A 144,179-nucleotide genomic window follows, 5' to 3' on the forward strand; every position below is an offset into this window, starting at 1 on the left:
ATCCTAAAATGGAAGAAGTGGTAAGGAATGAAATATTAAAGCTTCTAGAAGCAGGTATAATCTATCCTATTGCTGATACTAGATGGGTAAGTCATGTTCATTGTGTCCCTAAGAAGGGAGGTATTACTGTTGTTCCTAATGATAAAAATGAACTGATTCTGCAAAGAATTGTTACACATTATAGAATGGTAATTGATTTAAAATACTAACAAAGCTACTAGGAAAGACCATTATCCTCTACATTTTATTGATCAAATGCTAGAAAGACTATCCAAACATACACATTTTTGCTTTCTAGATGGTTACTCTGGTTTTCCCAAATACCTGTGTCACAAGAGGATCAAGAAAAAACTACTTTTACATGCCCTTTTGGTACCTTTGCTTATATGCGTATGCCTTTTGGTTTATGCAATGCACCTACGCGCTACTTTTCAAAGATGTATGACTGCTATATTCTCTGACTTTTGTGAAAAGATTTTTGAGGTTTTCATGGATGATTTCTCCGTATATGGAACTTATTTTGTTGATTTCTTAAGCCACCTTGATCCAGTTTTGCAGAGATGTGAAGAAACTATTCTTGTCTTGAATTGGGAGAAGTGCCAGTTTATGGTTAATGAAGGTATTGTCTTGGGGCATAAAATCTCCAAAAGAGGTATTGAAGTTGATAAAGCTAAACTTGATGCTATTGAAAAAATGTCGTGCCCTAAAGATATCGAATGTATACAAAATTTCCTTGGTCATGCCGGTTTCTATAGGAGATTTATTAAAGAGTTCTCTAAAACTCTGGGCCTCTTATTAATCTTTTGCAAAAAGATGTCCCATTTGTTTTTGATGATGATTGTGTAGAAGCATTTGGCATACTTAATAAAGCCTTAATTTCTACACCTATTGTTCAACCACCTAATTTCAAATTATGTGTGATGCTAGTGATTATGTTGTTGCTGCTATTCTAGGAGAAAGAGTTGATAAGAAATTAAATGTTATCCATTATGCTAGTAAAACTCTAGACAGTGCTCAAAGGATTTATGCTACCACTGAAAAACAATTTCTAGGAGTAGTATTTGCTTGTGACTAGTTCAAATCTTATATTGTTGATTCTAACGTAACTGTTCACACTAATCATGTTGCTATTAAATATCTTATGGACAAGAAAGATGCTAAACCTAGACTCATTAGGTGGGTTCTCTTGCTACAAGAATTTTATCTACATATTATTGATAGGAAGGGAGCTGAGAACCCCATAGTAGACAACTTGTCTAGGTTACAAAATATTCTAGACGACCCACTACCTATTGATGAACAGTTAGCTGCTATAAATGCGTCTCATAGTACTCCTTGGTATGCAGACTATGATAATTATATTGTTGCTAAATTTATACCACCTAGTTTCACATACAAACGAAATAAAAAGTTTTTCTATGATTTAAGACATTATTTTTGGGATGACCCACACCTTTGCAAAGAAGGAGTAGATGGTGTTATTAGATGTCGTGTACCTAAGCATGAACAGGAACAGATCCTACGCAAGTGTCACTCTGAGGCCTACGGAGGACACCATGCTGGAGATAGAACTGCACACAAGGTATTACAATCTGGTTTTTATTGGCCTACTCTTTTCTAAGATGCTCATAAGTTTTTCTTATCTTGTGATGAATGTCAAAGAATTGGTAATATTAGTAGATGACAGGAAATGCCTATGAATTATTCACTTGTTAATGAACCATTTGATGTTTAGGGATTTGAGTATATGGAACGTTTCCCATCCTCTAATGGGTATACACATATTTTACTTGATGTTGATTACGTTACTAAGTGGGTATAAGCTTTTCCAACTAGTAGTGTTGATCACAACACTTCTATTAAAATTCTTAAAGAAGTTATTTTTCCAAGGTTTAGACTCCCTAGATATTTAATGATTGATGGTGGTTCACACTATATTCATGGTTCTTTCTGTTAATTGCTAGGTAAGTATGATGTTAACCATATAATTGCATCTCCTTATCATCCTCAGTCTAGTGGTCAAGTAGAATTAAGTAATAGAAAAATAAAATTGGTCTTGAAAAAGACTGTTAATAGATCTAGGAAGAATTTGTCTAAGAAACTTCATGATGCATTATGGGCTTATAGAACTGCTTATAAACATATGGGTATGTCTCCCTATAAAATGGTTTATGGAAAAGCATGTCACTTACCTCTCGAACTTGAACATAAGGCTTATTGGGAAATTAAAGAGATCAATCATGATTTGAAACTTGCCAATGAGAAGAGGTTATTTGGCATTAGTTCACTTGATGAATGGAGAACCCATGCCTATGAGAATGCCAAATTTTTAAAAGAAAAAGATAAAATATGGCATGACAAAGGGATACAAAAGCGTGAATCTAACGTAGGTGACCGTGTCTTTCTATACAATTCTCGTTTAAGATTTTTTACAGGAAAACTTCTCTCTAAATGGGAAAGGCCTTACATTATCGAGGAAGTTTATCGTTCTGGTCCCATCAAGATCAACAATGCCGAGTGCAATAACCTGAAGGTGGTGAACGGGCAAAGAATCAAACATTATATCTCAGGTACTCCCATAAATGTTGAAACTAATATTATTAATACCGTAACACCGGAGGTGTACATAAGGGAGACCTACCAGAACGTTCCAGACCCCCGAAAAGGAATAGGTATGTGATACAGTATGTAAACCGACTCCAAAAGTTTCCCAATGGCAATTTTATTCTGTTTTGGAATATTTTAAAATTTAGGAAAAAAAGGTAGTCTGAAAAGTGCACGAGGAGGGGACAAGTTGTGGGGCGCGCCTCCCTGGCTTGTGGCCGCCTCGTGTGCCCTCCGGACTCCGATTTCTTGCAGTATACTTCTTTTGGTCAATAAAAATTCATTATACAATCTCTTGAAGGTTTTGACCACCGTACCATGGCAATATCCCCTCTTCTTGTTTCGAGCTGTTTTTCCTGACAGATCTAGATCGTCATGGCGTATCCAAGCGCCCCCAACGACAAGTTCTTCTAGAAGGTCATCAACTGTACCTTGCGGAGGTGCTGCGGCACCCTAAAACCATGGTGTTTAAGGGCCAAGGAGGACTCTAGGCTCGAAGTGGTGGACCAAGAGGTGTTCAAGTGCAAAGGGATGGTGGAGCGCAGACTTAACGCCAATCATTGCATGTTCATGGAATTTTTCGGTGACCACAAGCTGGATGCTAGTGAGATTGGGAAGGCCATCTTCAAGCTTCATGAGAAAATCGAGCATCTCCGAGACCAGATCTATGACCTGCAGAAACACAACTGTGAGTATGAATATAGATTTAATAGGATGAGTTTGGCTGTAGATTTGAGGATTCCGAAGACGTTCATCTTTCTATGATGGTGAACCTATGCCCTAGAAGATGGAGGGCAAGCCCACAACATCATCAACTCCATCACCATGACCTCCGAAGTAGGAAAATTGAGTACATGGGTATGGGCATTCCCCTTGTCTTGTGGGGGAGGTGCCCATGTATCGTATCACCATCACATATTTACCTTTATCGTTTTTCTTAGTTCGGTCCTTTTGGTTATATCTTGGTTTAGTAGAATAAAGTTTTTAGTATGATCTACCTTTGAGTTTTGCTTTGTGTTCCCTCTATGTAATCGAGTCCGAGAGTTATATAATAAAGATTAGTTTTGAGTTGAGGGCTTTGCTTTCTTGCTATGATCTCGAGAAAAAAATATAGAGATAAAAGAAATAAAATGATTGTATAACAATCTTATGGGAAGTGATGACTTCACATATAAGAAGTATGTCGCATAAAATTCGTTGAGAATTAACCAACATATTTTTGGTCATTATTGTAATTAATAGGAAGCAATAAAGAAAGAGAGGTTGTGAGCACTCATTAAAATAGTGAGCACTCATTAAACGAGTATATGCTAATAAGTTGATATTGGACAAGGAAGACAACTAATGGGTTATGCTTTCTTATATCTGAAAAGAAGTTATATTGTCATGGATCCTCCAACATGTTGAGTGATATGTCTCCAACGTATATATAATTTTTGATTGTTCCATGTATTATATTATCTGTTTTTTATGTTTAATGGGCTTATTTATACACTTTTGTATTATTTTTGGGACTACCCTACTAACCCAAGGACCAGTGGAAATTGTTGTTTTTTTTGCCTATTTCAGTGTTTCGCAAAAAAGGAATATCAAACGGAATCCAAACGTAATGAAACCTTCGGAAGAGTTATTTTTGCAACAACCGTGATCAAGGGGACTTGGAGTAGACGTTGTCGGTGTCAAAACCGGCGGATCTCGGGTAGGTGGTCCCGAACTGTGCGTCTAGGCTGGATGGTAACAGGAGGCAGGGAACACGACGTTTTACCCAGGTTCGGGCCATCTTGATGGAGGTAAAACCCTACGTCCTGCTTGATTAATATTGATGATATGGGTAGTACAAGAGTAGATCTACCACGAGATCAAGGAGGCTAAACCCTAGAAGCTAGCCTATGGTATGATTGCCTACGGACTACAACCCTCCGGTTTATATAGACACCGGATAGGGTTAGGGTTACATAAAGTCGGTTACAATGGTCAGAGATCTTGAATATCTGCATCGCCAAGCTTGCCTTCCACGCCAAGGAAAGTCCCATCCGGACACGGGACGAAGTCTTCAATCTTGTATCTTCATAGTCCAGGAGTCCGGCTGAAGGTATAGTCCGGCTACTCTTGTAGGAGATCTTGAATATCCGCATCGCCAAGCTTGCCTTCCACACCAAGGAAAGTCCCATCCGGACACGGGACGAAGTCTTCAATCTTGTATCTTCATAGTCCAGGAGTCCGGCTGAAGGTATAGTCCGGCTACTCTTGTAGGAGATCTTGAATATCCGCATCGCCAAGCTTGCCTTCCACGCCAAGGAAAGTCCCATCCAGACACGGGACGAAGTCTTCAATCTTGTATCTTCATAGTCCAGGAGTCTGGCTGAAGGTATAGTCCAGCTACCCGAACACCCCCTAATCCAAGACTCCCTCAGTAGCCCCTGAACCAGGCTTCAATGACGACGAGTCCGGGGCGCAAATTGTCTTCGGCATTGCAAGGCGGGTTCCTCCTCCAAGTCCTTCATAGAAGATTGCAAACACCAAGAGTAGTGTCCACATATTGCCATAGAGAGAATAATATTAACACAAATCAAATCTACTGACGTATTCCGCAGTGCATCATCACACTACAGCCAAGTCCTTCACTCGAATCGTTTTCACTTTTCCACCTCAACGTGTTTCGCGAGGCGGTTTCCTTGGTACGTCTTGTCAAAGCAGAGATCGTGTACCCCCTTTACGAGATTCTCATCAATACGGACGTGGGTAACCCAACCGTGCCATTTATCACGGCGCTTGGGAGGCAAGCGAGTTTTACTAGGCTGGTGGGGACGCACAACCGCATCCGCCCATATAAGGGGATAAGGATCCACCTTTTTACCTACGCCTTCTTCCTCCTTTGCCTACCCATCTCCTGCGCACTCGAGCTCCAGCGCCCAAGCCCGCACTTCCCACCTCAACCTTCTCCAGCAATGTCCGGAGCGGGAGGCAAGTGGATGGTCTCCTCCGTCACGGAGGGCCATGTCAAAAAGCTAAGGAAGGCCGGATACTTGTCCAAAGACATTGCGCACCAGCTTCCCGAGGAGGGGCAGCTTCTCCCCACCCCAAGGCCCCATGAGAGGGTAGTATTCCTTCCCCACTTCCTCCGCGGACTGGGTTTTCCACTCCACCCATTTGTCCGGGGGCTCATGTTTTACTACGGCCTGGATTTCCACGATCTGGCCCCGAACTTCGTCCTCAACATCTCGGCGTTTATCGTCGTGTGCGAGGATTTCCTCCGCACCCGCCCCCATTTCGGTCTCTGGCTCAAGACCTTCAACGTCAAGCGCAAGGTGGTGCGCGGCAGCCAGGCGGAGTGCGGAGGCGCCATGGCGGGCAAGATGGCCAACGTCCTATGGCTCGAGGGCTCCTTCGTGGAGACCCTGAAGGGGTGGCAATCGTGGTGGTTTTACATCACCGAGCCGCGCGATCCGAAATGGATCGCAGCCCCCGAGTTCCGATCCGGACCCCCCATGTGACTTATGTCCTGGAAAGAGACGGGCCTGTCATGGGGCGACAAAAAAGAGGTGACCGGACTGCAGACATGCATCCAGTCCCTGGTGAGCAAGCCGATCAAGCTCGTCAATGTAGTCCAGGTTATGCTCGTCCTCCGGATCCTCCCGTGTCAACAATGGGACTTTAATTTGTGGGAGTTCGACCCGGCGCAGCACCAAACCCTTAACAGGCTCTTCGACACAACGTATGAAGACGTCTGGAAGGTGCTAACCAAAGGCGCCGAGGCTCCCACATCCGCTTCCGAGGACCGCGGATACAGCTCGCGGCGTCACGCTAGCGAGGTAAGCTATTTTCACCTTTTAGAGGATGTTAAGCTTTTTTCATAGTTTGACTCTATGTGGGATCTAAACTCCCTCACCTTTGACAGGCTTGGCAGGCGCAGTCCGGATCGATTAACTGTCCGGCTCCCTTGCCCGAAGACCCAGCCCCTGCTCTCCTAGTGAAGCTGCTGGTTCCGGTGCCTTATGTGGTGCCGGAGAAGAAGGCCAAGAAGAAAAAGGCCACGGGGACTCGAAAGAGTACGCGTAATGTGGCGGTGTCGGACTCGGATGAGTCCGAGACGCTCTCCTCCCGCGAGAACGAGGAGGAGGAAGAAGAACACTCTCCCCCTCCAGCGGGGGGAGGAAAGAAAAGGAAGGCCGCCCCAACGGGGGAGGCCGAAGGTTCCAGGAAGAGGAAGACCCCTCCGCCGAACTACTCCCCCGACGCCGAAGAGGATGGAGAGGTGTGGCCAGATAGGGCCAAGCGTCCGGCGAAATCGTAAGTATTCGGATATTAGAGTAACTCATGACGTTGCTTTGTTGCACAGCCTTCCCTAATGTCGAACATAATTATGCAGCCCGCCCCGGGCCGAACTCAACGAGTCGTCGAGCGGCTCCCTGGATTCATCGGACGTGAACTCAGTTCTGCCCGCTGTCTCCCCCCGCACTGCGGATGACGCCGAAGTGGCGTCGCAACAAGCTTTGGGGCAGGAGGAGGTGGTCCTAGAGGAGCCGCAAGGCGACCTCCCGGACTCCAGGAGTAAAGGGGACAAGACCCCCTAGGGCTCCAAGTCCGGCTTTGTGCCGGACACCGCGCCGGAATCTTCAACAGTTTCGGACCGCGGTAGGCGAACTCCTTCCAAGAGGAGCAAGCCTTCTGAGCCGGCGGCCTCCGTCCAACCGGAGGTGCCGGACAATCTGCTTGAGGTGCTTGACGGCGCCTCCATCGACGAGGTGCACTGTACTATTATGAGTACGGTGATCCAGAAGGTTCAGTCCGCCAAGAGCGGACTGACTGAAGCTTGCGCTAGCCTTCTAACAGGCTTCGAGGTAAGTAAAAAAATATATAAAAATAGTACCGCATAGACAGTAGCCCCTCATGCTCTGTTTGGCGTTCGCAAAGAAAAGCCGAATAGAGGATCTAGTAAATTTCGCAGGAGTCTAACAATAAAGAGTCAATATGCGTGTGCAGGCTTCGCTGCTATCCACCGCCGCACTGACTGCGGAGGTGGGTGTCCTGAAACAGGACCTCAAGCGGACCGAGAAAGAGCTCGGCCATGCCAAGCGGCAGCTCGAGGAAAAAGAAGGTAGGAAATACCTTACAGAAAAAGTGCCTATAGAGAGGCGTGATTGCAAAAAAATAACAGAATTGCACTGCTTATTATAGGGGCCACGACTAAGGTGGCGACCCTCAAGCAGGCGCTGTCCGGGGCCGAAAAGAAAACGGCCGTGGAGTGCACCGAGCGAGAGAAACTTGGGGCTCAGGTCGGCGAGGTGCAGCAAGAGTGTAGGATCTAGAAGTAGATGTGTCTAAAGGGGGGGATTAGACACTTCGTGCTAAAGTTGCATTTTTTTAATCTTTTTCGGTTCAAGTGGAGTTTAGGCACAATTTCAATACACACAATACATATCAAGCAAGCATGCAAAGAGTATATGAGCAGCGGAATGTAAAGCATGCAACTTGCAAGAATGTAAAGGGAAGGATTTGGAGAGATCAAACGCAATTGGAGACATGGATGTTTTTCCCGTGGTTCGGATAGGTGGTGCTATCCTACATCCACATTGATGGAGACTTCAACCCACGAAGGGTAACGGTTGCGCGAGTCCACACAGGGCTCCACCCAAGGGCAACGGTTGCGTGAGTCCACGAAGGGCTCCACCCACGAAGGGTCCACGAAGAAGCAACCACCCACAAAGGGTCCACGAAGAAGCAACCTTGTCTATCCCACCATGGCCATCGCCCACGAAGGACTTGCCTCACTAGCGGTAGATCTTCACAAAGTAGGTGATCTCCTTGCCCTTACAAACTCCTTGGTTCAACTCCACAATCTTGTCGGAGGCTCCCAAGTGACACCTAGCCAATCTAGGAGACACCACTCTCCAAGAAGTAACAAATGGTGTGTAGGTAATGAACTCCTTGCTCTTGTGCTTCAAATGATAGTCTCCCCAACACTCAACTCTCTCTCATAGGATTTGGATTTGGTGGAAAGAAGATTTGAGTGGAAAGCAACTTGGGAAGGCTAGAGATCAAGATTCATATGGTAGGAATGGAATGTCTTGGTCTCAACACATGAGTATGTGGTTCTCTCTCAGAACAAATTAGTTGGAATGATGTGTGTGTTCTGATGGCTCTCTCTTCGAATGAGAAGGAGGTGGAGGGGTATATATAGCCTCCACACAAAATCCAACCGTTACACAGTTTTCCAATCTCGGTGGGACCGAATCAATAAACTCGGTCGGACCGAAAATGTAAACCTAGTGACCGTTAGTGATTTCGGTGGGACCGACTGGATCAACTCGGTGGGACCGATGTGCTAGGGTTAGGGTAAATCCAAAACTCGGTTTGACCGATTACTCAAACTCGGTGGGACCGATTTGGGTAATAGGTGAAACTGAGATTTGGTCAAGCAAACTCGGTGGGACCGATTGCATATCTCGATGGGACCGAGAATATTGCAATGGGTAACAGAGAGTTTGCAAGCCCATCTCGGTGAGACCGAGCTGATTAGGGTTTGGCAGTGGCTTATGACAAGTGAAACCCGGTGGCGCCGGATAGGAAAAATCGGTAGGACCGAGTTTGGCTTAGGGTTTAGGTCATATGTGGATATGGGAAAGTAGTTGAGGATTTTGGAGCATATCATTAAGCACATGAAGCAAGAGGCTCATTAAGCAACACCTCATCCCTCCTTGATAGTATTGGCTTTTCCTATGGACTCAATGTGATCTTGGATCACTAAAATGTAAAAGTGAAGAGTCTTGAGCTTCAAGCTTTAGCTAATCCCTTGTCCTTAGCATCTTGAAGGAGTTCCCACAACCTTTAGTCCATGCCACTTCATTGTTGAACTTATCTGAAACATGCTAGATAGAAGTGTTAGTCCAACAAGAGATATGTTGTCATCAATTATCAAAACCACCTAGGGAGCACTTGTGCTTTCAATCTCCCCCTTTTTGGTAATTGATGGCAACATACATCAAAGCTTTAGATAAAGATATACAGAATAGCAAGTAAAGCTTTGGAAGAACATGTAGCAAGCATAGGCTCCCCCTACATGTATGCACTCATGTAAATATGAAATATAGAGGCATGTGAGAGCATAATCATGACAGAGTAGGCAATGTGTTACATGTATCTTGGCCATATGCATCAGAGCAAAAGATTATTAAGGAAATACCTTCATGCTCATGAGTCCTTCTTGCAAACAGTATGTACATAAGCAAGAACTCCTCATACTCATGATTTTGACGCATATACTTACCTTGTGGTCTCGAGTTGGCTTAGGATGGAATGAACCTGCAAACAAGGTTAGCTAACACAGGTACGTCCACTAGCCAGAGCAAACAAAAGAAACCACAAGAATGCCAAGACTGGGATGACATGTAGAGAGTGATAACATTGGATTCAACATGTCCCCAAGAATAAAGATATGCAATGAATTTGGCTGATTTCTTTTCCCTTAGGTGTCTTGCCCCCCCTGAATCTTACATGGGATATTGGGAGAAGATAGGAAAAAGAAAATCAGAGCTGAATAGAACTTAATTCAAATGAGTTCATATGAACATGTCCCCAAAAAGACATGTGGCATCTCTCCTCTTGAACATCAAGCATCTGGGATCCTTGAGACTTTCTCTCCCCCTTAATACTTTTTCTCTCCCTTGGTGTGATCTCTCTTTCCTACAAGTTTTGATGTGATCTCTCTCTCCCCCTTTGACATCAATTTCCAAGAAGGTTTTTCCTGGAATCCGTCGAATAGGTTTGGTCCTTGAGATTCAGCATAAAGCAGAGGATAAAATTGTGATGCTTGTGGAGGACAAGATTCATTGAGTGGAGCTGGATCAGGAGAAGGGTAGAACAAGTGGCAAACTGTTTTTCTGATTGCAAAGTCGGTGGCACCGAGTGGCACATTTCGGTGGTACCGAAAAAATTCGGTTGGACCGAAATTTGCAAGTCGGTGAAACCGAGTTTACATAGAGAAAAACACTTGTCATCTCAGCTAACTAGTCAAGAAGATCTCACAAAGATTTGCAATGAATTAGCTGAAGGATTTGCAAGAAATTTGATGCAAAAATATGCAGAACAAAAACAAACAGGAAAAGAGTGAAAGTTTCTAGATGAAGTTTTTTTTTGTTTTGTTTTGTGTGAGAGAGAAGGAAACAAATATGCAAGGAACAAATGCAATAACTCAGAAAAGGACACAAGAGAACTTCATCTAGAATTGGGCGGTGACATAGTCACCTATGTTAGAGTATATTGACTTGTCAAGTGAGGACACTTGATCATAGGTCATACTCATCGTTTAAGCTCAAAATGGGGTTACCATTTTTCGTTTAAGCATCTTGATATATTCACATCTTGTTTGAGTTGCTTTGACTCATGTCTTGGAGTAAAGCTTCTCTAAGATGGAATGACATACCTTGGGTGGTGATGTGGTTCTTGCTCATGTAGTTGAACTTGTGTGGGTGCTCAGGGTTGATGTAGTTCATCAAGAGTTGGGAGCACCACTTGGAGTTTGAGTTCATCTACCTACATGGGTTAGTTCTTGCAAGGAAGAGCACTTGTGTATCCAAAAATGACAATCATGAAGCTTAACATAGAATTTGTCAAAGGATATGTTTGAATGGTTTTGTGCTTCCTCGTCTTCAACCACTATTGTGTAGAGTCTTGGTCTTGTAGAGATTGCTCAAGATGTGAGTGAGTCGCAATCTCATGGAATTAAATTCAACCAAGCACCTACATGGGTTAGACAACATGCAAGGTGCAAATATATCCAAGACATAAGATAGTTATCATAAGAGATACATCATGGATTAGTTATAAGCTCATGTCTTGCATGTAGCCAATGGAGTTTCTACTCCAAGTTCGAAGCATCAATGATGTTCAATTCTCCTCTCAACCTGCAAAACACTTTCTCATCAAGCGGTTTAGTGAATATATCCGCTAATTGCTTATCGGTGCGAACATGCTTAAGATTGATGTCACCCTTAGCAACATGATCTCGAATGAAATGATGACAAACTTCAATATGCTTAGTTCGAGAATGTTGTACAGGATTATGACCAATTTTGATAGCACTTTCATTGTCACAAATCAGTGGAGCATGTTTCACATAAATCCCATAATCTTTAAGAGTTTGGGTCATCCAAAGTAATTGAGCACAACATGAACCAGCGGCAATGTATTCCGCTTCGGCGGTGGATAAGGATACCGAGTTTTGTTTCTTGGAAGACCAAGACACAAGAGATCTACCAAGAAATTGACAAGTACCCGAAGTGGACTTTCTATCAACCTTGTCTCCGGCATAATCTGAGTCGGAATAGCCAACAAGATCAAAAGAAGACCTCTTAGGATACCAAATGCCAAAATTTGGTGTATGGATTAAATATCTCACTATCCTTTTCACAGCCTTAAGATGACAATCTTTAGGAGCAGCTTTATATCGTGCACACATGCACACACTTAGCATAATATTGGGACGTGAAGCACATAGGTATAACAATGAACCAATCATAGAGCGATAAACCTTTTGATCAACAGGTTCACCATCTTTGGTCAAATCATTATGTCCACTAGTAGGCATGGGTGTAGACATACCTTTGCATTCTTGCATATTGAACTTCTTGAATAAGTCCTTGGTTTACTTTGTTTGAGAGACAAATGTACCTTCCTTAGTTTGCTTGAGTTGCAACCCGAGAAAGAATTTGAGTTAACTCATCATAGACATCTCAAACTTCTCTGACATTAGCTTTCCAAACTTTTCACTAAAGAGAGGGTTAGTTGAACCAAATATGATGTCATCAACATAAATTTGGCATACAAATAGTTCTCCATTAACCCTTTTAGTAAAAAGAGTAGAATCAATTTTACCAATTTCAAAACCACTTGTAGTAAGGAACTTGGTCAAGCATTTATACCATGCTCTAGGAGCTTGTTTAAGACCATAAAGAGCTTTGTGAAGTTTGTAAACATGATTTGGTTTCTTAGGATTGACAAAGCCGGGAGGTTGTTTGACATAAACTTGCTCCTCTATTTCTCCATTTAGAAAAGCACTTTTAATGTCCATTTGGTACAAGGTGATATTATGGTGATTAGCATAGGTAAGTAAGATGCGAATGGACTCAAGTCTAGCAACGGGAGCATACATCTCACCATAGTCCATACCTTCGACTTGTGTGTATCCTTGGGCGACGAGACGTGCTTTGTTGCGAACCACTTGTCCATCTTCATCTTGCTTATTGCGAGACACCCATTTGGTACCAATGATGTTGTGGTTGTTGTCGGGCTTCTCAACCAATGTCCAAACTTGGTTTCTCTCAAAATTATGTAGCTCTTCATGCATAGCGTTTATCCAATCCGGATCTTCCAGAGCTTCTTCAAACTTCATTGGTTCAATGCTCGAGATGAATGAATAGTTTTCACAAAAGTTAGCTAAACGAGTCTCTGAGCGAGTGATTCTCCCGGTTTGTATATCATTGAGGATTTGCTCGACGGGATGATCTTTGGCAATTCTTTCTCGAACTCATGAGAGCTTTTGCTTGGGTCTTTGTTGAGCATCTTCTTCATCTTGTTCTTCTTCTTGGCCTTCTTCATTGTTGACGTCGTCGTTCTCTTGTCGTGATGGAGAAGGAGGTTGTTGATGTTCATCTTGACGTACTTCCTCGTTTTCTTCATCTTGGTGTGGCCCACTTGTGGATGCTTCCGTGTCGATTCTTGGTTCACCTTGTCGTGAAGTAGAAGCTTCCACTTGGGCGGACGAAGTACTCTCCTTCACCTCTGTTGGACGAATTTTGCCAATAGACAAGTCTTGAATTGCTTCTGAGGGGTCTTTGTCTCCTACATCAATTGGAAATTGCTCTACTTGCGAGCCATTAGATTCATCAAACTTCACATCTACCGTCTCTTCAACCTTTCGGGTGAAATTGTTGTAGACACGGTAAGTGTGAGAGTTTGATCCATAACCAAGTAGAAAACCTTCATGAGATTTAGGAGCAAACTTTGAACGACAATGCTTATCAAGAATGTAGCACTTTGAGCCGAATACTCGAAAGTATCCAACTTGAGGCTTGTTACCGGTGAGGAGCTCGTATGCCTTCTTGCCGAGTAGCTTGTGAAGATATAAGCGATTTGTTGCGTGACAAGCTATCTCAACCACTTCTGCCCAAAAGTGCTTTGGCGTCTTGTATTCATCAAGCATTGTTCTTGCCATTTCGATGAGCGTCCGGTTCTTCCTCTCAACAACTCCATTTTGTTGAGGTGTGTATGTAGCCGAGAACTCGTGTGAAATCCCTTCTTCATCAAGAAAGGTGTCCACATTTACGTTCTTGAACTCCGTTCCGTTGTCACTCCGAACCTTCTTGATCTTCACATCAAACTGATTTTGGGCTTTCCTAGCGAAGTTTCTGAAGATCTTCTGGACCTGCGACTTGTCATTAAGAAAGAACACCCACGTAAATCTTGAAAAATCATCAACTATAACTAGACCAAAAGAATTTCCACCGAGACTCTTGTAGGCATTGGGACCAAAAAGATCCATGTGAAGCAGCTCGAGTGGCCTCCTTGTGGTCATGATGTTCTTCACGGGATGTCTTCCTCCAACCTGTTTACCTGCTTGACAAGCACTGCAAAGTCTATCCTTATCAAATATGACATCGTTAACTCCAAGGATATGATTTCCTTTAATAAGCTTGTCAAGGTTTCTCATGCCAACGTGACCTAGTCATCTATGCCACAACCAGCCTTTTGAGGATTTAGCAACAAAGCAAGTTTTAGGTTGTGCCTTTTTAGAGAAATCGACAATGTAAAGATCACCTCTACGCATACCCGTAAAGACCATTTTATGATTGTCTCGACGAAATACTTGGCAATCTACTTCAGTAAATAGGACGTTCAAACCGAAATCAGCAAGTCTAGATACTGAAAGTAAGTTATAGCCAAGAGATTCAACGAGCATGACATTTTGAATGGAACTATCATGTGAGATGGCCACCTTACCAAGGCCAACCACTTTACCCTTTGAATTATCACCAAAGGTGACATATTTTCCAGGGCCGTTGTTTTCAGCAAGTTCACGGAACATCTCTTCATCTCTGGTCATATGATCAGTGCATCCACTATCAAGAACCCATTCCTTTCCTCCTGATTCATATCCCCGAAGATTTGCCATAAGACCAAAATGTCTCATTGCATTATCAACATCGGAGTCACTATCATCATCATCATCATCATAATATTCATGTTCATCATGATCTTGTGACTCATCATTTCCTAGAGAGGGTAATTCATTAGATAAATGATCAAAGTGGTTACTTTTATGAATTCTTATAGCTTTGAGTATGATATCATTAATGATTCCAACATCTCCTTTAGCATGCTTAAGATTGGCAAGTTCAAGAAGACATTTACCAAAACTAGGATCACTAGAGTTCATCTTACTCAAGGCAATAGATTTATGGAGAATTTCATCCAAAGTTTTCAAGGAGTGATTGGGAAACCGTTCCTCAAGAAATTTCCATATAGTATAGGCGCAATTTTGAGTAGGCAAACTAGCAATCAAATCTTTGGGCAATCCTCTAATGATGACCTCAATAGTTCTAAGATTGCGAATCATGTTAATATCTTCATCTAGGGTAGGATGCAAGGAATCAATATGGGGTGCACAAGGACTAGCAATATACTTGTTCAAATGATATTGATTGAAGATTACAAGCATCTCATTTTTCCACTCATGAAAATACTTTCCATCAAGAATAGGCACTCTATGTCTAAGACTCCCTAGAGTAGACACATCCATCTTCCTCCAATGGTGATTAAACCAAGGCAATGGAGACCAATGCTCTCATACCACTTGTAGGATCTAGAAGTAGATGTGTCTAAAGGGGGGGATTAGACACTTCGTGCTAAAGTTGCAATTTTTTTAATCTTTTTCAGTTCAAGTGGAGTTTAGGCACAATTTCAATACACACAATACATATCAAGCAAGCATGCAAAGAGTATATGAGCAGCGGAATGTAAAGCATGCAACCTGCAAGAATGTAAAGGGAAGGATTTGGAGAGATCAAACGCAATTGGAGACATGGATGTTTTTCCCGTGGTTCGGATAGGTGGTGCTATCCTACATCCACGTTGATGGAGACTTCAACCCACGAAGGGTAACGGTTGCGTGAGTCCACACAGGGCTCCACCCAAGGGCAACGGTTGCGCGAGTCCATGAAGGGCTCCACCCACGAAGGGTCCACGAAGAAGCAACCACCCACAAAGGGTCCACGAAGAAGCAACCTTCTCTATCCCACCATGGCCATCGCCCACGAAGGACTTGCCTCACTAGCGGTAGATCTTCACGAAGTAGGCGATCTCCTTGCCCTTACAAACTCCTTGGTTCAACTCCACAATCTTGTCGGAGGCTCCCAAGTGACACCTAGCCAATCTAGGAGACACCACTCTCCAAGAAGTAACAAATGGTGTGTAGGTAATGAACTCCTTGCTCTTGTGCTTCAAATGATAGTCTCCCCAACACTCAACTCTCTCTCATAGGATTTGGATTTGGTGGAAAGAAGATTTGAGTGGAAAGCAACTTGGGAAGGCTAGAGATCAAGATTCATATGGTAGTAATGGAATGTCTTGGTCTCAACACATGAGTAGGTGGTTCTCTCTCAGAACAAATGAGTTGGAATGATGTGTGTGTTCTGATGGCTCTCTCTTCGAATGAGAAGGAGGTGGAGGGGTATATATAGCCTCCACACAAAATCCAACCGTTACACAGTTTTCCAATCTCGGTGGGACCGAATCAATAAACTCGGTCGGACCGAAAATGTAAACCTAGTGACCGTTAGTGATTTTGGTGGGACCGACTGGATCAACTCGGTGGGACCGATGTGCTAGGGTTAGGGTAAATCCAAAACTCGGTTTGACCTATTACTCAAACTCGGTTGGACCGATTTGGGTAATAGGTGAAACTGAGATTTGGTCAAGCAAACTCGGTGGGACCGATTGCATATCTCGGTGGGACCGAGAATATTGCAATGGGTAATAGAGAGTTTGCAAGCCCATCTCGGTGAGACCGAGATCCCATCGGTGAGACCGAGCTGATTAGGGTTTGGCAGTGGCTTATGACAAGTGAAACTCGGTGGCACCGGATAGGAAAAATCGGTAGGACCGAGTTTGGCTTAGGGTTTAGGTCATATGTGGATATGGGAAAGTAGTTGAGGATTTTGGAGCATATCATTAAGCACATGAAGCAAGAGGCTCATTAAGCAACACCTCATCCCTCCTTGATAGTATTGGCTTTTCCTATGGACTCAATGTGATCTTGGATCACTAAAATGTAAAAGTGAAGAGTCTTGAGCTTGAAGCTTTAGCCAATCCCTTGTCCTTAGCATCTTGAAGGAGTTCCCACAACCTTTAGTCCATCCCACTTCATTGTTGAACTTATCTGAAACATGCTAGATAGAAGTGTTAGTCCAACAAGAGATATGTTGTCATCAATTATCAAAACCACCTAGGGAGCACTTGTGCTTTCAAAGAGCTTCAGGCTCTCATGAAAAAACATGAGAGTTTGGAGCTTGAGTCAAAGACCCAAGCGTCCGAGCTCGCGACGGCCCTTGAGACTGCCAAGTCTGCCAAGGCCGAAGCCCAAAAGGCCCTCAAAGAGTTGGAGGAGATTAAGAAGATAGCAGCGGGTAAGGTATTCTTTATGCAAAGCAGAAATATAAAAGTAAACTACTTGTTACTTACCCGAATCCGGAGTTCTCCAGGGGCATTCGCAGATCTTCCCCGCAGCGTATCCGACGCCGCTGCATTCTACCGAGCTGAAGAGGGCAGCTCGACGGAGAAGGTGTTCTGGTCTCAGTATGCTGAGGCCGGACACCCTGTGCCCTTGAGCGACCAGCTGAAACAGCTGGTCGAGCTCCACAAGGCGGCCGAACAGGCCATGAAGGGCTTCATAGTTCGGCTGTGGCCCGGAGAGGCCCTGCCTGGGAGCTACTTCGGGCTTGTGCGGCGGCTGGTGGAGGCCTATCCAAGGCTCGAGGTCATCAAGCGCTCCGTCTGCATCGAAGGTGCTCGTCGGGCCCTTGCCCGTGCAAAGGTGCACTAGGGTAAGCTGGACGGTGAGAAGCTTGTGAAGGACGGGCCGCCACCGGGGAAGGAGCATCGCAAGCCCGAGAACTATTACAAGGATGTTCTTGCGGGTGCCCGCCTTGTGGCGGATGAATGTACCAAGGATGTAATTTTTGAATAAACTCGCTCGTTTTTATCCTGTGCGCTGAAAACTTGTTCATAGGCGCTTAAGCAATGCTTGTTGAATTTAAAATATTATTTTCTGTGTGGCCGTTTATCAAAAAATTGAGAGATGGCCAGTCGTCGGCTTCTGCCCCCATGCCACTAGTGCTGGGGTGTTCGGGATAAACCTGAGCGCTCTTTTTCCCATAGTTGGGTCCTTCGAGGGAGGCGCTCAGCACAACGAACCAGGCAATCGGACTATAATGCTTGAACACTCTCACTTAGCCATAGAACTTTATAATTTTAAATTTCGGCGAAGCCCCTAGTTCGGAAGACCGAGTTCGGGGTGCTATCCACGCCTTGGCCGGACAAATCCTGCTCCTCGCTCAAAGCGGCATAAGTCTTTAGGGACTCGAAAAAACCTCTCGAACAGCGACCGGTCTCTCGCCTCATCATGACAGTCAATTTTAGCTTTCTCCACTGAGGTGCTTAACCCAGCTCAACCGGGGCACAATCGCAGTGGTTCTCCTAGTGCTACCTTAGCCGATATAGCGGAACGTAAGGCACCAACTATTGACCCAAATCATGATTCGGAGCCGATGCATATAGTGCTATAAGTTCGGGGTGCCGCACTTGTGAAAGTGTACGGACTTCTCACATCATATTAAAGGGTACTGAAGCCCCTGGCGTACTTGCCGTACCACAGTGTACGGGGGCAACATGTCATTATGAACATATATAAAAGAGAGTAATGCAGAAAATAGACAAAAGCTATGCATTGTTTATAGAGAGGCTATTTATCAAAGCCGAACGATACAAATAGTGCGGTAAGCAAAAGATATTGGACTATTTAGTATGTCCTGACCAGGGGCAGGCCGCGGAGTTGTATTTAAAACAGGTATACCGCTCGTAACAGAGACCACCTGGGAGTTCCATAATGCGGCATGGCTTGTCTGCCTCCTTGGATCTTGCATCGTTTGTGCGGCAGTCGAATTGCCGAACAGGTCATCCGAAGTATGGAGTCCTGAAAGTAAGTAAAAATAAAAAAAAAGAATCCCGCAGCCCCTAGTACGTTTTAAGCCGTATTCTCGGCGTGCCGTTATTGTGCCCCTTCCCCTGTGCCCATGGTATTTCAAAGGCGTAGTTATGTACGCGAGGTACTGGTTTCACTATGCCGCGAAAGCTGGGGTTGGGGCCGCATTGCTACGCTTGCTCAGAGTGTGCCAGGCGGTCCTGCTGTGGGTCACTCCGGGCGCGCTTGGCAGTGTCTGGCTTTTTAATGGCCGGACTGGAGAATTGCGTAATAAGGCAACTTTGTACCTCCGCTGCGAGAGCCGCCGTATGCTCCTCCGTACGGAGGGAGCATTCGGCGTTTCCGTTGACCGTAATTACTCCTCGAGGGCCTGGCATGTTGAGCTTGAGATATGCATAGTGCGGCACCGCATTGAACTTTGCGAATGCGGTTCGTCTAAGCAGGGCGTGATAGCCACTGCGAAATGGGACTATATCGAAGATTAACTCTTCGCTTCGGAAATTTTCCGGGGATCCGAAGACCACATCAAGTGTTACTGAGCCAGTACAGTTGGTTTCTACTCCTGGTATAACGCCTTTAAAGGTCGTTCTTGTGGGCTTAATCCTTGAGGGATCTATGCCCATTTTCTGCACTGTATCCTGATAAAGCAGGTTCAGGCTACTGCCGCCATCCATGAGGACTCTTGTGAGATGAAATCCATCGATGATTGGGTCAAGAACCAATGCGGCGAAGCCGCCATGACGGATGCTAGTGGGATGGTCCCTTCGATCAAAAGTGATCGGGCAGGAGGACCATGGGTTGAACTTTGGGGCGACTGGCTCTATCGCGTATACGTCCCGTAGCGCACGCTTCCGCTCCCGCTTGGGAATGTGGGTTGCGTATATCATGTTCACCATCCGCACTTGTGGGGGAAAGCCCTTCTGTCCATTGTTGTTCGGCGGCTTGGGCTCCTCGTCGTCGCTGTGCAGCCCCTTGTCTCTGTTTTTGGCCCTTAACTTGCCTGCCTGCTTGAACACCCAACAATCCCTGTTAGTGTGATTGGCTGGCCTTTCGGGGGTGCCATGTATCTAGCACAAGCGATCGAGTATTCGGTCCAAACTGGACGGGCCCTGAATATTCTTTTTGAATGGCTTTTTCTGCTGACCGGATTTATAGCCTTTGAATCCGGCATTGACTGCCGTGTCTTCATTGCTGTCGCTGTTAATGCGGCGTTTTTGCTTATTCCGACGTGTCCTGCCACTTTTGTCCTTGGTATCCGAATTACCAGGGTTCTTTGACAAGTTGTTACTGCGAGCTAGCCAGCTGTCTTCTCCCGCGCAAAAGCGGGTCATGAGTGTCGTGAGGGCTGCCATGGATTTCGGCTTTTCCTGTCCCAGGTGCTGGGCAAGCCACTCATCGCGGATGTTATGCTTGAAGGCTGCTATGGCCTCTGCGTCCGGACAGTCGACTATCTGGTTTTTCTTTGTTAAGAACCGTGTCCAGAATTGTCTGGCCGATTCTTCTGGCTGCTGAATTATGTGGCTTAAGTCGTCGGCATCCGGCGGTCGCACGTAAGTGCCCTGGAAGTTGTCGAGGAATGCGGCTTCCAGGTCCTCCCAAGAACCGATTGAGTCTGCTGGCAAGCTGTTAAGCCAATGCCGGGCCGGTCCGTTAAGTTTGAGCGGGAGGTATTTGATGGCATGTAGATCATCGCCGCGTGCCATGTGGATGTGAAGGAGATAATCCTCGATCCATACCGCCGGGTCTGATGTGCCATCGTATGATTCGATGTTTACGGGTTTGAAACCCTCTAGGATTTTATGATCCATTACTTCATTCGTGAAGCATAGCGGGTGTGTGGCGCCTCTGTGCTGGGCTATATTACGACGCAGCTCGGAAGAGCTATGTCTGTTGTGTTCGGCCCGGCCGGATTTGTTGTATCCGGAGTGAAAATCATTGTCACATGCCGTAGGGCGCCTGCGCGATCCGTAGATTGATCTTGTTTGTCTTGCCTTATCCTCCAGTATATCTCGCAGGTCGGGCGCATTTTCCCGTGCCTTAGTTGAGCGGCGTCGGGGCATGGCTTGGGTGGAGGGCCGAGAGGCCTCTTTGTGGCGGCCGCGAGGTGGCCGGTGTGCCATGTCATGCGCTGGTGATGTAGGTGCTTCCTCCTCTGATCGGGGTAGCGGCCTGCGCTTCGGGTAACTCTTGGAGGGGCGTTCGAGTTCATACTCTTCGGCCGCAAGGACTTCAGTCCATCTGTCAGCTAGAAAATCCTGGGTAGCTCTACGCTCTTGCTGCTTTTTATTGAGGCTTCTTGCCGTGGCTAAAAGCCTGCGTTTAAAACGCTCTTGTTTGGCAGGGTCTGATGGTATGACAAATTCATCGTCATCGAGGCTTGCCTCATCTTCGGAGGGAGGCATATAGTTATCATCCTCGACCTCTCCGTTTGCCGCTCTCTCATGAGGGCTGGCTTCTCCATCTTCCTGTGCCGAATCTTACTGAGGTGGGTGTTCTTCGGTGCTATCCGAGGTAGTATTATCTCCCGTGCCGGAATCACCGTTTTTGCTTTGGCGGGATTTAGAGCGGCGCCGCTGATGCCGGCGCTTTGGCTGTTTCTTGGGGGCGTCATCCCCCACTGTTCCATCGCCATCTCCATCTTTTGGAGTATCCACCATATATATGTCATATGACGAGGTGGCCTTCCAGCGCCCTACATGTGCTAGTTCCTGTTCGTCTCCTACATCGTCGTCCATGCCGTCGATGTCTTCGGAGCTGAAGTCAAGCATGTCGGTTAGATCGTTGACAGTGGCTACAAAGTGGGTGGTGGGTGGGCTTTGAATTTACTCATCGTCCGTATCCCACCCTCGCTGACCGTAGTCCGGCCAGGGCTCTCCTGATAAAGAGAGAGACTTAAGAGAATTCAGGATGTCGCCAAAAGGCGAATGTTGAAAGATGTCCGCGGCGGTGAACTCCATTATCGGCGCCCAATCGGATTCGATCGGCAGTGTCACGGGGGGCTCGGAGTTCGGAGAGGAATCCGATTTCTTGGAGTCACGGGCCATGCGGAGTGCGGGGCTGGAGTTCAGCTCGATCGCCTCTGAGATCACAGCCCCTGAGGCAGTGTCCAACCGCTGATCCTCGATCGGCGCAGTAGGCTCCGAATCATTGGTCGAAACCGATGCGTGTGCGGCCTCCAAGGCGCTGTTCGGCGGCAGGGCTACATCATGCCCATCGAGACAGTGCGGCGCGCTTGGCTGTGGCTCGAATCCGTCGAAGATCAAGTCCCCGTGGATGTCAGCCGTGTAGTTTAGGCTTCCAAACCTGACCTGATGGCTAGGGGCGTAGCTTTCGATCTGCTCAAGGTGGCCGAGCGAATTGGCCCGGAGAGCGAAGCCGCCGAAGACGAAGATCTGTCCGGGGAGAAAAGTCTCACCTTGGACTGTATCATTGTTGATGATCAAAGGAGCCATCGGGCCTAAAGGCGACGACACAGAGGAACTCTCAATGAAAGCACCAATGTCGGTGTCAAAACCGCCGGATCTCGGGTAGGGGGTCCCGAACTGTGCGTCTAGGCCGGATGGTAACAGGAGGCAGGGAACACGACGTTTTACCCAGGTTCGGGCCCTCTTGATGGAGGTAAAACCCTACGTCCTGCTTGATTAATATTGATGATATGGGTAGTACAAGAGTAGATCTACCACGAGATCAAGGAGGCTAAACCCTAGAAGCTAGCCTATGGTATGATTGTTGTGTATGGAGTTGATTGCCTACGGACTACAACCCTCCGGTTTATATAGACACCAGATAGGGTTAGGGTTACATAAAGTCGGTTACAATGGTAGGAGATCTTGAATATCCGCATTGCCAAGCTTGCCTTCCACGCCAAGGAAAGTCCCATCCAGACACGGGACGAAGTCTTCAATCTTGTATCTTCATAGTCCAGGAGTCCGGCTGAAGGTATAGTCCGGCTACCCGAACACCCCCTAATCCAGGACTCCCTCAGACATCAAGAAAGAAACCAGGCGGCCACAAGGCAGGGAGGTGCGCCTCCCCCCACCCTCATGGGCTCCTACAGCTCCACTGACCTACTTCATCCTCCTATATATATTCATATACCCCGAAAACATTCAGGAGCACCACGAAACCCTATCCCCACCATCGCAACCTTCTGTACCCTAGAGATCCCATCTTGGGGCCTTTTCCGGAGCTCCGCCGGAGGGGCAATCGATCATGGAGGGCTTCTACATCAACACCATAGCCTCTCCAATGATGTGTGAGTAGTTTACCACAGACCTTTGGGGTCCATACTTATTAGCTAGATGCCTTCTTCTCTCTCTTTGGATCTCAATACAAAGATCTCCTCGATCTTATTGGATATCTATTTGGTGTAACTCTTTTTGTGGTGTGTTTGTCGAGATCCGATGAATTGTGGGTTTATGATCAAGTTTATCTATGAACAATATTTGATTCTTCTCTGATATATTTTATGTATGATTGGTTATCTTTGCAAGTCTCTTCGACTTATCAGTTTGGTTTGGCCTACTAGATTGATCTTTCTTGCAATGGGAGAAGTGCTTAGCTTTGGGTTCAATCTTGTGGTGTCCCTTCCCAGTGACAGCAGGGGCAGCAAGGCACGTATTGTATTGTTGCCATCGAGGATAAAAAGATGGGGTTTATATCATATTGCTTGAGTTTATCCAACTACATCATGTCATCTTGCCTAATGCGTTACTCTGTTCTTATGAACGTAATACTCTAGATGCATGCTGGATAGCGGCCGATGTGTGGTGTAATAGTAGTAGATGCAGAATCGTTTCGGTCTACTTGTCGCGGAGGTGATGCCTATATACATGATCATGCCTAGATATTCTCATAAATATGCACTTTTCTATCAATTGCTCGACAGTAATTTATTCACCCACCGTAATACTTATGCTATCTTGAGAGAAGCCACTACTGAAACCTATGGCCCCCACGTCTATATTTTTCATATAAGTTTCCAATCTATTTTACTTTGCAATCTTTATTTTCCTATCTAAATCATAAAAATACCAAAAATATTTATCTTATTATCTCTATCAGATCTCACTCTTGTAAGTGACCGGGAAGGGATTGGCAACCCCTTTATCGCGTGGTTGCGAGGTTCTTATTTGTTTGTATAGGTACGAGGGACTTGCGTGTAGCTACTGGATTGATACATTGGTTCTCAAAAACTAAGGGAAATACTTACGCTACTTTGCTGCATCACCCTTTCCTCTTCAAGGGAAAACCAACGTAGTGCTCAAGAGGTAGCAAGAAGGATTTCTGGCACCGTTGCCGGGGAGATTTGCACCAAGTCGAGTCAAGATTTGATCTCCCGTCAACTAGCCAATTTCTGGCGCTGTTGCTGGGGAGATCTATGCACAAGTCAAGACATACCAAGTACCCATCACAAACTCTGGTCCCTCATATTACATTATTTTCCATTTGCCTCCCGTTTTCCTCTCCCCCACTTCACTGTTGCCGTTTTATTCGCCCCTTTTTCCATTTGCCTTCTTCCCGTATGTATCTTTATTTGTGTATCAGTGTGCCTTCTATTTGCTTGCTAAAAATCTATTGATATGGATCCACTTAAAGTACTCTACTTGGATCATCTTCGATCCTTATGCACTCGTGCTGAAGCCCCAACTAGCCTAGTTGATGGGAAATCTTTAGATGAGCATGCTCATTTTGTGCGACAATGTTTGTCTGAAAATGGGAGACTCTTATGGGATCAAATAAACATATTGCTATGTTATGCTTGGAATCTTTGTGAAATTTGTGATCTTACTTGTTGCTCTAAGAACACTAAAAAACACCTCCCCTACCTATGTGAGTTTGATGATAATGAATTCTTATCTTCTTATGCAAAGGGTGTTTATAGTTACTATGATACCGAACAAATTGAAGAATTTCTTTCTTTTAAGGGTGCTTATGAAGTTGCTTCTTTGATTGAAAAGTATGATATTACTCTCTACGAATTTGAAAAAATTAACATACTTAAATATTGTTTTGAAAACTATGCTCATAACGTCTATGTCAAAGAATTTATTGAAAGAATGATATGCATGAATTTATAGATAATTATGATTCCGATGATTTGATTGAAATATCCCTTGATGAACATGATGCTTTCTATTCTTGTGGCCATGATGCCAATATTTATGAAGATGAATTTGCTATAGTTCCTTATGTTAAACATGAGATCGTTTCTAGTGCATCCATACTTGATAGTTCCTTTGATGAAAAGCATGATTGCAATGATGTTATTATAAATTCTCTTAATGTCAATTGTGTTAATGATATGCAAAACCTCAAGCTTGGGGATGCTAGTTTTGCTATGACTACTATTTGTTGCAATGATCATGATTGGGGTGATTCTTCTTATGGTCTTGAAAATTTATTTAAGCCCCATGATGAATATGAGATTGATAATAATGTTTTCAATAATATTGAAAGTGGGTTTGGAAGAGTGTCAACTTTAGATCCCAGATATTTGGAGAATGTTCAATCTTATGAAGTTTTTGATAAAAGTGGGTTTGGAGAGGTCATGACTTTAGTTAATGTTAATCCCACTATTTTGGAAGAGTGTCAACTTCGCATGCGTGTGGATCATGTTGAGAATATGTTATGTGATAGCTATTTTATTGAATTTGCTTATCATCCTACATGTAATTATTATGATAGAGGAAAATATGTTTGTAGAAATTTTCATGTTACTAAATTACCTCTCGTCATGTTGAGATTGCTATTGTTTCTTTCTTCTTCCATGCATATACAAGTTTTTACTTGCCTTGATAATGTAACACCCCGGATGTAACTTACCCAATATGTACTCCAACTCTTGCCGTTTCTGGCGTTAAGTTATTTTATTTTCTCGGGTTCGGGTTTTTGTCTCCATGTGTTGTTATCGTTGTCATGCATCTCATATCATGTCATCATGTGCATTGCATTGGCATACGTGTTCATCTCATGCATTCGAGCATTTTCCCCGTTGTCCGTTTTGCATTCCGACGCTTCGTTCTCCTCCGGTGGTCATTTCTACCTTTCTTTCGTATGTGCGGATTAAACATTTCCGGATTGGACCGAGACTTGCCAAGCGGCCTTGGTTTACTACCGGTAGACCGCCTGTCAAGTTTCGTACCATTTGGACTTCGTTTGATGCTCCAACGGTTAACCGAGGGACTGAAAAGGCCTCGTGTGTGTTCCAGTCCAACACCCCTTCGATTTGGCCCAAAACCCACCAAAACCTTCTCCATCGTCTAGAGCGTTCGATCACGATCGTGTGGCCGAAAACCGCACCTCATTTGGACTCTCCTAGCTCCCTCTATGCCTATTTAAAGACACCCCCTCCTAAATTCTCCTTCTCCTTCCCCCGAAACCCTAAAAATTGCCTCGCGCCGCGCCGGACATGTCCGTATCCGGCCGGACACTTCGCGCCGCCGCCCTGGTCCACTAGCTGTGCGCCACGTGTCGCCTCGTCCCCGCCGCTGCTGCTCCGGCCCGGGAGGCCCGTGGCCGGCCCCCGCGAGCCCGCGCTTGCCGCCGCCCTCCTACCTCGTCGCGCCGCCCGGGGCTTCTTCTCCCCGCGCTCCGGCGACCGAGCCCCTCGCCGCCCTCCGACGCCGGCCACCGTGGTCGCCATCGCCGACGACCGCCCAGCGCGCCGGAGCCCGCCGCCGCTCCGCCTCGTCGCCGCCCCTCGCCGGCCCGCTCCTCCTCCGGCCCCGCCGCGCCCGGATCCGGCGGGATCTGGTCGGATCCGACCTCTCCGGCCGCCCCTGCGCCAAGTCCGGTGACCTCGCCTCCATTTCCGGCGACCTCGAGCCCATCTGCTACAGTACCGCTACAGTACCCGCTACAGTGCCAGATCTGAGATCTAAATTTCGAGGGTTGACTTTCTCCCGAAACCCTAATTCATATTGCCATGTTCATCGCATCGTAACTTTGCATCCGTAGTTCCTCTTTGGGCATATAGCATATCAAATTGTTCGTCTCAGAGAGCACAACATTTCATTCCATTGCATCATTTTCATTTGAGTTCATATTGATGCCCGAAATGTTGTTAGAAGAGGGCTACTTGAGATAATTGTCAGATCTGCTGCTCCATTTAGATATTTGCCATTTTTGCCATGATTATTGTGTGCATGATATGCCCATGAGCTCTACATGTGTTTTGTTAAGGGTTTTGCCATCTTTCCAGAGGTGCAACCCATGTATTTTTGTGATGTGTGTGGTGACTAGCACAAGCTTGCAAAGTGAGGCACTTGGTAATGCTGATTTCAGGGACTTAGCAATTCCACTAAGTCCTTGATCTGTTTTTCTCATGATGCCATATGTTCATGTTGTTTCCTAGTGATCCGTGCCCCTTTTGGGGATGATCAGTAAGGATGTTTTGTTAATATTGTAGTGCTATATCCATCCATGTCTTTGTTTGCAATTATGGAGCACCCTAGCTTGAGTCAATCGAGCTCTACTTTTGCTACTTCGTGAATCTGGGCAGATTGTCTACTTGTTAGCGATTTTGCCGAGGATATTGTAGTTGATCCATGCATGCTATGCTATTGTTCTTTCCATGTCTAGCTTGAATTTTGTGTATTCTTGGTGGATGTATGCTTACTTTGTCATGACTTGCTCTGTAGTGAGTGCATCGAGCTCGTAAACATGCCTACTTGATATCTGTTTCAGCATGCTCCAGTTTTCACCAAGTCTGAGAACTGATTAAGTTTTTGCCATGTTCACATGCTTGCAATTGTATTTTCTTATCCATTTTGGCTCAATGTCACTAAGGGACTTTTGTTAAGATCTTTGAGTAGCTCCATGCCATGCTTTGCTTTGCCATGTTCAGGTCTTGAGCATATAGTTTTGTTGCTCCGAAGAGTGTTATCTGATCTGAAATTTCAGACAAGTGTTAATTTCACTAAGTCTGAAATATGTTTACCATATGCATTTTTGCCATGCTTGTTTGAACTTGTTAACAGATGAATTGGCCGTAGCTCAGTGCTAGATTTTTGTTAAGCATCATGAATGCATCCCTGCCATGTATTTTCATGCCATGTTTGGGTGCTGTAGCATGTTCATCTCGTTGCATTTAGACGGCTACTTGCTGTAAATCGCAGAACGTGGCGATATTTGAATTGCTTGCCATTTCCAAACCGTAGCTCCGATTCCGGCGTTCTTTATATCATTTTCAAGCGATTTCATCTCATCTTTTCAGTGGCACACTTGTATTTCCAAGTTGAGGCCAGGTTCATGCATCCCTTGTCAAATCTTGCATATGCATCCCGCATCGCATCCCGCATAGCATACCATCCTTGCATCATATTGTTTGATCCTTGCACGTGGTTGATTGTGTCCTTGTTGCTTGTTTGTCTTGTTTGGGTAGAGCTGGGAGACGAGTTCGCTAAGGGGGAGCCCGTTGAGTTTGCTTTCAAGGATCCAATCAACTCTGACAACTTTGCAGGCAAGATGATCATACCCTCGAAATCACTACTATCTTTGCTATGCTAGATTGCTCGCTCTTTTGCTATGCCAATGCTACGATGCCTACCACTTGCTTTCAAGCCTCCCAAATTTCCATGTCAAACCTCTAACCCACCATGTCCTAGCAAACCGTTGATTGGCTATGTTACCGCTTTGCTCTGCCCCTCTTATAGCGTTGCTAGTTGCAGGTGAAGATTGGAGGCCGTTCCTGGTTGGAACATTTATTTACTTGCTGGGATATCATTATTTTATCTTGTTATCTTAATGCATCTATATACTTGGTAAAGGGTGGAAGGCTCGGCCCCTCGCCTAGTGTTTTGTTCCAGTCTTGCTGCCCTAGTTTCCGTCATATCGGTGTTATGTTCCCGGATTTTGTGTTCCTTACGCGGTTGGGTTATAATGGGAACCCCTTGATAGTTCGCCTTGATTAAAGCTTTTCCAGCAATGCCCAACCTTGGTTTTATCTTTTTCCACCTAGCCTCTTTTCCCTTGGGTTTCTGGAGCCAGAGGGTCATCTTATTTTAGCCCCCCCCCCCCGAGCCAGTGCTCCTCTGAGTGTTGGTACAACCGAGCGATGTCCGGGGCTACCAGGGGCAACTCTGGGATGGCCTACCCGATGTCTTGCTCGTCCGGTGCGCCCTGAGAACGAGATATGTGCAGCTCCTATTGGGATTTGTCGGCACATCTGGGTGGTGTTGCTGGTCTTGTTTTAACCTGTCGAAGTGTCTTGAAGAACCGAGGTACCGAGTCTGATCGGAATGTCTCGGGAGGAGGTCTATTCCTTCGTTGACCGTGAGAGCTTGTCATTGGCTAAGTTGGGACTCCCCTGCAGGGATTTGAACTTTCGAAAGCCGTGCTCGCGGTTGTGGGCAGATGGGAATTTGTTAATGTCCGGTTGTAGATAACTTGAACCTTAACTTAATTAAAATGAATCAACTGAGTCTGTTACCGTGATGGCCTCTTCTCGGCGGAGTCCGGGAAGTGGACACGGTGTTGGAGTAATGCTTGCACAGGTTGTTCTCTAGTTTCTCGCTCGCGCTTTGCCTCCTCTTCTCGCTCTCTTTTGCGAAAAGGTTAGCCACCATATATGCTAGTCGCTTGCTGCAGCTCCACATATATACCTTGCCTTTCCTATAAGCTTAAATAGTCTTGATCGCGAGGGTGCGAGATTGCTGAGTCCCTGTGGCTCACAGTTTACTATTAAACCAGATGCAGGGCCTGATGATTCCGCTCCAGGTGACGCGCTTGAGCTCAAGTGGGAGTTCGACGAGGACTCTCAACGATACTATGTTTCCTTTCCTGATGATCAGTAGTGGTGCCCAGTTGAGGGTGATCGGGACCGTGTCGCATGTTGGGTTATCTTTTATTTTGGCGCCGTAGTCGGGCCGTGAGTGTTTGGATGATGTAATGTTATTTATGTACTTGATGTACGTGGCGAGTGTAAGCCAACTATGTTATCTCCCCTCCTATTATATATATATATTACATGGGATGTTGTGAAGATTGCCTAACTTGCGACATATGCCTTCAATGCGATTGTGCCTCTAAGTCGTGCCTCGACACGTGGGAGATATAGTCGCATCGAGGGTGTTATAAGTTGGTAATCAGAGCCTTCCCCAACCTTAGGAGCCCCATTGCTTGATCATTTTTAGTAGCTGAGTTGTGTCTAGAAAAATGTTTTGAGTCATTTAGGAATTATATATCGGAGAGTTTAGGAATTCTTTTTACTTCCCAGTCTCCTCATCGCTCTGGTAAGGCATCCTGACGTAGAGTTTTGACTCTTCTCTTCTCAAATTTCACTAAAAAAAAATTTAGGATCACGCGGGTATCTTGGAATCGTTCCGATGGTTTTATGACGAGAACATTGTCTTGGTGCCTCCTGTCAGGGGTTTTGTGGAAGTGTCCCGGGGAGTTGAGCTGTGAGGTGTTGTTGTCATAATTTTATCGTTGCAGTTCTGGAATACCTGAGTTTAGTACGCCGACATCGAAAATCTCTTTTATGCAGTTTGTTGGTGAGATAACCTCGACGCCACCCAGTACTGGGGCGGGAGTTCGGGTGTATCGCCATAACTTGTATAACGGATGCTTTTCGAAGGTTGAGGTAGATGGTTTCCGAAGTTTTTCTCGGTTATGTGTTGAAGGATGGATACAGCTGGATGTAGGATTTGCTAGATTTGGGTGAGATATTATGCTTCCCCTGTATCCCCAACACCTGATTGCATAACCGGAAAGGTTCGGGAGTTTCATAGGTGGGAATTCTTGTAGCTCTAGTTTCTTCTTCCACGGATATTTGGTTTGAGATTGGGATTTCTTACCGAGTATTCGTTCTTGATCCGTACCTTGTTGATTTATTTCTCTACCTAAATTCTACGTGGCTTCTCAATTTATGGATATGTGACCATTTCAAGAGGAATGCATTCGTTCATTTTGTTCGGATGTGAAGACTATATGTTGCAATTTTCATTCTGTTGGATTCAGCTTCATTTTATCTGTCTATGTGCTAACGGTGGTCAACCACTTCAGGATGGCTCCCGCTAAGATCACCAATCAGAACCAGAATCAGGATCCGCCACCACCTCCACCTCCTCCGGAGGCATGGCAAGCTGTGATGGCCGCAACCAATGCAAACACACAGTTGATCATGCAAATTCTTCAAGAGCGCAATCAAGGCAACCAAGGGAACCAAGGCAACAATCAGAATCACTCTGCTACACTCAACCAGTTCCTTGCTAACGGGCCAAAGACTTTCAGCAATTGTGTTGAGGCAACCGATGCTGACGATTGGCTTGTGGATCTGTGCAAGCATTTCAAGTGCAGTAACATCAGGCCTGAGGACTTCGTCAAGTTCGCTTCCTTCCAACTCAAAGATCAAGCTGCAGAATGGTTCCAGCAGTACAAGGATTCCAAAGGTGGACGTGTGATCACTTGGGATGAATTCCGTCAAGATTTCAGAGCTCACCATATCCCTCAGAGCGTGGTTGAAAGCAAGCGTGAGGAATTCCGCAACCTGAAGCAAGGCTCTTTGTCTGTCTATGACTACAAAAAGTTGTTTCAGAAGCTCGCCCGCTTTGCCAAGCAGGACGTTCCTGATGAGAAGATCTTGATATACCAGTTCAGGGGTGGTCTCAGAGAAGAAATTCAGCTAGCTCTTGTTCTCTTTGAGCCCTTGAGGTATGATGAGTTGTACAACATGGCATTGAAGCAAGAGGCCGCTCAACTGAGGTGTGATGCTTCCAAGAAGCGAGTTAGAGATGCTACTCCTTCTTCCTCTACTCAAGTGGCCAAGCAGCAGAAGTATTGGCTTCCTCCTCCTCCGTTCTGTCAGTCGTATCAGCTGAAGAGCAAACGTGGCAGTGGATCTTCCCACCAACCCAACCCTGGCTTTCAGAACAAGACTTCGTCTCAAGCTCCAAGATCGAGTGCTCCGTATCACCGTCCGCTTTCAGAGGTCACATGCAACAAGGGCCAACAGAAGGGTCACTATGCCAACAAGTGTCTCAATCAGAGGCGTCTCCCTCCTCCTCCTCCTGTCAGATCGGCAAGTACAGCTATGGTCAAGCATAACACCAAGTCCGCCAAGGTCAACTTGCTGAATGCAGCTCAGGCAGAGGACTCACCAGATGTGATCATGGGTAACCTTCCTGTTAATGACATTCCCACAAGAGTTCTTTTTGACACTCGTGCATCTTTATCATTTTTATCAAAGCCTTTTGCATCCCTGCATGATGTGCATACTATTGATTTGCTTAAGCCGATAGCGACTTCTTCTCCGGGTTTGTTCATGAACACTAAAATGATGGCTCTGGACGTTACTATCACCTTGGGTGACTACAAGTTCCTTTCTTCTCCTATGGTTCTTGGCAACTCGGATATTGTTCTTATTCTCGGGATGGATTGGCTTTCTAAGCACAAGGCACATCTTGACTCTGCAGCCAGGCAGATTCAATTGACTCATTTGTCTGAGGATGTAATTGTCTTTGCCGCTCGTGATGATACTATCCGTCTGTTTCTCTCAATGAGAAGGGTGAACTCGATGCTATCTCGCAAATTCCAGTCGTTTGCGAATATCAAGACGTCTTTCCAGAAGAGCTTCCAGGAATGCCTCCGCACCGGCCAGTTGAATTCGTCATCGATCTTGAGCCTGGCACAGAACCTGTGTGCAAGCGTCCTTACAAGCTCGGACCTGAAGAGTTGAAGGAGCTGAAGAAGCAACTCGATATTCAAGAAAGAATGGGTCTCATCCGGCCTAGTTCTTCTCCGTGGGTTGTGGTGTTCTTTTTGTGAAGAAGAAGGATGGAATGGACCGACTTTGTGTTGATTACCGTCCATTGAACAAGAAGACCATCAAGAACAAATACCCACTTCCCAACATCAATGAGCTGTTCGAACAACTCAAAGGTGCCCAAGTATTCTCCAAGCTTGATCTCCGTATGGGTTATCATCAGATTCGAATCCGTGAGCAAGATATTCCCAAGACGGCTTTCAGGACAAGCTATGGTTCATATGAATACACTGTCATGTATTTTGGCCTCGTCAACGCTCCTCCGACTTTCTCTCGCATGATGAACTTCATCTTCAACGCCTACACCAATGACTTCGTTTTGGTCTATCTCGACGACATTCTGGTGTTCTCGAAGAACAAGGAAGATCATGCCAAGCACTTGCACTTGTTAGTCGACAAGCTGAGGGAACACAAGTTCTATGCCAAGTTCTCCAAGTGCGAATTTTGGCTCGATGAGGTTCTTTATCTTGGTCATATCATCTCTGCCAAGGGCATTGCCGTGAATCCTGAGAAGGTGTCTGCAATTGCGAATTGGGAACCTCCTCAGAACGTGAAGCAACTCCGTAGCTTCCTCGGTCTCGCAAGTTATTGCCGAAGATTCGTTGAAAACTTTTCCAAGATCACGAAGCCTCTCTCAAATCTTCTCCAGAACCACGTCAAGTACGTTTGGTCTCCGGAGTGTGACATTGCTTTCAACACTTTGAAAGAGAAATTGATCACTGCTCCAGTTCTCACTCCGCCTGATGAATCCAAGCCGTACGAGGTCTTTTGTGATGCCTCTCTCCAAGGTCTTGGCGCAGTGTTGATGCAAGAGAAAAAAGTTGTTGCTTATACCTCTCGCCAATTGAAGCCCAATGAGAAGAACTACCCCACTCATGATCTCGAGTTGGCGGCAGTTGTGCATGCTCTTTTGACTTGGAGACATCTCTTATTGGGAAGAAAAGTGGACATTTTCATTGACCACAAGAGTCTCAAGTACATCTTCACTCATCCTAATCTCAACCTCAGGAAAACTCGATGGGTCGAAATGATTCAAGAGTCTAATCCGAGTATCGAGTATACTCCAGGCAAGGCCAATGTGATTGCTGACACATTGAGTAGGAAAGCTTATTGCAACAGCCTGATTCTTAAGCCTTACCAACCCGAGCTTTGTGAAACTTTCTGCAAACATAATCTGCAAGTTGTTCCTCAAGGTTTCCTCGCCAACCTTCAAGTCTCTCCTACCTTGGAAGACCAGATTCGCCAAGCCCAGCTTCTTGATGCTATGGTGAAAAAGGTGAAGATTGGGATTGCCAAGAGTCAACCCAAGTACAAGTGCTACCGCCTTGATGACAAGGATACTCTCTTCTTCGAGGACTGTATTGTTGTACCCAAAGGTGAACTCCATAAAGTGATCATGAACGAGGCTCACAATTCTCTCCTCTCCATCCACCCTGGGAGCACGAAGATGTATCAGGACCTCAAGCAGACTTATTGCTGGACTTGAATGAAGCGCGAGATTGCTCAATTCGTGAATGAATGTGATGTCTGCAGAAGAGTGAAGGCAGAACACCAAAGACCAGCTGGTCTCCTCCAACCTCTTGCCATTCCAGAATGGAAGTTTGACCACATCGAAATGGACTTCGTGACTGGGTTTCCAAAGTCCAGGCGTGTCAATGATGCTATATTCGTTGTCATCGACAAACTCACCAAAGTGGCTCACTTTCTGCCTATCAAAGAGTCAATCACTGCAGCTCAATTGGCGGAACTCTATACCTCTTGAATTGTCTCTCTGCACGGTATTCCACAAGTGATCTCTTCAGACCGTGGCAGCATCTTTACCTCCAAGTTTTGGGATTCTTTTCAGAAGGCCATGGCACCAACATCCGCTTCAGCACAACTTTCCATCCTCAAACTAGCGGTCAAGTCGAGCGTGTCAACCAGATTCTTGAAGATATGCTCAGGGCTTGTGTGATCTCCTTCAGCATGAAGTGGGAGGATTGTCTTCCTTATGCTGAATTCTCCTACAACAACAGTTTTCAAGCAAGTTCCGGCAAGGCCCCATTTGAAATTCGGTATGGCAGGAAGTGCCGTACCCCTCTCAACTGGTCTAGAACCGGTGAACGTCAGCTGCTGGGTAATGACTTAATCATAGAGGCAGAGGAAATGTGCAAAGTCATTCGAGATAACCTCAAAGCAGCCCAATCCTGCCAGAAGAGCTACTATGACAGTAAGCACCGTGATTTGGCTTTCGAGATCGGAGATCATGTTTACCTCCGCGTCTCTCCTATGAAAGGTACTCGTCGCTTCGGTATCAAAGGGAAGCTTGCCCCCAGATACGTGGGACCTTTCAAGATTGTCAGCAAGAGAGGCGATCTCGCCTATCGACTCGAGCTTCCTTCAAACTTTGCAAATGTTCATGATGTGTTCCATGTCTCTCAGCTCCGAAAGTGCTTCAAGACTCCTGACCGCACCATCAACTTCGAGAACATTGAGCTCTAGGAAGATCTCTCCTATCGTGAGCACCCAGTTGCTATTCTTGAAGAGACTGAATGCAAGACTCGCAACAAGTCAATCAAATTCCTCAAAGTCAAGTGGTCACACCATTCCGATCATGAAGCTACCTGGGAACGAGAGGATCACCTCCGTTCTGAGTACCCGGCGTTCTTTCAGTCCTAGATCTCGGGACGAGATCCTTTCGTAGTGGTGGAGTGTTGTAACACCCTAGATGTAACTTAACCAATATGTACTCCAACTCTTGTCGTTTCCGACGTTAAGTTATTTTATTTTCTCGGGTTCACGTTTTTGTCTCCGTGTGTTGTTATCGTTGTCATGTATCTCATATCATGTCATCATGTGCATTGCATTGGCATACGTGTTCATCTCATGCATTCGAGCATTTTCCCGTTGTCCGTTTTGCATTTCGGCGCTTCGTTCTCCTCCGGTGGTCATTTCTACCTTTCTTTCGTGTGTGGCTATTAAACATTTCCGGATTGGACCAAGACTTGCCAAGCGGCCTTGGTTTACTACTGGTAGACCGCCTGTCATGTTTCGTACCACTTGGACTTCATTTGATGCTCCAACGGTTAACCGAGGGACCGAAAAGGCCTCGTGTGTGTTGCAGCCCAACACCCCTTCAATTTGGCCCAAAACCCACCAAAACCTTCTCCATCATCTAGAGCGTTCGATCACGATCGCGTGGCCGAAAACCGCACCTCATTTGGACTCTCCTAGCTCCCTCTATGCCTATTTAAAGACACCCCCTCCTAAATTCTCCTTCTCCTTCCCCCGAAACCCTAAAAATTGTCTCGCGCCGCGCCGGACATGTCCGTATCCGGCCGGACACTTCGCGCCGCCGCCCTGGTCCACTAGCTGCGCACCACGTGTCGCCTCGTCCCCGCCGCCGCCGCTCCGGCCCGGGAGGCCTGTGGTCGGCCCCCGCGAGCCCGCGCCTCCGCCGCCCTCCTACCTCGTCGCGCCGCCCGGGGCTTCTTCTCCCCGCGCTCCGGCGGCCGAGCCCCTCGCCGGCCTCCGACACCGGCCGCCGTGGTCACCATCGCCGACGGCCGCCCAGCGCGCCGGAGCCCGCCGCCGCTCCGCCTCGTCGCCGCCCCTCGCCGGCCCGCTGCTCCTCCGGCCCCGCCGCGCCCGGATCCGGCAGGATCCGGTCGGATCTGACCTCTCTGGCCGCCCCCGCGCCATGTCCGGCGATCTCGCCTCCATTTCCGGCGACCTCGAGCCCGTCTTCTACAGTACCGCTACAGTACCCGCTACAGTGCCAGATCTGAGATCTAAATCTCGAGGGTCGACTTTGTCCCGAATCCCTAGTTCATATTGCCATGTTCATCGCATCGTAACTTTGCATTCGTAGCTCCGTTTTGGGCATATAGCATATCAAATTGGTCGCCTCAGAGAGCACATCATTTTATTCCATTGCATCATTTTCATTTGAGTTCATCTTGATGCCTGAAATGCTGTTAGAAGAGGGCTACTTGAGATAATTGTCAGATCTGCTGCTCCATTTAGATATTTGTCATTTTTGCCATGATTATTGTGTGCATGATATGCCCATGAGCTCTACATGTGTTTTTTAAGGGTTTTGCCATCTTTCCAGAGGTGCAACCCATGTATTTTTGTGATGTGTGTGGTGACTAGCACAAGCTTGCAAAGTGAGGCACTTGATCTGTTTTTCTCATGATGCCATATGTTCATGCTGTTTTCTAGTGATCCGTGCCCCTTTTGGGGATGATCAGTAAGGATGTTTTGTTAATATTGTAGTGCTCTATCCATCCATGTCTTTGTTTTCAATTATGGAGCACCCTAGCTTGAGTCAATCGAGCTCTACTTTTGCTATTTCGTGAATCTAGGCAGATTGTCTAATTGTTAGTGATTTTGCCGAGGATGTTGTAGTTGATCCGTGCATGCTATGCTATTGTTCTTACCATGTCTAGCTTGAATTTTGTGTATTCTTGGTGGATGTATGCTTAGTTTGTCATGACTTGCTCTGTAGTGAGTGCATCGAGCTTGTAAACATGCCTACTTGATATCTGTTTCAGCATGCTCCAGTTTTCACTAAGTCTGAGAACTAATTATGTTTTTGCCATGTTCACATGCTTGCAATTGTATTTTATTATCCCTTTTGGCTCAAGGTCACTAAGGGACTTTTGTTAAGCTCTTTGAGTAGCTCCATGCCATGCTTTTCTTTTCCATGTTCAGGTCATTAGCATATAGTTTTGTTGCTCCGAAGAGTGCTATCTGATCTGAAATTCCAGACAAGTGTTAATTTCACTAAGTCTGAAATCTGTTTACCATATGCATTTTTGCCATGCTTGTTTGAACCTGTTAATGGATGAATTGTCCGTAGCTCAGTGCTAGATTTTTGTTAAGCATCATGAATGCATCCCTTCCATGTATTTTCATGCCATGTTTGGGTGCTGTAGCATGTTCATCTCGTTGCATTTAGACGGCTACTTGCTGTAAATCGCAGAACGTGGCCATATTTGAATTGCTTGCCATTTCCAAACCATAGCTCCGATTCCGGCGTTCTTTATATCGGTTTCAAGCGATTTCATATCATATTTCCAGTGGCACACTTGGATTTCCATGTTGAGACCAGGTTCATGCATCCCTTGTCAAATCTTGCATATGCATCCTGCATCGCATCCCGCATAGCATACCATCCTTGCATCATATTGTTTGATCCTTGCACTTGGTTGATTGTGTCCTAGTTGCTTGTTTGTCTTGTTTGGGTAGAGCCGGGAGACGAGTTCACTAACGAGGAGCCCGTTGAGTTTGCTTTCGAGGATCCAGTCAACTCTGACAACTTTGCAGGCAAGATGATCGTACCCTCGAAATCACTACTATCTTTGCTATGCTAGATTGCTCGCTCTTTTGCTATGCCAATGCTACGATGCCTACCACTTGCTTTCAAGCCTCCCAAATTGCCATGTCAAACCTCTAACCCACCATGTCCTAGCAAACCGTTGATTGGCTATGTTACCGCTTTGCTCAGCCCCTCTTATAGCGTTGCTAGTTGCAGGTGAAGATTGGAGGCCGTTCCTTGTTGGAACATTTATTTACTTGTTGGGATATCATTATTTTATCTTGTTATCTTAATACATCTACATACTTGGTAAAGGGTGGAAGGCTCGGCCCCTCACCTAGTGTTTTGTTCCACTCTTGTCACCCTAGTTTCCGTCATATCGGTGTTATGTTCTCGGATTTTGCGTTCCTTACGCGGTTGGGTTATAATGGGAACCCCTTGATAGTTCGCCTTGATTAAAGCTTTTCCAGCAATGCCCAACCTTGGTTTTATCTTTTTCCACCTAGCCTCTTTTCCCTTGGGTTTCCGGAGCCCGAGGGTCATCTTATTTTACCCCCCCCCCCCGGGCCAGTGCTCCTCTGAGTGTTGGTCCAACCGAGCGATGTCCGGGGCTACTTGGCCTACCCGACGTTTTGCTCATCCGGTGTGCCCTGAGAACGAGATATGTGCAGCTCCTATCGGGATTTGTCGGCACATCTAGGTGGTGTTGCCAGTCTTGTTTTAACCTGTCGAAGTGTCTTGAAGAACCGAGGTACCGAGTCTGATCGAAACGTCTCGGGAGGAGGTCTATTCCTTCGTTGACCGTGAGAGCTTGTCATGGGCTAAGTTGGGACTCCACTGCAGGGATTTGAACTTTCGAAAGCCGTGCCCGCGGTTGTGGGCAGATGGGAATTTGTTAATGTCCGGTTGTAGATAACTTGAACCTTAACTTAATTAAAATGAATCAACTGAGTGTGTTACCGTGATGGCCTCTTCTCGGCGGAGTCCGGGAAGTGGACACGGTGTTGGAGTAATGCTTGCACAGGTTGTTCTCTAGTTTCTCGCTCGCGCTTTGCCTCCTCTTCTCGCTCTCTTTTGCGAACAGGTTAGCCATCATATATGCTAGTCGCTTGCTGCAGCTCCACATATATACCTTGCCTTTCCTATAAGCTTAAATAGTCTTGATCGCGAGGGTGCGAGATTGCTGAGTCCCTGTGGCTCACAGTTTACTATTAAACCAGATGCAGGGCCTGATGATTCCGCTCCAGGTGACGCGCTTGAGCTCAAGTGGGAGTTCGACGAGGACTCTCAACGATACTATGTTTCCTTTCCTGATGATCAGTAGTGGTGCCTAGTTGAGGGTGATCAGGACCGTGTTGCATGTTGGGTTATGTTTTATTTTGGCGCCGTAGTCGGGCCGTGAGTGTTTGGATGATGTAATGTTATTTATGTACTTGATGTACGTGGCGAGTGTAAGCCACCTATGTTATCTCCCCTTTTATTATATATATATTACATGGGATGTTGTGAAGATTGCCTAACTTGCGACATATGCCTTCAATGCGATTATGCCTCTAAGTCGTGCCTCGACACGTGGGAGATATAGTCGCATCGAGGGTGTTATAGATAATTTGTTTGTTTATAAAACGCCTATGCATAGGAAGTATGTTATACTTAGATGCGTTTGTCACGTGTTTCATGATGCTCTCTTTGTAATTCAATACTTGTCTTTCATGTGAGCATCATTGAAATTATCAATGCCTAGCTAGGGGCGTTAAACGATAGCGCTTGTTGGGAGGCAACCTAATTTTATTTTTTCTTTCTTGCTTTTTTGTTCTGTTTAGTAATAAATAATTCATCTAGCCTCTTTTTAGATGTGGTTTTATGCTTTTAATTAGTGTTTGTGCCAAGTAGAACCTCTGGGAAGACTTGGGGGAAGTTTTAGCAATCTTGCTGTAAAAAACAGAAAATTTAGCGCTCATGAGATTTTCTGCCATTTTTTTACTTGAGAGTGCGATTAGGTTGATTCTTTTTGCAGATAATTAAAATAAAAATTTCTCACGCCCAAAATTTATTTCAGAATTTTTGGGGTTACAGAAGTATTCGAAACCTACAAATTACTACAGACTGTTTTGTTTTTGACATAATTTGTTTTTCGTTTGTTGTTTGCTTATTTTGATGCATCTATGGCTAGTATCAGAGGGTATGAACCATAGAGAAGTTGGAATATAGTAGGTTTAACACCAATACAAGTAAATAATGAGTTTATTACAGTACCTTAAGTGGTGGTTTGTTTTCTTAAACTAACGGAGCTCATGAGATTTTCTTTTCAGTTTTGTGTTGTGAAGTTTTCAAGTTTTTGTTAAAGATTTGATGGATTTTGGAATAAGGACTGGTAAGAGCCTAGCTTGGGGATTCCCAAGGCACCCCAAGGTAAAATTCAAGGAGAACCAAAAGCCTAAGCTTTGGGATGCCCCGGAAGGCATCCCCTCTTTCGTCTTCTTCCATCGGTAACTTCACTTGAGGCTATATTTTTAGTCACCACATGATATGTGTTTTGCTTGGAGCATCTTGTATGATTTGAGTCTTTGCTTTTTAGTTTACCACAATAATCCTTGCTGCACACACCTTTTGGTAGAGACACACATGAATTGGAATTTATTAGAATACTCTATGTGCTTCACTTATATCTTTTTGAGCTAGATAATTTTGCTCTAGTGCTTCACTTATATCTTTTAGAGCACGGTGGTGGTTTTACTTTATAGAAATTATTGATCTCTAATGCTTCACTTATATTATTTTGAGAGTCCTTTAGAACAGCATGGTAATTTTCTTTGGTTATGAAATTAGTCCTAATATGATAGGCATCCAAGATGGGTATAATAAAAACTATCATAAAAAGTGCATTGAATACTATGAGAAGTTGGATACTTGACAATTGTTTTGAGATATAAAGATGGTGATATTAGAGTGTGCTAGTTGGGTAGTTGTGAATTTGAGAAATACTTGTGTTGAAGATTGCAAGTCCCGTAGCATGCATGTATGGTAACCGTTGTGTAACAAATTTGAAACATGGGGTGTTCTTTGATTGTCTTCCTTATGAGTGGTGGTCGGGGACGAGCGATGGTCTTTTCCTACCAATATATGCCCCCTAGGAGCATGCGCGTAATGCTAGGTTTTTGATGACTTGTAGATTTTTGCAATAAGTATGTGAGTTCTTTATGACTAATGTTGAGTCCATGGATTATACGCACTCTCACCTTTCCATCATTGCTAGCCTCTTCGGTACCGTGCATTGCCCTTTCTCACCTTGAGAGTTGGTGCAAACTTCGCCGGTGCATCCAAACCCCGTGATATGATACACTCTATCACACATAGACCTCCTTATATCTTCCTCAAAGAAGCCACCATGCCTACCTATTATGGCATTTCCATAGCCATTCCGAGATATATTGCCATGCAACTTTCCACCGTTTCATTTATGACATGCTTCATCATTTTCATATTGCCTTGCGTCATCATGTAGTTGACATCGTATTTGTGGCAAAGCCACCATGCATAATTTATCATACATGTCACTCTTGATTCATTACCCTTCCCGGTACACCGCCAGAGGCATTCATATAGAGTCATATTTTATTCTAGTATCGAGTTGTAATCATTGAGTTGTAAATAAATAGAAGTGTGATGATCATCATTAATAGAGCATTGTCCCAAATAAAAAAGAGAGAGAAAGGCCAAAAAAAGAAAGTCCCAAAAAAAGAAAAGAAATAAAAAGGGGGAATGCTACTATCCTTTTTTTTCCACACTTGTGCTTCAAAGTAGCACCATGATCTTTATGATAGAGAGTCTCTTGTTTGTCACTTTCATATACTAGTGAGAATTTTTCATTATAGAAATTGGCTTGTATATTTGAACAATGGACTTCCTCAAATGCCTAGGTCTTCGTGAGCAAGCAAGTTGGATGCACACCCACTTAGTTTCTTTTGTTGAGTTTTCATACATTTATAGCTCTAGTGCATCCGTTGCATGGCAATCCCTACTCATTGGATTGACATCAATTGATGGGCAACTCCCTAGCCCGTTGATTAGCCGCGTCAATGTGAGACTTTCTCCCTTTTGTCTTCTCCACCTAATCGCCATCATTATATTCTATTCCACCCATAGTGCTATATCCATGGTCACGCTCATGTGTTGTGTAAAAGTTGAAAAAAGTTTGAGATTACTAAAGTATGAAACAATTGCTTGGCTTTTCATCGGGGTTGTGCATGATGAGAGCATTCTTATGCGATGAAAATGGAGCATGACCAAACTATATGATTTTGTAGGGATGAACTTTCTTTTGCCATGTTATTTTGAGAAGACATGATTGCTTAGTTAGTATGCTTGAAGTATTATTATTTTTATGTCAATATTAAACTTTTGTCTTGAATCTTTCGGATCTGAACATTTGTGCCACAATAAAGAAAATTACATTGAGAATTATGCTAGGTAGCATTCCAAATCAAAAATTCTGTTTTTTCATTTACCTACTCGAGGACGAGCAGGAATTAAGCTTGGGGATGCTTGATACGTCTCAAACGTATCTATAATTTTTGATTGTTCCATGCTATTATATTATCTGTTTTGGATGTTTAATGGGCTTATTTATACACTTTTATATTATTTTTGGGACTAACCTACTAACCCAAGGCCCATTGCAAATTGCAGTTTTTTGGCCTATTTCAGTGTTTCGCACAAAAGGAATATCAAACGGAATCAAACCCTCGGGAGAGTTATTTTTGGAACAAACGTGATCCAGGGGACTTGGAGTAGACGTCAAGAAATAAACGAGGTGGCCACGAGGCAGGGAGGCGCGCCTGCCCCCTGGGCGCGCCCCCACCCTCATGGGCCCCTAGCAGCTCCACCGACCTATTTCTTCCTCCTATATATATTCATATACGCCGAAAACATCCAGGAGCACCACGAAACGCTATTTCCACCGCCACAACCTTCTGTACCCAAGAGATCCCATCTTGGGGCCTTTTCTGGAGCTCCGCCGGAGGGGGAACATAGGGCTTCTACATCAACACCATAGCCTCTCTGATGATGTGTGAGTAGTTTACCATAGACCTTTGGGTCCATAGTTATTCGCTAGATAGCTTCTTCTCTCTCTTTGGATCTCAATACAAAGTTCTCCTCGATCTTCTTGAAGATCTATTTGCTGTAACTCTTTTTGCGGTGTGTTCGTCGAGATCTGATGAATTGTGGGTTTATGATCAAGTTTATCTGTGAACAATATTTGATTCTTCTTTGAAATCTTTTATGTATGATTGGTTATCTTTGCAAGTCTCTTCGAATTATCAGTTTGGTTTGGCCTACTAGATTGATCTTTCTTGCAATGGGAGAAGTGCTTAGATTTGGGTTCAATCTTGTTGTGTCCTTTCCCAGTGACAGCAGATGTATGATTGGTTATCTTTGCAAGTCTCTTCGAATTATCAGTTTGGTTTGGCCTACTAGATTGATCTTTCTTGCAATGGGAGAAGTGCTTAGATTTGGGTTCAATCTGTGAACAATATTTGATTCTTCTTTGAAATCTTTTATGTATGATTGGTTATCTTTGCAAGTCTCTTCGAATTATCAGTTTGGTTTGGCCTACTAGATTGATCTTTCTTGCAATTGGAGAAGTGCTTAGATTTGGGTTCAATCTTGTTGTGTCCTTTCCCAGTGACAGCAGGGGTAGCAAGGCACATATTGTATTGTTGCCATCGAGGATAAAAAGATGGGGTTTATATCATATTGCTTGAGTTTATCCATCTACATGTTGCGGACGTGATGCCTATATACATGATCATGCCTAGATATTCTCATAATTATGCACTTTTCTATCAGTTGCTTGACAGTAATTTTTTCACCCACCGTAATAATTATGCTATCTTGAGAGAAGCCACTAGTGAAACCCATGGCCCCCGGGTCTATCTTTTATCATATAAGTTTCCAATCTATTTTACTTTGCAATCTTTATTTTCCTATCTAAATCATAAAAATACCAAAAATATTTATCTTATTATCTCTATCAGATCTCACTCTCGTAAGTGACCGTGAAGGGATTGACAACCCCTTTATCGCATTGGTTGCGAGGTTCTTATTTGTTTGTGCAGGTATGAGGGACTTGCGTGTAGTCTCCTAATGGATTGATACCTTGGTTCTCAAAAACTGAGGGAAATACTTACGCTACTTTGCTGCATCACCCTTTCCTCTTCAAGGGAAAACCAACAGAGTGCTCAAGAGGTAGCATTGAGCTTGCTTCCCATCCTATGCTAAGCAAATCTTCTGCACTAAGTAGAGATACTACTTGTGCATCCAAAATCCCTTAACCCAGTTTTGCCATGAGAGTCCACTGTACCTACCTATGGATTGAGTAAGATCCTTCAAGTAAGTTGTCATCTGTGCAAGCAATACAAATTGCTCTCTAAATATGTATGATCTTTTAGTGTGAGGAAAATAAGCTTTATATGAACTTGTGATGTGGAAGAAATAAAAGCGATGGACTACATAATAAAGTTCTTTATCACAAGCGACAATATAAAGTGACATTCTTTTGCATGAAGATTTTTAGCATCCAACCATAAAAGTGCATGACAACCTCTGCTTCCCTCTGCGAAGGGCATATCTTTTACTTTTACCTTCTACCTTCATATAAGAGTCATGGTGATCTTCACCTTTCCTTTTTACACCTTTTCTTTTTGGCAAGCACTATGTGTTGGGGAAAGATCCAGATATATATATATATCCACTTGGATGTAGGTTATCATAAAGTATTATTGTTGACATTACCCTTGATGTAAAAGGTTGGGAGGCAAAACTATAAGCCCCTATCTTTCTCTATGTACGAATGAGACTTTGATTTCATAAGTACCGCGTGAGTGTTAGCAATTATGAAAGACTAAAATATGGTTGAGTATGTAGGCTTGCTATAAAAAACTCTTACATTGGATCTTTCCGATGTTATGATAAATTACAATTGTGCCAATGACCAATATCATAGTTTGTTGGTTTTCAATGAAGTTTTTGACTCATAATTTACCTTGTCAATGAATTGTTAGTTTAGTATAAGAAGTTATATGACAATATATGTTGCTGTTCTAAAGATGATCATGATGCCCTCATGTCCGTATTTTATTTTATCGACACCTCTATCTCTAAACATGTGGTCATGATTATCAATTTCGACGTTTGCTTGAGGACAAGCGAGCTCTAAGCTTGGGGGAGTTGATACGTCCATTTTGCGTCATGCTTTTATGTTGATATTTATTGCAGTATGGGTTGTTATTATACATTACGGTACAATACTTAGGCCTTTTCGCTCTTATTTTACAAGATTTACATGAAGAGGGCGAATTCCGACAACTGGAATCCTGGAACGAAAAGGAGCAAATCTCAGAGACCTATTCTGTACAACTCCAAAAGTCCTAAAAAATTATGGAGAATTATTTTGGAATATATAAGAATTATTGGGCGAAGAAACTACCAGAGGGGACCCACCAGGTGGCGACACTACAAAAAAATACACTTCCGTGATGATACGTGTTTGTCACAGTAGGTAACGTTTTCTATCATGCATGTACATCCATGACAATTTTATGACAGAATCAAGATAGTCATACCTGTGCTGTCATAGAAGTATTCCATGACAATATGAATATTATCATCACGGAAGTGTCCTTTTCCATGACGATAAATGCCGTTTCATGGAAGTGCTTTCGTCAAGGGTAATCGACACGTGGCATCCACTGTAACAGGTTGCTGTTAAGCTATCGGGTCCGGTTTTGGATATGATAACCTGCTAACAGCCACGACCAATGGCGATTTTTCACGTGTAAAATTCTAATTGGCCGACAGTACCACGTGTCAGCTCCGCTATGACATAGATGTCACTCATAAAATGGGCGAGATGCGCCTATGATATATTGACACGTGGAATGACCCAAAAGTGGCACATAAAGATTAAATGGGCTGGCCCAGCTAAAGGCCCATAAGATTTTGCAGACCATAATGGGCTGGCCTAGCTAAAGGCCCACAAGATTTTGCAAACAATAATGGGTCGGCCCTGCTAAAGGCACACAAGATTTTGAAGACACTGGTGGGCTAGTCCGTTAACAGGCTAACTTGTTTTGGGCCAAATGCCAACCCATATTTGATCCGGGCCATTAACAGCCTGCCACATTCTGGGCCTAATAAGGGCCCATATGAGATCTGGCCTGTTAATAGCGTACCATGTTTTGGGTCATATTACGACCCATATCAGATCCATCCCTTTAAGAGCCTTTCATTCTTTGGGCTAAACTATGGCCCATATCAGATTCGGCCCATCAACTAGACGGTGTTCTTTTGGGCCCACTTGAGGCCCAGTTAGGATTTCTTTTTGCTAAAGGCCAATTTAGTAGTATGGCCTGATATTAGTTTCGGCTTGTTAAAGGCCCGTTTAACATTTTGGCCCTATATTTATTTCGGCCTGTTAAAAGCCCATCATGTGGTTGGGCCTAATTATGGCCCGCTTTGCAACCGGCCTACTCACAGCCGATAATATGATTGGGCCAAACAAGGACCGAGAAAATTTTGGCATGTTAACGGCCCATGATGTGATTGGCACAATCATGGGCCGGGGTCTATTTCGGCCAGCTGTCGGCCCGTGAGTTGTTCTACACGTTTCAGGCCCAACCTACTTTTTAGCCTACTAAAAGCCCATTGAATTTTCTTGACAAAATAGGGCCGGCGGTTTACTCGGCCTATTAAAAGCTCAAAACTACTAGTGGGTCAGTTAACATTTAGGCCAGTTAACAAACCAAGATGACTGGGCCCATGATGGGGCCCATATATAGTTATTTGCATGCCGACCCGATTATGTACTGCAATTTTACGGTTTGGCTCGTTTACTTTTCATGGAGCTGAGACAGGATATATATATATATATATAGTAAAATAACTGCAGGATTGTGAATAAGAAAAAACCTAGACTATACAATAAAGAAATTACAGCATATTACATCCACTGGGCATCAAAGTTCGCCACTATGATAATAAAACACAAGCAGACAACAAATTACATACACTGGGCATCAAAGATCGCCACCAGTGCAAATAAACACGTCGACAAAACAATATACAAAACCGACATCAGTTCAATAGAGTTCAAGAAAGGTTAGCCCTACTCAGGAGTTGCAGCGCAAGAAGCTGAGCAAGCTAATGAGACTGCACTTGTTTGACGCTTATATCCTCCTCACTCTGAAAAAGAAACAAGCAGACAGATGACATGTTTTGCACATATAAGTATCAGTGTTGACAATTCATCACATTTCTTATTTGTGAATAAAGAGACACAGTTTAAAATAGCATTAACACAATATGGTATTGTTCAGGTTAAGACATGGCAGGAAATGACATTGTGAAGGAGTTGGCAACTTCACGACAACACAGGATTACTGATCAAGAACTCATAAGTATCAATGGTTAGTGTGTTGTCAATTTATCCCATTTAAGATTGGCAAATAAAGTGATGGTTCAAATAATAGTTGAATAATATGACATTGTTCATAGTTAAGACATTGCAGAATATAACATCATGTTGTAGTGGGTAGTTACACCACACGACTGGATTACGAATCAAGAACAGAAGCATACATGCAATGCAAAAATAAGTTCACTTGCTTTGTATAGTTTAATTTACATGGTATTAAGAAGGAACTTGGTTGTACAACTGAAAACTTAATTTGGGAAGGACAAAGTTTTGTTTATGAACTTCATAATAAACTTTAATTATGCAATTTGATGCAAATACCAAAAACAAATAGCTATTGCAGTCATGCCTAACCAAATATACACAACGAAATTCAAAGGCTTGAGATGGACAAACTTACATTAGTGGTGAAGACCGGCTCTATAAAGCCCTAGTCAATGCTGATGGGGGGGGGGGCAATTCAAGAAGTTTAGCATAGAATCTTCTTCATAAGCATTGCCTTTATTCTACATTTTGTTAAGAGTAAATATAGGTGTGATAATGTAAGAAAAAATGGAGAATATTTAAGAGAAGATGAAGAGTGATGCTACATAACCAAGTAGCTACAAACGTAAGTACAACGATATACGCAAAAGGTACAACCAAGAGCAATGCAGAGCTAAACTTCTTTAATACCATTGGTTTTACCCAACCTTATGGTAAGGGTAAATATAGATGTGATGTGTAGAAAATGGAGGGCAAAGGAAAATAAGCTGCAGAGTGATGGTACATGAACAACTAGCTACCAATATATGTACACTGATAAAGGACAACAGGTACTTACAAGAACAATGCAGAGCTATACTTTTTCATTGGCACTGAGTATATTCTGCATTAATGAAACCATTAATATAGATCTGATAGTTTGGAGCAAATAATTGATAGGGAAGCTATCATGCATACTGGTGTCACATAATGAACCAGGTATGAATGCAAGTACAGTGATATAGTACAACAGGTACTAACAAGAGAAAAGCAGCAGGGAGCATTTTTGTGATAACTTGTCCTCCTTTTCAAACTGGGATTCTTCTTCGAGCAGATTTCCTGCAAAAGCGATCCATAGGGTACATGCGGAAAAGTAGAAGTTCAAATTGTCATGTGATATCCTAGACAGTACCTTATCCTGGGAACAAGAGCAGTGCATAACAAGGTTTTTCCATTCAATGTCTTCTAAATTTAGCACAGGAGACTGTTGGAAATATGCCCTAGAGGCAATAATAAATTGATTATTATTATAATTCCTTGTTCATGATAATCGTTTATTATCCATGCTATAATTGTATTGATAGGAAACTCAAATACATGTGTGGATACATAGACAACACCATGTCCCTAGTAAGCCTCTAGTTGACTAGCTCGTTGATCAATAGATGGTTACAGTTTCCTAACCATGGACATTGGATGTCATTGATAACGGGATCACATCATTAGGAGAATGATGTGATGGACAAGACCCAATCCTAAGCATAGCACTAGATCGTGTAGTTCGTATGCTAAAGTTTTTCTAATGTCAAGTATCATTTCCTTAGACCATGAGATTGTGCAACTCTTGGATACCCTAAAAGTGCTTTGGGTGTGCCAAACGTCACAAGTAACTGGGTGGCTATAAAGGTACACTACAAGTATCTCTAAAAGTGTCTGTTGGGTTGGCACGAATTGAGACTGGGATTTGTCACTCCGTGTGACGGAGAGGTATCTTTGGGCCCACTCGGTAGGACATCATCATAATGTGCACAATGTGATCAAGGAGTTGATCACGGGATGATGTGTTACGAAACGAGTAAAGAGACTTGCCGGTAACGAGATTGAACAAGGTATCGGGATATCGACGATCGAATCTCGGGCAAGTATCGTACCGCTAGACAAAGGGAATTGTATACGGGATTGATTAAGTCCTTGACATCGTGGTTCATCCGATGAGATCATCGTGGAACATGTGGGAGTCAACATGGCTATCCAGATCCCGCTGTTGGTTATTGACCGGAGAGTCATCTCGGTCATGTCTGCATGTCTCCCGAACCCGTAGGGTCTACACACTTAAGGTTCGGTGACGCTAGGGTTATAGAGATATTAGTATGCGGTAAACCGAAAGTTGTTCGGAGTCCCGGATGAGATCCCGGACGTCACGAGGAGTTCCGGAATGGTCCGGAGGTAAATAATTATATATAGGAAGTGCTATTTCGGCCATCGGGACAAGTTTCGGGGTCACCGGTATTGTACCGGGACCACCGAAAGGGTCCCGGGGGTCCACCGTGTGGGGCCACCTGCCCCGGGGGGGCACATAGGCTGTAGGGGGTGCGCCTTGGCCTACATGGGCCAAGGGAACCAGCCCCTAGAGGCCCATGCGCCAAAGGGACAAGAGGAGGGGAGAGTCCTAAAGGGGGAAGGCACCTCCGAGGTGCCTTGGGGAGGATGGACTCCTCCCCCCCCTTGGCCGCACCCTTCCTTGGAGGAAGGGGCAAGGCTGCGCCCTCCCCCTCTCCCTTGGCCCTATATATAGTGGGGGGAAGGGAGGGCAACTATACCTAAGCCCTGGCGCCTCCCTCTCCCTCCCATGACACATCTCCCTCCTCCCGCAGCGCTTGGCGAAGCCCTGTTGGAATCCCGCTACTTCCACCACCACGCCGTCGTGCTGCTGGATCTCCATCAACCTCTCCTCCCCCCTTGCTGGATCAAGAAGGAGGATACGTCGCTGCTCCGTACGTGTGTTGAACGCGGAGGTGCCGTCCGTTTGGCGCTAGGATCATCGGTGATTTGGATCACGACGAGTACGACTCCATCAACCCCGTTCTCTTGAATGCTTCCGCGTGCGATCTACAATGGTATGTAGATCCACTCCTCCCTCGTTGCTAGATGACTCCATAGATTGATCTTGGTGATGCGTAGAAAATTTTGAATTTCTGCTACGTTCCCCAACAGTGGCATCATGAGCTAGGTCTATGCGTAGTTTCTATGCACAAGTAGAACACAAAGTAGTTGTGGGCGTTGATATTGTTCAATATGCTTACCGTTACTAGTCCAATCTTGTTTTTGACGGCATCGTGGGATGAAGCGGCCCGGACCGACCTTACACGTACTCTTACGTGAGACTGGTTCCACCGACTGACATGCACTAGTTGCATAAGGTGGCTAGCGGGTGTCTGTCTCTCCCACTTTAGTCGGATCGGATTCGATGAAAAGGGTCCTTATGAAGGGTAAATAGCAATTGGCATATCACGTTGTGGTTTTTGCGTAGGTAAGAAACATTCTTGCTAGAAACCCATAGCAGCCACGTAAAACATGCAAACAACAATTAGAGGACGTCTAACTTGTTTTTGCAGGGTATGCTATGTGATGTGATATGGCCAAAAGGATGTGATGAATGATATATGTGATGTATGAGATTGATCATGTTCTTGTAATAGGAATCACGACTTGCATGTCGATGAGTATGACAACCAGCAGGAGCCATAGGAGTTGTCTTTATTTATTTATGACCTGCGTGTCAACATAAACGTCATGTAATTACTTTACTTTATTGCTAACCGTTAGCTGTAGTAGTAGAAGTAATAGTTGGCGAGACAACGTCATGAAGACACGATGATGGAGATCATGGTGTCATGCCGGTGACAAGATGATCATGGAGCCCCAAGATGGAGATCAAAGGAGCTATATGATATTGGCCACATCATGTCACTATTTGATTGCATGTGATGTTTATCATGTTTTTGCATCTTGTTTACTTAGAACGACGGTAGTAAATAAGATGATCCCTCATTAAAATTTCAAGAAAGTGTTCCCCCTAACTGTGCACCATTGCGACAGTTCGTTGTTTCAAAGCACCACGTGATGATCGGGTGTTTGATTCAAACGTTCACATACAACGCGTGTAAGACAGATTTACACACGCAAAACACTTAGGTTGACTTGACGAGCCTAGCATGTGTACAGACATGGCCTCGGAACACAGAAGACCGAAAGGTCGAGCATGAGTCGTATGGTAGATACGATCAACATGAAGATGTTCACCGATGTTGACTAGGCCGTCTCACGTGATGATCGGACACGGCCTAGTTGACTCGGATCATGTAATCACTTAGATGACTAGAGGGATGTCTATCTGAGTGGGAGTTCATAAGATGAACTTGATTATCCTGAACATAGTCAAAAAGGATTTTGCAAATTATGTCATAGCTCGCGTTTTAGTTCTACTGTTTAGATATGTTCCTAGAGAAAATTTAGTTGAAAGTTGATAGTAGCAATTATGCGGACTAGGTCCGTAAACTGAGGATTGTCCTCATTGCTTCTTAGAAGGCTTATGTCCTTAATGCACCGCTCAGTGTGCTGAACCTCGAACGTCGTCTGTGGATGTTGCGAACATCTGACATACACGTTTTGATAACTACGTGATAGTTCAGTTGAACGGTTTAGAGTTGAGGCACCGAAAACGTTTTGAAACATCGCGAAACATATGAGATGTTCCGAGGGCTGAAATTGGGATTTCAGGCTTGTGCCCACATCAAGAGGTATAAGACCTCCGACGATTTTCTTAACCTGCAAACTAAGGGAGAAAAGCTCAATTGTTGAGCTTGTGCTCAGATTGTCTGAGTACAACAATCATTTGAATCGAGTGGGAGTTGATCTTCCATATGAGACAGTGATGTTTCTCCAAAGTCATTGCCACCAAGCTGCTAGACCTTCGTGATGAACTATAATATATCAGGGACATATATGATGATCCTTGAGATATTCGCGATGTTTGACACCACAAAAGTAGAAATCAAGAAGGAGCATCAATTGTTGATGGTTGGCGAAACCACTAGTTTCAAGAAGGGCAAGGGCAAGAAGGGATACTTCATGAAACGGCAATTGAGCTGCTGCTCTAGTGAAGAAACCCAAGGTTGAACCCAAACCCGAGACTAAGTGCTTCTGTAATAAGGGGAACAGCCACTGGAGCAGAATTACCCTAGATACTTGGTAGATGAGAAGGATGGCAAGGTCGATAGAAGTATATTGGATATACATTGTGTTGATGTGTACTTTACTAGTACTCCTAGTAGCACCAGGGTATTAGATACCGGTTCGGTTGCTAAGTGTTAGTAACTCGAAACAAAAGGCTACGGAATAAACGGAGACTAGCTAAAGGTGAGCTGACGATATGTGTTGGAAGTGTTTCCAATGTTGATATGATCAAAGCATCGCACGCTCCCTCTACCATCGAGATTGGTGTTAAACCTAAATAATTGTTATTTGGTGTTTGCGTTGAGCATAGACATGATTGGATTATGTCTATCGCAATGCGGTTATTCATTTAAAGAGAATAATAGTTACTCTGTTTATTTGAATAATACCTTCAATGTCTTGCACCTGAAATGAATGGTTTATTGAATCTCGATCGTAGTGATACACATGTTCATGCCAAAAGATATAACATAGTAATGATAGTACCACCTACTTGTGGCACTGCCACTTAAGTCATATCGGTATAAAACGCATGAAGAATCTCCATGTTGATGGATCTTTGGGCTCACTCGTTTTTTGAAAAGTTTGAGACATGCGAACCATGTCTATTGGTGTTTATGCATGAAGAAACTCCATGCAAATGGACTGTTTGGACTCACTTGATTTTTTGAATCACTTGAGACATGCAAATCATACCACATGGGCAAGATGACTGAAAGCCTCGGTTTCAGTAAAATGGAACTGGAAAGCAACTTGTTGGAAGTAATACATTTTGATGTGTCCAGTCCAATGAGTGCTGAGGCGTGTAGTGGATATCGTTATGTTCTTACTTCACAGATGATTTGAGTAGATGTTGAGTATATTTACTTGATGAATCACGAGTCTGAATTATTGAAAGGTTCAAGTAATTTCAGGGTGAAGTTGAAAGATCGTCGTGACAAGAGGATGAAGTATCTATGATATGATCATAGAGATGAATATCTGAATTACGAGTTTGGCACAGAATTAAGACATTGTGGAAATTGTTTCACAACTGATACAGCCTGGAACACCATAGTGTGATGGTGTGTCCGAACATCATAACTGCACCCTATTGGATATGATGCATACCATGATGTTTCTTATCGAATTACCATGATAGTTTATGGGTTAGGCATTAGAGACAACCACATTCACTTTAAATAGGGCACCATGTAATTCCGATGATATGACACCGTATGAACTATGGTTTAGAGAAACCTAAGCTGTCATTTCTTAAAAGTTTGGGGCTGTGACGCTTATGTGAAAAAGTTTCAGGCTGATAAGCTCAAACCCAAAGCGGATAAATGCATCTTCATAGGACACCCAAAACAGTTGGGTATACCTCCTGTCTCAGATTCGAAAGCAATAAGGGATTGTTTCTAGAATCGGGTCCTTTCTCGAGGAAAAGTTTCTCTCGAAAGAATTGAGTGGGAGGATGGTGGAGACTTGATGAGGTTATTGAACCGTCTCTTCAACTAGCGTGTGGCAGGGCACAGGAAGTTGTTCCTGTGGCACCTACACCAATTTAAGTGGAAGCTTATGATAGTGATCATGAAACTTCAGATCAAGTCACTCCCAAACCTCGTGGGATGACAAGGATGCATACTAATTCAAAGTGGTACGTAATCATGTCTTGGAAGTCATGTTGCTAGACAACAATGAACCTACGAGCTATGGAGAAGCGATGGTGGGCCCGGATTTTGATAAATGGCTCGAGGCCATAAAATCCGAGAGAGGATCCATGTATGGAAACAAAGTGTAGACTTTGACAGAACAGCTCGATGGACGTGAGGCTGTTGAGTACATATGGATTTTAAAAGGAAGACGGACAATGATGGTAAATGTCACCATTAAGAAAGCTCGACTTGTCGTTAAGATGTTTTTCGACAAGTTCAAGGAGTTGACTATGATGAGACTTTCTCACTCGTAGCGATGCTAAGAGTCTGTTGGAATTATATTAGCGATTACTGCATTATTTATGAAATCTTGCAGATAGGATGTCAAAACATTGTTTCCTCGATGATTTTCTTGAGGAAAGGTTGTATGTGATACAACCGGAAGGTTTGTCAATCCTGAAAGATGCTGATAAGTATGCAAAGCTCCAGCAATCCTTCTAAGGACTGGAGTAAGCATCTCGGAGTTGGAATGTATGCTTTGATGAGATGATCAAAGATTTTGGGTGTATACAAAGTTTATGAGAAACTTGTATTTCCAAAGAAGTGAGTGGGAGCACTATAGAATTTCTGATGAGTATATGTTGTTGACATATTGTAGATCAGAAATGATGTAGAATTTCTGGAAAGCATATAGGGTTATTTGGAAAGGTGTTTTTCAATGGAAAGCCTGGATTAAGCTACTTGAACATTGAGCATCAAGATCTATAAGGATAGATCAAAACGCTTAATAGTACTTTCAAATGAGCACATACCTTGACATGATCTTGAAGGTGTTCAAGATGGATCAGTCAAAGAAGGAGTTCTTGCCTGAGTTGTATGAAGTTAAGACTTAAAGCTCGACCACGGCAGAATAGAGAGAAAGGACGAAGGTCGTCCCCTATGCTTAAGACGTAGGCTCTACAGTATGCTATGCTGTGTACCGCACCTGAAATGTGCCTTGCCATGACTCAGTCAAGGGGTACAAGAGTGATCCATGAATGGATCACAGGACAGCGGTCAAGGTTATCCTTAGTAACTAGTGGACTAAGGAATTTTCTCGATTATGGAGGTGGTAAAAGAGTTCGTCGTAAAGGGTTACGTCGATGCAAGCTTAACACCTATCCGGATAGCTCTGAGTAGAGATACCGGATATGTATAATGGAGCAACTATCTAGAATAGCTCCAAGTAGAACAGTTATTTGGAATAGCTCCAAATAGAACGTGGTAGCTGCATCTAGGAGAAGACATAGAGATTTGTAAAGCACACACGGATCTGAAAGGTTCAGACCCGTTGACTATAACCTCTCTCACAAGCATAACATGATCAAACCCAGAACTCATCGAGTGTTAATCACATGGTAAATGTGAACTAGATTATTGACTCAGGTAAACTCTTTGGGTGTTAGTCACATGGGGATGTGACCTTGAGTGTTAATCACATATCGATGTGAACTAGATTATTGACTCTAGTGCAAGTGGGAGACTGTTGGAAATATGCCCTAGAGGCAATAATAAATTGATTATTATTATATTTCCTTGTTCATGATAATCGTTTATTATCCATGCTACAATTGTATTGATAGGAAACTCAGATACATGTGTGGATACATAGACAACACCATGTCCCTAGTAAGCCTCTAGTTGACTAGCTCGTTGATCAATAGATGGTTACGGTTTCCTAACCATGGACATTGGATATCATTGATAACGGGATCACATCATTAGGAGAATGATGTGATGGACAAGACCCAATCCTAAGCATAGCACTAGATCGTGTAGTTCGTATGCTAAAGCTTTTCTAATGTCAAGTACCATTTCCTTAGACCATGAGATTGTGCAACTCCCGGATACCGTAGAAGTGCTTTGGGTGTGCCAAACGTCACAACGTAACTGGGTGGCTATAAAGGTACACTACGGGTATCTCCGAAAGTGTCTGTTGGGTTGGCACGAATCGAGACTGGGATTTGTCACTCCGTGTGACGGAGAGGTATCTCTGGGCCCACTCGGTAGGACATCATCATAATGTGCACAATGTGATCAAGGAGTTGATCACGGGATGATGTGTTATGAAACGAGTAAAGATACTTGCCGGTAACGAGATTGAACAAGGTATCGGGATACCGACGATCGAATCTTGGGCAAGTATCGTACCGCTAGACAAAGGGAATTGTATACGGGATTGATTAAGTCCTTGACATCATGGTTCATCCGATGATATCATCGTGGAACATGTGGGAGCCAACATGGGTATCCAGATCCCGCTGTTGGTTATTGACCGGAGAGTCATCTCGGTCATGTCTGCATGTCTCCCGAACCCGTAGGGTCTACACACTTAAGGTTCGGTGATGCTAGGGTTATAGAGATATTAGTATGCGGTAACCCGAAAGTTGTTCGGAGTCCCGGATGAGATCCCGGATGTCACGAGGAGTTCTGGAATGGTCCGGAGGTAAAGAATTATATATAGGAAGTGCTATTTCGGCCATCGGGACAAGTTTCGGGGTCACCGGTATTGTACAGGGACCACCGGAAGGGTCCCGGGGGTCCACCGGGTGGGGCCACCTGCCCCGGGGGGCCACATGGGCTGTAGGGGGTGCGCCTTGGCCTACATGGGCCAAGGGCACCAGCCCCTAGAGGCCCATGTGCCAAAGGGACAAGAGGAGGGGAGAGTCCTAAAGGGGGAAGGCATCTCCGAGGTGCCTTGGGGAGGATGGACTCCTCCCCCCTTGGCCGCACCCTTCCTTGGAGGAAGGGGCAAGGCTGCGCCCTCCCCCTCTCCCTTGGCCCTATATATAGTGGGGGGAAGGGAGGGCAACTATACCTAAGCCCTGGTGCCTCCCTCTCCCTCGCATGACACATCTCCCTCCTCCCGCAGCGCTTGGCGAAGCCCTGTTGGAATCCCGCTACTTCCACCACCACGCCGTCGTGCTGCTGGATCTCCATCAACCTCTCCTCCCCCCTTGCTGGATGAAGAAGGAGGAGACGTCGCTGCTCCGTACGTGTGTTGAACGCGGAGGTGCCGTCCGTTCGGCGCTAGGATCATCGGTGATTTGGATCACGACGAGTACGACTCCATCAACCCCGTTCTCTTGAATGCTTCCGCGCGCGATCTACAAGGGTATGTAGATCCACTCCTCCCTCGTTGCTAGATGACTCCATAGATTGATCTTGGTGATGCGTAGAAAATTTTGAATTTCTGCTACGTTCCCCAACAGAGACTTCACCAGAAATTCATTTATAGACTTGCCATCAAAGTGTGTTTTCCTTAGGTAACACTGATATTGCTGCAATGCTTCCTTGATAAGCGCAAGCAAGCTTTGCTTGTCATGACTATCCAGACTGACCCTCACCTACTTACAACAATGTAATGTAAATCATTGATGTGTTCAATTAGCAGAAAACAGAAAAATAATCACCATGAATAATAGCACTTACACGTAAGTGGGACAAGAAGATGTGAAAATGGTGTTTGTCTTCACTATAATCTTCCCATGATGGGAATATATGCACGTAGTTGCTAACAACATTGAAAGCATTGTCTTTTAAACTGGGAATAACTAGAATGGGGTTCCAATCTGCAGGAACTGTCCGTCTCTGCAGCTGGGATAGGTCTTTGGCCGGTGGACTTGCTATACTTTTTGCTGGAGTGGGATTTTTTATGGTACAGCTGGTGCTATGGCAACTGAAATCGGCATACCTTTTGCTGGAGTGCAGGTCCTATGGTGGGACTAGTGGTGTGGCCAGTGAAGTATCGGTAAAGTCTATTGGAGTCGGTCCTACGTTTTGTGTCACTGGTTGTAGAGCCAATATAAGTGGCGTGCTATCTGATTTCTCCAGCACCACCACGTTTTTCAAGGACTTTTCTGGTGCTCCTTCTGGTTCGGCAATCACTCTCTTCCTTTTTGATGTAGGATGAACATGAACAACATTTGAGTGGATAAACATGGTATGATGACAGATGGAATATGTATTGATAGTAGATGGGCATGGCATCTTGACATATATGATGAGTAAACTAAGAAGATGGTGTCGTGGTTCTAAGTCTGACAGTAGAAAGGTGGGTACGTAGGAGGAGGCAAGATCCTAGCTACGATGAGTTTTTGCACGCAAGATTTGCGAGTTCAGGCCCTTCTCGGAGGAAGTAATAGCCCTACGTCTTGGTGCCCTGAGGCGGTCGACTAGATTATGCGTGAAGTTATAAGGGGTGCGAACCCTTGTCTCAGTGGAGGGGGGTGGCTTATATAGAGTGCGCCAGGACCCCAGCCAGCCCACGTTACAAGGATTTCAATGTACATAAAGGTGAGGTGTTACTGGTAAGGCCAGTAATAAAGACATATAAATGATCATTAACACTACAGAGTGAACGCCTGACCGTTGCCATCCCGAGTGACTTTAGGTCTTCTTGATTCCGAGTGGTTTCTTGTATAGTCGAATGGTGATACACTGGTCGAACAGAATTGGTTTATCCGAGTGGAATTGTTGGTCGAGTGGGTTGCACTCTGAGGAGATTCCAGTCGGCGGAAACTGCTATGCTTTGAATATTGTTGATCTTTGAGTAGTGTCCTTGGGAAGGGCGTTTAGGTCAAGCCTATTACCCTACCCAGTACATGTCATCGTCATTAGACCCCGAATGGATCGAGGTCTGAGGGGAGAAGAAGTTGGAGATGGTTCCTACCCAATTTTTATGCTTCCGGGGCATCGTGCTTGGGTTGGCGAACCACGTTCGAACTTCAACTCTATTTCCAGTCACCTTGATCCATTCAGAATTTGTCGAGTGAACTCATTCTGGAATGGTTCGAGTGTTGGAGTAGAATGAAATCTTTGGCGTGACTGATTGCGCTGCCATTCTCGGATCTCACGGGATTAAAAATTTGGGGAAGCGCGCGGGATGGAGAGCGTCGCAGTAATCGGAACGGATTAGGCAGGGGCGCCTGGATCTCGACGCCACCTTTTTTGCCACGTACCGAGCGTGCGGCTATTGTGGGATTTGACAGGATTTCTAGGGCCCGCATGTCAGCCACTCAGAAACGGGCAAATAAAAGGCTCAGTGGCCAGTGCGTCTGCATAGCGCATCCCATTCTCCTTGTCCTTCCTCTGTTTCTTCACCTCGTCCTCCGTCGGTCTCGACACCTCCGCACCACTCGTGTGCAGTCCGCGGCAATGGGGAAGGACAAGATGGCGGCTCTGGAGCGCGCCAAGAAGGCGGCAGCGACGGCGGCGGGGAAGCCGAAGGGAAAGAAGACGAGTCAGGGGGGATCTTCCTCGAGGTCCAGCCTGCCGCTCGGCTAGATCCAGGGCGACTGGATTCGCTCCACGATTCAGTTGGAGGATGTGGAGGATCTGGCCGCAGGGGCTTGATTGCCCACGAGTCTTGGAGGCTACCTGTCAACGAGATCGAGCTGCAGCCGCAGGAGGGTGAGTGCGTCCTCCCCGTGACTCACGTTGACCATGGTTTCTCTCTGCCCCCCATCCTTTCTTCCGGGGTTTTCTGAACTTCTTTGGAGCCCAACTTCATCACTTTACCCCCAACACCATCACGTACCTCATTGCGTTCGTTTCCATGTGTGAAAATTTCTTGGGCTGTCGACCGCATTGGGGTCTCTTCAAACACATCTTCACTTGTCGCTCTCGGTCTATGAAAAAAGCTAATCTGAATGACGAGACGACTCATGTGATCTAGATGTGTGGAGGTATAGGTATTCAGATGAGAAGCAAAAGTGCTTTTCCAGCTGTGATCCTTCAGAGTCAGTTAGAGGGTGGCAGTCGACCTGGTTCTACTATAAGGACCAACTGGCTCCTGGTCAGTCGACCGGTCTCCCTCCCTTCTCCATGGAGCGAGTCCAACAGCCCACTTATTTGAAAGTAACTCCAGCAGAGAGAGCAGAGGTGAACATGCTGATGGAGCGAGTAGTCCAATTAGTACAAGACGGCATGACTGGTATGGACTTGCTGGAAGTATTTCTCAGTCGACGTGTCCAGCCACTCTAAGCCCGTGATCATCCTATGTGGATGTACTCAGGCATTGAGGACAACACTCAGATCCACCCAGAGGAGGTCGCCGAAGAGACGGTGGAGCTATGGTTGCAGGGCATCACTGGAAACAAAGATAACCCCCGGGGTTCCGCAAGTGTCCAACCATTCTGCGCTGGCCATGAACCTGAAAAGGTCTATCCTTTACTGTCGAGTGTTTCTTCTTTCTGATTTGCAACAATCTTCCTGTCCGACTAATGTCTATGTTATTCTTTGCCTTGCAGATTTACACTGATAGGTACTCAATGCCCATTGGAGAGAAGGACCAGGAGGGAGAGGCGAGTGGGGGCGAAAGTGGTGACTGGAAATCCAATGACGAGGACGAGGAGGAGAGTGGGGACTCGAGCGACAGCGAGGAGGTCGACTCTCCACCCCGCACTGAAAGGCATTCCAAGCAGACCCATGACCCCACGAGCATCCGCAGCAAGGCAATCGCGCAGACCTCGAAGTGCACTGGAACTTCCTCCCCCATTCCGACTGAGAAGGCGCCGAAGCAACCCAAGATTGCGGCTCCTAAGCCTCTGAAGACCCTGACTAAGATCAAGATTGGCGTTCCCATCGCCTCCGGGTAAGTGTTTTGTTTTCTCCTTTTATTCAAGAACTTCTTAAGTAGTCGTCGACTCGCTTTCTTGCTTGACCAAGTGAGTTCTGGAACTTACAATGCTGCTACTTCTGGGACTTCTGTAGATATTTATAGGAATGAGGATGATGCGGAAATGGAAGATGCGGCCACCTCCAAAGCAGGTGTGACTCTGCCATTTTGCCTCCACTTTGTCAATTGATTTGCAGGTCGACTGATATATTACGGTCGAAATTTTTGCAGCGCCGCCACATGTGATTGAACTTCCAGACAATGATGAAGGTGTGCCTCTAAGGCCTATCGGAAGGAGAAGCAGGAGCTCGGGTAGGAAGGCGCCAACCGGCAAGACAACTCAGACGACATCAGTGCCCGAACCAGTGATCCAGCAGACTTTAGACCTCAATCGGGCCTCTGTCACTTTTGCCGATCCTGTGTCGACTGAACGTCCGTCAGCGTCGACTGCCCAAGATCTTACTTCATCTGTTCAACTCCATACTTCAGACCCTCAGGTTACTGCGACTGTTCCACCGTCTCCGCTGTTCGTCACCCATCATGTCCCGGAGGATCAGGTGAGCGCTGCTAAAGAAGCTATACGCCAAGCATGCCTGGTGATGGAGCGGATGGAGATAGTGCATGAGACCCGCCAAGCCGCCTATGACTCTAGTGCATCTCTCCAAGCCCATGTCTAGGTTAGTTGGTTTCCGACTGATCTTCTAACTTGATACTTGAGAACTGCTGCTTTCTTACTCGTAAGATGTCCGTGGATGAGCATTTTCAAACCTTTTCAAACTTCATGTGCATCCTTTCACCCACTGGGTGCATTCTTTTACTTTACAATTTTCTTCACCTGAGTCGATGTCGGGTGAACTTTCGAATCAGTGGGGGCACGCAAAGTGCACCCACTGGGTGTAGTCCTCGAGCCCGTTTTCGAATGTTGATTCGGTGAGGGTCTTAGATCTTTGTTGATAACAAATCCACTCGATCTCGAATAGATCCCGTCGAGTGAACTCTTAAACCAGTGAGGGCAAGCCAAGTGCACCCACTGGGTGTAGTCCCTGATACTACTGTTGAATGTTTGATTCTGCAATAGTCTTAAAACTCTTTTTATCTACTCGGGAGCAAATAATCTTTGATTGTGTAAACAGATATATCTTATTTACTAACTTCAAAAATCCGGTGAGCTCATATCCCAGTTTGCTAAATTCGAGAGGAAGTAGATCCAGCTCAATCATGACCTGGACTTGGCCAAGCAGATCTTGCAGAAGCTCAAGGACGAAACAACTAGCATGGAAGGTAAAAACATGCCGAATGTGAGATTGGACTATCTCCCGAGTCATCTTTCCGTTCTTCTTTCTGAAATGAGTTTTGTTTATTATTTTTTAGAGAAAATGAGGCAGGCTCCGGCACAAAAGGTCCTTGATCTTGCAGCGCCACATAAAGAGGCCCAAGAGAAAACAACACTTGCTGACAAGAAGTTGGCTTCAGTCGGGACATTAGAGGAAGACAATGCCAAGCTGAAGACTGCTCTTGCCGAAGCTATCAAGGAACTGACACGTCTGAAGAAGGACAAGGTAGTCCTGAACGATAAGATCGAAGATCTCTCTCGGAAGAGGAATGAGCTGGAGGCTTATCTGGGGGGACTCGCCAAGAATTTATTCCTCATGCTTGAAGGTATTTTCTCCTAGTTGACTGGTTTCTCTTGACAGTTGTTGATTCTTCATATGGCTCTTTGACTCATTATTTTGTTGTGCTATGCAGAATTTTGTCAAAACATTGAAGAAGAGACTGGGCGGATCGAACCGAACTTGCACCCATCAACTCTCTTGTTATGGATGAAGCCGCCATGAACGTACTCCGACTGGAATCTTGTCTTGCCAGCGTCGTGGATTATCTGGCCCGACTAAAGGTAGCGGTTTCCCAAGTCGACACGGCGCTCTGGCTGAAGGAGAGGTTCCAGAATGACCTCGAGTCTCTGATGACTCGACTCAATGAGATCCCCGGCCGAGTGCAAGCATGGAAGAAGTCCTCTACCCGATGTGGTGCTGATGTGGCTCTGTGTCTGGTTCATGTCCACTTCAAAGAGGCCAAGGAAGAGAAGCTAGTAGTGCTCAAGGTCGCCAACACCAAACATCGCTAGTTCCAGTCTTTCATGGAGACCTTCATTGAAGCAGCCACTCGTAGCGTGGACGGAATTGACCTGGACGAGTTCGTCGAGCCAGCCAGTCCTCCTCCAGAGGAGAGAACAAACTTTAAGCCTTAATTAAATTTGCCTTGGAATGCCGAGTGATTTTGTAACCGTTAAAACTCATTGGGACCTGATGCCCGAGCACTTTTATCTTCGGTTCGGAACCCTGCGATATTTATCTGAACTTTGTTTTTCTTTGAATATGTTTGTCTTCACCTTTGCTGCTTTTGAATCTCTTGACTCCGAGTGAAACTTGGTTTCTTCAGTCATAATTGTCACTGACTTTGTGATGCAGCTCTGTCGAGTGGGTCATGGACAACGGCACTTGGTGTTGTGCAGGACCTGCACTTCGTTGTCCTTGCGGATCGAGATGGAGCGGACATTGTACTTGTGGCACAGCTCCGTCAAGTGGGTCATGGACAAGAACACTAGGTGTTGTGCACGACCTACACTTCGTCATCTTTGTGGATCGGGATGGAGTGGACGTTGTACTTGTGGTGCAACTCCGTCGAGTGGGTTAGGGACAAGAGAACTAGGTGCTGTGCATGACCTACACTTCGTCGTCCTTGCGGATCGGGATGGAGTGAATGTTTTACTTGTGGCACAGCTCCGTCGAGTGGGTCATGGACAAGAGCACTAGGTGTTGTGCACGACCTGCACTTCGTCGTCCTTGCGGATCAGGATGGTTTTTAACTTAGGTGAGTACGAGACTGCAGCTAAGCCTCCGAGTGGGAGGATTGCTCTCCACTCGGTAGGATTGTAGAAACTTAGGCGAGTATGTGACTGTAGCTAAGCCCACGAGTGGGAGGATTGCTCTCCACTCAGTAGGATTTTAGAAACTTAGGCGAGTACGTGACTGCAGCTACGCCCTCGAGTGGGAGGATTGCTCTCCACTTGGTAGTATTTTAGAAACTTAGGCGAGTACGTGACTGCAGCTAAGCCCATGAGTGGGAGGATTGCTCTCCACTCTGTAGGATTTTAGGAACTTAGGCGAGTACGGGACTGCAGCTAAGCCCCCGAGTGGGAGGATTGCTCTCCACTCGGTAGGATTTTAGGAACTTAGACAAGTACGGGACTCCAGCTAAGCCCCCGAGTGGGAGGATTACTATCCACTCGGTGGGATTTTAGAAACTTAGGCGAGTACGGGACTGCAGCTAAGCCTCCGAGTGGAAGGATGCTCTCCACTCGGTAGGATTTTAGAAACTTAGGATAGTACAAGACTGCAGCTAAGCCTCCGAGTGGGAGGATTGCTCTCCACTCGGTAGGATTTTAGAAACTTAGGCGAGTAGAGGACTGCAGCTAAACCCCCGAGTGGAAGGATTGCTCTCCACTCGGTAGGACTTTTAGAAACTTAGGCAAATCAGGTTCGCAGCTATGCCCCGGAGTGGGAGGATTGCTCTCCACTCGGTAGGATTTTTAAAAACTTAGGTGAATCAGGTTTGCGGCTAAGCCACCCACTGGGAGATTTGAACATGTAACTTGACAGGATAACAAGTATTAAGGCAGTACAAATTTTTTGTCTTTGATAAGCAAACTGAATGATTCTTATTACAACTCGTCAATCCGAGTGCCTAAGTGTTAAAATGGCGGAGCAGATCCGCGTTCCAAGCACGTGGCTCATCTTTCATGTGTTCCACATTGTAAAGGTGATATGCTCCATTGTGGAGCACCTTGGTGACGATGAAGGGACCTTTCCAAGCAGGAGCCAGCTTGTGAGGCCGTTGCTGATCCACTCGGAGCACCAAGTCTCCTTCCTGAAATGCCCGAGTTCTCACGTTTCAGGCATGGAATCGATGGAGGTCTTGCTGATAAATGGTCGATTGAGTCAAGGCCATCTCTCTCTTCTTCCAGGAGGTCAACAGCATCTTGCCGAGCCTGCTCTGCTTCAGCCTCTGAGAAAAGTTCCACTCAGGGCGCGTTGTGAAGTAAATCGCTTGGCAGGACAGCTTCAGCCCCATAGACCATGAAGAAGGGAGTCTGACTAGTCGACCGATTTGGCGTTGTTCTCAACCCCCAAAGGACGGAAGGCAACTCATCTACCCAAGCGCATGTTGCATGCTTGATTTCACGCATCAACCGGGGTTTCAGCCCTTGGAGGATCAAACCATTTGCTCTCTCTGCCTGCCCAACTCATCAGAATCAAAGTTGGAGCCATTATCCGTGATAATACTGTGAGGAGTCCATATCTGAATGTCAGCTCTCTGATGAAACTGATGGCAGTGATTGAATCGAGACTCTTGATAGGCTTGGGTTCGATCCATTTAGTGAACTTGTCGACTGCTACAAGTAATTGAGTGAAACCACTTCTGCCGGTCCTCAGGGGTCCAACCATGTCCAATCCCCAAACAACTAATGTCCAGACAAGTGAATGGTCTTCAAGGTTGAAGCACGTTTATGGGATATGTTGGAGTACAACTGGCAGCCCTCGCACTTGTCGACTATTTCCTTTGCCATTTCATTTGCTCGTGGCCAGTAAAAACCTGCCCGGTATGCTTTGGCCACGATTGTCCGAGACGACGCATGGTGACCACAAGTCCCCGAGTGGATATCATTGATAATCATTCGACCTTCTTCTGGTGTAATGCATTGTTGACCAACTCCAGTCACACTCTCTCTGTATAGTCGCCCACCTATCACGGTGAAAGCTTTGGATTGACGAACGATCTGACGGGCGTCATCCTCATCTTTTGGGAGCTCTTTTCTGAGTATGTATGCAACATAAGGCACTGTCCAATCAGGGGTGATGATAAAAATCTCCATGATTAGGTGAACCATGGCGGGGATTTCAACTTCAGTCGAGTCGGTGGTACTTTTTGGTTGTGGGGGCTCTTCTGAGAAAGGATCCTCTTGAACTGACGGGGTGTGGAGATGCTCCAAAAACACACTGCTGGGAATAGGCTCACGCTTCGAACCTATCTTCACCAGATCATCAGCTGCTTGATTCTTGACTCAGGGTATGTGGTGAAGCTCTAACCCCTCAAACTTCTTTTCCAACTTCCTCACTTCATTGCAATAGTCAGTCATAGTCGGGCTCCTGATATCCCATTCCTTCATCACTTGATTGACCACCAAATCTGAGTCGCCGTAAACTATTAGGCGACGGACGCCGAGTGAAATGGCCATACGCAACCCGTACAGAAGTGCCTCATATTCAGCCTCATTGTTGGAGGAATCAAAGTGAATCTGGAGAACATAACTGAGCTTGTCACCTCGCAGAGATACTAGGACTACACCCGCACTAGAACCATTCAGCATCTTGGACCCATCAAAGAACATAGTCCAATGTTCCGAGTGAACCTAAGTCAGTTGTTGCTGCTCACGCCACTCGGCGAGGAAATCTGCTATTGCTTGGGACTTTATTGCTTTCTTTGCCTCAAACTTGATATCTAACGGAAGGAGTTCAATCGCCCACTTCGCCACTCGACCAGTTGCATCTCTATTGTTCAGAATTTATGATAATGGAGCGTCACTGACAACTGAAACCGAGTGATCTGAGAAGTAATGTGCAACTTTCTTTGTCGTCAAATAAATTCCATAAACCAACTTCTGATAATGAGGATATCTCTGCTTGGACGGAGTTAAGACTTCAGAAATATAATACACTGGATGCTAAACTTTGTAGGCTTTACCTTCTTCTTCCCGCTCGACCGTGAGCACCGTACTGACAACTTGTCTAGTGGCTGTGATATAAAGCAGTAAAGGCTCTTTGCTGATTGGAGCAGCAAGCACAGGCTGGGTGGAAAGCACGGTTTTGAGCTCTGCAAACACTGCGTCAGCTTTAGCAGTCAACTCGAACTTGTCAGATTTCCTCATCAGTTGGTAAAGAGCCAATGCCTTTTCACTGAGCTGAGAAATGAATCGACTCAATGTGGCCAGGTAACCAGTAAGCTTCTGGACATCATGCACACGCACATGGCGTTTCATTTGGAGGATTGCACCAACTTTTTCTGGGTTTGCATGGATCCCTCGTTCGGAAATGAGAAAACCGAGTAACTTTCCTCCTAGGACTCCGAATGTGCACTTTGATGGATTAAGGTTGATATCATACCTTCTCAGATTGGCAAAGGTTTCGACGAGGTCAGTCAGTAGGTCGGAACCTTTACGTGACTTGACCATGATGTCATCCATGTATGCTTCCACATTCCGACTAATTTGAGTGAGCAGGCACTTCTGAATCATGCGCACGAATGTGGCACTAGCATTCTTGAGACCAAAGGGCATGGTAACATAGCAAAAGCACCCGAATGGGGTGATAAAAGCTATTTTTATTTCATTAGGACCATATAGTCGGATCTGATGGTACCCGGAATAAGCATCCAAAAAGTACAAATGCTCGCATCACGTAGTCGAGTCAACAATTTGATTGATGCGGGGCAGAGGGAAATGATATTTTGGGCAGGCCCAATTGATATGCTTGAAGTCGATGCACATGCAAAGTGAATCGTCTTTCTTGGGGACCATGACAACATTGGCGAGCCACTCAGAGTGGTATATCTCACGGATGAACTTAGCTGCCAGAAGCCGAGCCACCACCTCACCAATTGCCTTCCTGTTCTCCACGGCGGACCGATGGAGATGCTCTTTGACAGGTTTTTCTTTCGGATCGACTCGAAAATGGTGCTCAGTCAGTCCCCTGGGTACACCTGGCATGTCAGATGGATTCCATGCAAAGATGTCCCAGTTCTCATGGAGGAACTGGATGAGGGCTTCTTCCTATTTGTTGTCGAATGTTGTTGAGATTTGAGTCAGATCAGCATTAGGATCGGTCGGGTGTGAATACAAAGACAAAACAGAGTGTCCCTAGTATGCCTCTACTTGACTAGCTCGTTAATCAAAGATGGTTAAGTTTCCTGACCATAGACATGTGTTGTCATTTGATGAACGGGATCACATCATTAGAGAATGATGTGATGTACAAGACCCATCCGTTAGTTTAGCATAATGATCGTTTAGTTTTATTGCTATTGCTTTTTTCACTTATACATATTCCTCTGACTATGAGATTATGCAACTCCGAATACCGGAGGAACACCTTGTGTGCTATCAAATGTCACAATGTAACTGGGTGATTATAAAGATGCTCTACATGTGTCTCCAAAGGTGTTTGTTGAGTTGGCATAGATCAAGATTAGGATTTGTCTCTCCGAGTATTGGAGAGGTATCTATGGGCCCTATCAGTAATGCACATCACTACAAGGATTGCAAGCAATGTGACCAATGAGTTAGTTGCAGGATGACGTATTATGGAACAAGTAAAGAGTCTTGCCAGTAACGAGATTGAACTAGGTATGATGATACCGACGATCGAATCTCAGGCAAGTAACATACCGATGACAAAGGGAATAACGTATGTTGTTATGCGGTTTGACCGATAAAGATCTTCGTAGAATATGTAGGAACCAATATGAGCATCCAGGTTCCGCTATTGGTTATTGACCGGAGATGAGTCTCGGTCATGTCTACATAGTTCTCGAACCAGTAGGGTCCGCACACTTAACGTTCGATGACTATTTGTATTATGATTTATGTGTTTTGGTGACCGAAGTTTGTTCGAAGTCCCAGATGAGATCACAGACATGACGAGGAGTCTCGAAATGGCGGAGAGGTAAAGAATCATATATTGTAAGGTTGTATACAGACACCGGAATGGTTCCGAAGTGGTTCAGGGATTTATCAGAGTATCGGGAGGCTATCGGAACCCCCCGGGAAAGTTAATGGGCCTAATGGGCCATAGTGGAGAGGAGGAGGCAGCCACAGGAGGTGGCGCCCCCCCAAGCCCAATCCGAATTGGACAAGGGGTGGGGGCACGGCCCCCCTTTCCTTCTCCCTCTCCTCCTCTTTCCCCTTTCCCCTCTCAATTGGAAGGAAGGGGGGAGCCGACTAGGACTAGGGGTCCTAGTGGGACTCCCCCAACTTGGCGCGCCCTTAGGGGCTGGCCGGCCTCACCTCCCCTCCTTTATATACGTGGTTAGGGGGAAACCCAAAGGCACAATAGTTGTTCTCTTAGATGTGTGCGGTGCCCACCTCCACAGTTTACTCCGCCGGTCATAGCGTCGTAGTGCTTAGGCAAAGCCCTGCGCGGATCACATCACCATCACCGTCACCATGCCATTGTGCTTTCGAAACTCTCCCTCAACCCTGTACTCAATCAAGAGTTCAAGGGACGTCATCGAGCTGAACGTGTGCTGAACACGGAGGTGCCATACGTTCGGTACTTGGATCGGTTGGATCATGAAGACGTTCGACTACATCAACCGCGTTAACCTAATGCTTCCGTTTTCGTTCTACGAGGGTACGTGGACACACTCTCCCCCTCTCATTGCTATGCTTCTCCTAGATAGATCTTATGTGATCATAGGAATTTTTATAAATTGCATGCTATGTTCCCCAACCAGAGCAACAGGGCTTCTTTGAGACAATTCTGCTGGACAAGACGCCCATAGTTATTGACATGAGATGGGTTGACCGGCAGTTCATTGATGACAATGAAGACTACTTTCCTGGAGTTCATGAGAGCTTCAGAAGGAATGGAGTGGACACATTTGTTGGTCAGAAGCTGACTAAATGGAAAGATGAGATGGTGATGCAATTCTATTCCACTGCCCATTTCTACCCAGATGGCAAGATAGTCTGCATGACTGAAGGTACAAGGTACCAATCCTCTATTGTTGTGTGGGCTGAGCTGATCAATGCTCCTGCAGAAGCTGAAGATGACACTGATGCCTATGCAAAGCTCAAGAAAGGACACAACTCCATGGCACATATGTACAAGGAGATACCTAATGATGCCTTGGATACTCACAAGTTTGGCTCTATTTACTATCTATTGTCAGGGTTGCCAACCATCAACACCATATTGAGGCATACTCTTTTGCCCAAGTCTGGAGATGACAGGATGATCATAGGTCACTCAATCAACTTGCTACACATGTTTGGTGTGTCAGAGAAGTTCAAGGTGATGACCTTGATTGTTGAAACAACTAAAAGGATTGCAGCAGAACAAAAGATGTCCTGTGGGTATGCCCCACAAATTCAGATGCTCATCAACTCCAAGATGGGCACATGCACATATCTGCTAGATAAGGAGCACCTTCCCATGAGGCCAGAGTTTGAGGACAATACAAATGTCCTGGATGCTTCACATCCTACATCTGTAGAGCCTCAGGAGAAGAGAGAGAAGGCAAACCAGCAAAGATTTCCAAGATGCCAGATGCCTCAGCTACAAACCTCAAGACCAAGCAGGACTAGCTCAGCTATCTACTTAAAGCAACAGTAAGAATTGAGAAAGGACTAGCCACCCTGACGCAAAATCAAGAAAGTATTGAGAGGATCAGTGAAACAAAATTTTATGATATAGACTTGAAGGTCACAGAGATTCAAATAGCAGTTGAGCAACTTCCAGAAGAAGCAGAGGAGATGAGAGGAGGAACTACCAGAGAGGCATATCAGAGAGTGCCTAGAGCACAAAGGTATGCAGTTGTGCCAGTCAGTGACACAAGAGCTACAACATCAGCACCTGCAGCCACTACCCCAGTTGCCCCTCCAGTTGGTACCCCTCCAGTTCCTTAGACATTAGCAAAAGTTTTTGCAGATGCTGTCCTCTCCAAGCCATCTTCGCACACCGGAGATCGTGCTTAGAGTATCTCCAGCCGCGCCCCCAACAAGGCCCCCAGGCGACTTTTCTGCCGCCGGCGCCAAAAAATCGGCCCAGTCGCGCCCCCAAGTGCCCAATTTTCATCAGCTCGGGCCGAAATTGGTGCCGGCGGACCCAACCCGAACCCGACGCGCTGGGGGGCGCTCGGGGGAGCCAGGCGAATCGTTTTTGGTGCGAAAGAGCCGCGGGCCCTCCTTGCCAGCGACTCGTCTCGCTTCTCGCCGCTTCATCGTCCTCATCGCCTCGTTTGCCGCGGCGAATCAATGCCAAAGCTGCCACGCCGGTCAGCCTCCGCCATTGATGCCTCAAGGGCGGCACAGTGAAGGCATGACGACGCGCGTCGCTGCGCATGCCACGCGTAGACGAGGCGGCCACGCGTGCTTGCGCCGCCTCCGGTAAGCCGACGCCAGCGCACCGGTGGCACGCACAGAGTCTCCACCGCCGACGTGCCCTCTCTCCCCTTCCTTCCTCTCCCCTCGCCGTCCCAGTTCAAAGAAATGGCCGAACGATTCCCAGGCGACGACGCGGCGGCGAACGGCTTCGGCTGCCGCCACCTTCAAGAGGACGAAGCTCGGCTCCTCTTCGAGGCCGAGTACCCGGTCCCGCCGGACATGTGGGTGCCCGGGGCGTGGAGAATCAGCGCCGATGGGGTCCCGGTGCCACCGCCGCCCACCGGGGCGGCGTGTCGTGTAGAGATCACGCGTATCCGTGCCTCTCTGCCACGGGCGGCGAGGGAGGGGCTGCGCTACGTCCCCGGCAGGCCGCTCTGGGAGCCGTACTTCCATCGCCGTCATGCCGAGCAGCTCGAGGCCACCAACGGCGTCGTGCCGTCCTATAGGTTCAACTCTGAGGGGCGGCGCCGATGGTGGGGCGTGCCCGGCCGCATGCTGTAGGCCGTCCTCGAGTACATCGAGGGCGGCAACACGCCGAGGCTGTAGTACCCCTCCCCCCGTCCTTCTCTCGCGGCCATGGGAGCTCGTGGACGCCGAGGCGTATGGACCCCGGGGCGTCCTCCTCCTCGTCCGGTCGGTCGACCGGCTCTCCCTTCCTCCGCCCCATCAAAGCAGAACCCCAGGACACGCCCGTCAAGCCGGAGCCCCAGGACATGCCTGTCAGCCGGCGCACCCGCAGCCCCGGTATCCGCATCGCCGACTCCACCCCCGCTTCCGGGCGCCTCGTCCTTGTAGCGCCCAAACCGGAGCCTAGTCTCCCCCCGGAGTACGAGGAGATAGCCCGGCGCGGGTTTTCCGACGCGGACGCCTTGCGGTGGGCGCGTGACGACTACCTCTGGACTGAGATGACCCTGCAGACCCGGGCCCTGGAGGAGATCGCCGCCCGCAAGTGTGGGCGCGAGGACGAGCACGGCGTCATGGTCCTCAACAGCGACGATGACGAGGACACCGCCGGACCGTCCAACCCGCCGCGCTAACCGGGGGAGGGTTGCAGTAGGGACGGCGGCCACGACGGAGGCGGCGACGACGACGATGACTACACGCGGTTCTACAGCCACCTCTGCATGTAGAACTGCAGCGGTGGCGGCCGACGAGGAGCGGTGAGGCGAGCGAGACGGCGGGCGGGCCTAGTAGTGTGTTTTTTTCTTTTTGTAAAATACTTTAAATATGTATGAGCTGGTGTGTTTGCACCGTGTTTGGTTGAATTTGGTTTGAAGTCGCCAAAATATGCATGAACTCGACGTGTTTGTGCCGTTCAAAAAAATCCCGTGGGCGCCGCGACTAGGTGGCATCATGCCCCCAGCGCGCATTTTGCACCGGTGCGCCCCCAGGGGGCGATTTTTAGCGCCTCCCGGGGGGCCAACGGCTGGAGATGCTCTTAGAGTGCCGCATAGCACTATGCATTTTCATGCTTATTGGTAACTTGTTGCCAAATGGGGAGAAAGTGTATAGATCATAGGCTGAGAGAGAGAGTGTGTGTGTGTGTGTTTTGCTTTTATTTTCTTGTGTGTTTGCTACAATATTTGCGCTTGTGTGTGAGATACTCTTATGATCATGTGATTGATCATATTATGCTTTAATGTGTGCTTGGATGATGATATCTTACTACTTATGTATGATCAATCATGTTTGCCTTGGTGATGAGTGCATGTTATTTATTTTCTATCATTTTGAGCACTCCACCAAGATGTATGTGACATGGAAGAGTAACCCATTATCCTAATTGATTGTGCATTTGCATTCGAAAGCAAATCATAAATAATGCACAAATTTAGGGGGAGCTCTTTCTTATCACATACTTATAAAAGTGACGATATATTTCATTCATATTATCATTTGTCGAAGCTTTTATCTATATGATCAATTACGAAAAAGGGGGAGATTGAAAGTGCAACTAATCCTTGGGTGGTTTTGGTAATTCATAACAACATATAGGTCATTGAACTAATATCCATTCAAGATGATTATTTCAGAAAGATCAATGATTGGTATGGCATGGACTAGAGATGTGGACCCCTCAAAATTCTAAGGACAAATATTGGAAAAAGCTCAAGACACTTCATTTCTATTTTAGTGACCCAAGATCACATTGAGTCCATAGGAAAAAGCCAATACTATTAAAAGGGGATGAGGTGTTGCTTAATGGTCTACTTGCTCAAAATGCTTAGTGATATGCTACAAAGCCCTCAACCACTTTCTCAAATCCAAATATGTCCTAAACCTAAAGTCATCCGGCACCACCGATTTCCTTTGACATAGCCACAGCCAGAAACCCTAATCAGTTCGGTCTCACCGATAGGGATTTCGGTCTCACTGAGATGGGATTCCAAACTCTTCGTTTCCCTTCGTAATGTTTTGGTCTAACCAAGATAAGCGATCGGTCCGACCGAATTTGCAATGCAACTCTGTTTCCCTTTCACAACTTTTCGGTATCACCAAAAGGAGCAATCGGTCCCACCAAGTTTGCCTGACCAACTCTCTATTTGCTTATTACTGAAATCGGTCTCACCGAGTTTATGTAATCGGTCAAACCGAGATTAGCTTTTGACCGAATGCTAGCACATCGGTCCCACCGAGTTGATCATGTCGGTCCCTTTGAGAGTCCTAACATTCACATTTTGAACTAAATCGGTCTCACCGAGTTCACCTATTCGATCTGACCGAGTTGGCTCAAATGTGTGTAATGGTTAGAATTTGTGTGGAGGCTATATATAACCCTCCACCCCCTTATCTATTCTAGAGAGAGCCATCAGAACGTGCCTACACTTCTACTACTCATTTTCTAAGAGAGAACCACCTACTCATGTGTTGAGACCATGAAATTCCAATCCAACCACAAGAATCTTGATCTCTAGCCTTCCCCAAGTTACTTTCCACTCAAATCATCTTTCCACCATAGCCAAATCATTGAGAGAGAGTTGAGTGTTGGGTAGACTATCATTTGAAGCACAAGAGCAAGGAGTTTATCATCAACACACCATCTATTACCTTTTGGAGAGTGGTGTCTCCTAGATTGGTTAGGTGTCACTTGGGAGCCGCCTTCAAGATTGTGGAGTTGAACCAAGTAGTTTGTTAGGGAAAGGAGATTGCCTACTTCGTGAAGATCTACCCAAGTGAGGCAAGTACTTCGTGGGCGATCGGCATGGTGGGATGGACATGGTTGCTTCTTCATGGACCATTCGTGGGTGGAGCCCTCCTTGGACTCGCACAATCGTTACCCTTCGTGGGTTGAAGTATCCATCAACGTGGATGAAAGATAGCACCACCTATCGGAACCACACCATAAATCTCCGTGTCTACATTGCGTTTGCCTCTCCAAACCCCTCCCTTTACCTTCATATGCAATGTTTTTCATTCCGCTGCTACACTTTTAGAATTGCATATGGAGGTTGATTGCTTGACTTGTGCTAAGTTGTTAAAATCTGCCAAGACTTAAAATTGGGAAAAGGCTAGATTTTTAATTGGTCAAGTACTCTAATCACCCCCTCTAGACCTACTTTCAATCCTATAAGTGGTATCAGAGCTTTGGTCTCATTTGCCTTGATTTCCATAGCTTTGGTGATCATAGCCTTGGTTTCACAACCTAGGAGAGTATGGCATCTAGCGAGGGAACTTACCACCGTAGAGGTCCTTCTTCGATGGTACTAATTTTGCTAGTTGGAAGCGTAAGATGAAAATGCATATTCTTGGACATAACCCCGCCATTTGGGCTATTGTGTGTATTGGTTTTCAAGGTGAATTCTTCGAAGATGGAAGTGAACCAAATCGTGAAGCAACCACGGAAGAATTGAAGATGTTGCAATACAATGCTCAAGCTTGTGATATCCTCTTCAACGGATTATGCCCCGAAGAATTCAGCAAAATCAGCCGCCTTGAGAATGAAAAAGAAATTTGGGATGCTTTGGTTGATATGCATGAAGATACCGAGTCCGTCAAGGAATCCAAATTGGATGTGCTTCAAAGTCAAGTTGACATGTTCAAAATGAAGGATGGTGAAGGTGTCGCTGAAATGTACTCTAGGATTGCTCTCATCACACATGAGATTGCAGATTAGGAAGTGAAGAGATGACCAACAGTCTTGCTTCCACTATCTCGCACATGTCTCTCTCGCACTCCTTGTATCTATGTAGATTTTTCGTCCCTTCTTGAGACACGCCCTCTCGATCATGCACACACACTATCGCCTCATTTTATGGCGATGTCTCCCGCACACACACTCTTTTTCTGTTTTTGTCACACACGCACTCCCTCCTCCTCCTCTCTCCCTCTCCCACACACACACCAAACACACACATGGGCTTTTTGAAACAATATACCACTTCTCGAATCTTGAAACCAACCACATTCCTCCCTTATCTCATCAAAACTGCCAAAGGAATATATTTTGAGTGAAAAATAACATATTTTTAGTGATATACGTATTTCAAAAATAGACTCTTTTCTATCAAATCAGTGAATATGTATTAATCTACTTTGAACGTGTTGCAACGCATTGGCACATTGCTATTTATTACTATATAGTTTTTTGGACACCAGACAAATGGTGGAGTACATATACGAAGAGAAGAGGCACATGCACGCAGTCTGTCTCTCGATGTCTCGCACACATGAGAGTTACGTAAAGGCACCGTAAAAAAATAAACCCAAGGTGCAAAATTGATGCATGTGTGGGTACCGGGTACGTGGTGGAGTGCACCATTGTAGGAAAAGCTAGCTTGTGTGATAATTTAATCCGCAGGAATTGATGGCCAGGGACCACAGGTGAATGACCTAGAGGCGGTGGCTCGCCAGTCGCCACTGATCGAATTGTCATGTTTAAAAAATCATTTTTAGGGGGGGGGCTGGAAAGAATTCCGATTTCAATGGTGCATTATAGATTTTTTTAGAACGATTGGTATGGAGCGAACAATGGAATTGAACACTACTAGTTTGTCCATGAATTTTGGTTTACTAGTACCCATCGTATTTTGGGTCAAAGTTTGTCCTTGAATTTAACTTGCAAAATCTAAATGCAAAATGAGGTTATCTTATCTCAATTCTCTTCTCTTATCTTTCCTCTTCTTCTTTTTCTCTTTAGAAAACTGAGTTGGTGATGATGGTGTGCCTGCCATCCTGCAATATAGATCGTCTGATCTATGTGTGATGGATAGAAATCAAACTATGGCAATTTTGCAAAAAGATACCTGCACCTCTCTCTACATTTGCATATAAGGCCTTCCCTCGTTCATCCTTATCTCCCACAACCTCATTGTTGAGCAATTAAAAAATGAAGCCTATGTAACAATCTGGCATGGTGGCCACTGTCGGTTCTATATCTGGCGTATCTCATAGTAGGGGTCCTAGCTAGGCATCTTAGAGCGATGGTAACACAGACACAGGTTTTACCCAGGTTCGGGACCTCTTGATGGAGGTAAAACTCTACGTCCTACTTTGGATTGTATCCATATGGGGGATAGTACAGAGTACATGTGTCTACCATGAGATTGTTCTAATGAATATTAGATCCTCTATTGACTAGCTTAGCCTTAGTTTATATAACACACTGGAGGCCTAGGGTTTAGGAGAGTCCTTGGTTTGGGCACCAAGTCTTGTGGAAACCTCCTTGTATGCGGCATGGGCTCCCCGAAGTGGACCGTAAGGAACCGCCATGGGGGTCCTGGGCCCGATCCAGCTGGTCGGGAGATGACCTCGGCCACCGTCAGCCATTGCCGGCGTCGTCCATCCCCATGCCTCTGCTCATTCCGACCACCTACCACCACCACGCCCCACTCCTCCTCATCTTATCTATGTTCTTTCTCATATCCCCCACTTCGCTCAGTCCAATTTTTTGGGACTTGGGACACAGACGACGCCGTCAACGTGCTTGCGGAGGTCAGTGTCGAAGAGGATCAGCATGAGCAGTGTATGCGCTGAGGTATGTAAACCTGAAGTTGTTGTTAGTGTTTACACATGAGATTACTCCCGCATGGGTAAATCATAATAGATGTTTTGTAAAATAAATGCTTCTTGGTTTTTCATGCAATGCATGGGCATCTTGCTACTAGATTAGTAGTACCAAAACAAAAAAGGACCGGAGTGAGTAGCTCTCACACTGTGCCAGAGCAGACGTGGCCTCCCACTAGAAAAAAATATAATGGATGTTATTACATGACCCGGAAAATATATATTTTGTGCCACATCTTGGCATCAGACTTACATAGATCTCAGTCGACGCATGAACATCACAACATGCATGCTGATGAGATAAACACTTGAACCTAGATATTATGAATGAAAATTTGTATTGACAGCAGTTTTAGATAGCAGGAGACACCTAGCCTGCACTGCCTCTGCTAGCTTCTTTCTGGCTTCTTCCATCTCTTCTTTGGCTTGGGTGAAAAGAGCATCTAATTTCTCTTTTCTCTTCTTCATGAACTCATCTACATTCTCAAGGGCTGCTACACGCTTTCTTTCAGCCTTTACTAGAGCAACAAGGACACGAACAGTTGACGACTCCACCTGGCTTGTGTGTAATCCAGCATCACCTAGGAATTTGCACCTTGTGTCTAATACATCATCATTAGGGAACGAGCACCTTGTGTGTAATCCAGCCTCATTTTGGAAACATGACCTCGAGGTTGACCATACTTCCCTCCTCGCGGGAACTGCATCCTCACATGAAGTTACTTCTTTTTAGATCAATAGTAAGAGCTACCCAGATCCATTAAGTTGAAGCCAGATAAACAGGACTCACAGAAGTGAATTCAAAAGGAGAAATATAAAAATAAAATCCAAGGTGAGAACACCCACTTCCTACATCAAGCTAAAAACGAAAGCATTAGGACGATTAATACTCTTCTTATTACACATCAAAGAAGACGAAGCTAAGAGAAATAGAAACTACAACATGTACACATGAAAGAACACGAGGCTAAACGAAACTAATTGAAAGGATGTTACTTACCAAAGCTCATTTTATAGGTTAGGTGCAACTCCTCTTTAACTTGCCATGTTCCTTGAAGATGTCCCCAATATCCTGTGTTTGTTCTTCATTGCTCCTCTGCATGTTCGCATTTGTAGTTTTAAAATCTCAACATGGCAAGAAAAATATAGTAATAGTCACGCTTCTTGTGGGCAACATTAAAGCACTCATCTGCCATGTTAGAGCATCTCCAGCAGGCGTGCAACGCGTGGCGCGTTAAAAAAACATTTACAACACCGGAATAGCCAGTTTTTGCGGGCCGCAGAGTGCTGGCTCGAGTGGCCGCTCCAAATTTGTTTGCAGAAAGATACCCACACCCCTCTCCACATTTGCAGATAAGGCCTTCCCTCATTCATCTTTTTCTCCCACAAGATAAACTACACATACAAATGCATCTTGATGCTCCATGCAACACATGGGAATCTCGCTAGTTCTAAAAATATTTCCATCATTTGCCACACTACTGGTTGCAGATGAAGAACCTACCCAAGCACATCGTAATACAGAGCGACACCCAGTTACAAGGTGATATTCTGTTGGACAATGCAAGCTATAACCAATTAATTTTACCGAAATAATAACAACCAGAAAATTTGAAGGGTTGGTATGAACAAAATTGGAACTGCAAATGTACTGCTAAGAGATTCAATATACACATTACCGATCGAGGATGAGTACAATGGTCGTGGCGGTGTCTGTGCATCATGGCCGGCAGCAGTCAGTTCATTGTATACGACAGTGGTGCTTCCGCGCTTGGCGTCGGCTTCTGGGAAGGAGATCCGAGACCGTGGAAGACGGTGCCGGGGAAGAGCCTCCGTGTACAACGGCGACGGTGGACCTGCTCCAGTGCAGCATACGACATCGTCGATGAGGCAGATGCATTGTGGTGGTCGAGTGCGATGATGAAGAAGGGGAGGAGCACGAATGCTGCGGTGTCATGGAGAAATTTATTCTGCAGTGGGGATAGAAAATGGGGAGTATTCAGGTGTATTACTCTGGGTGCCTGGAGTTACAAAAACAGCCCCCTAACCACCAGCATCTGTAGGCCTGTTACAAAGGGTATGATGGTAACTTTGCACTACTCAGATCAGTGTCGTGGTAGATTTTCCCGCCGACCTGAAAATTTTGTAATACTAAACTCCCCGTCTGGTGTGTTTTGTGATTGTGCTAAGCAACTAGCGAGTTGTACTAATAACTAGTAGTACTCCCTCCGTTTTTATTAACTCCGCATAGTAGGTTTGACCGAAGTCAAACTTCCTAATGTTTGACCAACTTTATAGAATAATATAAGCATTTACCATAAAAAATATGTATGATGTGAAAGTACATTCAATAATGAATCTCATGGTATTTATTTGTCACTATATATGTTAATATTTTTCATTATAAACTTTGTGAGAGTTTGAAAACTTGTCTTTGACCAATGCTAATACACGGACTTAGATAAAAACAGAGGGAGTACGCATTTGTTTTCTTAGTTTTTAGTGGAATTAATCATTTTTTGTAATCGTGAAAAAATATATGAAGCTACTGGCTTCGAATGTAATGGTTTATGCAATTCAATAGTTAGAATCATTGTTGAATTCCAAGATGTCTACCATGTCTATAGTACTTCACAATATGCTCAAACTCATATAATCCCAATCAAATGAAAATTTAATTGCATTTCATAGTTATTACTTTGTAGGTTGCAACAAATCCATCCATAACTCTACATGATCCATTATAAAGCAACAGTTTAACACATCCCAATGTGTCAATGAAACATGTAGAGAGAGCTTGTGAAGATGGAGCAATGGCGGGAGACAGATGTGTGCACCGAACACATAAGATATACACCCCATTGTCACGACCGGTTTTCCAATAAAAATGTTTATTGAGAAACCAATCTTTTGAGTCCAGTATGAGAAAAATCCTCCTTACTAGTAGACAAATTCTTGATACAATAAGCCAGTAGCATAAAATATATTACAGGGTCGAGCTACGGTTGCTCAACCAAATTATTACAAGCACGCCAATAATTATACATAATGGCGGATATGACACAGTGGTGTGGAGGCATACTACTGACTCGAGGATAGGGTGGTGGTGGAAAATCACAGCGGGGAGTGAGACACATGACTCTAAAACTAGCATCTCATCGAGCGTCGAGGTGAGGCTCGATGAATTTATTTGGTAGCGGAAGCGGATATAATACAGTGACCAAATCCAGGGTCGCACGAGACTGACTGGGATTCCTCTAGGCGTCGGACTCGCTATCAAATTCTTCATCCATGAGATCGCCTTCGTCAGCATCTGGCCAAATCAACAAGCCAGGTGAGTACTTTGAAAGTACTCGCAAGACAGTTCGGACGTAAGATATAACAAATGCATGCATGGATGCGTCATGATTAATTTACCGATGCTCATTCAAAATTTAACAAGCAAGGTAAGTAAAAAGGGAATCGGCGGTAGTCCGCCTGAAAATCCAACAAAAAGAAATAATAGGAAACCGATCGGGTGTCTGAAGCAACGCCTCGAAGGGTGAACAAATAAATAAAGATCATGCCGCAGTCGGGCGTCTAAGCGACACCACGTAAAAGGGCTTAAACTGAAAATAAAAGACATGCGTGCCACAGTCGGACGTCGGGGCGACATCACAGAAAGGGCTTATATTGAAAGTAAATAACAGTACTGCCGCAGTCGGACGTCTGAGCGACATCGCAGAAAGGGCTTTTATTGAAAGTAAATAATAACATTGCCACAGTCGGACGTCTGAGCGACATCGTAGAAAGGGCTTTTATTGAAAGTAAATAATAACAATGCCACAGTCGGACGTCTGAGCGACATCGCAGAAAGGGCTTTTATTCACAAGTAAATAATACTCATAATAAATATTCAATTCATGATAATAAACGGGTTAGTCCATCCACAGGAATAAACATTTAACCGGACTTAGCACTCATGTGATTCACCGGAGTCTCTGTCATCAAAACTGACATTTGTCAGGATAAGATAATACCAAACTTGGACATGGAATAGATGATTCAAAGGAATATATGACTCTGCAGAGTTTGTACGAAAATTTTTCCAACAGCCAACGGATTTCCGTAGTCATGAAGGACTAGTTCCGTTTACGGTATTTCGGAAGAAAACACAGCTAACCAGTACACACCCATCCTACCTCTCGATGCCAGGAATCACCCTAGACATCGTCCAAGAAAAACTTTTGAGACGGGGAGATCACAATCTCGAATAGCATGGGATCAAATTTATATACGCGCGCTCTAAGGGGTGCCCCCCTCTCGGTCCCAACCGGAAACACCCATGCCTCCTGACCGGATGACTGGCTTTAATCCAGGGCCATGGAACCATCATCACGGCCTCTCCTTTTGGTGTGTACCAAGAAAGCGGTTTGCAACTTACTAAGCCATATTCCTTGCGGAAAACATGTGGTAGTACAGGGAAGGAAAAATGGAAGGAACTGGACCGATACGGGTTGACACTGAAGTCATATAGTCTGGCATAAGACTGGCATGCTACAACACTGCCATCTTACCCATCCTCATGCCAACACATGGCCATGCATACTCACATCCATCCACTTATGGATTTTCGAAACTCACTTGCCTCATCATTGCATGTAACATGACATTCGTCGGTATGCTCATCAACATGCCATGAAACTACTTAATGCAAACATGCCAAGACAATCATCATATCAAAGGTTCAAACATGCTTGCCTGGTTCAGAGTAGTCGGAGCCTAGCTCGGTGAAGTTCACGGTCCCGTCACCTCCTTTGGTGTCTACGGTATAAAGAAACATACGCGCTAACGTAAATACCGTGAGGTGCACAAAATTATTCCAAATATTTTTCAAATAAATCTGATAAAAAACTAGACAAAATTCTAAGGAGGACAGAAAAATAATCAATCAAAAATACTTTTTGTTTAAAAGTTATAAGGGTTTTAGTCCAGGGACTCATCTGTAATGAAACAGAAAGTTCCCAGGGGCTAACTTATAAAAACAGAAAACGCTTCGATTGAGAATACGCCGGCGCAGAGGGGAGACGCATTTTGGCAGAAGACATTTTCAGAAAATGGTTCGTTTAAGAGATCAGAGAGGCTGACAGGCGGGTCCCGCCCGTCAGGTTTGAAATTTCAAAAGAGGCGGCAGAGCTCGACGGTGCCCGAGAGCCGCGATGGTCACCGGCGGCGATCCACGGTGAGGCAGGGGGATCAGAGGTTACCAATGTGTTCACCGTGTCCTTCCGCGTCGGTGGGTGGTGGTGGTGGTTGCCGGCGAGCACCACGTCGACGGCGGCCCTTGCTCCAGCGGACGGTGGTTCTGGCGTTGATGGAGCTCGCCGAGGAGGGCTGCGGAGGGCAAATTGAGGAGGGGGTTAGACCTCTGGTAGCTAGAGGAGGTTACTGGCGGAGTTTGGGCACCGGCGACGGCCTCACCGGAGTGAAACGGGGTGGAGGCCGAGGCGGAACGGAGCGGCTGGAGTTGGGGGAGGAGACCTCCTCGAGGTCCTCCTAGTGGCCTGGTGGGGCATTGGTGAGGTGCAGTGGTGGTGCGTGCTCGAGGGTGAGCTCGGGGTCCCCTTTTATAGGCGATCCGAGGCGGTGGCCGTGAACGGAGTTCTCCGGCGATGGATTACGGCGGTGCAGTGCTTGGTCGGGAAGTTTAGGGGGTTGGCCATCAACGTGGAGGTCCACTGGCTCCACTCCGACGCTCAACGGACTAGGATTAGAAGCTTAGGGCAGGTTTTGTAGGAACGGGAAGGCGCGGGTCCGTCGGCGGCAGAGAGCATGCCCAGTGCTTGTCGGGCCATGGCGACGGTGCAGCGGGGCTGCGCTGGCATGCATGAGCCACGCGTAGGGCTAGGGAGCAAAGGGCGGCGCGGAACGGCGTTGCAATGCTGGTGCTGCCACTGTTGGCCGCTACGGGTGGCGTGGCCACCGCATAAGCCGCCAGCTCCGGCGATGCTCACCGCCTCCGATGCCAGGAACCAGCCAAGTGCGCGTGCGGCGCTCTGGACAGCGAGGAGGGGCTGCGTGCATCGCGCCACAGCGCACTTTCAATGCGTGACTGAACCCTGACGAAGAGAAACGACACTGAACTCTGAAACTCTGAATTTTTCTGGAAGTGTATAGAAACTGTGCAGGCCAGGTGTTCGACAGAATGATTTTGGTATGTAGGGATTTCTCCTTGAGTTGAAACTTGGTGGGGTGGCCTCTCATTGCACCAGGGGGCTGCCTGAATTTTTGTGGAATTTTTGGAGCAGAGGAGATATGAATTTCACCAAATTTGGCAATTCTGGTCCAAACTTGCAGAGACTGAAATTTGAAAAATTTGAAAAGAGGGAGAGTGGGTCAAGATGGTTCTGGGTTGTGGATGCTAAGGACAATCCAGAGGAGTTGGTTTGAGATAAAAACTCAAAGGCAATGAGGTACTTGCCTTGACAATCACTCAGGCTCAAAATAATTGGCAGAAATGATTTGAGAGATAAAATAATTGAAATAAAATCCAAAACTTGTTTTGACTTGTTGAGACGGAGAATTTAGATTGTTCAAAGGTAGAGGGAGGGATTTTGAGAAGATTTACTATAGGAGACATGGTAAAACCATGGGTGGTTTTCAAGATAAGAAAAACCTCAAATTCATAGAGTTCTTTTTATAAGAAAAAGAAGAATTTCCAAAAATATACTTTGAGAAGGGAACCATCAGAGAAAGAGTTTTAAATGATCAAACACCATAGTTTGAAGAAGATACAAAAATAAAAATCCTTGCCAAAGAAGTTTTTAAGAGGAAGGTTTTCTGGAAAAATTTTAAATGGCCTCTTTTCAAAAACCAACAAAGTTTTTCCTGAAAACCAAATAAAATTTTTGGAGTGTCACACCCATGTAAGAAAGAGAAATAGGGCGGGAAAGATTGTATGTATGTGGGCGAGAGAGTAGGATACAAAACTCATGAGTGAGAGAGAGGAAGAAGTTAGGTTTATGAGAAAGATGGAGACATGCAATATACATGAGATGCATGTGCATCCGAAATTAGTACATGGGGAAGGAGAAGAGACAACCGTTTTGATGAGAGAGATAGAAAATCGTTGACAAGCGGGGAAGGATCTCATGGGTTGAAGGATCTCATGGAGAGAGAGGGGGGAGGAGTCAGTCAGCCATCGTCACATCATCCTACTTCCAAATGGTCCCGCATTCTCTAGTTTAGTCTGGGCGCTGTCTTTGATCTCCTCGATGCCCTCTTTGAAGATTGAGGTGGTTTGCATGTTGGGTTGCAGAGAAGCACAAGTGAGAGTGGTAACCAAATAACCTTGGATGGGGATGATTGCGTGCTCGGGGAAGGGGGAGTGTGTGTATATGTGTGTGTGTGTCAGATATTGAGAGAAATTGAACCTATGGAGAGAATGTGTGTGTATGTGAAGGAAAGCTACATTCTAAATAGGGTTTTCACGAAGAGATTGTACGGGCGAGACAGAGAGCCATGTGGGGGCCTTGAGGCAGGCAGGGGTCGGGTGAGGGTGTCAAAATGTGTGCGTTGATGCATTTGTTACATGGGATCATGTGAGGGACACACGAATCGAGACAGATGGTTGTTGTGTTACGGATGCTCCTCTCTCTCTCTCTCTCGCACACACACAAGTACGAATATAAGAATGTTTTCTCACGTATACACAACATATCGGCATGTCTGTATGTCTCACTCATGCATGATCATTTGCACATTCACACCTCTCTATGTCTCTATCACACGCACACTATCTCCACATCGCCCTTCTGCAACAACACACATATAGACACATATACGCATTCTCCCTCAGTTACACACACATAATCAGTATTAAAAAATGTCTAGGGCGCACCTAAAACGTCCAAATCCAAATAAGCATGAACTAAAGCAAAATTCAAATATATGGAAATGTTGTAGCGTGAAGAAATTTTCCAGGAAAAAAATAGAGTAGTATTGGTGGATTGTTTTCACGCAGACATAAAAAGGTTCAGTGGGCGTCCTTCGAGCGCGACACGGTGACACACCATTCGATCGAACGTGCGGCCGCAGTGCACGCGCTTGCACAGGATTCCGTATTGATGTTGTGCTAACTCATGTGGTAGTATAAGCGTTGCCTCTGTCTAATGTACGTGTACTAGTATGATGCTCTTTTAAGTTTCAACAACCGTATATAAAACTAAGCTAAGCTCCCATACACGCACTCACCAATATGCCACCGACGTTGCGCATGCCGGCGCCCGCCTACTCCGGCCGACCATTTCTCGCCCATCGCCGCCGTGTCCCCACCATCCCTATGCCATGAAGCCGAAGGCTCGCCCGCTCACGTCGTCTGTAGTCCCTCCTCGGAATGCTGCTGTGCTCGCAAGCAGGTGAGCAGCTGGAGCCGCATCTATGCCACAGCGTATGAAGAGGATGATGAGCGTGTGCTCCAGCACAGCGTCGAGGAGGAGCTAGCATGTCATTGTCGTCTCCGCCCGCACGGAGGAGGCCCGCATGGTGGCTGTCACGGCGGAAGCCGGTTGCACCTGCCCCGAGCCTGCAAACCGGGTGCGGACGTGGAATCTACCTTCGATACCTTGAATGCAACATGGGTCCTGCAATCTGAAGGAACAATTTGGGTCAGTCGACTCTTGTGAGCCGTTGGATGCAACATGGACGGCCAGAAGGGATTCTTCAACCTCCCAAAATGATGCACTATTCATCTTGTCTCTCAGGCATCGAGCCGCCAGCCCCCACAGTCCTAACTGCCAGCCGCAGCCGCCCCTCCCTCCAGTGAACCGCTTGCCACCAACATGCACGCCCACCAGTACTACAGGATGGTCCAAATGCGATAGTCGAATCAGAGACCGTTCAACAAAATTGTGTGCGATGCATCAATCACAAATGGTGATGTAATGAAACCATCAAAAAAGATGCAAAACATTTGCGATGGCAGCGACATCAAACATGGTTCATACTAGAGTCGCGTGTGCGATGAGTGGAAAATGGTTAATCCAGAAGAACTATTTGCGATGATGCAGAACAACAGAAATGGGCAGCCAGATGAGGGTGTGTGCGATATACGACATACAATTCACTAGGATGAACTGTGTGTGATTAGGCAACACAATGGAAATAGTTCAAGTGAAAAAGGTGTGTGATACGTGGCAAACAGGTTCATAATCAGAAATGGTGTGAAGACAAATAATAACACAGACGATTGCTGCTAATAAGTGGTGTGATTTGCTTTGTCTACAGAAGAATAACATGTTTATATATAACTGAAATAAACATCCACTTATATAAGTGACTATATAGATCGTTCTCGCAAACCTCAATAAACAATTGCATGCATTCTAAACTAGGAGAAATGATCATCTAGTCATCTAGTTCTTGTGACGATTCCGCCACTGCTCTGTGGCTCGATCCGTCGTCTGGGGCAGGAAGAAGACACTCCCTCATGTCAACGATCCACATGCACATCTCATAGCTTGTCTACACATCCTTGGCCTCGTACTTGACGTGTTGTTCATCCAGTCTCTCATGCCAGACACTGTGCCAGGTGTTCTTGTCCATCTTGCTCTCATCCTTCATCTTCATGTAGTAGGGCTCGATGATGGCTGAGGTGAGGTCAACCAGGGAGTTCTGTTTGTTGTTATCGCTGCCCTAGACCTTCTAGTGGTCCTGGATGTTGACAAGATTCTAGCATTTCAAGCCTGAAACCTTGAGTGCTTTTAGATCGTTGGTGGTGTCCACCGTAGTGAAACTATAGTTGGAGTTGTTGATAAACCTGGAGAAACCCTCACAAGGCCTTCTGGCCAGTTCGTAGTGGTAGACAAGGATGTCATGTCGCATGCACAACTGGGCGACGACAACCTTTTGGTCGTGCCCGACACGACTGATGGTGCACTCGAGGTCGAAGCCGGCCACTTGGTACTTGTCCTCGATAATGAACTGCTACATAGCTTGGATGGAGCTCTCCACCGAGACCGGATCGTTTGTGTACACCATCGAGAGGGCCTTCCCCCTCATGTGGGTGTCCCACTACATGATGTGTGGTGAACTACCCGTCGATCGTCGTTGGCCGCTCGGAGCGCCATTGGAACTGCTGGATGTCCTCTCTATACTTGTCATCATGGATGTTCTTATTGTGTCATGTGGTGCGAGAGATGAAGGTAAATGGTCGCATGCACACGAACGTGCGTGATCATGTGCCGGCCCCAAACACTGGCATCACGCTTGGAGGGACGAGGGCAGAGCACCTGGAGGGATGCGAGAAGAGAGCGTGTGCAGCAGGATGCGAGCAGAGCACGCCATGGCCGCCTCAACCGCAAGCAACCACACACATAGAGCAGTTCAACACGCAGGAAATGGTCGCCTACAAGCCGACTGACAGTTGCGTCGCTGCGGAGAGAGCAGTTGTGTCCTACTACCTCCATCTTGGTCTATTAGTCCCCATTATATTCTGTCCAATACTTTGCCCTTAAATTTAACCAACAAAATGTTAATGCATGTTATAAAAATTATATAATTGGAAACTATGTTCAAATACGAATCCAACTATATAATCTTTGGCAACATGCATTCGCATATTACTAGTTAAATCCTACTTATAAACCAGGATGGGGGTATAGTAGGTAATAAAATCACAAAGGTTTTTTATTAACCGTATGTTTACGTGGCCTTTCGTCCTCTTCTCGCACGTCTTGTCACCCCGCTACCACAGACGGCTTACAACGCAAGCTTGCACAGCGTGCGGGGGCGTTCTTTTGGCCAAACGGTGGCTCGAAGTGGTGCCAATGAATGGTCGGTGAGACTGTTCCCGTGCAACCTCGCAGGTTCCCGCGCAAGCTTCCCGCCCGACTCGGTGAAATCCCCCAAAATCCCAATGCTTACCGGCCTGCTATATAAACCCTCACGGCCGGCGAGTCATGCGTCGCATTTTCCCCTCCCTCCCTATAGCTTATCTTGTCTGCTTCTCCCACAATCGCCAATGGCAATGGTCCGTCGTCATTGCTCAGCCACCCTGCCATCATCAGAGGATAGCTCCGGCTGGGAGGCTACACCATGGCGGCGCAGTCCCCGATGTAGTGTAGTCCACGTGGCATCCCTGTTGGGTGTGCGAGGAACACCCACCACACGCTCCGCCGTTCAGCTGTTGCCAGCCGCCGTTGCCGCCACACCACTGTCGAAAGCTAGGGCCATCACTCGCTCCGTGGCCGTGGCCCGAAGGTGGGAGGTGGCCGTCGTGACTGCCTCCCCACTGCCGGCCACTATGGCCATCATCCGCTCCACCACTGCGGCCCGAAGGCGGGAGGTGGTGGTCATGGCCGCCACCCCATCATCAGCCGCTGACGATGACATGCACCTAGGGTAGGGTCATAGGCCTGACCAAGACACCCTACCCAAGGTCACTACTCTAGTCCTAAAGGCATTCAAAGCACAAAAGAAGAAACCGATTCAGTTCATGAGGAGTGCAATCCACTCGACCTTCAACCTCACTCGAATGCCCCAATTCCATTCGACCAAGAAGAAGTCACTCGACGATGCAAGAAACCACTCGGAGTAAATAAGGCCCAACGTCACTTAGGATAGCAACGGTCAGGCAATCACTCTATAGGCTTAAAGATCATTTATAGTCATTTATTGCTGGTGTTATCACTAACACCCTATCTTAATGTACATTGAACCCCTTGTAACATGGGCTGGCTGGGGTCCTGGCGCACTCTATATAAGCCACCCATTTCCACTGGCACAAGGTTTCACACCCCTGTAACTTCACGCATAATCCAGTAGACCAAGCCTCCGGGCACTAAGAGTAGGGTTGTTACTTCCTCCGAGAAGCCCCTGAACTCGTAAATATTGCGTGCACAATCTCACCATAGCTAGGATCTTGCCTCCTCCTATGTACCCCATATTCTACTGTCAGACTTACTCCCCCGACAGTGGGCGCCCACCTTGGGGCAGGTGTCTTAGCGACTTCCGGTGAGGTTGCGATTTTTTCCAATCCCCATCATCATGGTTTCTGGCGATGGTTTGGCTGAGGGCCCTGAGATCCCTCTCGGCGCGCTCGTTTTCATCGCTGATGACTCCTCTTGGATTCAGGAGGCGCCCGTCGATGTCGAGACGCTCCCTGTCCGTGGGGCGACGCACTTTCGCGTGTGCGTCTACGGCATCCTTCTACGGCAGCCATCGACCCAGTATCGGTCGGCTCTTGCAACATCTTCGCTTCCCGCTGCTCGCTGTCGCAAGCGATTCGGTCGATCGCGGCTTCAGTGGTGGTTAAAGCACGCCCCTCAAGTCGGCCACCCCTCAAGTCGCGGCAATCGAGCCCGATGAATCTCTCTATAGGCTGTTCGACTGGCTCTATCGAGACCCTGCGGTAGAAGTCCTGATGGTTGAGACACCCCGCAGCCTGCGTGGTTTCTGTCGCAGCGACGGCGGCGATGGTGGCGTCGATCCGTTGCATGTTCACGAGGAATATCGTCCTCAAGCCCTCACTTTGCAGTAGAGGGAGGAGCTGCATCGTCGCAAGATGGAGGCACTCGACACTCCCATCGTCGGGGAGACCTCCAAGGCTCAGGCCTTGGAGGCTACGCGCCTAGCCACTTTGGCTGAGCGCGGGCGGCTGAAGAACCTTCAGCATTCACTCGATGAGTGCGCTCGACGACAGATCCTTGAATCCAGTCGACGACAGCGACAATTGTTCATACCTGAACCTCAGGTATACCGCACTCCGATTTAGAATCTTACTGCTGCATCCCGTATAGCAGAGTCGATCCAGCCGTCCCAATCAAAGGTCGGAAGAGGGTTGATGGAGATTCGAGCACTGCTCCGGGCAGCAGGAGAGCAGAACATAACAGTTTCCCAGTCACGTAATAGGATCCATAGGAGATCCGTGGTCGCAGACACCATCCAGTCGGCTCATAGCCCAAGATCACCTCTGCGACGTGAAGGCCGAGGGCACCATCAAGAGCAGTACCTAGGTCGGAACCACGAGCAATATGATCATCGGTTCAGCCGTGAGGACCGTCGTCAAGTGCCTATGCCCCCTCCGAGGGGCGGATCATATGCACCCCAGCAATATGATGACAGGCGTCCGTATGGTGAGGAGCGAAGACTTCCAGTCGACCCCAGAGAACCCGGACTTGATGCATGGTCAATTTTGGTACAGGGTCTCGTCGACCGGAACAGAGCCCACAGAGAAGGACAAGACAAAGATCGTCCAAGAAGCGGCCGAGTGCATGTTTCTGGGCCTGAGTGTTTCAGCAGAGCCATCAAGGCCGCAGAAATCCCTCCCAACTTCAGGTTGGCGACTGGAGTTAGTAAGTTTATTGGTGAATCCAAGCTTGACACTTGGCTGGAAGATTACCGAGTGGCTGTGCAGATTGGTGGTGGTAATGATGATGTAGCCATGAAACATCTTCCTCTGATGTTGGAGGGTTCAGCCAGGGCTTGGTTGAATCAGTTTTCTCCTGGCAGTATATTCAGTTGGGAAGAGTTGGCCAGAGTGTTTGCCAGGACATTTGAGGGCACTTGCAAGCGGCATGCAGGGCTGACGGAATTACAACATTGTGTTCAGAAACCGAATGAAACTTTGAGGGATTATATCCAGAGATGGACCACTTTGCATCATACAATAGAAAATGTGTCGCAACACTAGGAAGTTTGCGCCTTCAAGGAGGGCATTCGGTACAAAGAGCTAAACCTAAAATTCGGCCGGACATGAGATATGACTCTGGCCCGAATGATGGAAATAGCCACTCGGTACGCTAACGGCGAAGAAGAGGATCGACTCCACAGTGGCAAGAACGAACTTGTCGCCCAGGACACCGGAGGAGGAAATTCCAACCGGAAGCAAAAGCGTAAAGTCGAACCAGCAAATCCAGGGGAAGCTGCAGTTGTGACCCAAGGAAAATTCAAAGGAAAGCCTAAGGGGCCGTGGGTCCCCAAGAAGGTGAGAGATCAAGGAGGGAATGATGTGCTAGATTTGCCGTGTCATATACACATTAAGACGGATGAAGAGGGAAACTTGATTTACCCCAAGCATGCCACTCGACAGTGTCGACTCCTAATTTAGAGTTTCCGAGAGGGTCAGCCCAGCGAGAAAGAAAAAGAATCTGATAAGGATGAGGACAAAGAGGAGGACGATGGTTACCCTAACGTCAATGCCATTTTAGTGATTTTTGCTGATCTAGAGAGCAAAAGTCGACAGAAAGTTATCAACAGAGAAGTGAACATGTCCGCTCTAGCGACGATGATATATCTGAAGTGGTCCAAGACTCCTATCACATTCGACCAGTCCGATCACCTGGCGCACGTCGCTACCCTAGGGCGGCAAGCATTGGTGGTCGACCCAGTTGTTGGGGGCACTCGACTAACCAAGGTTCTGATGGATGGTGGTAGTGGCCTGAACATTTTGTATTCAGAGACCCTCCGAGGGATGGGCATTCCGATGTCCAAACTCACCGAAAGCAACATGCGTTTCCATGGTGTCATTCCGGGGAAGAAGGCTGATTCACTCGGCCAAATCACCTTGGACGTGGTTTTCGGTGATCCCAAGAATTACCGCAAGGAAAAGTCGATGTTTGAGGTCGTGGACTTTCATAGTGCCTATCATGCAAGACTACGTATGCTCGTTTCATGGCTCGACCATGTTACGCGTACCTCAAGCTGAAGATACCTGGTCCCAAGGGCGTGATCACAGTCACCGGTAATCGGCAGAGAGCAGAAGAGTGCCTCTAGAAGGGCTCGAAGATTGCCGATGAACAGATGGCAGCTGTAGAAATGCAAGAATATCAGAAGTACGCATATCCGAGTGATTTCTTACGTCCAAAGAAGCATGCTTCAGAGTTTGTATTTCAGTCATCCGGAGAAACAAAGCAAGTTCACATTCACCTGACCGATCCCAATGCTGCTCCGACTCATATCTCAACAACACTGGACAGCAAATAGGAAGAAGCGCTCATCCAGTTCTTCCGTGAGAACTGGGACATTCTTGCATGGAAGCCTTCTGACATGCCAGGTGTACACAGGGGACTGGCTGAGCACCATTTGCGAGTCGACCCGAAAGCAAAACCTGTCAAAGAGCATCTCCGTCGACCCGCCGTCGAGAAGAGGAAGGGAATTGGCGAAGAGGTGGCTCGGCCTCTAGCAGCTGAGTTCATCCGTGAGATATACCACTCCGAGTGGCTCGCCAATGTTGTCATGGTCCCCAAGAAAGATGATTCACTTCGCATGTGCATCAATTTCAAGCATATCAATCGGGCCTACCTGAAAGATCACTTCCCTCTACCCTGCATCGATCAAATCATCGACTCGACCGCGGGATGTGAGCGTTTGTCCTTTTTGGATGCTTATTTCAGGTACCATCAGATCCGACTGTATGGTCCCGACGAAATAAAAACAGCTTTCATCATCCCATTCGGGTGTTTTTGCTATGTTACCATGCCTTTTGGTCTCAAGAATGTTGGCGCTACTTTCATGCCCATGATTCAGAAGTGCTTGCTCCCTCAGATCAGTCGGAATGTGTAAGCATACATGGATTACATCATGGTCAAGTCTCGCAAAGGTTCCGACCTGCTAAGTGACCTCGTGGAAACCTTTGCCAACCTGAGAAGATTGTCTACTTGTTAGCAATTTTGCCGAGGATGTTGTAGTTGATCCGTGCATGCTATGCTATTGTTCTTGCCATGTCTAGCTTGCATTTTGTGTATTCTTGGTAGATGTATGCTTAGTTTGTCATGACTTGCTCTGTAGTGAGTGCATCGAGCTCGTAAACATGCCTACTTGATATCTGTTTCAGCATGCTCCAGTTTTCACTAAGTCTGAGAACTGATTATGTTTTTGCCATGTTCACATGCTTGCAATTGTATTTTCTTATCCATTTTGGCTCAATGTCACTAAGGGACTTTTGTTAAGCTCTTTGAGTAGCTCCAGGACATGCTTTGCTTTGCCATGTTCAGGTCTTTAGCATATAGTTTTGTTGCTCCGAAGAGTGCTATCTAATCTGAAATTCCAGACAAGTGTTAATTTCACTAAGTCTGGAATCTGTTTACCGTATGCATTTTTGCCATGCTTGTTTGAACCTGTTAATGGATGAATTGGCCGTAGCTCAGTGCTAGATTTTTTTTAAGCATCATCAATGCATCCCTGCCATGTTTGGGTGTTCTAGCATGTTCATCTTGTTGCATTTAGACGGCTACTTGCTGTAAATCGCAGAACGTGGCCATATTTGAATTGCTTGCCATTTCCAAACCGTAGCTCCGATTCCGGCGTTCTTTATATCGTTTTCAAGCGATTTCATCTCATCTTTCCAGTGGAACACTTTTATTTCCATGTTGAGGCCAGGTTCATGCATCCCTTGTCAAATCTTGCATATGCATCCCGCATCGCATCCCGCATAGCATACCATCCTTGCATCATATTGTTTGATCCTTGCACATGGTTGATTGTGTCCTTGTTGCTTGTTTGTCTTGTTTGGGTAGACCCAGGAGACGAGTTCGCTAACGGGGAGCCCGTTGAGTTTGCTTTCAAGGATCCAGTCAACTCTGACAACTTTGCAGGCAAGATGATCATACCCTCGAAGTCACTACTATCTTTGCTATGCTAGATTGCTCGCTCTTTTGCTATGCCAATGCTACGATGCCTACCACTTGCTTTCAAGCCTCCCAAATTGCCATATCAAACCTCTAACCCACCATGTCCTAGCAAACCGTTGATTGGTTATGTTACCGCTTTGCTCAGCCCCTCTTATAGCGTTGCTAGTTGCAGGTGAAGATTGGAGGCCGTTCCTTGTTGAAACATTTATTTACTTGTTGGGATATCATTATTTTATCTTGTTATCTTAATGCATCTATATACTTGGTAAAGGGTCGAAGGCTCGGCCCCTCGCCTAGTGTTTTGTTCCACTCTTGCCGCCCTAGTTTCCGTCATATCGGTGTTATGTTCCCGGATTTTGTGTTCCTTACGCGGTTGGGTTATAATGGGAACCCCTTGATAGTTCGCCTTGATTAAAGCTTTTACAGCAATGCCCAACCTTGGTTTTATCTTTTTCCACCTAGCCTCTTTTCCCTTGGCTTTCCGGAGCCCGAGGGTCATCTTATTTTAGCCCCCCCCGGGCCAGTGCTCCTCCGAGTGTTGGTCCAACCGAGCGATGTCCAGGGCTACCAGGGGCAACTCTGGGCTGGCCTACCCGACGTCTTGCTCGTCCGGTGTGCCCTGAGAATGAGATATGTGCAGCTCCTATTGGGATTTGTCGGCACATCTGGGTGGTGTTGCTGGTCTTGTTTTAACCTGTCAAAGTGTCTTGAAGAACCGAGGTACCGAGTCTGATCGAAATGTCTCGGGAGGAGGTCTATTCCTTCGTTGACCGTGAGAGCTTGTCATGCGCTAATTTGGGACTCCCCTGCAGGGATTTGAACTTTCGAAAGCCGTGCCCGCGGTCGTGGGCAGATGGGAATTTGTTAATGTCCGGTTGTAGATAACTTGAACCTTAACTTAATTAAAATGAATCAACTGAGTGTGTTACCGTGATGGCCTCTTCTCGGCGGAGTCCGAGAAGTGGACACGGTGTTGGAGTAATGCTTGCGCAGGTTGTTCTCTAGTTTCTCGCTCGCGCTTTGCCTCCTCTTCTCGCTCTCTTTTGCGAACAGGTTAGCCACCATATATGCTAGTCGCTTGCTGCAGCTCCACATATATATCTTGCCTTTCCTATAAGATTAAATAGTCTTGATCGCGAGGGTGCGAGATTGCTGAGTCCCTGTGGCTCACAGTTTACTATTACACCAGATGCAGGGCCTGATGATTCCACTCCAGGTGACGCGCTTGAGCTCAACTGGGAGTTCGACGAGGACTCTCAACGATACTATGTTTCCTTTCCTGATGATCAGTAGTGGTGCCCAGTTGAGGGTGATCGGGACCGTGTCGCATGTTGGGTTATCTTTTATTTTGGCGCCGTAGTCGGGCCGTGAGTGTTTGGATGATGTAATGTTATTTATGTACTTGATTGACGTGGCGAGTGTAAGCCAACTATGTTATCTCCCCTTTTATTATATATATATTACATGGGATGTTGTGAAGATTGCCTAACTTGCGACATATGCCTTCAATGCGATTATGCCTCTAAGTCGTGCCTCGACACGTGGGAGATATAATCGCATCGAGGGTGTTATAAGTTGGTAATCAGAGCCTTCCCAACCTTAGGAGCCCCATTGCTTGATCGTTTTTAGCAGCCGAGTTGTGTCTAGAAAAATGTTTTGAGTCATTTAGGAATTATATATCGGAGAGTTTAGGAATTCTTTTTACTTCCCAGTCTCCTCATCGCTCTGGTAAGGCATCCTGACGTAGAGTTTTGACTCTTCTCTTCTCAAATTTCACTAAAAAAAATTTAGGATCATGCGGGTATCTTGGAATCGTTCCGATGGTTTTATGATGAGAACATTGTCTTGGTGCCTGCTGTCAGGGGTTTTGTGGAAGTGTCCCAGGGAGTTGAGCTCTGAGGTGTTGTCGTCATAATTTTATTGTTGTAGTTCTGGAATACCTGAGTTTAGTACGCCGACATCGAAAATCTCTTTTATGCAGTTTGTTGGTGAGATAACCTCGACGCCACCCAGTACTGGGGCGGGAGTTCGGGTGTATCGCCATAACTTGTATAACGGATGCTTTTCGAAGGTTGAGGTAGATGGTTTCCGAAGTTTTTCTCGGTTATGTGTTGAAGGATGGATACAACTGGATGTAGGATTTGCTAGATTTGGGTGAGATATTATGCTTCCCCTGTATCCCCAACACCTGATTGCATAACCGGAAAGGTTCGGGAGTTTCATAGGTGGGAATTCTTGTAGCTCTAGTTTCTTCTTCCACGGATATTTGGTTTGAGATTGGGACTTCTTACCGAGTATTCGTTCTTGATCCGTACCTTGTTGATTTATTTCTCTACCTACATTCTACGTGGCTTCTCAATTTATGGATATGTGACCATTTCAAGAGGAATGCATTCGTTCATTTTGTTCGGATGTGAAGACTATATGTTGCAATTTTCATTCCGTTGGATTCAGCTTCATTTTATCTGTCTATGTGCTAACGGTGGTCAACCTCTTCAGGATGGCTCCCGCTAAGAGCACCAATCAGAACCAGAATCAGGATCCGCCACCACCTCCACCTCCTCCGGAGGCATGGCAAGCAGTGATGGCCGCAACCAATGCAAACACACAGTTGATCATGCAAATTCTTCAAGAGCGCAATCAAGGCAACCAAGGGAACCAAGGCAACAATCAGAATCACTTTGCTACACTCAACCAGTTCCTTGCTAATGGGCCAAAGACTTTCAGCAATTGTGTTGAGGCAACCGATGCTGACGATTGGCTTGTGGATCTGTGCAAGCATTTCGAGTGCAGTAACGTCACGCCTGAGGACTTCGTCAAGTTCGCTTCCTTCCAACTCAAAGATCAAGCTATAGAATGGTTCCAACAGTACAAGGATTCCAGAGGTGGACGTGTGATCACTTGGGATGAATTCCGTCAAGATTTCAGAGCTCACCATATCCCTCAGAGCATGGTTGGAAGCAAGCGTGAGGAATTCCGCAACCCGAAGCAAGGCTCTTTGTCTGTCTATGACTACAAAAGTTGTTTTAGAAGCTCACCCGCTTTGCCAAGCAGGACGTTCCTGATGAGAAGAGCATGATATACCAGTTCAGGGGTGGTCTCAGAGAAGAAATTCAGCTAGCTCTTGTTCTCTTTGAGCCCTTGAGGTACGATGAGTTGTACAACATGGCATTGAAGGAAGAGGCCACTCAACTGAGGTGTGATGCTTCCAAGAAGCGAGTTATAGATGCTACTCCTTCTTCCTCTACTCAAGTGGCCAAGCAGCAGAAGTATTGGCTTCCTCCTCCTCTGTTCCGTCAGCCGTATCAGCAGAAGAGCAAAGGTGGCAGTGGATCTTCCCACCCACCCAACCCTGGCTTTCAGAACAAGACTTCGTCTCAAGCTCCAAGATCGAGTGCTCCGTATCACCGTCCGCTTTCAGAGGTCACGTGCAACAAGTGCCAACAGAAGGGTCACTATGCCAACAAGTGTCTCAATCAGAGGCGTCTCCCTCCTCCTCCTCCTCCTGTCAGATCGGTAAGTACAACTATGGTCAAGCATAACACCAAGTCTGCCAAGGTCAACTTGCTGAATGCAGCTCAGGCAGAGGACTCACCAGATGTGATCATCGGTAACCTTCCTGTTAATGACATTCCCGCAAGAGTTCTTTTTGACACTGGTGCATCTTTATCATTTTATCGAAGCCTTTTGCATCCATGCATGATGTGCATACTATTGATTTGCCTAAGCCAATAGCGGTTTCTTCTCCGGGTTTGTTCATGAACACTAAAATGATGGCTCCGGACGTTACTATCACCTTGGGTGACTACAAGTTCCTTTCTTCTCCTATGGTTCTTGGCAACTCGGATATTGATCTTATTCTAGGGATGGATTGGCTTTCTAAGCACAAGGCACATCTTGACTGTGCAGCCAGGCAGATTCAATTGACTCATTCGTCTGAGGATGTAATTGTCTTTGCCACTCATGATGATACTATCTGTCTGTTTTCTCTCAATGAGAAGGGTGAACTCGATGCTATCTCGCAAATTCCAGTCGTTTGCGAATATAAAGACGTCTTTCCAGAAGAGCTTCCAGGAATGCCTCCGCACCGGCCAGTTGAATTCGTCATCGATCTTGAGCCTGGCACAGAACCTGTGTGCAAGCGTCCTTACAAGCTCGGACCTGAAGAGTTGAAGGAGCTGAAGAAGCAACTCGATATTCAAGAAAGAATGGGTCTCATCCGGCCTAGTTCTTCTCCGTGGGGTTGTGGTGTTCTTTTTGTGAAGAAGAAGGATGGAACGGACCGACTTTGTGTTGATTACCGTCCATTGAACAAGAAGACCATCAAGAACAAATACCCACTTCCCAACATCAATGAGCTGTTCGAACAACTCAAAGGTGCCCAAGTATTCTCCAAGCTTGATCTCCGTATGGGTTATCATCAGATTCGAATCCGTGAGCAAGATATTCCCAAGACGGCTTTCAGGACAAGCTATGGTTCATATGAATACACTGTCATGTCTTTTGGCCTCGTCAACGCTCCTCTGACTTTCTCTCGCATGATGAACTTCATCTTCAACGCCTACACCAATGACTTTGTTTTGGTCTATCTCGACGACATTCTGGTTTTCTCGAAGAACAAGGAAGATCATGCCAAGCACTTGCGCTTGGTACTCGACAAGCTGAGGGAACACAAGTTCTATGCCAAGTTCTCCAAGTGCGAATTTTGGCTCGATGAGGTTCTTTATCTTGGTCATATCATCTCTTCCAAGGGCATTGCCATGAATCCTGAGAAGGTGTCTGCAATTGTGAATTGGGAACCTCCTCAGAACGTGAAGCAACTCCGTAGCTTCCTCGGTCTCGCAAGTTATTGCCGAAGATTCGTTGAAAACTTTTCCAAGATCGCGAAGCCTCTCTCAAATCTTCTCCAGAAGCACGTCAAGTACGTTTGGTCTCTGGAGTGTTACATTGCTTTCAACACTTTGAAAGAGAAATTGATCACTGCTCCAGTTCTCACTCCGCCTGATGAATCCAAGCCGTACGAGGTCTTTTGTGATGCCTCTCTCCAAGGTCTTGGCGCAGTGTTGATGCAAGAGCAAAAAGTTGTTGCTTATACCTCTCACCAATTGCAGCCCAATGAGAAGAACTACCCCACTCACCATCTCGAGTTGGCGGCAGTTGTGCATGTTCTTTTGACTTGGAGACATCTCTTATTGGGAAGAAAAGTGGACATTTTCACTGACCACAAGAGTCTCAAGTACATCTTCACTCATCCTAATCTCAACCTCAGGCAAACTCGATGGGTCGAAATGATTCAAGAGTATAATCCGAGTATCGGGTATACTCCAGGCAAGGCCAATGTGATTGCTGACGCATTGAGTAGGAAAGCTTATTGCAACAGCCTGATTCTTAAGCCTTACCAACCCGAGCTTTGTGAAGCTTTCCGCAAACATAATCTGCAAGTTGTTCCTCAAGGTTTCCTCGCCAACCTTCAAGTCTCTCCTACCTTGGAAGACCAGATTCGCCAAGCCCAACTTCTTGATGCTATGGTGAAAAAGGTGAAGATTGGGATTTCCAAGAGTCAACCCAAGTACAAGTGCTACCGCCTTAATGACAAGGATACTCTCTTCTTCGAGGAACGTATTGTTGTACCCAAAGGTGAACTCCGTAAAGTGATCATGAACGAGGCTCACAATTCTCTCCTCTCCATCCACCCTGGGAGCATGAAGATGTATCAGGACCTCAAGAAGACTTATTGGTGGACTCGAATGAAGCGCGAGATTGCTCAATTCGTGAATGAATGTGATGTCTGCAGAAGAGTGAAGGCAGAACACCAAAGACCGGCTGGTCTCCTCCAACCTCTTGCCATTCCAGAATGGAAGTTTGACCACATCGAAATGGACTTCGTGACTGGGTTTCCAAAGTCCAGGCGTGGCAATGATGCTATATTCGTTGTCATCGACATACTCACCAAAGTGGCTCACTTTCTGCCTATCAAAGAGTCAATCACTGCAGCTCAATTGGCGGAACTCTATACCTCTTGAATTGTCTCTCTGCACGGTATTCCACAAGTGATCTCTTCAGACCGTGGCGGCATCTTTACCTCCAAGTTTTGGGATTCTTTTCAGAAGGCCATGGGCACCAACATCCGCTTCAGCACAGCTTTCCATCCTCAAACTAGCGGTCAAGTCAAGCGTGTCAACCAGATTCTTGAAGATATGCTCAGGGCTTGTGTGATCTCCTTCGGCATGAAGTGGGAGGATTGTCTTCCTTATGCTGAATTCTCCTACAACAACAGTTTTCAAGCAAGTTCGGGCAAGGCCCCATTTGAAATTCTGTATGGCAGGAAGTGCCGTACCCCTCTCAACTGGTCTGAAACCGGTGAACGTCAGCTGCTGGGTAATGACTTAATCACAAAGGCAGAGGAAATGTGCAAAGTCATTCGAGATAACCTCAAAGCAGCCCAATCCCACCAGAAGAGCTACTATGACAGTAAGCACCGTGATTTGGCTTTCGAGATCGGAGATCATGTTTACCTCCGCGTCTCTCCTATGAAAGGTACTCGTCGCTTCGGTATCAAAGGGAAGCTTGCCCCCAGATACGTGGGACCTTTCAAGATTGTCAGCAAGAGAGGCGATCTCGCCTATCGACTCGAGCTTCCTTCAAACTTTGCAAATGTTCATGATGTGTTCCATGTCTCTCAGCTCCGAAAGTGCTTCAAGACTCCTGACCGCACCATCAACTTCGAGGACATTGAGCTCCAGGAAGATCTCTCCTATCGTGAGCACCCAGTTGCTATTCTTGAAGAGACTGAACGCAAGACTCCCAACAAGTCAATCAAATTCCTCAAAGTCAAGTGGTCACACCATTCCGACCGTGAATCTACCTGGGAACGCGAGGATCACCTCCGTTCTGAGTACCCGGCGTTCTTTCAGTCCTAGATCTCGGGACGAGATCCTTTCGTAGTGGTGGAGTGTTGTAACACCCCGGATGTAACTTACCCAATATGTACTCCAACTCTTGCCGTTTCCGGCATTAAGTTATTTTATTTTCTCGGGTTCGCATTTTTGTCTCCGTGTGTTGTTATCGTTGTCATGCATCTCATATCATGTCATCATGTGCATTGCATTGGCATACGTGTTCATCTCATGCATTCGAGCATTTTCCCCGTTGTACGTTCTGCATTCCGGCGCTTCGTTCTCCTCCAGTGGTCATTTCTACCTTTCTTTCATGTGTGGGTATTAAATATTTCTGGATTAGACCGAGACTTGCCAAGCGGCCTTGGTTTACTACCAGTAGATCGTCTGTGAAGTTTCGTACCATTTGGACTTCGTTTGATGCTCCAACGGTTAACCGAGCGACCGAAAAGGCCTCGTGTGTGTTGCAGCCCAACACCCCTTCAATTTGGCCCAAAACCCACCAAAACCTTCTCCATCATCTAGAGCGTTCGATCACGATCGCGTGGCCGAAAACCGCACCTCATTTGGACTCTCCTAGCTCCCTCTATGCCTATTTAAAGATACCCCCTCTGAAATTCTCCTTATCCTTCCCCCGAAACCCTAAAAATTGTCTCGCGCCGCGCCGGACATGTCCGTATCCGGCCGGACACTTCGCGCCGCCGCCCCGGTCCACTAGCTGCGCGCCACGTGTCGCCTCGTCCCCGCCGCCGCCACTCCGGCCCGGGAGGCCCGTGGCCGGCCCCCGCGAGCCCGCGCCTCCGCCGCCCTCCTACCTCGTCGCGCCGCCCGGGGCTTCTTCTCCCCGCGCTCCGGCGGCCGAGCCCCTCGCCGCCCTCCGACGCCGGCCGCCGTGGTCGCCATCGCCGACCGCCGCCCAGCGCGCCGGAGCCCGCTGCCGCTCCGCGTCGTCGCCGCCCCTCGCCGGCCCGCTGCTCCACCGGCCCCGCCGCGCCCGGATCCGGCAGGATCCGGTCGGATCCGACCTCTCCGGCCGCCCCCGCGCCATGTCCGGCGATCTCGCCTCCATTTCCGGTGACCTCGAGCCCGTCTGCTACAGTACCGCTACAGTACCCGCTACAGTGCCAGATCTGAGATCTAAATCTCGAGGGTCGACTTTCTCCCGAAACCCTAGTTCATATTGCCATGTTCATCGCATCGTAACTTTGCATCCGTAGCTCCGTTTTGGGCATATAGCATATCAAATTGTTCACCTCAGAGAGCAAATCATTTCATTCCATTGCATCATTTTCATTTGAGTTCATCTTGATGCCCGAAATGCTGTTAGAAGAGGGCTACTTGAGATAATTGTCAGATCTGCTGCTCCATTTAGATATTTGTTATTTTTGCCATGATTATTGTGTGCATGATATGCCCATGAGCTCTACATGTGTTTTGTTAAGGGTTTTGCCATCTTTCCAGAGGTGCAACCCATGTATTTTTGGGATGTGTGTGGTGACTAGCACAAGCTTGCAAAGTGAGGCACTTGATCTGTTTTTCTCATGATGCCATATGTTCATATTGTTTCCTAGTGATTCGTGCCCCTTTTGGGGATGATCAGTAAGGATGTTTTGTTAATATTGTATTGCTCTATCCATCCATGTCTTTGTTTGAAATTATGGAGCACCCTAGTTTGAGTCAATCGAGCTCTACTTTTGCTACTTCGTGAATCTGGGCAGATTGTCTACTTGTTAGGGATTTTGCCGAGGATGTTGTAGTTGATCCGTGCATGCTATGCTATTGTTCTTGCCATGTCTAGCTTGCATTTTGTGTATTCTTGGTGGATGTATGCTTAGTTTGTCATGACTTGCTCTGTAGTGAGTGCATCGAGCTTGTAAACATGCCTACTTGATATCTGTTTCAGCATGCTCCAGTTTTCACTAAGTCTGAGAACTGATTATGTTTTTGCCATGTTCACATGCTTGCAATTGTATTTTCTTATCCCTTTTGGCTCAAGGTCACTAATGGACTTTTGTTAAGATCTTTGAGTAGCTCCATGCCATGCTTTTCTTTGCCATGTTCCGGTCTTTAGCATATAGTTTTGTTGCTCCGAAGAGTGCTATCTGATCTGAAATTCCAGACAAGTGTTAATTTCACAAAGTCTGAAATATGTTTACCATATGCATTTTTGCCATGCTTGTTTGAACCTGTTAATGGATGAATTGGCCGTAGCTCAGTGCTAGATTTTTGTTAAGCATCATGAATGCATCCCTGCCATGTATTTTCATGCCATGTTTGGGTGCTGTAGCATGTTCATCTTGTTGCATTTAGACGGCTACTTGCTGTATATCGCAAAACGTGGCCATATTTGAATTGCTTGCCATTTCCAAACCGTAGCTCCGATTCTGGCGTTCTTTATATCGTTTTCAAGCGATTTCATCTCATATTTCCAGTGGCACACTTGGATTTCCATGTTGAGGCCAGGTTCATGAATCCCTTGTCAAATCTTGCATATGCATCCCGCATCGCATCCCGCATAGCATACCATCCTTGCATCATATTGTTTGATCCTTGCATCTGGTTGATTGTGTCCTTGTTGCTTGTTTGTCTTGTTTGGGTAGAGCCGGGAGACGAGTTCGCTAACGGGGAGCCCATTGAGTTTGCTTTGGAGGATCCAGTCAACTCTGACAACTTTGCAGGCAAGATGATCATACCCTCGAAATCACTACTATCTTTGCTATGCTAGATTGCTCGCTCTTTTGCTATGCCAATGCTACGATGCCTACCACTTGCTTTCAAGCCTCCCAAATTGCCATGTCAAACCTCTAACCCACCATGTCCTAGCAAACCGTTGATTGGCTATGTTACCGCTTTGCTCAGCCCCTCTTATAGCGTTGCTAGTTGCAGGTGAAGATTGGAGGCCGTTCCTTGTTGGAACATTTATTTACTTGTTGGGATATCATTATTTTATCTTGTTATCTTAATATATCTATATACTTGGTAAAGGGTGGAAGGCTCGGCCCCTCACCTAGTGTTTTGTTCCACTCTTGCCGCCGTAGTTTCCGTCATATCGGTGTTATGTTCCCGGATTTTGCGTTCCTTACGCGGTTGGGTTATAATGGGAACCCCTTGATAGTTCGCCTTGATTAAAGCTTTTCCAGCAATGCCCAACCTTGGTTTTATCTTTTTCCACCTAGCCTCTTTTCCCTTGGGTTTCCGGAGCCTGAGGGTCATCTTATTTTAGCCCCCCCAGGCCAGTGCTCCTCTGAGTGTTGGTCCAACCGAGCGATGTCCGGGGCTACCAGGGGCAACTCTGGGCTGGCCTACCCGACGTCTTGCTCATCCGGTGTGCCCTGAGAACGAGATATGTGCAGCTCCTATCGGGATTTGTCGGCACATCTGGGTGGTGTTGCCGTTCTTGTTTTAACCTGTCGAAGTGTCTTGAAGAACCGAGGTACCGAGTCTGATCGAAACGTCTCGGGAGGAGGTCTATTCCTTCGTTGACCGTGAGAGCTTGTCATGGGCTAAGTTGGGACTCCCCTGCAGGGATTTGAACTTTCGAAAGCCGTGCCCGCGGTTGTGGGCAGATGGGAATTTGTTAATGTCCGGTTGTAGATAACTTGAACCTTAACTTAATTAAAATGAATCAACTGAGTGTGTTACCGTGATGGCCTCTTCTCGGCGGAGTCCGGGAAGTGGACACGGTGTTGGAGTAATGCTTGCGCAGGTTGTTCTCTAGTTTCTCGCTCGCGCTTTGCCTCCTCTTCTCGCTCTCTTTTGCGAACAGGTTAGCCACCATATATGCTAGTCGCTTGCTGCAGCTCCACATATATACCTTGCCTTTCCTATAAGCTTAAATATTCTTGATCGCGAGGGTGCGAGATTGCTGAGTCCCTGTGGCTCACAGTTTACTATTAAACCAGATGCAGGGCCTGATGATTCCGCTCCAGGTGACGCGCTTGAGCTCAAGTGGGAGTTCGACGAGGACTCTCAACGATACTATGTTTCCTTTCCTGATGATCAGTAGTGGTGCCCAGTTGAGGGTGATCAGGACCGTGTCGCATGTTGGGTTATGTTTTATTTTGGCGCCGTTTTCGGGCCGTGAGTGTTTGGATGATGTAATGTTATTTATGTACTTGATGTACGTGGTGAGTGTAAGCCAACTATGTTATCTCCCCTTTTATTATATATATATATATATTACATGGGATGTTGTGAAGATTGCCTAACTTGCGACATATGCCTTCAATGCGATTATGCCTCTAAGTCGTGCCTCGACACGTGGGAGATATAGTCGCATCGAGGGTGTTATAGATAATTTGTTTGTTTATAAAACGCCTATGCATAGGAAGTATGTTATACTTAGATGCGTTTGTCACGTGTTTCATGATGCTCGCTTTGTAATTCAATACTTGTCTTTCATGTGAGCATCATTGAAATTATCAATGCCTAGCTAGGGGCGTTAAACGATAGCGCTTGTTGGGAGGCAACCTAATTTTATTTTTTCTTTCTTGCTTTTTTGTTCTGTTTAGTAATAAATAATTCATCTAGCCTCTTTTTAGATGTGGTTTTATGCTTTTAATTAGTGTTTGTGCCAAGTAGAACCTTTGGGAAGACTTGGGGGAAGTTTTAGCAATCTTGCTGTAAAAAACAGAAAATTTAGCGCTCATGAGATTTGCTGCCATTTTTTTTACTGGAGAGTGCGATTAGGTTGATTCTTTTTGCAGATAATTAAAATAAAAATTTCTCATGCCCAAAATTTATTTCAGAATTTTTGGGGTTACAGAAGTATTCGAAACCTACAAATTACTACAGACTGTTCTGTTTTTGACAGATTCTGTTTTTCGTGTGTTGTTTGCTTATTTTGATGCATCTATGGCTAGTATCAGAGGGTATGAACCATAGAGAAGTTGGAATACAGTAGGTTTAACACCAATACAAGTAAAGAATGATTTTATTACAGTACCTTAAGTGGTGGTTTGTTTTCTTAAACTAACGGAGCTCATGAGATTTTCTTTTCAGTTTTGTGTTGTGAAGTTTTCGAGTTTTTGGTAAAGATTTGATGGATTTTGGAATAAGGACTGGTAAGAGCCTAGCTTGGGGATGCCCAAGGCACCCCAAGGTAAAATTCAAGGAGAACCAAAAGCCTAAGCTTTGGGATGCCCCGGAAGGCATCCCCTCTTTCGTCTTCTTCCATCGGTAACTTCACTTAAGGCTATATATTTAGTCACCACATGATATGTGTTTTGCTTGGAGCATCTTGTATGATTTGAGTCTTTGCTTTTTAGTTTACCACAATAATCCTTGCTGCGCACACCTTTTGGTAGAGACACACATGAATTGGAATTTATTAGAATACTCTATGTGCTTCACTTATATCTTTTTGAGCTAGATAATTTTGCTCTAGTGCTTCACTTATATCTTTTAGAGCACGGTGGTGGTTTTACTTTATAGAAATTATTGATCTCTAATGCTTCACTTATATTATTTTGAGAGTCCTTTAGAACAGCATGGTAATTTTCTTTGGTTATGAAATTAGTCCTAATATGATAGGCATCCAAGATGGGTATAATAAAAACTATCATAAAAAGTGCATTGAATACTATGAGAAGTTGGATACTTGACAATTGTTTTGAGATATAAAGATGGTGATATTAGAGTGTGCTAGTTGGGTAGTTGTGAATTTGAGAAATACTTGTGTTGAAGATTGCAAGTCCCGTAGCATGCATGTATGGTAACCGTTGTGTAACAAATTTGAAACATGGGGTGTTCTTTGATTGTCTTCCTTATGAGTGGTGGTCGGGGACGAGCGATGGTCTTTTCCTACCAATCTATCCCCCTAGGAGCATGCGCGTAATGCTAGGTTTTTGATGACTTGTAGATTTTTGCAATAAGTATGTGAGTTCTTTATGACTAATGTTGAGTCCATGGATTATACGCACTCTCACCTTTCCATCATTGCTAGCCTCTTCGGTACTGTGCATTGCCCTTTCTCACCTTGAGAGTTGGTGCAAACTTCGCCGGTGCATCCAAACCCCGTGATATGATACACTCTATCACACATAGACCTCCTTATATCTTCCTCAAAGCAGCCACCATACCTACCTATTGTGGCATTTCCATAGCCATTCCGAGATATATTGCCATGCAACTTTCCACTGTTTCATTTATGACATGCTTCATCATTTTCATATTGCCTTGCGTCATCATGTAGTTGACATCGTATTTGTGGCAAAGCCACCATGCATAATTTATCATACATGTCACTCTTGATTCATTACCCTTCCCGGTACACCGCCAGAGGCATTCATATAGAGTCATATTTTATTCTAGTATCGAGTTGTAATCATTGAGTTGTAAATAAATAGAAGTGTGATGATCATCATTAATAGAGCATTGTCCCAAATAAAAAAGAGAGAGAAAGGCCAAAAAAAGAAAGTCCCAAAAAAAGAAAAGAAAAAAAAGAAAAGAAATAAAAAGGGGGAATGCTAATATCCTTTTTTTCCACACTTGTGCTTCAAAGTGGCACCATGATCTTTATGATAGAGAGTCTCTTGTTTGTCACTTTCATATACTAGTGAGAATTTTTCATTATAGAAATTGGCTTGTATATTCGAACAATGGGCTTCCTCAAATGCCTAGGTCTTCGTGAGCAAGCAAGTTGGATGCACACCCACTTAGTTTGTTTTGTTGAGTTTTCATACATTTATAGCTCTAGTGCATCCGTTGCATGGCAATCCCTACTCATTGGATTGACATCAATTGATGGGCATCTCCCTAGCCCGTTGATTAGCCGCGTCAATGTGAGACTTTCTCCCTTTTGTCTTCTCCACCTATATCCATGGCTCACGCTCATGTATTGTGTAAAAGTTGAAAAAAGTTTGAGATTACTAAAGTATGAAACAATTGCTTGGCTTTTCATCGGGGTTGTGCATGATGAGAGCATTCTTATGCGACGAAAACGGAGCATGACCAAACTATATGATTTTGTAGGGATGAACTTTCTTTTGCCATGTTATTTTGAGAAGACATGATTGCTTACTTAGTATGCTTGAAGTATTATTATTTTTATGTCAATATTAAACTTTTGTCTTGAATCTTTTGGATCTGAACATTTGTGCCACAATAAAGAAAATTACATTGAGAATTATGCTAGGTAGCATTCCAAATCAAAAATTCTGTTTTTTCATTTACCTACTCGAGGACGATCAGGAATTAAGCTTGGGGATGCTTGATACGTCTCAAACGTATCTATAATTTTTGATTGTTCCATGCTATTATATTATCTGTTTTGGATGTTTAATGGGCTTATTTATACACTTTTATATTATTTTTGGGACTAACCTACTAACCCAAGGCCCATTGCAAATTGCAGTTTTTTGGCCTATTTCAGTGTTTCGCACAAAAGGAATATCAAACGGAATGAAACCCTCGGGAGAGTTATTTTTGGAACAAACGTGATCCAGGGGACTTGGAGTAGACATCAAGAAAGAAACGAGGTGGCCACGAGGCAGGGAGGCGCGCCTGCCCCCTGGGCGCGCCCCCACCCTCATGGGCCCCTAGCAGCTCCACCGACCTATTTCTTCCTCCTATATATATATATTCATATACGCCAAAAATATCCAGGAGCACCACGAAACCCTATTTCCACCGCCACAACCTTCTGTACCCAAGAGATCCCATCTTGGGGCTTTTTCTGGAGCTCCGCCGGAGGGGGAACAGAGGGCTTCTACATCAACACCATAGCCTCTCTGATGATGTGTGAGTAGTTTACCATAGTCCTTTGGGTCCATAGTTATTCGCTATATAGCTTCTTCTCTCTCTTTGGATCTCAATACAAAGTTCTCCTCGATCTTCTTGAAGATCTATTTGCTATAACTCTTTTTGCGGTGTGTTTGTCGAGATCTGATGAATTTTGGGTTTATGATCAAGTTTATCTGTGAACAATATTTGATTCTTCTTTGAAATCTTTTATGTATGATTGGTTATCTTTGCAAGTCTCTTCGAATTATTAGTTTGGTTTGGCCTACTAGATTGATCTTTCTTACAATGGGAGAAGTGCTTAGATTTGGGTTCAATCTTGTTGTGTCCATTCCCAGTGACAGCAGGGGTAGCAAGGCACATATTGTATTGTTGCCATCGAGGATAAAAAGATAGGGTTTATATCATATTGCTTGAGTTTATCCCTCTACATGTTGCGGACGTGATGCCTATATACATGATCATGCCTAGATATTCTCATAATTATGCACTTTTCTATCAGTTGCTTGACAGTAATTTTTTCACCCACCGTAATAATTATGCTATCTTGAGAGAAGCCACTAGTGAAACCCATGGCCCCCGGGTCTATCTTTTATCATATAAGTTTCCAATCTATTTTACTTTGCAATATTTATTTTCCTATCTAAATCATAAAAATACCAAAAATATTTATCTTATTATCTCTATCAGATCTCACTCTCGTAAGTGACCGTGAAGGGATTGACAACCCATTTATCATATTGGTTGCGAGGTTCTTATTTGTTTGTGCAGGTATGAGGGACTTGCGTGTAGTCTCCTAATGGATTGATACCTTGGTTCTCAAAAACTGAGGGAAATACTTACGCTACTTTGCTGCATCACCCTTTCCTCTTCAAGGGAAAACCAACAGAGTGCTCAAGAGGTAGCATTGAGCTTGCTTCCCATCCTATGCTAAGAAAATCTTCTGCACTAAGTAGAGATACTACTTGTGCATCCAAAATCCCTTAACCCAGTTTTGCCATGAGAGTCCACTGTACCTACCTATGGATTGAGTAAGATCCTTCAAGTAAGTTGTCATCTATGCAAGCAATAAAAATTGCTCTCTAAATATGTATGATCTTTTAATGTGAGGAAAATAAGCTTTATATGAACTTGTGATGTGGAAGAAATAAAAGCGATGGACTACATAATAAAGTTCTTTATCACAAGCGAAAATATAAAGTGACGTTCTTTTGCATGAAGATTTTTAGCATCCAACCATAAAAGTGCATGACAACCTCTGCTTCCCTCTGCGAAGGGCATATCTTTTACTTTTACCTTCTACCTTCATATAAGAGTCATGGTGATCTTCACCTTTCCTTTTTACACCTTTTCTTTTTGGCAAGCACTATGTGTTGGGGAAAGATCCAGATATATATATATCCACTTGGATGTAGGTTATCATAAAGTATTATTGTTGACATTACCCTTGATGTAAAAGGTTGGGAGGAAAAACTATAAGCCCCTATCTTTCTCTATGTACGAATGAGACTTTGATTTCATAAGTATCGCGTGAGTGTTAGCAATTATGAAAGACTAAAATATGGTTGAGTATGTAGGCTTGCTATAAAAAACTCTTACATTGGCTGTTTCCGATGTTATGATAAATTACAATTGTGCGAATGACCAAGATCATAGTTTGTTGGTTTTCAATAAAGTTTTTGATTCATAATTTACCTTGTCAATGAATTGTTAGTTTAGTATAAGAAGTTATATGACAATATATGTTGCTGTTCTAAAGATGATCATGATGCCCTCATGTCCGTATTTTATTTTATCGACACCTCTATCTCTAAACATGTGGTCATGCTTATCAATTTCGACGTTTGCTTGAGGACAAGCGAGGTCTAAGCTTGGGGAGTTGATACATCCATTTTGCGTCATGCTTTTATGTTGATATTTATTGCAGTATGGGTTGTTATTATACATTACGGTACAATACTTAGGCCTTTTCTCTCTTATTTTACAAGATTTACATGAAGAGGGCGAATTCCGACAACTGGAATCCTGGAATGAAAAGGAGCAAATCTCAGAGACCTATTCTGTACAACTCCAAAAGTCCTAAAAAATTATGGAGAATTATTTTGGAATATATAAGAATTATTGGGCGAAGAAACTACCAGAGGGGACCCACCAGGTGGCGACACTACAAAAAAATACACTTCCGTGATGATACGTGTTTGTCACAGTAGGTCACGTTTTCTATCATGCATGTACATCCATGACAATTTTATGACAGAATCAAGATAGTCATACCTGTGCTGTCATAGAAGTGTTCCATGACAATATGAATATTATCATCACGGAAGTGTCCTTTTCCATGACGATAAATGCCGTTTCATGGAAGTGCTTTCGTCAAGGGTAATCGACACGTGGCATCCACTGTAACAGGTTGCTGTTAAGCTATCGGGTACGGTTTTGGATATGATAACCTGCTAACAGCCACGACCAATGGCGATTTTTCACGTGTAAAATTCTAATTGGCCGACGGTACCACGTGTCAGCTCCGCTATGACATAGATGTCACTCATACAATGGGCGAGATGCGCCTATGATATGTTGACACGTGGACCGACCTAAAAGTGGCACATAAAGATTAAATGGGCTGGCCCAGCTAAAGGCCCATAAGATTTTGCAAACCATAATGGGCTGGCCTAGCTAAAGGCCCACAAGATTTTGCAGACAATAATGGGTCGGCCCTGCTAAAGGCACACAAGATTTTGAAGACACTGGTGGGCTGGTCCGTTAACAGGCTAACTTGTTTTGGGCCAAATGCCAACCCATATTTGATCCGGGCCATTAACAGCCTGCCACATTCTGGGCCTAATAAGGGCCCATATGAGATCTGGCCTGTTAATAGCGTACCATGATTTGGGTCATATTACGACCCATATCAGATCCATCCCTTTAAGAGCCTTTCATTCTTTGGGCTAAACTATGGCCCATATCAGATTCGGCCCATCAACTAGACGGTGTTCTTTTGGGCCCACTTGAGGCCCAATTAGGATTTCTTTTTGCTAAAGGCCAATTTAGTAGTATGGCCTGATATTAGTTTCGGCTTGTTAAAGACCCGTTTAACATTTTGGCCTGTTAAAAGCCCATCATGTGGTTGGGCCTAATTATGGCCCGCTTTGCAACCGGCCTACTCACAGCCGATAATATGATTGGGCCAAACAAGGACCGAGAAAATTTTGGCATGTTAACGGCCCGTGATGTGATTGGCACAATCATGGGCCGGGGTCTATTTCGGCCAGCTGTTGGCCCGTGAGTTGTTCTACACGTTTTAGGCCCAACCTACTTTTTAGCCTACTAAAAGCCCATTGAATTTTCTTGAAAAAATAGGGCCGGCGGTTTACTCGGCCTATTAAAAGCTCAAAACTACTAGTGGGTCAGTTAACATTTAGGCTAGTTAACATACCAAGATGACTGGGCCCATGATGGGGCCCATATATAGTTATTTGCATGCCGACCCGATTATGTACTGCAATTTTACGGTTTGGCTCATTTACTTTTCATGGAGCGGAGACAGGATATATCTATATATATATAGTAAAATAACTACATGATTGTGAATAAGAAAAAACCTAGACTATACAATAAAGAAATTACAGCATATTACATCCACTGGGCATCAAAGTTCACCACTATGATAATAAAACACAAGCAGACAACAAATTACATACACTGGGCATCAAAGATCGCCACCAGTGCAAATAAACATGTCGACAAAACAATATACAAAACCGACATCAGTTCAATAGAGTTCAAGAAAGGTTAGCCCTACTCAGGAGTTGCAGCGCAAGCAGCTGAGCAAGCTGATGAGACTGCACTTGTTTGACGCTTATATCCTCCTCACTCTGAAAAAGAAACAAGCAGACAGATGACATGTTTTGCACATATAAGTATCAGTGTTGACAATTCATCACATTTCTTATTTGTGAATAAAGAGACACAGTTTAAAATAGCATTAACACAATGTGGTATTGTTCAGGTTCAGACATGGCAGGAAATGACATTGTGAAGGAGTTGGCAACTTCACGACAACACAGGATTACTGATCAAGAACTCATAAGTATCAATGGTTAGTGTGTTGTCAATTTATCCCATTTAAGATTGGCAAATAAAGTGATGGTTCAAATAATAGTTGAATAATATGACATTGTTCATAGTTAAGACATTGCAGAATATAACATCGTGTTGTAGTGGGTAGTTACACCACACGACTGGATTACGAATCAAGAACAAAAGCATACATGCAATGCAAAAATAAGTTCACTTGCTTTGTATAGTTTAATTTACATGGTATTAAGAAGGAACTTGGTTGTACAACTGAAAACTTAATTTGGGAAGGACAAAGTTTTGTTTATGAACTTCATAATAAACTTTAATTATGCAATTTGATGCAAACACCAAAAATAAATAGCTATTGCAGTCATGCCTAACCAAATATACACAACGAAATTCGAAGGTTTGAGATGGACAAACATACATTAGTGGTGAAGACCGGCTCTATAAAGCCCTAGTCAATGCTGATGGGGGGGGGCAATTCAAGATGTTTAGCATAGAATCTTCTTCATAAGCATTGCCTTTATTCTACATTTTGTTAAGAGTAAATATAGGTGTGATAATGTAAGAAAAAATGGAGAATATTTAAGAGAAGATGAAGAGTGATGCTACATAACCAAGTAGCTACAAATGTAAGTACAACGATATACGCAAAAGGTACAATCAAGAGCAATGCAGAGCTAAACTTCTTTAATACCATTGGTTTTACCCAACCTTATGGTAAGGGTAAATATAGATGTGATGTGTAGAAAATGGAGGCAAAGGAAAATAAGCTGCAGAGTGATGGTACATGAACAACTAGCTATCAATATATGTACACTGATAAAGGATAACAGGTACTTACAAGAAAAATGCAGAGCTATACTTTTTCATTGGCACTGAATATATTCTACATTAATGAAACCATTAATATAGATCTGATAGTTTGGAGCAAATAATTGATAGGGAAGCTATCATGCATACTGGTGTCACATAATGAACCAGGTATGAATGCAAGTACAGTGATATAGTACAACAGGTACTAACAAGAGAAAAGCAGCAGGGAGCATTTTTGTGATAACTTGTCCTCCTTTTCAAACTGGGATTCTTCTTCGAGCAGATTTCCTGCAAAAGCGATCCATAGGGTACATGTGGAAAAGTAGAAGTTCAAATTGTCATGTGATATCCTAGACAGTACCTTATCCTAGGAACAAGAGCAGTGCATAACAAGGTTTTTCCATTCAATGTCTTCTAAATTTAGCACAGGAGACTTCACCAGAAATTCATTTATAGACTTGCCATTAAAGTGTGTTTTCCTTAGGTAACACTGATATTGCTGCAATGCTTCCTTGATAAGCGCAAGCAAGCTTTGCTTGTCATGACTATCCAGACTGACCCTCACCTACTTACAACAATGTAATGTAAATCATTGATGTGTTCAATTAGCAGAAAACAGAAAAATAATCACCATGAATAATAGCACTTACACGTAAGTGGGACAAGAAGATGTGAAAATGGTGTTTGTCTTCACTATAATCTTCCCATGATGGGAATATATGCACATAGTTGCTAACAACATTGAAAGCATTGTCTTTTAAACTGGGAATAACTAGAATGGGGTTCCAATCTGCAGGAACTGTCCGTCTCTACAGTTGGGATAGGTCTTTGGCCGGTGGACTTGGTATACTTTTTGCTGGAGTGGGATTTTTTATGGTACAGCTGGTGCTATGGCAACTGAAATCGGCATACCTTTTGCTGGAGTGCAGGTCCTATGGTGGGACTGGTGGTGTGGCCAGTAAAGTATCGGTAAAGTCTATTGGAGTCGGTCCTACGTTTTGTGTCACTGGTTGTAGAGCCAATATAAGTGGCGTGCTATCTGATTTCTCCAGCACCACCACGTTTTTCAAGGACTTTCCTGGTGCTCCTTCTGGTTCGGCAATCACTCTCTTCCTTTTTGATGTCTGGTGCTCATGAACAACATTTGAGTGGATAAACATGGTATGATGACAGATGGAATATGTATTGATAGTAGATGGGCATGGCATCTTGACATATATGATGAGTAAACTAGGAAGATGGTGTCGTGGTTCTACGTCTGACAGTAGAAAGGTGGGTACGTAGGAGGAGGCAAGATCCTAGCTACGATGAGGTTGTGCACGCAAGATTTGTGAGTTCAGGCCCTTCTCGGAGGAAGTAATAGCCCTACGTCTTGGTGCCCTGAGGCGGTCGACTAGATTATGCGTGAAGTTATAAGGGGTGCGAACCCTTGTCTCAGTGGAGGGGGTGGCTTATATAGAGTGCGCCAGGACCCCAGCCAGCCCACGTTACAAGGATTTCAATGTACATAAAGGTGAGGCGTTACTGGTAACGCCAGTAATAAAGACATATAAATGATCATTAACACTACAAAGTGAACGCCTGACCGTTGCCATCCTGAGTGACTTTAGGTCTTCTTGATTCCGAGTGGTTTCTTGTATAGTCGAATGGTGATACACTGGTCGAACAGAATTGGTTTATGCGAGTGGAATTGTTGGTCGAGTGGGTTGCACTCTGAGGAGATTCCAGTTGGTGGAAACTGCTATGCTTTGAATATTGTTGATCTTTGGGTAGTGTCCTTGGGAAGGGCGTCTAGGTCAGGCCTATTACCCTACCCAGTACATTTCATCGTCATTAGACCCCGAATGGATCGAGGTTTGAGGGGAGAAGAAGTTGGAGATGGTTCCGACCCAATTTTTATGCTTCCGGGGCATCGTGCTTGGGTTGGCGAACCACGTTCGAACTTCAACTCTATTTCCACTCACCTTGATCCATTCAGAATTTGTCGAGTGAACTCATTCTGGAATGGTTCGAATGTTGGAGTAGAACAAAATCTTTGGTGTGACTGATTGCGCTGCCATTCTCGGATCTCACGGGATTAAAAATTTGGGGAAGCGCGCGGGACGGAGAGCGTCACAGTAATCGGAACGGATTAGGCAGGGGCGCCTGGATCTCGACGCCACCTTTTTTGCCACGTACCGAGCGCGCGGCTATTGTGGGATTTGACAGGATTTCTAGGGCCCGCATGCCAGCCACTCAGAAACGGGCAAATAAAAGGATCAGCGGCCAGTGCATCTGCATAGCGCATCCCATTCTCCTTGTCCTTCCTCTGTTTCTTCAACTCGTCCTCCGCCGGCCTCGACACCTCCGCACCACTCGTGAGCAGTCCGCGGCAATGGGGAAGGACAAGATGGCGACTCTGGAGCGCGCCAAGAAGGAGGCAGCGACGGCGGCGGGGAAGTCGAAGGGAAAGAAGATGAGTCAGGGGATCTTCCTCGAGGTCCAGCCTGCCGCTCGGCTAGATCCAGGGCGACTGGATTCGCTCCACGATTCAGCTGGAGGATGTGGAGGATCTGGCCGCAGGGGCTTGATTGCCCACGAGTCTTGGAGGCTTTCTGGCAACGAGATCGAGCTGCAGGCGCAGGAGGGTGAGTGCGTCCTCCCCGTGACTCACGTTGACCGTGGTTTCTCTCTGCCCCCCATCCTTTCTTCCAAGGTTTTATGAACTTCTTTGGAGCCCAACTTCATCACTTTACCCCCAACACCATCACGTACCTCGTTGCGTTCGTTTCCATGTGTGAAAAATTCTTGGGCTGTCGACCGCATTGGGGTCTCTTCAAACACATCTTCACTTGTCGCTCTCGGTCTATGAAAAAAGCTAATCTGAATGACGAGACGACTCATGTGTTCCAGATGTGTGGAGATTTAGTTATTCAGATGAGAAGCAAAAGTGCTTTTCTAGCTGTGATCCTTCAGAGTCAGTTAGAGGGTGGCAGTCGACCTGGTTCTACTGTAAGGACCAACTGGCTCCTGGTCAGTCGACCGGTCTCCCTCCCTTCTCCATGGAGCGAGTCCAACAGCCCACTTCTTTGAAAGTAACTCCAGCAGAGAGAGCAGAGGTGAACATGCTGATGGAGCGAGTAGTCCAATTAGTACAAGACGACATGACTGGTATGGACTTGCTGGAAGTATTTCTCAGTCGACGTGTCCAGCCACTCTAGGCCCGTGATCATCCTATGTGGATGTACTCGGGCATTGAGGACAACACTCGGATCCACCCGGAGGAGGTCGCTGAAGAGACGGTGGAGCTGTGGTTGCAGGGCATCATTGGAAACAAAGATAACCCATGGGGTTCCGCAAGTGTCCAACCATTCTGCGCTGGCCATGAACCTGAAAAGGTCTATCCTTTACTGTCGAGTGTTTCTTCTTTCTGATTTGCAACAATCTTCCTGTCCGACTGATGTCTATGTTATTATTTGCCTTACAGATTTAAACTGATAGGTACTCAATGCCCAATGGAGAGAAGGACCAGGAGGGAGAGGCGAGTGGGGGCGAAAGTGGTGACTGGAAATCCAATGACGAGGACGAGGAGGAGAGTGGGGACTCGAGCGACAGCGAGGAGGTCGACTCTCCACCCCGCACTGAAAGGCGTTCCAAGCAGACCCATGACCCCGCGAGCATCCGCAGCAAGGCAATCGCGCAGACCTCGAAGTGCACTCGAACTTCCTCCCCCGTTCCGACTGAGAAGGCGCCGAAGCAACCCAAGATTGCAGCTCCTAAGCCTCTGAAGACCCTGACTAAGATCAAGATTGGCGTTCCCATCGCCTCCGGGTAAGTGTTTTGTTTTCTCCTTTTATTCAAGAACTTCTTAAGAAGTCGTCGACTCGCTTTCTTGCTTGACCAAGTGAGTTCTCGAACTTGCAATGCTGCTACTTCTGGGACTTCTGTAGATATTTATAGGAATGAGGATGATGCGGAAATGGAAGATGCGGCCACCTCCAAAGCAGGTGTGACTCTGCCATCTTGCCTCCACTTTGCCAATTGATTTGCAGGTCGACTAATATATTACAGTCGAAATTTTTGCAGCGCCGCCACATGTGATTGAACTTCCAGACAATGATGAAGGTGTGCCTCTGAGGCCTATCGGAAGGAGAAGCAGGAGCTCGGGTAGTAAGGCGCCAACCGGCAAGACAGCTCAGACGACATCAGTGCCCGAACTGGTGATCCAGCAAACTTTAGACCTCAATCGGGCCTCTGTCACTTTTGCCGATCCTGTGTCGACTGAACGTCCGTCAGCGTCGACTGCCCAAGATCTTGCTTCATCTGTTCAACTCCATACTTCAGACCCTCAGGTTACTGCGACTGTTCCACCATCTCCGCTGTTCGTCACCCATCATGTCCCGGAGGATCAGGTGAGCGCTGCTAAAGAAGCTATACGCCAAACATGCCTGATGATGGAGCGGATGGAGATAGTGCATGAGACCCGCCAAGCCGCCTATGACGCTAGTGCATCTCTCCAAGCCCATGTCTAGGTTAGTTGGTTTCCGACTGATCTTCTAACTTGATACTTGAGAACTGCTGCTTTCTTACTCGTAAGATGTCCGTGGATGAGCATTTTCAAACCTTTTCAAACTTCATGTGCATCCTTTCACCCACTGGGTGCATTCTTTTACTTTACAATCTTCTTCACCTGAGTCGATGTTGGGTGAACTTTCGAATCAGTGGGGGCACGCAAAGTGCACCCACTGGGTGTAGTCCTCGAGCCCATTGTCGAATGTTGATTCGGTGAGGGTCTTAGATCTTTGTTGATAACAAATCCACTCGATCTCGAATAGATCCCGTCGAGTGAACTCTTAAACCAGTGGGGGCACGCCAAGTGCACCCATTGGGTGTAGTCCCTAATACTACTGTTGAATGTTTGATTCTGCAATAGTCTTAAAACATTTTTTATCTGCTCGGGAGCAAATAATCTTTGATTGTGTAAACTGATATATCTTATTTACTAACTTCAGAAATCCGGTGAGCTCATATCCCAGTTTGCTAAATTCGAGAGGAAGTAGATCCAGCTCAACCATGACCTGGACTTGGCCAAGCAGATCTTGCAGAAGCTCAAGGACGAAACAACTAGCATGGAAGGTAAAAAACATGCCGACTATGAGATTGGACTATCTCCCGAGTCATTTTCCGTTCTTCTTTCTGAAATGAGTGTTGTTTATTATTTTTTAGAGAAAATGAGGCAGGATCTGGCACAAAAGGTCTTGATCTTGCAGCGCCACATAAAGAAGCCCAAGAGAAAACAACACTTGCTGACAAGAAGTTGGCTTCAGTCAGGACGTTAGAGGAAGACAATGCCAAGCTGAAGACTGCTCTTGCCGAAGCTAACAAGGAACTGACACGTCTGAAGAAGGACAAGGTAGTCCTGAACGATAAGATCGAAGATCTCTCTCGGAAGAGGAATGAGCTGGAGGCTTATCTGGGGGGACTCGCCAAGAATTTATTCCTCATGCTTGAAGGTATTTTCTCCTAGTTGACTGGTTTCTCTTGACAGTTGTTGATTCTTCATATGGCTCTTTGACTCATTATTTTGTTGTGCTATGCAGAATTTTGTCAAAACATTGAAGAAGAGACTGGGCGGATCGAACCGAACTTGCACCCATCAACTCTCTTGTTATGGATGAAGCCGCCATGAACGTACTCCGACTGGAATCTTGTCTTGCCAGCGTCGTGGATTATCTGGCCCGACTAAAGGTAGCGGTTTCCCAAGTCGACACGGCGCTCTGGCTGAAGGAGAGGTTCCAGAATGACCTCGAGTCTCTGATGACTCGACTCAATGAGATCCCCGGCCGAGTGCAAGCATGGAAGAAGTCCTCTACCCGATGTGGTGCTGATGTGGCTCTGTGTCTGGTTCATGTCCACTTCAAAGAGGCCAAGGAAGAGAAGCTAGTAGTGCTCAAGGTCGCCAACACCAAACATCGCTAGTTCCAGTCTTTCATGGAGACCTTCATTGAAGCAGCCACTCGTAGCGTGGACGGAATTGACCTGGACGAGTTCGTCGAGCCAGCCAGTCCTCCTCCAGAGGAGAGAACAAACTTTAAGCCTTAATTAAATTTGCCTTGGAATGCCGAGTGATTTTGTAACCGTTAAAACTCATTGGGACCTGATGCCCGAGCACTTTTATCTTCGGTTCGAAACCCTGCGAGATTTATCTGAACTTTGTTTTTCTTTGAATATGTTTGTCTTCACCTTTGCTGCTTTTGAATCTCTTGACTCCGAGTGAAACTTGGTTTCTTCAGTCGGAATTGTCACTGACTTCGTGATGCAGCTCTGTCGAGTGGGTCATGGACAAGGGCACTTGGTGTTGTGCACGACCTGCACTTCGTTGTCCTTGCAGATCGAGATGGAGCGGACGTTGTACTTGTGGCACAGCTCCGTCAAGTGGGTCATGGACAAGAAGACTAGGTGTTGTGAACGACCTACACTTCATCATCTTTGTGGATCGGGATGGAGCGGACGTTGTACTTGTGGTGCAGCTCCGTCAAGTGGGTTAGGGACAAGAGCACTAGGTGCTGTGCATGACCTACACTTTGTCGTCCTTGCGGATCGGGATGGAGTGGACGTTTTACTTGTGGCGCAGCTCCGTCGAGTGGGTCATGGACAAGAGCACTAGGTGTTGTGCACGACCTGCACTTCGTCGTCCTTGCGGATCAGGATGGTTTTTAACTTAGGTGAGTACGAGACTGCAGCTAAGCCTCTGAGTGGGAGGATTGCTCTCCACTCGGTAGGATTGTAGAAACTTAGGCGAGTATGTGACTGTAGCTAAGCCCACGAGTGGGAGGATTGCTCTCCACTCAGTAGGATTTTAGAAACTTAGGCGAGTACGTGACTGCAGCTACGCCCTCGAGTGGGAGGATTGCTCTCCACTCAGTAGGATTTTAGAAACTTAGGCGAGTACGTGACTGCAACTAAGCCCATGAGTGGGAGGATTGCTCTCCACTCTGTAGGATTTTAGGAACTTAGGCGAGTACGGGACTGTAGCTAAGCCCCTGAGTGGGAGGATTGCTCTCCACTCGGTAGGATTTTAGGAACTTAGACAAGTATGGGACTCCGGCTAAGCCCCCGAGTGGGAGGATTACTATCCACTCGGTGGGATTTTAGAAACTTAGGCGAGTACGGGACTGCAGCTAAGCCTCCGAGTGGAAGGATGCTCTCCACTCGGTAGGATTTTAGAAACTTAGGCAAATCAGGTTCGCAGCTATGCCCCCGAGTGGGAGGATTGCTCTCCACTCGGTAGGATTTTTTAGAAACTTAGGTGAATCAGTTTGGTGGCTAAGCCACCCACTGGGAGATTTGAACATGTAACTTGACAGGATAACAAGTATTAAGGCAGTACAAAATTTTTGTCTTTGATAAGCAAACTGAATGATTCTTATTACAACTCGTCAATCCGAGTGCCTAAGTGTTAAAATGGTGGAGCAGATCCGCGTTCCAAGCACGTGGCTCGTCTTTCTTGTGTTCCTCATTGTAAAGGTGATATGCTCCATTGTGGAGCACCTTGGTGACGATGAAGGGACCTTTCCAAGCAGGAGCCAGCTTGTGAGGCCGTTGCTGATCCACTCGGAGCACCAAGTCTCCTTCCTGAAATGCCCGAGTTCTCACGTTTCAGGCATGGAATCGACGGAGGTCTTGCTGATAAATGGTCGATCGAATCAAGGCCATCTCTCTCTCTTCTTCCAGGAGGTTAACAGCATCTTGCCGGGCCTGCTCTGCTTCAGCCTCTGAGAAAAGTTCCACTCAGGGCGCGTTGTGAAGTAAATCGCTTGGCAGGACGGCTTCAGCCCCATAGACCATGAAGAAGGGAGTCCGACCAGTCGACCGATTTGGCATTGTTCTCAACCCCCAAAGGACGGAAGGCAACTCATCTACCCAAGCGCATGTTGCATGCTTGAGTTCACGCATCAACCGGGGTTTCAGACCTTGGAGGATCAAACCATTTGCTCTCTCTGCCTGCCCAACTCATCAGAATCAAAGTTGGAGCCATTATCCGTGATAATACTGTGAGGGAGTCCATATCTGAACGTCAGCTCTCTGATGAAACTGATGGCAGTGATTGAATCGAGACTCTTGATAGGCTTGGGTTCGATTCATTTAGTGAACTTGTCGACTGCTACAAGTAATTGAGTGAAACCACTTCTGTCGGTCCTCAGGGGTCCAACCATGTCCATTCCCCAAACAACTAATGGCCAGACAAGTGAATGGTCTTCAAGGCTGAAGCAGGTTTGTGGGATATGTTGGAGTACAACTGGCAGCCCTCGCACTTGTCGACTATTTCCTTTGCCATTTCATTTGCTCGCGGCCAGTAAAAACCTGCCCGGTATGCTTTGGCTACGATTGTTCGAGACGACGCATGGTGACCACAAGTCCCCGAGTGGATATCATTGATAATCATTCGACCTTCTTCTGGTGTAATGCATTGTTGACCAACTCCAGTCACACTCTCTCTGTATAGTCGCCCACCTATCACGGTGAAATCTTTGGATTGACGGACGATCTGACGGGCGTCATCCTCATCTTTTGGGAGCTCTTTTCTGAGTATGTATGCAACATAAGGCACTGTCCAATCAGGGGTGATGATAAAAATCTCCATGATTAGGTGAACCATGGAGGGGATTTCAACTTCAGTCGAGTCGGTGGTACTTTTCAGTTGTGGGGGCTCTTCTGAGAAAGGATCCTCTTGAACTGACGGGGTGTGGAGATGCTCCAAAAACACACTGCTGGGAATAGGCTTGCCCTTCGAACCTATCTTCGCCAGATCATCTGCTGCTTGATTCTTGACTCAGGGTATGTGGTGAAGCTCTAGCCCCTCAAACTTCTTTTCCAACTTCCTCACTTCATTGCAATAGTCAGTCATAGTCGGGCTCCTGATATCCCATTCCTTCATCACTTGAGTGACCACAAAATCTGAGTCGCCGTAAACTATTAGGCGACGGACGCCGAGTGAAATGGCCATACACAACCCGTACAGAAGTGCCTCATATTCAGCCTCATTGTTGGAGGAATCAAAGTGAATCTGGAGAACATAACTGAGCTTGTCACCTCGCAGAGATACTAGGACTACACCCGCACTAGAACCATTCAGCATCTTGGACCCATCAAAGAACATAGTCCAATGTTCCGAGTGAACCTAAGTCAGTTGTTGCTGCTCACGCCACTCGGCGAGGAAATCTGCTATTGCTTGGGACTTTATTGCTTTCTTTGCCTCAGACTTGATATCTAACGGAAGGAGTTCAATCGCCCACTTCGCCACTCGACCAGTTGCATCTCTATTGTTCAGAATTTATGATAATGGAGCGTCACTGACAACTGAAACCGAGTGATCTGAGAAGTAATGTGCAACTTTCTTTGTCATCAAATAAATTCCATAAACCAACTTCTGATAATGAGGATATCTCTGCTTGGACGGAGTTAATACTTCAGAAATATAATACACTAGATGCTGAACTTTGTAGGCTTTACCTTCTTCTTCCCGCTCGACCGTGAGCATCGTACTGACAACTTGTCCAGTGGCTGTGATATAAAGCAGTAAAGGCTCTTTGCTGATTGGAGCAGCAAGCACCGGCTGGGTGGAAAGCACGGTTTTGAGCTCTGCAAACACTGCGTCAGCTTTAGCAGTCAACTCGAACTAGTCAGATTTCCTCATTAGTTGGTAAAGAGCCAATGCCTTTTCACTGAGCTGAGAAATGAATCGACTCAATGCGGCCAGGCAACCAGTAAGCTTCTGGACATCATGCACACGCACATGGCGTTTCATTCGGAGGACTGCACCAACTTTTTCTGGGTTTGCATGGATCCCTCATTCGGAAACGAGAAAACCGAGTAACTTTCCACCTAGGACTCCGAATGTGCACTTTGATGGATTAAGCTTGATATCATACCTTCTCAGATTGGCAAAGGTTTCGACGAGGTCAGTCAGTAGGTCGGAACCTTTACGTGACTTGACCATGATGTCATCCATGTATGCTTCCACATTCCGACTGATTTGAGTGAGCAGGCACTTCTGAATCATGCGCATGAATGTGGCACTAGCATTCTTGAGACCAAAGGGCATGGTAACATAGCAAAAGCACCCGAATGGGGTATAAAAGCAATTTTTATTTCATCAGGACCATACAGTCGGATCTGATGGTACCCGAAATAAGCATCCAAAAAGTACAAATGCTTGCATCCCGCAGTAGAGTCAACAATTTGATTGATGTGGGGCAGAGGGAAATGATATTTTGGGCAGGCCCAATTGATATGCTTGAAGTCGATGCACATGCAAAGTGAATCGTCTTTCTTGGGGACCATGACAACATTGGCGAGCCACTCAGAGTGGTATATCTCACGGATGAACTTAGCTGCCAGAAGCCGAGCCACCACCTCACCAATTGCCTTCCTGTTCTCCACGGCGGACCGACGGAGATGCTCTTTGACAGGTTTTTCTTTCGGATCGACTCGCAAACGGTGCTCAGTCAGTCCCCTGGGTACACCTGGCATGTCAGATGGATTCCATGCAAAGATGTCCCATTTCTGATGGAGGAACTGGATGAGGGCTTCTTCCTATTTGCTGTCGAATGTTGTTGAGATTTGAGTCAGATCAGCATTACGATCGGTCGGGTGTGAATACAAAGACAAAACAGAGTGTCCCTAGTATGCCTCTACTTGACTAGCTCGTTAATCAAAGATGGTTAAGTTTCCTGACCATAGACATGTGTTGTCATTTGATGAACGGGATCACATCATTAGAGAATGATGTGATGTACAAGACCCATCCGTTAACTTAGCATAATGATCGTTTAGTTTTATTGCTATTGCTTTTTTCACTTATACATATTCCTCTGACTATGAGATAATGCAACTCCGAATACCGGAGGAACACCTTGTGTGCAATCAAATGTCACAACGTAACTGGGTGATTATAAAGATGCTCTACACGTGTCTCCAAAGGTGTTTGTTGAGTTGGCATAGATCAAGATTAGGATTTGTCTCTCCGAGTATTGGAGAGGTATCTATGGGCCCTCTCGGTAATGCACATCACTATAAGCATTGGAAGCAATGTGACTAATGAGTTAGTTGCAGGATGACGTATTACGGAATGAGTAAAGAGTCTTGCCGGTAACGAGATTGAACTAGGTATGATGATACCGACGATCGAATCTCAGGCAAGTAACATACCGATGACAAAGGGAATAACGTATGTTGTTATGCGGTTTGACCGATAAAGATCTTCGTAGAATATGTAGGAACCAATATGAGCATCCAGGTTCCGCTATTGGTTATTGACCGGAGATGAGTCTCGGACATGTCTACATAGTTCTCGAACTAGTAGGGTCCGCACACTTAACGTTCGATGACTATTTGTATTATGATTTATGTGTTTTGGTGACCGAAGTTTGTTCGAAGTCCCAGATGAGATCACAGACATGAAGAGGAGTCTTGAAATGGCGGAGAGGTAAAGAATCATATATTGGAAGGTTGTATACGGACACCGGAATGGTTCCGAAGTGGTTCGGGGATTTATCGGAGTATCGGGAGGCTACCGGAACCCCCCGGGAAAGTTAATGGGCCTAATGGGCCATAGTGGAGAGGAGGAGGCAGCCACAGGAGGTGGCATCCCCCCCCAAGCCCAATCCGAATTGGACAAGGGGTGGGGGCACGGCCCCCCTTTCTTTCTCCCTCTCCTCCTCTTTCCCCTTTCCCCTCTCAATTGGAAGGAAGGGGGGAGCCGACTAGGACTAGGGGTCCTAGTGGGACTCCCCCAACTTGCCGTGCCCTTAGGGGCTGGCCGGCCTCACCTCCCCTCCTTTATATACGTGGTTAGGGGGAACCCCAAAGGCACAACAGTTGTTCTCTTAGATGTGTGCGGTGCCCACCTCCACAGTTTACTCCGCCGGTCATAGCGTCGTAGTGCTTAGGCAAAGCCCTGCGCGGATCACATCACCATCACCGTCACCATGCCATTGTGCTTTCGAAACTCTCCCTCAACCCTGTACTCAATCAAGAGTTCAAGGGACGTCATCGAGCTGAACGTGTGTTGAACACGGAGGTGCCGTACGTTCGGTACTTGGATCGGTTGGATCATGAAGACGTTCGACTACATCAACCGCGTTAACCTAATGCTTCCGTTTTCGTTCTACGAGGGTACGTGGACACACTCTCCATCTCTCATTGCTATGCTTCTCCTAGATGATCTTATGTGATCATAGGAATTTTTATAAATTGCATGCTATGTTCCCCAACCAGAGCAGCAGGGCTTCTTTGAGACAATTCTGCTGGACAAGAAGCCCATAGTTATTGACATGAGATGGGTTGACCGGCAGTTCATTGATGACAATGAAGACTACTTTCCTGGAGTTCATGAGAGCTTTAGAAGGAATGGAGTGGACACATTTGCTGGTCAGAAGCTGACTAAATGGAAAGATAAGATGGTGATGCAATTCTATTCCACTGCCCATTTCTACCCAGATGGCAAGATAGTCTGCATGACTGAAGGTAGAAGGTACCAATCCTCTATTGTTGTGTGGGCTGAGCTGATCAGTGCTCCTGCAGAAGCTGAAGATGACACTGATGCCTATGCAAAGCTCAAGAAAGGACACAACTCCATGGCACATATGTACAAGGAGATACCTAATGATGCCTTGGATACTCACAAGTTTGGCTCTATTTACTATCTATTGTCAGGGTTGCCAACCATCAACACCATATTGAGGCATAATCTTTTGCCCAAGTTTGGAGATGACAGGATGATCATAGGTCACTCAATCAACTTGCTACACATGTTTGGTGTGCCAGAGAAGTTCAAGGTGATGACCTTGATTGTTGAAACAACTAAAAGGATTGCAGCAGAACAAAAGATGTCCTGTGGGTATGCCCCACACATTCAGATGCTCATCAACTCCAAGATGGGCACATGCACATATCTGCTAGATAGGGAGCACCTTCCCATGAGGCCAGAGTTTGAGGACAATACAAATGTCCTGGATGCTTCACATCCTACATCTGTAGAGCCTCAGGAGAAGAGAGAGAAGGCAAACCAGCAAAGATTTCCAAGATGCCAGATGCCTCAGCTACAAACCTCAAGACCAAGCAGGATCAGCTCAGCTATCTACTTAAAGCAACAGTAAGAATTGAGAAAGGACTAGCCACCCTGACGCAAAATCAAGAAAAGTATTGAGAGGATCAGTGAAACAAAATTTTATGATATAGACTTGAAGGTCACAGAGATTCAAATAGCAGTTGAGCAACTTCGAGAAGAAGCATAGGAGATGAGAGGAGGAACTACCACAGAGGCATATCAGAGAGTGCCTAGAGCACAAAGGTATGCAGCTGTGCCAGTCAGTGACACAAGAGCTACAACATCAGCACCTGCAGCCACTACCCCAGTTGCCCCTCCAGTTGGTACCCCTCCAGTTCCTTAGACATTAGCAAAAGTTTTTGCAGATGCTGTCCTCTCCAAGCCATCTTCGCACACCGGAGATCGTGCTTAGAGTATCTCCAGCCGCGCCCCCAACAAGGCCCCCAGGCGACTTTTCGGCCGCCGACGCCAAAAAATCGGCCCAGTCGCGCCCCCAAGTACCCAACCCGAACCCGGCGCGCTGGGGGGCGCTCAGGGGCGCCAGGCGAATCGTTTTTGGTGCGAAAGAGTCGCGGGCCCTCCTTGCCAGCGACTCGTCTCGCTTCTCGCCGCTTCGTCGTCCTCATCGCCTCGTTTGCCGCAGCGAATCAATGCCAAAGCTGCCACGCCAGTCAGCCTCCGCCATTGATGCCTCAAGGGCGGCGCAGTGAAGGTATGACGACGCGCATCCCTGCGCATGCCACGCGTAGACGAGGCGGCCACGCGTGCTTGCGCCGCCTCCGATAAGCCGACGCCAGCTCGCCGGTGGCACGCACAGAGTCTCCACCGCCGACGCGGCCTCTCTCCCCTTCCTCCCTCTCCCCTCGCCATCCCAGTTCAAAGAAATGGCCGAAAGATTCCCAGGCGATGGCGCAGCGGCGAACGGCTTCGGCCGCCGCCACCTTCAAGAGGACGAAGCTCGGCTCCTCTTCGAGGGCGAGTACCCGGTCCCGCCGGACATGTGGGTGCCCGGGGCGTGGAGAATCAGCGCCGACGGGGTCCCAGTGCCACCGCCGCCCATCGGGGCGGCGTGTCGTGAAGAGATCATGCGTATCCGTGCCTCTCTACCACGGGCGGCGAGGGAGGGGCTGCCCTACGTCCCCGACAGGCCGCTCTGGGAGCCGTACTTCCGTCGTCGTCATGCCGAGCAGCTCGAGGCCACCAACGGCGTCGTGCCCTCCGGTAGGCTCAACTCCGAGGGGCGGCGCCGATGCTGGGGCGTGCCCGGCCGCATGCTGTAGGCCGTCCTCGAGTACATCGAGGGCGGCAACACGCCGAGGCTGTAGTACCCCTCCCCCCGTCCTTCTCTCGCCGCCATGGGAGCTCGTGGACGCCGAGGCGTATGGACCCCGGGGCGTCCTCCTCCTCGTCCGGTCGGTCGCCTGGCTCTCCCTTCCTCCGCCCCATCAAAGTGGAACCCCAGGACACGCCCGTCAAGCCGGAGCCCCAGGACATGCCTGTCAGCCGGCGCACCCGCAGCTCCGGTATCCGCATCGCCGACTCCACCCCCACTTCCAGGCGCCTCGTCCTCGTAGCGCCCAAACCGGAGCCTAGTCTCCCCCCGGAGTACGAGGAGATAGCCCGGCGCGGCTTTTCCGGCGCGGACTCCTTGCGGTGGGCGCGCGATGACTACCTCCGGACTGAGATGACCCTGCAGACCCGGGCCCTGGAGGAGATCGCCGCCCGCAAGTGTGGGCGCGAGGACGAGCACGGCGTCGTGGTCCTCGACAGTGACGATGACGAGGACACCGCCGGACCTTCCAACCCGCCGCGCCAACCGGGGGGGGGGGGGGGTTGCAGTAGGGACGGCGGCCACGACGGAGGCGGCAACGACGACGACGACTACACGCGGTTCTACAGCCTCCTCGGCATGTAGAAGTGCAACGGTGGCGGCCGACGAGGAGCGGTGAGGCGAGCGAGATGGCGGGCGGGCCTAGTAGTGTGTTTTTTTCTTTTTGTAAAATACTTTAAATATGTATGAGCTGGTGTGTTTGCGTCGTGTTTGGTTGAATTTGGTTTGAAGTCGCCGAAATATGCATGAACTCGCCGTGTTTGTGCCATTCAAAAAAATCCCGTGGGCGCCGTGACTAGGTGGCATCATGCCCCCAGCGCGCGTTTTGCGCCGGTGCGCCCCCAGGGGGCGATTTTTAGCGCCTCCTGGGGGGCCAACGGCTGGAGATGCTCTTAGAGTGCCGCATAGCACTGTGCATTTTCATGCTTATTGGTAACTTGTTGCCAAAGGGGGAGAAAGTGTATAGATCATAGGCTTCGAGAGAGAGAGAGAGTGTGTGTGTGTGTTTTGCTTTTATTTGCCTCTCTTGCTTCTTTTTATTTTCTTGTGTGTTTTCTACAATATTTGCGCTTGTGTGTGAGATACTCTTATGATCATGTGATTGATCATATTATGCTTTAATGTGTGCTTGGATGATGATATCTTACTACTTATGTATGATCAATCATGTTTGCCTTGGTGATGAGTGCATGTTATTTATTTTCTATCATTTTGAGCACTCCACCAAGATGTATGTGACATGGAAGAGTAACCCATTATCCTAATTGATTGTGCAATTGCATTCGAAAGCAAATCATAAATAATGCACAAATTTAGGGGGATCTATTTCTTATCACATACTTATAAAAGTGACGATATATTTCATTCATATTATCATTTGTCGAAGCTTTTATCTATATGATCAATTACGAAAAAGGGGGAGATTGAAAGTGCAACTAATCCTTGGGTGGTTTTGGTAATTCATAACAACATATAGGTCATTGAACTAATATCCATTCAAGATGATTATTTTAGAAAGATCAATGATTGGCATGGCATGGACTAGAGATGTGGACCCCTCAAAATTCTAAGGAAAAATATTGGAAAAAGCTCAAGACACTTCATTTCTATTTTGGTGACCCAAGATCACATTGAGTCCATAGGAAAAAGCCAATACTATTAAAAGGGGATGAGGTGTTGCTTAATGGTCTACTTGCTCAAAATGCTTAGTGATATTCTACAAAGCCCTCAACCACTTTCTCAAATCCAAATATGTCCTAAACCTAAAGTTATCCGGCGCCACCGATTTCCTTTGACATAGCCACAGCCAGAAACCCTAATCAGTTCGGTCTCACCGATAGGGATTTCGGTCTCACTGAGATGGGATTCCAAACTCTTCGTTTCCCTTCGTAATGTTTTGGTCTAACCGAGATGAGCGATCGGTCCGACCGAATTTGCGATGCAACTCTGTTTCCCTTTCACAACTTTTCGATATCACCAAAAGGAGCAATCGGTCCCACCAAGTTTGCCTGACCAACTCTCTATTTGCTTATTACTGAAATCGGTCTCACCGAGTTTATGTAATCGGTCAAACCGAGATTAGCTTTTGACCGAATGCTAGCACATCGGTCCCACCGAGTTGATCATGTCGGTCCCTTTGAGAGTCCTAACATTCACATTTTGAACTAAATCGGTCTCACCGAGTTCACCTATTCGATCTGACCGAGTTGGCTCAAATGTGTGTAATGGTTAGAATTTGTGTGGAGGCTATATATAACCCTCCACCCCCTTATCTATTCTAGAGAGAGCCATCAGAATGTGCCTACACTTCTACTACTCATTTTCTAAGAGAGAACCACCTACTCATGTGTTGAGAACACGAAATTCCAATCCAACCACAAGAATCTTGATCTCTAGCCTTCCCCAAGTTACTTTCCACTCAAATCATCTTTCCACCATAGCCAAATCATTGAGAGAGAGTTGAGTGTTGGGTAGACTATCATTTGAAGCACAAGAGCAAGGAGTTTATCATCAACACACCATCTATTACCTTTTGGAGAGTGGTGTCTCCTAGATTGGTTAGGTGTCACTTGGGAGCCGCCTTCAAGATTGTGGAGTTGAACCAAGTAGTTTGTTAGGGCAAGGAGATTGCCTACTTCGTGAATATCTACCCAAGTGAGGCAAGTACTTCGTGGGCGATCGGCATGGTGGGATGGACAAGGTTGCTTCTTCATGGACCCTTCGTGGGTGGAGCCCTCCTTGGACTCGCGCAACCATTACCCTTCGTGGGTTGAAGTATCCATCAACGTGGATGTACGATAACACCACCTATCGGAACCACACCATAAATCTCCGTGTCTACGTTGCGTTTGCCTCTCCAAACCCCTCCCTTTACCTTCATATGCAATGTTTTTCATTCTGCTGCTACACTTTTAGAATTGCATATGTAGGTTGATTGCTTGACTTGTGCTAAGTTGTTAAAATCTGCCAAGACTTAAAATTGGGAAAAGGCTAGATTTTTAATTGGTCAAGTACTCTAATCACCCCCTCTAGACCTACTTTCAATCCTATAAGTGGTATCAGAGCTTTGGTCTCCATTTGCCTTGATTTCCATAGCTTTGGTGATCATAGCCTTGGTTTCACAGCCTAGGAGAGTATGGCATCTAGCGAGGGAACTTACCACCGTAGAGGTCCTTCTTCGATGGTACTAATTTTGCTAGTTGGAAGCGTAAGATGAAAATGCATATTATTGGACATAACCCCGCGGTTTGGGCTATTGTGTGTATTGGTTTTCAAGGTGAATTCTTCGAAGATGGAAGTGAACCGAATCGTGAAGCAACCGCGGAAGAATTGAAGATGTTGCAATACAATGCTCAAGCATGTGATATCCTCTTCAACGGATTATGCCCCGAAGAATTCAGCAAAATCAGCCACCTTGAGAATGAAAAAGAAATTTGGGATGCTTTGGTTGATATGCATGAAGATACCGAGCCCGTCAAGGAATCCAAATTGGATGTGCTTCAAAGTCAAGTCGACATGTTCAAAATGAAGGATGGTGAAGGTCTCGCTGAAATGTACTCTAGGATTGCTCTCATCACACATGAGATTGCGGATTAGGAAGTGAAGAGATGACCAACACTCTTCCTTCCACTATCTCGCACATGTCTCTCTCGCACTCCTTGTATCTATGTAGATTTTTCGTCCCTTCTTGAGACACGCCCTCTCGATCATGCACACACACACTATCGCCTCATTTTATGGTGATGTCTCCCGCACACACACTCTTTGTGTTTTTGTCACACACGCACTCCGTCCTCCTCCTCTCTCCCTCTCCCACACACACACCAAACACACACATGGGCTTTTTGAAACAATATACCACTTCTCGAATCTTGAAACCAACCACATTCCTCCCTTATCTCATCAAAACTGCCAAAGGAATATATTTTGAGTGAAACATAACATATTTTTAGTGATATACGTATTTCAAAACTAGATCTTTTCTATCAAATCAGTGAATATGTATTAATCTACTTTGAACGTGTTGCAACGCATTGGCACATTGCTATTTATTACTATATAGTTTTTTTGGACACCAGACAAATGGTGGAGTACATATACAAAGAGAAGAGCCACATGCATGCAGTCTGTCTCTCGATGTCTCGCACACATGAGAGTTACGTAAAGGCACCGTAAAAAAATAAACCCAAGGTGCAAAATTGATGCATGTGTGGGTACCGGGTACGTGGTGGAGCGCACCATTGTAGGAAAAGCTAGCTTGTGTGATAATTTAATCCGCAGGAATTGATGGCCAGGGACCACAGGTGAATGACCTGGAGGCGGTGGCTCGCCAGTCGCCACTGATCGAATTGTCATGTTTAAAAAATCATTTTTAGGGGAGGGGGGGGCTGGTAAGAATTCCGATTTCAATGGTGCATTATAGATTTTTTTAGAACGATTGGTATGGAGCGAACAATGGAATTGATCACTACTAGTTTGTCCATGAATTTTGGTTTACTAGTACCCATCGTATTTTGGGTCAAAGTTTGTCCTTGAATTTAACTTGCAAAATCTAAATGCAAAATGAGGTTATCTTATCTCAATTCTCTTCTCTTATCTTTCCTCTTCTTCTTTTTCTCTTTAGAAAACTGAGTTGGTGATGATGGTGTGCCTGCCATCCTGCAATATAGATCGTCCGATCTATGTCTGATGGATAGAAATCAAACTATGGCAATTTTGCAAAAAGATACCCGCACCTCTCTCTACATTTGCATATAAGGCCTTCCCTCATTCATCCTTATCTCCCACAACCTCATTGTTGAGATATTAAAAAATGAAGCCTATGTAACAATCTGGCATGGTGGCCACTGTCGGTTCTATATCTGGCGTATCTCATAGTAGGGGTCCTAGCTAGGCATCTTAGAGCGATGGTAACACAGACACAGGTTTTACCCAGGTTCGGGCCCTCTTGATGGAGGTAAAACTCTACGTCCTACTTTGGATTGTATCCATATGGGGGATAGTACAGAGTACATGTGTCTACCATGAGATTGTTCTAATGAATATTAGATCCTCTATTAACTAGCTTAGCCTTAGTTTATATAACACACTGGAGCCCTAGGGTTTAGGAGAGTCCTTGGTTTGGGCGCCAAGTCTTGTGGAAACCTCCTTGTATGCGGCATGGGCTCCCCGAAGTGGACCGTAAGGAACCGCCATGGGGGTCCTGGGCCCGATCCAGCTGGTCGGGAGATGACCTCGGCCACCGTCAGCCATTGCCGGCGTCGTCCATCCCCATGCCTCTGCTCATTCCGACCACCTACCACCACCACGCCCCACTCCTCCTCATCTTATCTATGTTCTTTCTCATATCCCCCACTTCGCTCAGTCCAATTTTTTGGGACTTGGGACACAGACGACGCCGTCAACGTGCTTGCGGAGGTCAGTGTCGAAGAGGATCTGCATGAGCAATGTACGCGCTGAGGTATGTAAACCTGAAGTTGTTGTTAGTGTTTACACATGAGATTACTCCCGCATGGGTAAATCATAATAGATGTTTTGTAAAATAAATGCTTCTTGGTTTTTCATGCAATGCATGGGCATCTTGCTACTAGATTAGTAGTACCAAAACAAAAAAGGACCGGAGTGAGTAGCTCTCACACTGTGCCAGAGCGGACGTGGCCTCTCACTAGAAAAAAATATAATGGATGTTATTACATGACCCAGAAAATATATATTTTGTGCCACATCTTGGCATCAGACTTACATAGATCTCATTTGACGCACGAACATCACAACATGCATGCTGATGAGATAAACACTTGAACCTAGTTATTATGAATGAAAATTTGTATTGACAGCAGTTTTAGATAGCAGGAGACACCTAGCCTGCACTGCCTCTGCTAGCTTCTTTCTGGCTTCTTCCATCTCTTCTTTGGCTTGGGTGAAAAGAGCATCTAATTTCTCTTTTCGCTTCTTCATGAACTCATCTACATTCTCAAGGGCTGCTGCACGCTTTCTTTCAGCCTTTACTAGAGCAACAAGGACACGAACAGTTGACGACTCCACCTGGCTTGTGTGTAATCCAGCATCACCTAGGAATTTGCACCTTGTGTCTAATACATCATCATTAGGGAACGAGCACCTTGTGTGTAATCCAGCCTCATTTTGGAAACATGACCTCGAGGTTGACCATACTTCCCTCCTCGCGGGAACTGCATCCTCACATGAAGTTACTTCTTTTTAGATCAATAGTCAGAGCTACCCAGATCCATTAAGTTGAAGCCAGATAAACAGGACTCACAGAAGTGAATTCAAAAGGAGAAATATAAAAATAAAATCCAAGGTGAGAACACCCACTTCCTACATCAAGCTAAAAACAAAAGCATTAGGACGATTAATACTCTTCTTATTACACATCAAAGAAGACGAAGCTAAGAGAAATAGAAACTACAACATGTACACATGAAAGAACACGAGGCTAAACGAAAGTAATTGAAAGGTTGTTACTTACCAAAGCTCATTTTATAGGTTAGGTGCAACTCCTCTTTAACTTGCCATGTTCCTTGAAGATGTCCCCAATATCCTGTGTTTGTTCTTCATTGCTCCTCTGCATGTTCGCATTCGTAGTTTTAAAATCTCAACATGGCAAGAAAAATATAGTAATAGTCACGCTTCTTGTGGGAAACATTAAAGCACTCATCTGCCATGTTAGAGCATCTCCAGCAGGCGTGCAACGCGTGGCGCATTAAAAAAACATTTGCAACACCGGAATAGTCAGTTTTTGCAGGCCGCGTAGTGCTGGCTCGAGTGGCCGCTCCAAATTTGTTTGCAAAAAGATACCCACACCCCTCTCCACATTTGCAGATAAGGCCTTCCCTCATTCATCTTTTTCTCCCACAAGATAAACTACACATACAAATGCATCTTGATGCTCCATGCAACACATGGGAATCTCGCTAGTTCTAAAAATATTTCCATCATTTGCCACACTACTGGTTGCAGATGAAGAACCTACCCAAGCACATCGTAATACAGAGCGACACCCAGTTACAAGGTGATATTCTGTTGGACAATGCAAGCTATAACCAATTAATTTTACCGAAATAATAACAACCAGGAAATTTGAAGGGTTGGTATGAACAAAATTGGAACTGCAAATGTACTGCTAAGAGATTCAATATACACATTACCGATCGTGGATGAGTACAATGGTCGTGGCGGTGTCTGTGCATCATGGCCGGCAGCAGTCAGTTCATTGTATACGACAGTGGTGCTTCCGCGCTTGGCGTCGGCTTCTGGGAAGGAGATCCGAGACCGTGGAAGACGGTGCCGGGGAAGAGCCTCCATGTACAACGGCGACGGTGGACCTGCTCCAGTGCGGCATACGACATCGTCGATGAGGCAGATGCATTGTGGTGGACAAGTGCGATGATGAAGAAGGGGAGGAGCACGAATGCTGCGGTGTGGTGGAGAAATTTATTCTGCAGTGGGGATAGAAAATGGGGAGTATTCAGGTGTATTACTCTGGGTGCCTGGAGTTACCAAAACAGCCCCCTAACCACCGGCATCTGTAGGCCTGTTACGAAGGGTATGATGGTAACTTTGCACTGCTCAGATCAGTGTTGTAGGAGATTTTCCCGCCGACCTAAAATTTTTGTAATACTAAACTCCCCGTCTGGTGTGTTGGGTGATTGCGCTAAGCAACTAGCGAGTTGTACTAATAACTACTAGTACTCCCTCCGTTTTTATTAACTCCGCATAGTAGGTTTGACCGAAGTCAAACTTCCTAAAGTTTGACCAACTTTATAGAATAATATAAGAAATTACCATAAAAAATATGTATGATGTGAAAGTACATTCAATAATGAATCTCATGGTATTTATTTGTTACTATATATGTTAATATTTTTCATTATAAACTTTGTGAGAGTTTGCAAAACTTGTCTTTGACCAATGCTAATACATGGACTTAGATAAAAACGGAGGGAGTACGCATTTGTTTTCTTAGTTTTTAGTGGAATTAATCATTTTTTGTAATCGTGAAAAAATATATGAAGCTACTGGCTTCGATTGTGATGGTTTATGCAATTCAATAGGTAGAATCATTGTTGAATTCCAAGATGTCTACCATGTCCATAGTACATCACAATATGCTCAAACTCATATAATCCCAATCAAATGAAAATCTAATTGCATTTCATAGTTATTACTTTGTAGGTTGCAACAAATCCATCCATAACTCTACATGATCCATTATAAAGCAACAGTTTAACACATCCCAATGTGTGAATGAAACATGTAGAGAGAGCTTGTGAAGATGGAGCAATGGCGGGAGACAGATGTGTGCACTGAACACATAAGATATACACCCCATGTAAGAAAGAGAAATAGGGCGGGAAAGATTGTATGTATGTGGGCGAGAGAGTAGGATACAAACCTCACGAGTGAGAGGGAGGAAGAAGTTAGGTTTATGAGAAAGATGGAGACATGCAATATACATGAGATGCATGTGCATCCGAAATTAGTACATGGGGGAGGAGAAGAGACAACCGTTTTGATGAGAGAGATAGAAAATCATTGACAAGAGGGGAAGGATCTCATGGGTTGAAGGATCTCATGGAGAGAGAGGGGGGAGGAGTCAGTTAGCCATCGTCACATCATCCTACTTCCAAATGGCCCCGCATTCTCTAGTTTAGTCTGGGCGCCGTCTTTGATCTCCTCGATGCCCTCTTTGAAGATTGAGGTGGTTTGCATGTTGGGTTGCAGAGAAGCACAAGTGAGAGTGGTAACCAAATAACCTTGGATGGGGATGATTGCGTGCTCGAGGAAGGGGGAGTGTCTGTATATGTGTGTCTGTGTGTCAGATATTGAGAGAAATTGAACCTATGGAGAGAATGTGTGTGTATGTGAAGGAAAGCTACATTCTAAATAGGGTTTTCACGAAGAGATTGTACGGGAGAGATAGAGAGCCATGTGGGGGCCTTGAGGCAGGCAGGGGTCGGGTGAGGGTGTCAAAATGTGTGCGTTGATGCATTTGTTACATGGGATCGTGTGAGGGACACACGAATCGAGACAGATGGTTGTTGTGTTACGGATGCTCCTCTCTCTCTCGCACACACACAAGTACGAATATAAGAATGTTTTCTCACGTATACACAACATATCGGCATGTCTGTATGTCTCACTCATGCATGATCATTTGCACATTCACACCTCTCTATGTCTCTATCACACGCACACTGTCTCCACATTGCCCTTCTGCAACAACACACATATAGACACATACACGCATTCTCCCTCAGTTACACACACATAATCAGTATTAAAAAATGTCTAGGGTGCACCTAAAACGTCCAAATCCAAATAAGCATGAACTAAAGCAAAATTCAAATATATGGAAATGTTGTAGCATGAAGAAATTTTATAGGAAAAAAATAGAGTAGTATTGGTGGATTGTTTTCACGCAGATATAAAAAGGTTCGGTGGGTGTCCTTCGAGCGCGACACGGTGACACACCATTCGATCGAACGTGCAGCCGCAGTGCACGCGCTTGCACAGGATTCCGTATTGATGTTGTGCTAACTCATGTGGTAGTATAAGCGCTGCCTCTATCTAATGTACGTGTACTAGTACGATGCTCTTTTAAGTTTGAACAACCGTATATAAAACTAAGCTAAGCTCCCATACACGCACTCACCAATATGCTGCCGACGTTGCGCATGCCGGCGCCCGCCTGCTCCGGCCGACCATTTCTCGCCCATCGCCGCCGTGTCCCCACCATCCCTATGCCATGAAGCCGAAGGCTCGCCCGCTCACGTCGTCTGCAGTCCCTCCTCGGAATGCTGCTGTGCTCGCAAGAAGGCGAGCAGCTAGAGCCGCGTCTATGCCACAACGTATGAAGAGGATGATGAGCGTGTGCTCCAGCACAGCGTCGAGGAGGAGCTAGCATGTCATTGTCGTCTCCGCCCGCGCGGAGGAGGCCCGCATGGTGGCTGTCACGGCGGAAGCCGGTTGCGCCTGCGCCGAGCCTGTAAACCGGGTGCGGACGTGGAATCTACCTTCGATACCTTGAATGCAACGTGGGTCCTGCAATCTGAAGGAACAATTTGGGTCAGTCGACTCTTGTGAGCCGTTGGATGCAACATGGACGGCCAGAAGGGATTCTTCAACCTCCCAAAATGATGCACTATTCATCTCGTCTCTCAGGCATCGAGCCGCCAGCCCCCACAGTCCTAACTGCCAGCCGCGGCCGCCCCTCCCTCCCGTGAACCGCTTGCCACCAACATGCACGCCCACCAGTACTACAGGATGCTCCAAATGCGATAGTCGAATCAGAGACCCTTCAACAAAATTGTGTGTGATGCATCAATCACAAATGGTGATGTAATGAAACCATCAAAAAAAATGCAAAACATTTGCGATGGCAGCGACATCAAACATGGTTCATACTAGAGTCGCGTGTGCGATGAGTGGAAAATGGTTAATCCAGAAGAACTATTTGCGATGATGCAGAACAACAGAAATGGGTAGCCAGATGAGGGTGTGTGCGATATACGACATACAATTCACTAGGATGAACTGTGTGTGATTAGGCAACACAATGGAAATGGTTCAAGTGAAAAAGGTGTGTGATACGTGGCAAACATGTTCATAATTAGAGACAAATAATAACACAGACGATTGCTGCTAATAAGCAGTGTGATTTGCTTTGTCTACAGAAGAATAACATGTTTATATATAACTGAAATAAACATCCACTTATATAAGTGACCATATAGATCGTTCTCGCAAACCTCAATAAACAATTGCATGCATTCTAAACTAGGAGAAATGATCATCTAGTCATCTAGTTCTTGCGACGATACCGCCACTGCTCTGTGGCTCGATCCGTCGTCTGGGGCAGGAAGAAGACACTCCCTCATGTCAACGATCCACATGCACATCTCATAGCTTGTCTACACATCCTTGGCCGCGTACTTGACGTGTTGTTCATCCAGTCTCTCATGCCAGACACTGTGCCAGGTGTTCTTGTCCATCTTGCTCTCATCCTTCATCTTCATGTAGTAGGGCTCGATGATGGCTGAGGTGAGGTCAACCAGGGAGTTCTGTTTGTTGTTATCGCTGCCCCAGACCTTCTAGTGGTCTTGGATGTTGACAAGATTCTAGCATTTCAAGCCTGAAACCTTGAGCGCTTTTAGATCGTCGGTGGTGTCCACCATAGCGAAACTATAGTTGGAGTTGTTGATAAACCTGGAGAAACTCTCACAAGGCCTTCTGGCTAGTTCGTAGTGGTAGACAAGGATGTCATGTTGCATGCACAACTGGGCGACGACAACCTTTTGGTCGTGCCCGACACGACCGATGGTGCACTCGAGGTCAAAGCCGACCACTTGGTACTTGTCCTCGATAATGAACTACTACATTGTTTGGATGGAGCTCTCCACCGAGACCGGATCATTTGTGTACACCACCGAGAGGGCCTTCCCCCTCACGTGGGTGTCCCACTACATGATGTGTGGTGAACTACCCATCGATCGTTGTTGGCCGCTCGGAGCACCATTGGAACTGCTGGATGTCCTCTCTATACGTGTCATCGTGGATGTTCTTATTGTGTCATGTGGTGCGAGAGATTAAGGTAAATGGTCGCATGCACATGAACGTGCGTGATCATGTGCCGGCCCCAAACACTGGCATCACGCTTGGAGGGACGAGGGCAGAGCACCTGGAGGGACGCGAGAAGAGAGCGTGTGTAGTAGGATGCGAGCACAGCACGCCACGGCCGCCTCAACCGCAAGCAACCACACACATAGAGCAGTTAAACATGCGGGAAATGGTCGCCTACAAGCCGACTGACAGTTGCGTCGCTGCGGAGAGAGCGGTTGTGTCCTACTACCTCCATCTTGGTCTATTAGTCCCCATTATATTCTGTCCAATACTTTGCCCTTAAATTTAACCAACAAAATGTTAATGCATGTTATAAAAATTATATAATTGGAAACTATGTTCAAATACGAATCCAACTATATAATCTTTGGCAACATGCATTCGCATTTTACTAGTTAAATCCTACTTATAAACCAGGATGGGGGTATAGTAGGTTACAAAATCACAAAGGTTTTTTATTAACCATATGTTTACGTGGCCTTTCGTCCTCTTCTCGCACGTCTTGTCACCCCGCTGCCGCAGACGGCTTAGAACGCAAGCTTGCACACCGTGCGGGGGCGTTCTTTTGGCCAAACGGTGGCTCGAAGTGGTGCCAATGAATGGTCGGTGAGACTGTTCCCGTGCAACCTCGCAGGTTCCCGCGCAAGCTTCCAGCCCGACTCGGTGAAATCCCCCAAAATCCCAATGCTTACCGGCCTGCTATATAAACCCTCATGGCCAGCGAGACATGCGTCGCATTTTCCCCTGCCTCCCTATAGCTTATCTCGTCTGCATCTCCCACAATCGCCAATGGCACTGGTCCGTCGTCGTTGCTCAGCCACTCTGCCATCATCAGAGGATAGCTCCAGCTGGGAGGCTACACCATGGCGGCGCAGTCCCCGATGTAGTGTAGTACACGTGGCATCCCTGTTGGGTGTGCGAGGAACACCCACCACACGCTCCGCCGTTCAGCTGTTGCCAGCCGCCGTTGCCGCCACACCACTGTTGAAAGCTAGGGCCATCGCTCGGTCCGTGGCTGTGGCCCGAAGGTGGGAGGTGGCCGTCGTGACTGCCTCCCCACTGCCGGCCACTGTGGCCATCACCCGCTCTGCCACTGCGGCCCGAAGGCGGGAGGTGGTGGTCGTGGCCGCCACCCCATCATCAGCCGCTGACGATGACATGCACCTAGGGTAGGGTCATAGGCCTGACCAAGACACCCTACCCAAGGTCACTACTCTAGGCCTAAAGGCATTCAAAGCACAAAAGAAGAAACCGACTGAGTTCACGAGGAGTGCAATCCACTCGACCTTCAATCTCACTCGAATGCCCCAATTCCATTCGACCAAGAAGAAGTCACTCGATGATGCAAGAAACCACTCGGAGTAAATAAGGCCTAACGTCACTTAGGATAGCAACGGTCAGGCAATCACTCTATAGGCTTAAAGATCATTTATAGTCATTTATTGTTGGTGTTATCACTAACGCCCTATCTTAATGTACATTGAACCCCTTGTAACATGGGCTGGCTGGGGTCCTGGCGCACTCTATATAAGCCACCCCTTTCCACTGGCACAAGGGTTCGCACCCCTGTAACTTCACGCATAATCCAGTAGACCAAGCCTCCGGGCACTAAGAGTAGGGCTGTTACTTCCTCCGAGAAGCGCCTGAACTCGTAAATATTGCATGCACAATCTCACCATAGCTAGGATCTTGCCTCCTCCTATGTACCCCCTATTCTACTGTCAGACTTACTCCCACGACAGTTGGCGCCCACCTTGGGGAAGGTGTCTTAGCGACTTCCAGTGAGGTTGCGATTTTTTCCAATCCCCATCATCATGGTTTCTGGTGATGGTTTGGCTGATGGGCCTGAGATCCCTCTCGGTGCGCTCGTTTTCATCGCCGATGACTCCTCTTGGATTCAGGAGGCGCCCCTCGATGTCGAGATGCTCCCTGTCCATGGGGCGACGCACTTTCGCGTGTGTGTCTGCGGCATCCTTCTACGGCAGCCATCGAGCCAGTATCGGTCGGCTCTTGCAACATCTTCGCTCCCCGCTGCTCACTGTCGCAAGCGATTCGGTCGATCGCGGCTTCAGTGGTGGGTAAAGCACGCCCCTCAAGTCGGCCACCCCTCAAGTCGCGGCAATCGAGCCCGATGAATCTCTCTACAGGCTGTTCGACTGGCTCCATCGAGACCCTGCGGTAGAAGTCCTGATGGTTGAGACGCCCCGCAGCCCGCATGGTTTCTGTCGCAGCGACGGCGGCGATGGTGGCGTCGATCCGTCGCATGTTCACGAGGAATATCGTCCTCACGCCCTCACTTTGCAGTAGAGGGAGGAGCTGCATCGTCGCAAGATGGAGGCACTCCACACTCCCATCGTCGGGGAGACCTCCAAGGCTCGGGCCTTGGAGGCTGCGCGCCTAGCCACTTTGGCTGAGCGCGGGCGGCTGAAGAACCTTCAGCATTCACTCGACGAGTGCGCTCGACGACAGATCCTTGAATCCAGTCGACGACAGCGACAATTGTTCCTACCTGAACCTCAGGTATACCGCACTCCGATTTAGAATCTTACTGCTGCATCCCGTATAGCAGAGTCGATCCAGCTATCCCAATCAGAGGTCGGAAGAGGGTTGATGGAGATTCGAGCACTGCTCCGGGCAGCAGGAGAGCAGAACATAGCAGTTTCCCAGTCGCGTAATAGGATCCATAGCAGATCCGTGTTCGCAGACACCATCCAGTCGGCTCATAGCCCAAGATCACCTCTGCGACGTGAAGGCCGAGGGCACCATCAAGAGCAGTACCTAGGTCGGAACCACGAGCAATATGATCATCGGTTCAGCTGTGAGGACCGTCGTCAAGTGCCTATGCCCCCTCCGAGGGGCGGATCGTATGCACCCCAGCAATATGATGACAGGCGTCCGTATGGTGTGGAGCGAAGACTTCCAGTCGACCCCAGAGAACCCGGACTTGATGCATGGTCAATTTTGGTACAGGGTCTCGTCGACCGGAACAGAGCCCACAGAGAAGGACAAGACAGAGATCGTCCAAGAAGCGGCTGAGTGCATGTTTCTGGGCCTGAGTGTTTCAGTAGAGCCATCAAGGCCGTAGAAATCCCTCCCAACTTCAGGTTGGCGACTGGAGTTAGTAAGTTTACTGGTGAATCCAAGCTTGACACTTGGCTGGAAGATTACCGAGTGGCTGTGCAGATTGGTGGTGGTAATGATGATGTAGCCATGAAACAGCTTCCTCTGATGTTGGAGGGTTCAGCCAGGGCTTGGTTGAATCAGTTTTCTCTTGGCAGTATATTCAGTTGGGAAGAGTTGGCCAGAGTGTTTGCCAGGACATTTGAGGGCACTTGCAAGCGGCGTGCAGGGCTGACGGAATTACAACATTGTGTTCAGAAACCGAATGAAACTTTGAGGGATTATATCCAGAGATGGACCACTTTGCATCATACAATAGAAAATGTGTCGCAACACTAGGAAGTTTGTGCCATCAAGGAGGGCATTCGGTACAGAGAGCTAAACCTGAAAATCGGCCGGACATGAGATATGAATCTGGACCGAATGATGGAAATAGCCACTCGGTATGCTAACGGCGAAGAAGAGGATCGACTCCACAGTGGCAAGAACGAACTTGTCGCCTAGGACACCGGAGGAGGAAATTCCAACCAGAAGCAAAAGCGTAAAGTCAAACCAACAAATCCAGGGGAAGCTGCAGTTGTGACCCAAGGAAAATTCAAAGGAAAGCCTAAGGGGCCGTGGGTCCCCAAGAAGGTGAGAGATCAAGGAGGGAATGATGTGCTAGATTTGCCGTGTCATATACACACTAATACGGATGAAGAGGGAAACTTGATTTACCCCAAGCATGCCACTCGACAGTGTCGACTCCTAATTTAGAGTTTCCGAGAGGGTCAGCCCAGCGAGAAAGAAAAAGAATCTGATAAGGATTCGGACAAAGAGGAGGACGATGGTTACCCTAACGTCAATGCCATTTTAGTGATTTTTGCTGATCTAGAGAGCAAAAGTCGATAGAAAGTTATCAACAGAGAAGTGAACATGTCCGCTCTGGCGATGATGACATATCTGAAGTGGTCCAAGACTCCTATCACATTTGACCAGTCCGATCACCTAGCGCATGTTGCTACCCTAGGGCGGCAAGCATTGGTGGTTGACCCAGTCGTTGGGGGCACTCGACTAACCAAGGTTCTAATGGATGGTGGTAGTGGCCTGAACATTTTGTATTCAGAGACCCTCCGACGGATGGGCATTCCGATGTCCAAACTCACCGAAAGCAACATGCGTTTCCATGTAGTCATTCCAGGGAAGAAGGCTGATTCACTCGACCAAATCACCTTGGACGTGGTTTTCGGTGATTCCAAGAATTACCGCATGGAAAAGTTGACGTTTGAGGTCGTGGACTTTCATAGTGCCTATCATGCAAGACTACGTATGCTTGTTTCATGGCTCGACCATGTTACGTGTACCTCAAGCTGAAGATGCCTGGTCCCAAGGGCGTCATCACAGTCACCGGTAATCGGCAGAGAGCAGAAGAGTGCCTCTAGAAGGGCTCGAAGATTGCCGATGAACAGATGGCAGCTGTAGAAATGCAAGAATATCAGAAGTACGCATATCCGAGTGATTTCTTACGTGCAAAGAAGCATGCTTCAGAGTCTGTATTTCAGTCGTCCGGAGAAACAAAGCAAGTTCACATTCACCTGACCGATCCCAATGCTGCTCCGACTCATATCTCAACAACACTCGACAGCAAATAGGAAGAAGCGCTCATCTAGTTCCTCCGTGAGAACTGGGACATTCTTGCATGGAAGCCTTCTGACATGCCAGGTGTACACAGGGGACTGGCTGAGCACCATTTGCGAGTCGACCCGAAAGCAAAACCTGTCAAAGAGCATCTCCGTCGACCCGCCGTCGAGAGGAGGAAGGCAATTGGTGAAGAGGTGGCTCGGCCTCTAGCAGCTGAGTTCATCCGTGAGATATACCACTCCGAGTGGCTCGCCAATGTTGTCATGGTCCCCAAGAAAGATGATTCACTTCGCATGTGCATCAATTTCAAGCATATCAATCGGGCCTGCCTGAAAG

This window comes from Triticum urartu, chromosome 6A (assembly GCF_056163025.1).
Source record: "Triticum urartu cultivar PI428250 chromosome 6A, HENAU_Tu73, whole genome shotgun sequence".
Lineage (NCBI taxonomy): Eukaryota > Viridiplantae > Streptophyta > Magnoliopsida > Poales > Poaceae > Triticum > Triticum urartu.